The 110,350-nt window shown below is 47.3% G+C and overlaps 1 protein-coding gene across 4 annotated transcripts; it reads right to left on the bottom strand.

Moving 5' to 3' along the window:
- Positions 1-12,516: 12,516 nt before the first annotated feature.
- Positions 12,517-81,411, bottom strand: LOC136588398 (leucine-rich colipase-like protein 1). Of its 4 annotated transcripts, none has more exons than XM_066587580.1 (6): positions 81,257-81,399; positions 77,282-77,401; positions 73,797-73,919; positions 29,416-29,532; positions 16,274-16,405; positions 12,517-12,867 (listed from the first exon to the last, which is right to left on the bottom strand). In XM_066587580.1, the coding sequence occupies exons 1-6, from the start codon at positions 81,335-81,337 to the stop codon at positions 12,682-12,684; spliced, it is 759 nt and encodes a 252-aa protein (XP_066443677.1). In that variant the 5' UTR covers positions 81,338-81,399; the 3' UTR covers positions 12,517-12,681. The 4 variants fall into 4 exon arrangements, with proteins under 4 accessions (XP_066443677.1, XP_066443668.1, XP_066443686.1 ...); XM_066587571.1 differs by having other exon boundaries at positions 77,282-77,404; positions 81,257-81,398; XM_066587589.1 differs by lacking the exon at positions 73,797-73,919 and having other exon boundaries at positions 77,282-77,404; positions 81,257-81,411.
- Between the last annotated feature and the right edge of the window lie 28,939 nt (positions 81,412-110,350).

Below are 110,350 nucleotides of genomic sequence, written 5' to 3'. Positions count from 1 at the left end.
GGTCATGGGAGATGGAATCTGGGTGTACATACTGCTATCAGCAATGCTGTGCTGTTTACATTAGAGGCGCTTAGAACTTCAAGGTACTGGATGCTATGCTGTCAGTGTGCTGTCAGTGGGGCCACTTACAGTGTATATGTCCCACACAAAATACGCAGTACATAGTACAATACACACCTTGTGCCAGTCATTACACTGATGCTCCCATCCTGTGCCAGTCACTACACTGATGCTCCCATCCTGTGCCAGTAACTACACTGATGTTCCCATCCTGTGCCAGTAACTACACTGATGTTCCCATCCTGTGCCAGTAACTACACTGATGCTTCCACTCTGTGTTAGTCACTACACTGATGCTCCATCGTGGTGTCAGTCACTACACTGATGCCTCCACCATGTGCCAGTCACTACACTGATGCCTCCACCCCGTGCCAGTCACTACACTGATGCCTCCACCTTGTGCCAGTCACTGCACTGATGCCTCCACCTTGTGCCAGTCACTACACTGATGCTTCCACTCTGTGTTAGTCACTACACTTATGCTTACACTCTGTGTTAGTCACTACACTGATGCCTACACTCTGTGTTAGTCACTACACTGATGCCTCCACCCCATGCCAGTCACTACACTGATGCTTCCACTCTGTGTTAGTCACTACACTGATGCTCCATCGTGATTCCATTCTTCGTGTACAATAATTATAGTGCATAAAAAGTAAGTAAAAGAGCAAAGAGAGAGAAAAAGAAAAAACTGTAAAAAATAGCTATACAGTAAAGCATTATGCACTGTTATAGGACACAGTGATACAATAAATACTATAAATAATGTAATATAATAATACAATCCTATATCAAAAACAACAATAACTTTTAAAACCGTGATCCGTCTTTGGGATTCTGGTGGCGTTTTTTGTTTGGTGGAGAAATGTATTGCGACATAGAAGAAAGGAAACTAACTTTATTAAACAGTCATTAAAAGATTAAATGTGTGTATGCTAAAATGAAAGAAGAACTGCTATCATAAGCAATATTAAAAGTTATGGGTCCCTGGTAGTTTCCAGGGGAGATAAAAAAAACTACACTAAAAGTCTAGTCGTGGATTCCAAATGAAACAACAATAGGCAAAGTCAAACATAATTTTAAGGTGTAGAAAACTTACCCTAGTGTTCATTGCTGGTATGTGCATGGTGTCCCCTGCAGAGAGGCCGAGTTGTGTTTGTGTATGCCTTCTACCCTGGTTAATAAAGTAATAGGAAGTAATAAAGTAAGGCGGGAAGAAAAAAAGGGGGGAGAAAAGAAAATTCCAATAGAGATGAGCAAACACCAAAATGCTCGGGTGCTTGTTACTCGAGTCAAACTTTTTGTAATGCTCAAGAGCTCGTTTCGAGTAAAGAACCCTATTGAAGTCAATGGGAGACTTGAGCATTTTTTAAGCTGACTTATGCTCCACATGGGGGAGATTGTGTGAAATACCTGAAAACATCAAAAAGTCATGGAAACACCACAGAAATGGATAGGGGACGGCAGGGGCAGCATGCATGGGTGCATCTGAGGCTTCCAGGTCCCACTATTAAGCCAAAGTGGGGGAAAGAGCCTGGCGGTCAGCCTCCTAACAACTTACTTGGGACAGACCATAAGCATCAATGCACATGCGCTGGCACATCCTAGCTAAGCACCACGCTTGCTGCAACCAAGGACAATCACCGCCTGCAGGTGACACCACTGCCTCTTCTCCTGGGTTACATGCTGGCATTGCTGTCCAACCCCCCACACAAGCCTGCGTCCACAGCACACAAAAAATTTTCCCCGCGCAGCGTTCAGCTGCCCTCATGCCACAGGCTCGCTTCATAGCCAAACCACCCTCATGTCTATTTATTAGTGCGTCTTGGAAGAGGAGGAACCAGAGACACACACTGCAGAGGGTTGGCAGGGCCTTCCAAGACCCTCTTTGAAAGTGTGGGCGATAGCTCACAATGCTGATGAGAATTGATGATAAATTAACGTACGATCATAATTCCAATCCTGCACCACCTCCATCACAAAAGTGTCAGGAGCCGCAAACGTGGGCCTAAAGGAGACTCAGATGGCAGTACTTCTCTACATCTCCACAATGCAGCAGCACAGATTAACACCAAAGATTGGTTTCAAGCAATTGGTTTGGAGTTTCACAAAAGTAGCCACCACAAATATACAGTGACCCTGTGAACGTCTCATTCAATGAGTTACGCTTATTGTGAACGCTCCAATCTAGTATTGTGGATAACTGTGGTAACACGAGAGATAATACATGGCGACCAGCGCTGTTTCCCAGACTCCAAGAAGGAAGAGGGGGTGGCATAATAAGCCCGAGAAACCGTGACCAAAGTAGGACCCGCAATACTCTGTGTTGGAAGCACGTGAGCGGGCCCAGGGTCAGGCTTAGTCCCAGCCTCCACCTTGTGTGACCCAAGGTGCCGTGAGTTACATAGCTATGGGAAACCCATGTATACCCACACAATTGTGTATGTGTCAGATAGCTGAACATCACAATGGGAAAGCCGTCTGCACCCCAGATAGCTGAACACCGTGACGGGAAACCTTTGTGCACCCACAGCATAGACAAGACTATGAAAGCCAAAGACAGTATTACACATGAAGAAATGTGAATGCCCAAACATGGCAGACTTTCACCTCGCCCAGGACCTCGGCCTCGGCCCATGCTTCTACCCAAGTCATTCAGTGTACTTGTGACAGACAGCTGAAAACCGCTATAGGAAACCTTTGTGCACCCACAGTATAGGCAAACCCCTGAAACATTTCTGTAGCAAGTGTATAGGCGGACCCCTGAAACATTTCTGTAGCAAGAGTATAGGTGAACCCCTGAATCATTTCTATAGCAAGAGTATAGGTGGACCTCTCAAACCTTTCACTAGCAAGTGTATAGGCGAACCCCTGAAACATTTCTGTGGCAAGAGTATAGGCAGACCCCTGAAAGATTTTTGTAGCAAGACTACAGGTGAACCCCTTAAACATTGGTGTACCAAGAGTATAGGCGAACACCTGAAAAAATTTGTTTACCAAGAGTATAGGTGAAGGCAGGAAAATTAGTTTGCTAAGAGTATAGGCGAGGGCCTGAAAAATTGGTGTACCCCTGAGTACAAGTGTACCCCTGAAAAATTGGTTAACCCTGAGGGCAGGTGAAACCCATAAATATTTTTTTAAACATACAGCTCGTTGTTGCTTAATTTGTAACAGAGCCTGGAGGCAGCCCTGTGAAAAAAAATTGGTTTTAACAGAGCCTTTTGGCCCGCAGAAAAATTGGCAGTTCAGTGTAAGGACATGCTGTTTAAGGAGGAAAAGGAGGAATAATATCCGAGAAGGATAGACCAAGCTACTTCTCCCCTTTTTTTAGGGTGATAGAGGATGTATTTTTCTCCTGTTGCAGTGAAAAGAATCTTTATGATCCACTGCCTTCTACCGGTGGAGAAGAGAAGTCTGTGGAAATCCAGCATTTGTTCATCCTAATGAGTGTAAGCGTGTCGGCGCTGTCAGTTGATGGGCGGGTACGCCTGAAAAGGATTTGAGCAGCATCAAATGGTGTAAAATTTACTGCATCAATTAAGATGCTCCTTTATTGAGCCAACATGGTGGACGAGCCACGTATCGACCCTGTCACAGGGTCTTTATCAAGCTGGTATGCTTGTCCGTGATGATCCTCCCAGCGGCACTAATAACCCTCTCTGACAAGACGCTAGCAGCAGGGCAGGCCTGCACCTCCAGGGCATACAGCACAAGTTCGCACCACGTGTCCAGTAGAGATGAGCGAGCTTACTCGTCCGAGCTTGATGCTCGTTCGAGTATTAGGGTACTCAAGATGCTCGTTACTCGTGGCGAGCACCACGCAGTGTTGGAGTCAACTCCATTTCCTTTCCTGAAAGATTTGCACCATTTTCTGGCCAATAGACATGCAGGGAAGGCATTACAACTTACTCCTGTGACGTTCCAGCCCTATCCCCCCCCCCCCCAGTGAGTGGCTGGCGAGATCAAGTGACCGCCGAGTATATAAAGTGGGCCCGCCTGCGGCTCGCCTCAGACACACGCTGGCAGAGATTAGGGAGAGTGCTGCTGCTGCTATGGGGAGAGTGTTAGCGTCTACAAGAACCCCAGCGGTCCTTCTTAGGGCCACAGCTCATCTAGTGCATTAGTGTTGTGGCTTGTGGGCTTGTGGGCGTGCAGCCCCATTATAGCTATAGCGTTCTCAGGCTGCAGTCTGTACTACGTAGTAGAGGGGACGTATTGGTGAGGCAGGGACAGTGGTAGTGTGGAATCCTGTCTACAACAACCCTAACGGTCCTTCTTAGGGCTACCTGTGACCGTGTGCATTTAACTCCGTGGTTGCTGGGAGTTGTAGTGCCTCAGTATTGCACAGCAAGGCCTGCGTGCAGCCTTCAGTTAAATTTTTTCTGGGTGCAGTTAGCATAACGTAAGCGCTGTCTGCCTCCAAGTGCATGCCAAGAAACTACAAATTTTTTACACCGCTCTGTGTTACCAGTCAGCTGCCTGCACAGTCTATGGTGACAGACACACGTAGAGGGAAAGTCCAATACAAGCTCCATAGCCTGCATTGCATTGAAAAAAACATATTTTAAAAAATAAATCCTTTTTACGGCTACCTGTGACCCAGTGCATTTGACTGCGTGGCCTGTGGGACTTCAGGTGCATCACAATTACATATTGCACAGCTAGTCCTGCTTGCATCCTTCCTTATAATTTATCTCTGGCCTCATTTTGCGTTATATAACCGCTGGCAGCCACCAACTGTGTGGCAATAATTCACAAACATTTTACACCGCTCAGTGTCTGCTCGATTCTTAATCCACCATGCTGAGGGGTAGGGGTATGGGTAGAGGACGTGGACGCGGTCGAGGACGCGGAGTTCATCGTGAGGGTGTGGGCATAGGCCCAGTTCCTGGTGCAGGTGAATCGCAGCCGACTGCTGCGGGATTAGGAGAGAGGAAAGTTTCTGGGGTCCCCAGCTTCATATCACAATTTTTGGGTCCACGTCATAGACCTTTATTAAAAAACGAGCAGTGTGAGCAGGTCCTGTCGTCGATGGCAGAAAGTGCATCCAGCAATCTATCGACCACCCAGTCTTCTACGCCGTCCACTGCTGCAACTCTGAATCCTCTCGCTGCTGCTCCTCCTTCCTCTTAGCCTCCTCACTCCATGAAAATGACACATTCTGAGGAGCAGGCAGACTCCCAGAAACTGTTCTCGGGCCCCTGCCCAGATTGGCCAACAATGGTTCCTCTCCCACCTGAGGAGTTTGTTGTGACCGATCCCCAACCTGTTACGGCACTCTGCCCCCCCGAGCGCCAGGTGGGGTGCCCTGATCTTCCCGCACCCCACTGTCCCTGCCTACTTGCCTCGGCCCTGGCTAACCCCAGGCGGACAACTGGGCGGCGGTCCTTGCACTAGCTAGGGACCTGGCGACTGACAAGATGCGACTAACTGATGGGGGAAACAGAGTGCCAACAGAGAAGGCAGATGGAAATGACCAACAGAACATACAGAGAAAGCTAAGCTGGAAATGGAAGCTGACAGGCAAACTAGAGGCTGAACTGAGACTTAGCTGCAGACAGGACTGACTAGATGCTAGCAGAACCAATAACTGGCAGTGAGCTCAGGTCGACTCTCCCATCACTGCATAAGAAAGGTGGATGAGTGCGGGCGACAACCTACGGGCTGACACGCCCACGCCACCGCACACTGGCTGCCCCACGCCGCCAGGAGAGCCCCGACTCCAGAGCTCCAGGACGCCGCAGCCGACACCGGAGCGGCGCGCGCTGACCGCGGGACCCTGCGCCGCCCTGCATGGTAACACAACCTTTGAAAAGTTCCTGGGGTCCGGGGGATGAGGCTGGCGACTTTCCCCAACTGTCTCAAGAGCTTTCAGTGGGTGAGGAGGACGATGAGACACAGTTGTCTATCAGTGAGGCAGTAGTAAGGGCAGTAAGTCCGAGGGAGGAGCGCACAGAGGATTCGGAGGAAGAGCCACTGGACGATGAGGTGACTGACCCCACCTGGTGTGATAAGCCAACTGAGGACCGGTCTTCAGAGGGAGAGGCAATTTCAGCCACAGGACAGGTTGGAAGAGGCAGTGGGGTGGCCAGCGGTAGAGGTAGGGCCAGATTGAATAATCCACCAGCTGTTTCCCAAAGCACCCCCTTGCGCCAAGCCACCGTGCAGAGGCCAAGGTGCTCAAAGGTGTGGCAGTTTTTCACGGAGACGCCGGACGACCGACGAACAGTGGTGTGCAACCTTTGTCGCGCCAAGATCAGCCGGGGAGCCACCACCACCAGCCTCACCACCACCAGCATGTGCAGGCATATGATGGCCAAGCACCCCACAAGGTGGGACGAAGGCCGTTCACCGCCTCCGGATTGCACCACTGCCTCTCCCCCTGGGCCCCAACCTGCCACTGAGATCCAACCCACCTCTCACGACACAGGCACGAGCGTCTCCTGACCTGGACCCACACCCTCACCTCCGCTGTCCTCGGCCCCATCCAGCAATGTCTCTCAGCGCAGCGTCCAGCTGTCGCTAAGAGAATCGTTGGAGCGAAAGCGCAAATACGCCACCACGCACCCGCACGCTCAAACTTTAAATGTCCACATAGCCAAATTGATCAGCCTGGAGATGCTCCAGTACAGGCTGGTGGAAACGGAGGCTTTCAAAAACATGATGGCGGCGGCCCTGCGCTAATCTGTCCCCAGTCGCCACTATTTTTCACAGTGTGCCATCCCAGCCCTGCACCACCACGTCTCCCGCAACATTGTACGCGCCCTCACCAACGCGGTTACTGCCAAGGTCCACTTAACAACGGACACGTGGACAAGCACAGGCAGGCAGGGCCACTATATCTCCCTGACGGCACATTGGGTGAATTTAGTGGAGGCTGGGACTGAGTCAGAGCCTGGGACCGCTCACGTCCTACACAAACCCAGAATTGCGGGCCCCAGATTGGTGCTGGTATCTGCGGCGGTGTATGCCACCTCCACTAAACCTTCCTCCTCCTACGCAACCTCTGCCTCGCAATCCAGATGTGTCAGCAGCACGTCGCCAGCAGTCGGTGTCGCGCAGCGCGGCAGCACAGCGGTGGGCAAGCGTCAGCAGGCCGTGCTGAAACTGCTCAGCTTAGGAGAGAAGAGGCACACGGCCCACGAACTGTTGCATGGTCTGACAGAGCAGACCGACCTCTGGCTTTCACCGCTGAGCCTCCAACTGGGCATGGTCATGTGTTACAACGGCCGTAACCAGGTGGCGGCTCTGCAGCTCGGCAGCCTTACGCACGTGCCATGCCTGGCCCACATCTTTAATTTGGTGGTTCAGCGATTTCTGAAAGGCTACCCACACTTGTCAGACCTCCTTGGCAAGGTCAGGAGCACATTTCCGCAAGTCCAACACGGACACTGCCACCCTGCGGACCCTGCAACATTGGTTTAATCTGCCAGTGCACCGACTGCTCTGCGACGTGCCCACACAGTGGAACTCTACGCTCCACATGTTGGCCAGGCTGTATGAGCAGCGTAGAGCTATAGTGGAATACCAACTCCAACGTGGGTGGTGTAGTGGGAGTCAGCCTCCTCAATTCTTTACAGAGGAGTAGGCCTGGATGGCAGATATCTGCCAGGTCCTTGGAAACTTTGAGGAGTCTACCCAGATGGTGAGCGGGGATGCTGCAATCATTAGTGTCACCATTCCTCTGCTATGCCTGTTGCACACAGACTTACCATGGGGGAGTTCGTCCTATCTGTGGCAAATCTTAATTATCCAGACTGACTGGGGCATGCAGTGTGGGCCGAAGCCAACCTGCATTTCACCTCACATGACCACAGCTATGAGGGGCACTGCTATGGGATTTATTTATGTACCGTCGGTGGCTTCCTGGGACCCACCCATACTGTGGGTGCACACAGACTTCCCATAGGGGAGTTCTACCTACCTGTGAATATGAAAACAACCCAGCCTGACTAGGGCTTGCAGTGTGGGCCGAAGCCAACCTGCATTTCTTCTCACGTTACCTCATCTTTACGGAAGGCATTGCAGTGGGATATTTTTACGGACCGTCGATGGCTTCCTGGGACCCACCCATGCTGTGGGTGAAGACAGACTTTCCATAGCGGAGTTGTACCGACCTGTGACAATGTAAATTACCCAGACTGACTGGAGCATGAAGTGTGGGCCGAAGCCCACATGTATTTTATCTGACGTTAGCTCTGCTGTCCGGAGCACTGCAATGGGATTTATTTATGTTATGCCGGTGGCTTCCTGGGACCCACCCATGCTGTGGGTGCACACAAAATTAACATAGGGGAGTTGTACCTGCCTGTGACTATTTATAAAAAAAACCAGTCTGACTATGACATGCATTGTGGGCCAAAGCACACCTGTATTTTATCTGACGTTAGCTCAGCTGTGCAGGGCACTGCAATGGGATTTATTTATGTACCGCCGGTGGCTTTCTGGGACCCACCCATGCTGTGGGTGCACACGGACTTCACATAGGGGAGTTGTACCTGCCTGTGACTGTTTATAAAAAAAACAGTCTGACTGGGGCATGCAGTGTGGGCCGAAGCCCACCTGTATTTAGCCTGACGTTAGCTCAGCTGTGCAGGGCACTGAAATGGGATTAATTTATGTACCGCCGGTGGGTTCCAGGGAGCCACACATGCTGTGGGTGCACACGGAATTCCCATAGAGGAGTTGTACCTGCCTGTGACAATTTATAAAAAAGCCCAGTCTGACTGGGGCATGCAGTGTGGGCCAAAGACCACCTGTATTTTATCTGACGTTAGTTCAGCTGGGCAGGGCACTGCAATGGGATTTATTTATGTACCGCCGGTGGGTTCCAGGGAGCCACCCATGCTGTGGGTGCACACGGAATTCCCATTGTGGAGTTGTTCCTGCCTGTGACTATTTATAAAAAAAAACAGTCTGACTGGGGCATGCAGTGTGGGCCAAAGGCCACCTGTATTTAATCTGACGTTTGCTCTGCTGCCCAGGGCACTGCAATGGGATATATTTATGTACCGTCGGTGGCTTCCTGGGACCCACCCATGCTGTGGGTGCACACGGACTTCCCATAGGGGAGTTGTACCTGCCTGTGACTATTTATAAAAAATCCCAGTCTGACTGAGGCATGCAGTGTGGGCCAAAGACCACCTGTATTTTATCTGACGTTAGCTCTGCTGTCCGGGACACCGCAATTTATGTACCGCCGGTGGCTTCCTGGGACCCACCCATGCTGTGGGGGCACACGTAATTCACATAGGGGAGTTGTACCTGCCTGTGACTATTTATAAAAAAAAACAGTCTGACTTGGGCATGCAGTGTGGGCCGAAGCCCACCTGTATTCTATCTGACGTTAGCTCAGCTGTGCGGGGCACTGCAATGGGATTTATTTATGTACTGCCGGTGGCTTCCTGGGACCCACCCATGCTGGGGGTGCACACGCAATTCACATGGGTGAGTTGTACCTGCCTCTGTCTATTTATAAAAAAAACCAGTCTGACTGGGGCATGCAGTGTGGGCCGAAGCCCACCTGTATTTTATCTGACGTTAGCTGAGCTGCGCGGGGCACTGCAATGGGATTTATTTATATACCGCCGGTGGGTTCCAGGGAGCCACCCATGCTGTGGGTGCACACGGAATTCCCATTGTGGAGTTGTTCCTGCCTGTGACTATTTATAAAAAAAACCCAGTCTGACTGGGGCATGCAGTGTGGGCCAAAGGCCACCTGTATTTAATCTGACGTTTGCTCTGCTGTCCAGGGCACTGCAATAGGATTTATTTACGTACCGCCGGTGAGTTCCAGGGAGCCACCCATGCCGTGGGTGCACACAGAATTCCCATTGCGGAGTTGTACCTGCCTGTGACAATTTATAAAAAAAAACCAGTCAGACTGGGGCATGCAGTGTGGGCCAAAGACCACCTGTATTTTATCTGACGTTAGCTCTGCTGTCCGTGTCACTGCAAAGGGATTTATTTATGTTCCGCCGGTGGCTTCCTGGGACCCACCGATGCTGTGGGTGCACACGGACTTCCCATAGGGGAGTTGTACCTGCCTGTGACTATTTATAAAAAACCCCAGTCTGACTGAGGCATGCAGTGTGGGCCAAAGGCCACCTGTATTTAATCTGACGTTAGCTCAGCTGTGCGGGGCACTGCAATGGGATTTATTTCTGTACCGCTGGTGGGTTCCAGGGAGCCACCCATGCTGTGGGTGCACACTGAATTCCCATTGCAGAGTTGTACCTGCCTGTGACTATTTATAAAAAAAACCCAGTCCGACTGGGGCATGCAGTGTGGGCCGAAGCCCACCTCTATTTTATCTGACATTAGCTCTGCTGTCCGGGGCATTGCAATGAGATTTATTTATGTACCGCCGGTGGCTTCCTGGGACCCACCCATGCTGTGGGTGCACACGGAATTCCCATTGCGGAGTTGTACCTGCCTGTGACTATTTATAAAAAACTCCAGTCTGACTGGGGCATGTAGTGTGGGCCAAAGGCCACCTGTATTTAATCTGATGTTTGTTCTGCTGTCCAGGGCACTGTAATAGGATTTATTTATGTACCGCCGGTGGGTTCCAGAGAGCCACCCATGCTGTGGGTGCACACAGACTTCCCATAGCGGAGTTGTACCTGCCTGTGACTATTAATTAAACAAAACCCAATCTAACTTGGGTATGCAGTGTGGGCCAAAGCCCACCTGTACTTTATCTCACGTTAGCTCAACTATCTGGGGCACTGCTATGGGATTTCTTAATGTACCGTCGGTGGCATCCTGGGACCCACCCATGCTGTGGGTCCACACAGACTTCCCAGAGTGGAGTTGTACCTGCCTGTGACTATGAAAAAAGGCCATACTGACTAGGGCATGTAGTGTGGGCCGAAGCCAACCTGTACTTTATCTCACGTTAGCTGAGCTATCCGGGGCACTGCATTGGGACAAACAAGAGGAGCGACACAGCGCTAATGAGACGTTCACAGCTACGCTAGCATTGGATTCCGCTCTAGGCCCGCGATTGCTGAGGGTTTGTGCAGAGGCCTATGTTCTGGGTGCAGTGAAAGTCCGCTTCCTGCCTATGATTGCTGAAGCTGTGGGCCGATGCCTATGTCGTCGGCGCGGTGCAAGTCTGCCATGTTTGGCCGCTCTGATTTATTTTTTGTTCATATCTTGGGTTGCCTAGGACCCACCTATGCTGTTGGTGCAAACTTAGTTCCCATCGCGGTGTTTGACCTGTCTGGCAGAAAGACACTGACTGACTTGGGTAGGAGCCAGAGTGCAGATAGCTTTCCCCTTGCGCTGTCGATTGAGCTAAGCGACATCTAGACAGAATGAATACTGTGGGGGCACATGGATTCCCCATAGCTATGCCCACGTTTGCAGCTCCTGACGGAGGTGGCACAGGATTGGAATGAAGATGGAACGTCAATCTATTAGCAATTCTCAACAGCATTGTGGGCTATCGCCCCCCCCCCACCCTTTCAGAGAGGGTCACTGCCTGGCCCTGCCAACCCTCTGCAGTGTGTGCCTCTGGTTCCTCCTTATGGCAGATGCACTTATAAATAGACATGAGGGTGGTGTGGCATGAGGGCAGCTGAAGGCTGCGCAGGGACACTTTTGTGTGCGCTGTGGACACTGGGTCGTGCGGGGGGATTGGGCAGCATGTAACCCAGGAGAAGAGGCAGGGGTGTGTCCCGTAGGCAGTGCTTGTGCTTAGTTGGAGGTAGTGTGGTTCTTAGCTAAGGTGTGCCTTGCTAATGAGGGTTTGCCCCGAAGTAAAAATTGGTGGGGGGGGGGGGGAGAGGGCACTCTTGCCGCTATTGTGGCTGAATAGTGGGACCTGAAATGCAGCCCAGCATGTTGCCCATCGCCTGCCCTATCCGTTTCTGTGTCGTTTCCAGCACTTTCTTGGTTTTGCAGATTTTCACCAATGAAAACCTTAGCGAGCATCGGCGATATACAAAAATGCTCGGGTCGCCCATTGACTTCAATGGGGTTCATTACTCGAAACGAACCCTCGAGCATCGCGGAAAGTTCAACTCGAGTAACGAGCACCTGAGCATTTTGGTGCCCGCTCATCTCTAATCATTACTTATTTATGGGAGCAAAGAAACGTGAGTTGGACCAATTGCTTTGATGCGCAAGTATGCAGTGAATACACATTTCATGCATATTCACTGCGTATTTGTTCAGTCACATTCACTTTTAAGACTTATTTCTGTGAGTAATATGCATCAAAATAAGACGTGCTGCATATTTTTTTTTACATGACCGTAAATCATGTGAAACATACTCAGATGTGAAAAAAACCTACTAAAATCAATGGGTTATTTCGTATATGTGTGTAATATGGAATATATTTATGCCTGTGTGAATAAGCCCTTACTCCTGTTCTATACTCTTGGCTGCTACATTGTAACAAACTGCTGCTGTGTGAGACAGACAAGAGGACGGCTTCTCAGCATCTGAATGGCAATGTTTTCATTTACTGACAGCAAGCAGAGATCTTGAAAACAGCGAGGAAAGACAAAACATATTAGGAAGTTGTACAAGCTTCTTTTTCATAAGACTGACAACCTCTTGTAGATCCGTGAAGATACTGGCAGATACTTTCTCAGCTCTTAGATTCACTTATTTGCTGTTTGGCTTCTTGCAGACATTTGTTTTTGAGGTCTTGAAGTAATTTTCGATTTTTAGCTTGTAGAATTTTCCAAATAGTTTCTTGAGTTCCGTTGTGACGGTATTATTTGGAGATCTGTCAATTTCACATATGAGTCCCTTCTGACACGGGCAATAATAATGTAACCCAGGAGTAGGCTGAAAAAGAGATGATAGGGTTAGTAAAGACACTTATGGCTTCTATCAGGAAAAGAGAGGGAGAACCCCGAACCATCCAACCTCTGTTACGGGTTTGTCACGGATCGACTACTCTGAGTGCTGTTGCCATTATGACTGCTTGTCATGGCAGAGCCTCAATCGATCACTCTAGCGGGGTTGCAAAAGTAGAGATGAGTGCAGTAGCTGAATATTGTAAAAATATCAAAACTTTATTCCTCCATTGTGCATAAAATAGTGATATTTCGACAAGAACTGGTCTTTATCAAGCTTAAACTGATCAAGACCATCACTAGTCAAAATGCCGCTCTGTTATGATCATTGGAGGAATAAAATTTTGATATTTTTACAATATTCTGCTGCCGCACTCATCTCTACCTTTGACATCCTGCGTTGATTCTATGGTCCACACCCTTTCTGAAGTGCAAGCATTCTTTGTCTAAAGAAACACCCCTCACCAAGTTTGGTTTTCTACACAATAGTGTTGCTGTCTACCTTTTCTCTACTACTCTAGTAGGGTTGCAAGCGCAGAGTCATTAGAACACAGGTGGATTTGTACCAAGCTTTCCCAGGCTCCTGCATGCAAATCACCCACTGGTCAGTCTATTGTCTCCAGCACTCTACAATATACTACCACTGCCACGACTAGCTTGTATGCAACTGGTGAGCTGGAACCCGGGCTATGAACTATGAACAGTTATTGTTCATTTTAAAATGGACAAGGCTTCCCAATAAATTGCTGGATTCTTCTAAAAAAGACTAGCAGTGCTAAATATCTATATCTTTCCAAAAGGTATACAGAAAATGATGCTATAATGGAGATAAGGTTTACAGGCATACACAACAGGCAGTAATTTAAAATAAAACAAGGGGAAAATAAAGAGAGGTACCAGATTTTCACCAAGGTTCTGATTTCTGCAGAGTTATTGAAGCAAACGGGAAAACCTTACGCCGTAGCATATCTCCGAAGTCTGACAATAGGGGTTCATCGAGCGCCAAATTATAAAAGATTCCCCAGAACACACCTTTCCCCTGCCCCCTCTGAGGTCATTTACAGAAGGGTGGGTAAATGTGGATGACCTCTGAAAAACCACAATTCCCCATTTTGGCCATATTCCTCCAATCGGGAACATATGCCTAGCATATTTCAGGTCATGATGTTACTATTCAGTGACATCAAGCCTGACACGTAAATTATAACCAAATAAGCGGATACGCCATTTGGGGGTCTTCTCGGGCCCGTACTGCAACATGTAGATGTAAGCTGTCCCGCCCAATTCCAAAAATTAATAATTTATATCGGGCTCTGAGCTTCACACGATTAATAAACCTCATTCAGATATTTTCCCTTAAAACAAACATTTTAGAGCTAGGATGTCTCTGAAAACCATCCAATGTGTCACACCTCACCGACATGGGGGTTAATTAACATCCTCTGTCACTGCCTTAACTTTATTGTCATCCAAACATAACACTTTATAAAGCCACATGGTCATCAAAAGCCTGGCAGTTGTGAGGGAGGGGGGATGTCAGTTCAGCTTCACTAGTGTCCTGAAGAGCAGCTGATTGATATTGGATCAATCCTTACACCACAACACCTAAGCACATTGCCATTAGGGACGGCTTCACATGACCATATGCTCAAATACGCTTGCATCAGCACAATGTATTAGCGCATGAACGAGGTTTATTTGCACACGTCTGCACATAGTATTGTACTTTTTGAGTACGCAACGCCAGTTTACAAACGCGTGACACACCCCTTTTGTGGATTCATGTATTTTTGTAGAGATGAGCGAACGTACTCGTTTCGAGTAATTACTCGATCGAGCACCGCGATTTTCGAGTACTTCAGTACTCGGGTGAAAAGATTCAGGGGGCGCCAGGGGGAGGGGGGAGGCGTGGCGGCGTGGGAGGTAGCAGCGGGGAACAGGGGGGAGCCCTCTCTCTCTCCCTCTCCCCCCCACTCCCCGCTGCAACCCCCCACACATCCATGGCACCCCCGAATCTTTTCGCCCGAGTACGGAAGTACTCAAAAATCGCGGTACTCGGGCGAAAAAGGGACGTGGCCGAGTAGGCTCGCTCATCTCTAGTATTTAGCCTAATGAGCTCTAGATGTCTCCTTTTCCCCGTAGAATTGCACACATATAAGTGTATATTTACGTACCTCACATAGACTACTATTGGGTCTATGGTGCACAAATACAAAGGATAATAGAGCAGGTCCTGTTTTGTTTGCATGTGCATAAAATACGTTCATGAGAACGAACCCATTGAAATGAATGTGTTCTTTGTGTTTTGTGTATATATTGCGTGCAAATATAGTCATGTGAAGAAGTCCCAATATGGATAGAAAATACGTCCGTTTGAATGGACCCCATATGGTTGAGGTTTTGGGAGTTTCAATTTCAGGCAGAACTTGAAGAATAAAAATCATCCGTGTGAATAAACCATTCCAGCAGCTTTCAATACAGTTTTTGGCTGCACAGCTTGTAGAGATGAACCCAAGGTTTTAGGGTGCATTAAGAAATGTAATTTGCAGAAAAGCTCCTGTCACATCACTGCTGCGCGTACAAGCACCCAATGTGTGTTTATGCATACACTGCCAGGAGGAATAAAGGAGGAACAGCTCCATATCGAGTTCCAAGATACTCCTGTTTTTAATTCTGTGGGCAATACAAGTATTTAGTAGAGCAGACATGAGAGGAGAGGCGACAGCTCCTTGTAGGATTCGCATATGTGTGAGGCCGTATTCACACCGCTGATATTACTGTGCAGGTCTCAGATGGACAGAATTTCCATGGAAAATTAACCCATTTATTTCAATGGGTTCATTCACATGAGGGAATTTTCAATCTGACCAATAGTCCAATTGAAAAATTGCTGCATGTCCTATTAAAGTGTGGATCTCGCACAGTAGTGGGACCTATAACTTGTGGTGTCCCCCACAGTACAAGGATGGAGGGTCCATGTGCTGTGCGATGCATGTTAGTTATCTCGCTTGGACGACGAGGGTATCTAGAATGACCACAACCAAGAGCATCGTTCCATTCGGTGTTGATGTCAGAGGAGGTACTGTTGCACCCACGAGTGCCACGGACGACCAGGGGGCCTCCGCCATTCGGCAGGGGGTCATCTCTCGATTTTCCCAGCAATTGATGCTGTTAGAGCACCGTGGGCCAGAACAGCTTCTGACAAGCGTGCAACATAACCAAAAAGTGTGAGACGTCTCCTTGTTATTGTTTTTGTGATTGACTCAAGCCCCGTGCCTGTATCTCGCTGTTTCTGATGAAGTCAAACCAACAGAATCTCAAGCGCGATTCGCTCTTAGCTGTGTGAATACGGCGTTATGGGTAAAGCAGTACAGCAGCCACTTACAGATACTCACCGCAAGGTTACAGAAGTCATTTTCTTTTGGTTTTCGCCTACATGTACCTTTATACTTATTTTTTGAACCAGCAAAGCTTCGGCAACATCCGCTGTTACATCCTGTATTTACAGAACATAAATCTCCAATGTTCTAAATATAAAAGAGAGACATAAATGTGATGTGATTATAATTCTCTTTGTTTGTCTCGTTGTTCTCATTCCTGAGATCGGCCACAATTAGTACTTCACACACAAGTCGGACGGTTGTTTCCCATCTGTGCTGTCCGTGTATTTCACGGCACACCGACCCATATTTTTCCCAATTAGGCTATTCACATGAGCGCTATTTCACGGGGACCATGTCCGATTCTGGACTGTATCTTGGATGAGTAGGATATGTAATGTCTACTTCCCCACTGCTCAGACAGTACATGGACATCAGAGTCGAGCCCTAGATTCTTATGCACAACTTGCAAATGTCCGTCTGAATGCAGCCATAGGGCTCATTCACATGAGCGTCATTTTGGTTTTCTCTGGGTTCCTCCAGACATGCGATTTTTTGACGCACCTTAAAAAAATTGTGCGTCGAAAGATACAAATATTGGTATTAAAATAACACACGCCTGTTCTATCACATCAAAAGATAGGACATGTTGTTTCTTTTGGCAGACCAATGCAGGAGACTCCATAGACTCCTGTAGGAGTCTATGAGAGCCATACAGCAAAGGATGGGGGGGGGGGGGGGAGTATAGCAATGACTAGTGCTGCTGAGCAATGACAAATGCCTCTTGTTGAGGCATTTAATTATCATTTAAAGTTGTTCTGCTGGCCAAGGGATTTCGGTGCTACGCATTGGTTCTATAGAGTTTCTATTGGAAAACCATAAGGCCTTGTTCACATGAGCATGTGTTTTGCGCATTCATAATGCACGCTTTTATTTAAAGGAACCAATGCGTTTCTACAGAGGTGTTCATATGCATTTGAAGCACAAAACAGCACACACCTAAAAAAGGTAGGACATGGTGCAAGCCGTTGGTTCTCATACTGCAGGAGTTTCCATTGACTCTTATGGGAGCAGGAGTTAATGGAAACTTCTGCACTGCCAATAGGTTCACAGCTGCTTACAGCAGGGCATTTAAAAGGCCCAGCTTTTAAATGTCTTGCTGTTAACTCCTTAGTCACCGTAGGGATGAGGAGACTTCCTGAGGGTACTGTTAATCTCTGAGTACCCTTATCACTGAACACTGTGACAGCACTGACACAGTGTTCAGTGATATTGAGACTCCCCACCGGGATGAAAGCATCTCCTGCCAATGCTATCCCATTGGCTTCAATGGGGCTGGCTCTGCTGCCGCCCCATTGGAAGCGATGGGCTGAGGGCAACACCCAGAGCAATTATATTTTTTGCGGGGGGGGGGGGGGGGGGGGCTTGAATTATAAGCCGTACCCTGAAAATCATCCCTAGTTGCAGAAAGAAACATCATAACTCACCTAGAAGCGTTGTCCGGCTCTTCTCCCCAATCCCCAGCAGTCTTCTTCTGTCTTTCTGGTGGCCGGGAATTGAAAAATTCCTGCCTCCTGAAAGCGCTGCATCTGATTGGTCACAGCTCTCAGCCAATCAGATGCAGCGCTCAGCTGTCATTCAAGACCCCTGCCCCAAAAATCACACTGTGCAGGCGTTGCCTTCATCCCACTGCTTTTAATGGGGTGGCAGCAGCGCAGGCCCCATTGAAAGCAATGGGACAGCATTGCGGTCCTCTTCCACAGCTGGTCCTCTTCCACCTCTTCCAAGAGCGCAGAACACTCCGACTTCCTATCCACGAGACACAATTGCTCGAATCCACTTCTTCCACATTAAAGACCAACTAATGCAGGCCTCAAGACAACTGCCGGCTTTACCAGCACCTTTTCAGAACATCACACTCTTCACCGACCTCTCCCAAGCCACAATAATAGCCAGGAAGAAGCTTGCCCCTGTAACGGCTACCTTACGAAACCACGACATAAGATATGAATGGGGCTTTCCAACAAAAATTATTATTACAAAGAGCGGAAAAACTCACGTAATTGTCACGCCCGAAGAAGGTATAGAGCTTCTACGGAAATGAAATATGCCTTGCCCAACATGTCCGGACCAAAGCAAGACTCAAGAGAATAAATCCTCTCCCAAGATCCCACAAGAGTGGAGGGATGCAAGCTAAAGAGACTCTCACGCTGATTCCCATCTGACAACCACAGGTTTGCCACAATTTTCTCGCAAACTTTCCCCCAAGTTTGCGCAGTATGACTCACTGCACAATTGTATGTTCCTTTGTAAGTTCTCTTCAAATGTTTTATGTTTTTTTCAAAGGTATCTCACAGTGTAAATGTATATTATACTAAACTGCATTTTAGGCGTCTATACTGTCGACTCATAGCACTGCCAATGCATCTCTACCACATGTTAAATGGCTTTGAAGGTATTGTCCCTTAACGTAAAAGGTCTGAATAGCCCTTACAAAAGAAAGGGAGTGCACAATTTGTGATTCAGAACAGAAACAAAGTGCTCAAAGGACGACCCATCACCATCACATAAAATAAGCGTGCCATCTAAGATACATTGATAAAACTCCATGACATCCGTGACATCCGTGACAACTTCCATGACATCCGTGAAAACAATTGTAGACCTCCACCATTTAAAGAAAAGGTTTGTATAAACGGGCACACAAGACGTGCCCGTACAGTACCACATATCTGTACATAAAACATTATGTTACACAAGAAATAAATGTGCATAAATACAAAGCGAAGTAAACGGTGATTTAAACAGTTGTGAGCAGAATATTGTATACCTCATGTGTAGAGATGAGCGAACTTGTTACTCGTTTGAGTATTAGGGTACTCGAGATGCTCATTACTTGAGACGAACACCACCAGGTACTCAAGTCAATTTTATTTCCCTTCCCTGCATGTTTAGCGCCATTTTCTAGCCAACAAACATGCAGGGAAGGCATTACCACTTCATGCTGTGAAGTGCTAGCCCTCTGTCCGCCAACAGCAGTGAGTGGCTGGCGGGATCAGGTGAACGCCGAGTACTTAAAATGGCCCTGCCCGCAGCTCGCCGCAGACGCATGCTGGCAGAGGTTAGGGAAAGTGCTGCTGCTGCTATAGGGAAAGTGTTAGAGTAGGATCCTGTCTTCAAAAACCCCAACAGTCCTTCTTAGGGCTACTCTTCATAGTGTGCATTACAGTTGTGGCTAGCTGGGAGCAGTAGTGCACCAAATTTTTTTTTTTTAAGCATCAAGGGCTGTGCAGGTCATTTCAGCTATACTGTTCTGTGTGTGCCGTGACGTAGGCAGAGTTTAGGGACAGAGTTGCTGAGATAGGGAAAGTTTTACAGTCGTCATCCTCTCTACAAAAACCCCAATGGTCCTTCTTAGGGGTACTCCTCATCGTGTGCATTACAGTTGAGGCTAGCTGGGAGCAGTAGTGCACCAATTTTTTTTTTTTTTTAAAGCATCTATCCCTCTGCAGAGCATTACAGCTATAGCATTCTCAGTCTGCAGTGCATTAAGCAGAGTTTAGGAACAGAGCTGCTGAGATAGGGAAAGTTTTACCGTCAGGATCCTCTCTACAGGAACCCCAACGGTCCTTCTTAGGGTACTCCTCACCGTGTGCAATATAGGTGTGGCTGGCTGGGAGCAGTAGTACCCCCTTCTTTTTTTTAGCACATCTAGCCCTGTGCAGAGCCTTGCAGTTATACCGTTCTCAGTCTGCAGTGCATGAGACCGAGGTCTCACTGCGAAACAGTACTCTAATATTTCCTGGGCCACTGCAAACTATTTCAGTTACATCGTTCTAGGTTTGCAGTGCATTAGACAGAGGTCTCACCGCTGAACAGTACTGTAATATTACCGGGGCCACTGCAAAGTATTTCAGCTCCGCCGCTGTGCAGAGCGTCTCACGATACCCTTTCCTTAGTGGGGTTGAGATAGCCGCAGTTACCAGCACTATCCACTGGGTTTAAAGTCTTTTCCCTCTCCATACAGACTCTCTTATCTACAAGTCTCTGAGCAGTAAATGATACCTAGGTATCAGTGCAAGACAGCGGGTTAATTTTTTCAAGTCACAGCATAGAGCCTCCGCTATCTACAAGTCTCTGTGTGCGGTGAATTAAGCCACAGTTGTCAGCATTGTAAAGTGGGGTTATTTATTTCCTCGATTCTTAATCCGCCATGATGAGGAGTAGGGGTAAGGGTCGATGACATGGATGCGGGCGTCCAAGTGAGGGTGCGGCCACAGGCCGAGTTCCTGGTCCAGGTGAATCACAGCCGGCTGCTGAGGGATTAGGAGAGAGAAATTTCTGGGCTCCCCAGCTTCATATCACAATGTATGGGTCTGCGTGGTAGACCTTCATTACAAACAGAGCAGTGCAAGCAGGTCCTGTCATGGATGGCAGAAAACGCGTCCAGCAATGTATCGATCACCCAGTCTTCTACGCAGTCCACTACTCCCGGCCTAGGGACTGCAACTCTCAATCCTCTGGCTGCTGCTCCTCCTTCCTCCCAGCCTCCTTACTCCATGCAAAATTACATATTCTGAGCAGGCAGACTCCCAGGAGCTGTTCTTGGGTCCCTGCCCCGAGTGGGAAAATATGGTTCCTCTCTCACCTAAGGAGTTTGTCGTGACCAATGCCCAACCTTTGGAAAGTTCCTGGAGTCCAGGTGATGAGGCTGGGGACTTCCGGCAACTGTCTCAAGAGCTTTTTGTGGATTAGGATGATGAGACACAGTTGTCTGTCAGTGAGGTAGTAGTAAGGGCAGTAAGTCTGAGGGAGGAGCGCACAGAGGATTCGGAGGTAGAGCTGCTCGACGATTAGGTGACTGACCCCATTTGGTTTGCTCAACCTACTGAGGACAGGGCTTCAGAGGGGAAGGCAAGTGCAGCAGGAAGACAGGTTGAAAGAGGCAGTGGAGTGACCAGGGGTAGAGGCAGGGCCAGAGCGAAGAATCCCCCAACTGTTTCCCAAAGCACCCCCTCATGGCAAGCCTCCATGCAGAGGGCTAGGTGTTCAAAGGTGTGGATGTTTTTTTAGTGAGTGCGCCGATGACCAAAGAACTGCGGTGTGCAACCTGTGTTGCACCAAGATCAGCCGGGGAGCCACCACTACCAGCCTGACCACCACCAGCATGCGCAGGCATATGATGGCCAAGCACCCCACAAGGTGGGACGAAGGACATTCACAGCCTTCGGGTCACACCACTGCCTCTTCCCCTGTGCCACAACCTGGCACACAGATCCAATCCCACTCCCATTACGCAGTCACGAGTGCCTCCCGGCCTGCACCCACACCCTCACCTCCACCGTTCTCCACCCCATCCAGTAATGTCTCTCAGCGCAGCCTTCAGCTGTCGCTAACACAAGCGTTAGAGCGAAAGCGGAAATACGCTGCCACCCATGCACAAGCTTTATCCCATTTAGGACCAGCCACAGTAAATATACGGCGGCTGGGCCTGGGCTTAGAGCACCGCCGATAGTAAAACTACGGCGGTGCTCTAAGTCTCCTGGCTTTGCAATCAGTCAGAGGCAGGAACGGGTTATCAGCTGTTAGTGACAGCTGATAACCCAGACCAGAAGGCAGGAGGGGTTTTTAACCCTTCCTGCCTTCTGCTTCCCCCAGAGTGGGGAATGAGCACTGTATGGGAAAAGTGAAAGTAAGATGTTCTTTCACTACAGGAGCCTCGGGGGGTCATGTGACCTCCTGGGATTCCCTGCTACTGCCGAGCTGGAGGGTCAGACTTAGGCCCTGGCAGCTCTGCAGGTGACTAATGTCACCACAGGGGTTGCTTTCCCCTGTAACTAGGGCTCCTATGGATGCCCTATCTATAGTGGGAAAGTGTCAAATAAAGTTAAAAAAAAAAAAGTGAATGTCCCCCAGAGGTCTTATATGACGTCATGGAGGACATAGATAGTAAAAAACACAATTACATACATAATTAAAACAAAACAACAGAATAAAACAATACATAGAAAAGCAAGAGAATAACACAAAGCAGACGCCAACAAAAACCGTCGCCGTATGCGGCCTGTAAACCAAAACCATACATACTATATATCAAAACGTCCGAAATAAATAGAGAAACCCATTTCCATACTTTATTTTAGTGTAAATATAAAAATAATGTTTAAAAAAAGCTATAAATGCTAAAAAAAAAATCTTTTTTTTTAGCATTTTACCTCCCAATAAAACTAAAAAACGGAAAAAAAGTCAGTGAAAAAGATATTAAAAAAATAGTCCTATATGTCACTGAAAAAAAAAACGCAGCAAAAATAATTTTGGTAGCTAAAGGAAAAAAATGGAGCAGTAAAACCGCCACATGGGTAAAATCCCTAAAAAGTGTCTGGTCCTTAAGGTGCAAAACAACCTGGTCCTTAAGGGGTTAAACATGCACATTGCCAAATTAATCAGCCTGGAGATGCTGCCATACAGGCTTGTGGAAATGGAGGCTTTCAAAAACATGATGGCGGCGGAGGTCCCGTGCTACTCGGTCCCCAGTCGCCACTTTTTTTCCTGGTGTCCCATCCCTGCCCTACACCATCATGTCTCCCGCAACATAAATCGTGCCCTCACCAATATGTTTACTGGGAAGGTCCACTTATCCACGGACACGTGGACAAGTACTGGTGGGCAGGGACATTATATCTGCCTGACGGCACATTGGGTGAGCTTGGTGGAGGCTGGGATCGAGTCAGAGCCTGGAACTGCTCACGTCTTACCCACACCCAGAATAGCGGGTCCTACCTCGGTGCTGGTATCTGCGGCGTTTTATGCCACTTCCTCCAACCCCACCCCCAATTTTTTCGGACGGCTGCCTCCAGGCTCTGCGGTTGAGCAATTTTTCAGGGGTACACTTGTACTCTTGGTACACCAATTTTTCAGGTCTTTGCCTATACTGTTATCCAACTAATTTTTCCGGCCTTTGCCTACACTCTTGGTAATTTTTTCAGGTGTTCGCCTATATTCTTTGTACACGAATGCTTCAGGGGTTTGCCTACACTCTTGCTACAGAAATTTTACCAGGGTCCACCTATACTCTTGCTACATAAATGTTACCAGGGTTCACCTATACACTTGCTACAGAAATGTTACCGGGGTCCGCCTATACACTTGCTACAGAAATGTTACTGGGGTCCACCTATACACTTGCTACAGAAATGTTACTGGGGTCCGCCTATACACTTGCTACAGAAATGTTACTGGGGTCCGCCTATACACTTGCTACAGAAATGTTACTGGCGTCCGCCTATACACTTGCTACAGAAATGTTACTGGGGTCCGCCTATACACTTGCTACAGAAATGTTACTGGGGTCCGCCTATACACTTGCTACAGAAATGTTACTGGGGTCCGCCTATACACTTGCTACAGAAATGTTACTGGGGTCCGCCTATACACTTGCTACAGAAATGTAACTGGGGTCCGCCTATACACTTGCTACAGAAAGGTTTGAGGGGTTCACCTACACTCCTGCTACAGAAAAGTTTCAGTGGTCCGCATATACTGTGGGTGCACAAGGGTTTCCCATAGCGGTGTTCAGCTGCCTTACACATACACAGAATAAAGTGTGTCGGGACACATGGATTTCCCATAGCTATGTAACTCATGGCACCTTGGGTCACACAAGGGGGAGGTTGGGACCCAGGGCCCGCTCGCATGCTTTCCACACAAAGTATTGCGGGTCCTACCTCGGTCATGGTGTTTCGGCCTTATTATGCCACCTCCTCCTGCTTGGGGTCTGGGGATCAGCGCTTGGCAACATGTATTTGCTCTCGTGTTACCACAGTTATCTGAGACAGTGGTTTGGGCCAAACAAAAGGAGCGTTACTGCATTAATGAGATGTTCACAGCTGTACTAGCATCTGAGTCTGCTTTATGCCCACAATTACTGAGGGTGTGGGTTGAGGCCAAGGTCCTTGGCGGGGTAAAATTCTGGCATGTTTGGGCACTCTGATTTCTTAATGTGTAATACCGTCTTTGAGTTTCATGGGCTTGCCTATGCTGTGACTGCACAAAGACTTCCTATTGCGTTGGTTTACCTGTCTGGCACAAATACACTGACCGACTTGGCTAGGGTGCAGACGGCTTTCCCATTGCAGTGTTTTACTTATCTGGCCCAAATACACTGACTGACTAGGGCAGAAGTGTGGGCCAAGGTGCTGGGCGGGGTGAAACTGCCATGTTTGGGCACTCTCTTTTCTTCATGTTTATTACTGTCTTTGAGTTTCATGGGCTCGCCCATGCTGTGGGTGCACAAAGATTTCCCATTGCGGTGTTTTAGCTATCTGGGACAAATACACTGACTGACTTTGGTAGGGAGCAGAAGGCTTTCCCATTGCGGTGTTCAGCTATCTGACGCCTACACAGAATGAAGTGTGTGGGGACACATGGATTTCCCATTGCTATGTAACTCGCGGCACCTTGGATCACACAAAGTGAAGGCTGTGACCCTGCCTGACCCTGGGCCCACTTACGTGCTTCATACACAGAGTATTGCGGGTCCTACCTCGGTCATGGTATCTCGGGATTATTATGACACCTCCTCCTCCTGCTTGGGGTCTGGGGAGCGTAACCACAGTTATCCGAGATACTGGATTGGAGCATTCACAAGAAGTGTTAGTGATTTCATTAAACATTCACAGTGTCACTGTTACCTGTGGTGGTTACTTTTGCGACACCTCCTGCTTCAAACCAATCTTTGGTGCTAGTATGTGCTGCTGCATTATGGAGATGTGTAGAAGTGCTGGCACCTGAGTCCCCTTTATGCCCACGTTTGCGGCTCCTGACAATTTTGTGACGGAGGTGGCACGGGATTGGAATGATCATCGTATGATAATTTATTATCATTTGTAATCAGCATTGTGGGTTATCGCCCATACTTTCAAAGAGGGTCGCTGCCTGGCCCTGCCAACCCTCTGCAGTTTGTGTCTTCGGCTTTTCCTCATCGCAGACTCACTTAGAAATCGACATGAGGGTGGTGTGGCTATGAAGCGAGTGTGTGGCATGAGGCCAGCTGAATGCTGCACAGGGAAAATTTTGGGTGCTCTGTGGATGCAGGGTCGTGCGGGGGAGTTGGACAGCAATGCCAGCGTGTAACCCAGGAGAAGAGGCAGCGGTGTCACCCGCAGGCGGTGATTGTCCTTGGTTGTAGCTACTGTGGTGCTTAGCTAAGATGTGCCAGCGGATGTGCCTTGCTTATGAGGGTCTGTCCCAAGTAAATAGTTAGGGAGGTGACCGCCAGGCTCTTGCCCCCATTTTGGCTTAATAGTTGGATCTGGGAGCCTCAAATGCAGCCATGCATGCTGCCCCTGCCATTCCCTATGTTGTCAGGTGTTTCACAAATCATCCCCTATGCGGAGCATCGGTCCCACACAAAAATGCTTGAGTCGCCCATGGACTTCAATGGGGTTCGTTACTCGAAACGAGCTCTCGAGCATTACGAAAAGTTTGACTTGAGTACCGAGCACCCGAGCATTTTGGTGCTTGCTCATCTCGACTCATGTGTACAGAAAATAATCAGTAGCCTTCAGGCTCAGATCTTGCCTGTTATTTGAATGCTGTCACTCCACGTCAATGGCTGCAAAATGATGTTTTCCGATATAGATATTTTATGTACTCTGTTATTAGTCTTTCATGTTTTGGAGGTAAGAAGGCAGTTTTGTTACAAATGGTCTTAAGAGTGTGTCAATATTAGGTAGTGGTCTTCACTTTGAAATTATTACCTGAAATTATTGAGCGGCCTAGGTGGGCATTGTTTTTAATGCATTTTTGGCAGCGCATACAGCGTAGCAGTCAAGGGCGTAGCTAAGGGCTCATGGGCCTGGGTGCAAAAGTTTATCCTGGGGTCCCCCAACTTCTCTTAGCTCCATAATGCAGAGGTGTAACTTGAAGCTCCTCGGCCCCAATGCAAAACCTGTAACAGGGCCCCCAACTATAATGCTTTATTCATAGTACTGGGCTCTCTATATGGAGAAGAGAGGCCTCTTGGGCTCCCAAAGGCTCCTGGGCCCGGGTGCAACCGTATCTCCTGCATCCTCTATAGTTACACCAGTGGTAGCAGTAGTAGGATTTTTATTGAAGATAAATTTAAATTCATCTAAAGATAATAAATGTTCCTTCAAAGCCTCTGTAAGGATTGACCTGAAGTTTTTGATGAACTGCCTTGTGGGATTGCCAGACAGGGTTCAATACGGCCGCTTGTCTTTGACAGCTGTTACAATATGATCTAGTTCATAATCACTATAATATCTCCTTTGTCATATATTTTATTTCAGCTCCTCCAGGGCTATCACTTCTTGAGATTTTAAATTTGAATAAATTTTACTTCTATGAGGCTTAAAATTTCAGAACGTCCTTTGTTACCAAACGCATGAATGCATCAAGGCTGTCAAACTGAGCAAAAGTCGGGGTGTTTTTTGTCTCGGGGTAAAGCTTGGTAAAGGAGCCCTGCATCTCTGCAGCACTCATTTCCTTTTCCCTCGAGGTATGCTGTAGCATCTTCAGAGATTCCAAGTCATTGGGAGATGTAAGAGTAGAATTTAAGAATTTGGATGAATAGCATTTATGGAGGACCAGTTTTCGAGGACAAATATGAACAAAGAAAAAAAAAGAAGAGAAAAAGTCCTCAGCGCTCAAATAAGGGTACAAAATGATGGGAGATGTAGGGATGGAATAGCAGATAACTTACTTCACGGAGGCGTCTGTGCTCAGACGCCCCCAATCCCAGCCAGCATGTCAAATTACCGTCGGCAACAGCGGTTAGTTCCACGATTTATTGAATGATAGTAGACGCGTTTCGGCCCTACAATCGTTTGGCCTTCATCAAGTACCTGATGAAGGACTTTTTCTCTTCTTTTTTTTTCTTTGTTTATATTTACTCCACCATTTACATGATTGGAGCCTCCTCAAGCTGCTCTACAGTACTACCATTGTCTGTATAAATTTGGGTACATCTTCCTTCTACGTTATCAAGAGGAACATTTACACTGCCTCATCTCTAACCATAAGGATGCCCGTGGACATCTGATCAGTGAGCGCCACCTATCCAATTACAAGGACAAATATGGATATCTTTGAGCAAATCGAAGTGTGAAACTTTTTGTCGTATGTGAAATTAATAAACCTTTTTTCAATACAGAATGTTTGGCAACACCAAGTATGTGAAATTAAAGGTTAATAACCTGCACCTCATCCTGAGAGTCCTCTATGTCTGACTTCATCACTCTTTGTCCCTTTCTCTTTGTGGCATGATAGTTGGGCCAAAAAAAAAAAAAAATCACGACCATCAAGGTAGTATTTATAGTATATTGAGGGGTTGGTACTTGCAGGGGAGGTAGTGGTTAAATCCACCACCTGTTGTTACACAAATAAAACTGATGATGATGTAGGGACATCACCAGAAGTCAGCGTCACGTTTCCAAACTCATGGTGCTAAGCATGCAAGCACTGATGTCAAGAGAATGAGCAGTGATACTGAAGCCTCTAATTGGCTGCAATGGTCACCTAACTCCAGGTGATGTCAGCTGTTACAAACACTGGGACCACAGCGGGGCTGCAGTGCTGGATCCTGGTCGCAGCAGAGTGGTAAGTAATGCTCAGTTTATTATATTACTACATGCAGCCCTATTGAAGGCAAGTTGTGTGCAAATTGGAAAACCGCTTTAAATTCTATGTATGCAAGATAAAACAATAGATGTCAGACCAGATCGCTGCCATGAGCCTATAGTTATTGCTAGTATTACATTCTCAGTTCTTATTTTTCAGACAAACATATAAAGTGAATAATTGGCCATTCATTTATCCATTAGGCCTCAAAAAGAAACACAATGTGACCATATGGACTGCAGGTCGACCTAACACAAAGCAAGTGCTCAGTCTATTACAGTGCACATGGGAATCAGGCAGCAGGTCAAGGTCTGACTCGACTGGCCTTGGGTGAGGCCGGGTGGCAGGAGAAGGACCAACCATTTTTCATGGGAGTCACATTACTATGATTTAGTCAGATGCAAAGTAAAAATTTTTGTCAACAGCACACAAATAGATTAACCCAAAAGGGTGAGGCATGCAAATCTTCATATGCCAAACCACCAAGGAATCTGAGCCCCAACTCCAATAAAGACCAAATAATAATTTAGAAAGATGGCAGCATATATGGTGCATATCTAATATTGTTATCTTTATTCATCCATATCCAAAAAATGTGAGGTTTGACCTCTTGAGGTCTTTGTCATGGTCGAAAAGTCACATTTTGGAAGAATAAAGCATGTGTTTTTTCATTGCCTTAGGCTGGATTCACACGAACGTATATCGTCTCGGTTTTCATGCCGAGCCGATATACAGTGTGTTTGTCTGCAGGGGGAGGAGGATAGAAGAGCCAGGAGCAGGAACTGAGCTCCCGCCCCTCTCTGCCTCCTCTCCACCCCCTCACTGCGCCTCTGCACTATTTACAATGAAAGGAGGTGGGGCAGGGGTGGGGCTAAGTTTTGAGAATTAGCCCTGCCCCATCCCGCCTCTCCCCATTGCAAATAGTGCAGAGGGGTGGAGAGGAGGCAGAGAGGGGGCAGGAGCTCAGTTCCTGCTCCTGGCTCTTCCATCCTCCCCCCCCCCCCCCCCGCAGATGAGGACGCCGTATATCGGCTCAGCGTGAAAACCGAGCCGATATACGTTCGTGTGAATCCAGCCTTAGGACGTAACAGATTTTTCTAGTTCACTGATTGTAGGAACAAGGTGCATCTAGTTTCCCCCTTGGTAGAATTGTTGAGAATGGCATGCGGAAATTCTGCGACAATGTACAGTGTAAGTGAATGGGGCTAATCAAACTCCACTAACTCACAACAGAAGAAATAAGCAGCAGAAGATAGCCAGGCTGCGGACTTTAAAATCACAGCATGCTCATGTGGATGTATTCAATACAATAGTGGAATCTGCAGTCAAAATGAGCATTAAAATCTACATGCAAATTGCTGTTCAGAAAATGTCTGCCATGAGTGGCTCCTGATTATTAAGCATTGTATTAGGTCTGAACTGCATTATATTTGTGCTTTATATGACTATGGGTGGCATTGTAGCGCTGCTATTAGTGTACATTGAAAGGTATTGTGTGTTATGTAACAGGTACTCACCTGACCCAAACATTTCTTCGTGTTTTCTGTACACATACCAGAAAACTTAGAATATTGAAAAATGTGGCAACACCCGCTATGACACTGGTCACTAGAATAACAGAGATCTCCAAGGTTCTAAATGTGAATCAAAGGAAAGAAAAGTTATAGGAATTCATTTATAACTTAAGGCTTCACATTTATGTCACATAAAGAAGGGCGCTTACCAAAAATTACTGACACATCATAGAGACATGTGAAAAGTTTTGATCGCTAGGGGTGCAGATGCTGAGACCCCACTGATTGTTAGAATGAAGCAGCTGAAGCACTCATTTAAGTGCTATTACTTCTTGTTAGCTGGAGATGGACGCAGAGTCTTTATATTGAGCCTGTCTTCTGCTAGATAGCAGGGACAGCACTCTGATGAGCCCTTTAGGGCTTAGTCCCACAGGTGTTTTGTGCTCAAAACGCATGCATTCAAAAATGTGTGACCAAAGCGGGTGGCAGGCAGAAAAAAATGCATTTGGCCGCGCTTTTCCGCATAAAAAGTGCGCTGCCCGCTATCCCCTGGTGCAGCTGTGACACCTACAGCAGGGGGATTCCTTGGATGTGAAACCCATGGATGCTGTCACATCCAGGGGTTTCACCTTTGGCAGCAGTAGCAGCTGTGATGGGTAGGACTCTCAGCACTCAAACCAAAGTGATAAAAGCCATTGAAAAGTCCCCATATAATGTAAAAAGTTTCTAAAAGGTCATTTAGACCCCATTCACACCTGCATTCAGTGCTGTTGGTTATAATTCTGTTTCCCTGTTCTGCTTTTAGAACAGAAAAGCTAAATTAACCCCTTAAGGTCGCAGCCCTTTTCTTTTTTTTTTTACATTTTCATCTTTTCCTTCCCCCTTTTAAATATTTATACCCCTTCTATTTATCCTTGCACTTCGCTGTATGAGGGTTTGTTTTTTGTGGGAGGAGTTGTATTTTTCAATGGTGCTATTTAGGGATGAGCGAGTATACTCGCTAAAGCACTACTCGCTCGAGTAATGTGCTTTAGCCGAGTATCTCCCTGCTCGTCCCTGAAGATTCGGGAGCCGCCGCAGCTGACAGGTGAGTTGTGGCGGGGAGAGCGGGCGGGAGAGAGGGAGAGAGAGATCTCCCCTCCGTTCCTCCCCGCTCTCCTCCGCAGCTCCCCGCGTCGGCCCCCGAATCTTCAGGGACGAGCAGGGAGATACTGGTCTAAAGCACATTACTCGAGCGAGTAGTGCTTTAGCGAGTATACTCGCTCATCCCTAGTGCTATTTAATCTACCGTATAATGTACTGAAAAACTTTGAATAAATTTTAAGTGCAGTGAAATGGAAAAAATGAAATTCTGTTATCATTTAGGGCTGTTTCAGATGGCAGAGAGGGAGCGGGAGTTCAAAGAACTGCTCCTGGCTCTTCCCTGCCTCCTCCCCCTGCAGACAGACACCGTATATCGGCCAGCGTGAATACCCGGCTGATATACGATCATCTGAAACAGCCCTCAGTGTGTCTTGTTTCTATTGCGTACACACTGCAACAAAAACAACATGATACCCTAATTCTATGGATTAGTACAATTACTAGGATCCCAAACATATCGTTTTTTGTTTTTTTTGTATTACATTTATATTTTTCAAAGATATTTAATTTTTTTAAATTCCTTTCTGCTGCCATCTTCTGACAGCTATCATTTTTTATTTTTCTTTCAACATAGATGTGCTCATTTTTGGTGAAGCGTCCTGTAGTTTTCGTTGGTACCATCCAGGAGCACATACAACTTTTTGCTTAGCTTTTTATAACATTTTTTCTTGGGGTGAACAAAAAAAAAAGCACAATTCTGGTGTTCTTTATTTTTATTTTTTACTCTTTTTTGGACAACGTTCCCTCTGTGGGGTAAATAACACATTATTTTAATAGATCAGACTGCTATAGATGCAGCAATACCCTATATGCGTTTCTGTTTAGATTTATAAACATGGCAAACGGGGGGTTAAACTTTTATTACCTTTTATTTTTTTAATAATTAGTGAAACTTTTTTAAAACTTAATTTTACTTTTTTATTAGTTCCCAGAGAAGGCAATAATTTGCGATGCTTTGATCGCTCCTGCAGTATGATGTAATGCCACAGCACGGCTTGATAGGCATTTTGCTAGGACAGCCCTGGGGCCCTTCAGAAGGCTCCCGGCTGCCATGATACCCACATGGCAACCCACGATCTCATTGCGGGGCAGCAGTAGGGGATACCCGAACATCGGTCGGGGAATTTAAATGCCAGTGTCAGAATTGATGGTGGTATTTAAAGGCTTAACAGCTCCGATGAGCTGTGCAACTTATTGGAGTTGTTGCGGGTGGTGTCGGCTTTAACAGCTGGCAGCTGCGTTGTATGAAGCAAGATTGCCCCACAATATCCCTTCATACATACCCCGAATGTGCAGAACATAACTGTATGCCCTGCAGCATTAAGGGTTTAAAACGGAAAAAAAAAACATTTCCCTTTTTTGCCCCCTTTGATTTCAACGGGTTTAAAAAAAAAAAGAAAGCAAATGGAAAGCTTTCAGTTTTTCTTCCCTTCCATTAGGTTTCCATTTTTTAAAATTAACACATAGCGATGCAGACTGCACTACTTGTTCCTGTAAAAAATATACTCAAGGATTGTTGATGTAGAATTTTGCTTCTTACCACTGGCAAAGGTACAGGAGTTGCAGTCGCATCTCTTCCCCTAAACCAGGGGGCCCCAAGGGTACCCCTCACCTCAACAACTGCCTTCACTGAACCCTGTGCAGGACCTACAGTTGCAACTCAGCCTCATACCAATATTTAACCTTACAAAAACCTCTTCAGGGGCATCTGATGTCTGAGCGAACTGACTCCTCCCGAGTCTCCTAGTCTCAGTGCAGGATGAGGCTGTGGAGGCGTCTGCCGCTCAGATGTAAGAAGTAGGTGAAGAAGTTTCTGTGAGTTTACATACTGGCAGGAGACTAAGCTGTGGTGGTCGCAGGGTCTGGCCTGCACTGATAATCTGCCCAGCCCGGCAGATTCCTGGGTGAGTCATGTCACTGCTCCATAGTAAAATGGGCTGATCTCAGCCCCTGTAAATTACATAAATGATATCCCTGACGCTGCTCTGGTGCTGCAGGCATGCATGATCAGATCATCTTACTGATGCAAGATTCGCATCAGATTCGCATATTACTGAAGAAAAAATGTGATGGGTGTAGGCGCAGCTAACCGAAATATAACGTTCCGTACAATACAGGAAGTAAGCATTTCGGGGGAACGCCCCCCCCCCCCCACAGTTATAGATGGGGATACACTATTACAAATAACAGATTAGAAAAGGTGTGTATATAATAATTATAGTGCATAAAAAGTAAGTAAGTAAGAAAAAGAAAAAACAGGAAACGCGTGTCAGTCATACAATAAAGCATTATGTACTGTTATAGGGCACAAGAATAAAATAATTATAAATTGATGTAACATAATAATAAATTCCTATTAAAAACAACAATAGCTTTTTAAAGCTTGATCCCCTTTGGTGATTTTTTTCACACAACCTCAGTACACAACACAAGAAGAATGTCTACAAAGAAACCCAACTCCGATCACGGAAGAACTTCAACAGTATAACCTCAGTTTAGTTACCAATCACAATCATTCACATTCCCTAATCAGAGAAATCCTCAACAAACATTGGCCTATCCTATCACAAGACGCCTACTTGACAGGTAACATTCAGAAAAAAAACACTAATTATCTAATGAAGGACAAAATCCCTTAAAAATAGATGCAATGTAAGAATATGTAAATACTGCTTCAATATTACCAGCAGAACTACCGAATGTTCAAGCTTTAATACAGGGGAACATTTTAAACAATTTCTCAACTTTAAAGGGGTTGTCCCGCGATAGCAAGTGGGGGGTATACACTTCTGTATGGCCATATTAATGCACTTTGTAATGTACATCGTGCATTAATTATGAGCCATACAGAAGTTATTCACTTACCTGTTCCGTTGCTAGCGTCCTCGTCTCCATGGTGCCGTCTAATTTCAGCGTCTAATCGCCCGATTAGACGCGCTTGCGCAGTCCGGTCTTCTCCCTGGTGAATGGGGCCGCTCGTGCCGGAGAGCTGGTCCTCGTAGCTCCGCCCCATCACGTGTGCCGATTCCAGCCAATCAGGAGGCTGGAATCGGCAATGGACCGCACAGAGCCCACGGTGCATCGTGGGTGAAGATCCCAGCAGCCATCTTGGTAAGGTAAGTAAGAAGTCGCCGCAGCGCTGGAAAATTTTTGATATGATCTTTTTCTAGGACTGCTGGACTGATATTGGACCAGGGGCCTACATGCACTCTTCTATAAATATTGTGCCAATCACATGTAGCCTCATTTTGTGAAAACCTATATGCAGTCTTCTGAATAATGCTTTGTATCTTTTCTCACCCCTTCTTTTTTTTCTCCCTTTTTCGCAACTTTATCAAGTTGTATTGTGGACATTTTTTTTTTTTCTCTCTAACTTGATCAAGTTGGAAAAATGTATTATTATTTTTTCCCTTCTTTGTTTTTCCTACATTTATGACTTTATAAACCAGGGGAGAAGGCATACACACACTGCTCCGCCTCTCCACCGGGTACACCATGCACATACCAACAGCCAACATAAGGGTAAGTCCTCTACACCTAAACATTATGCTCGAGTTTGCCTATTGTTTCATTTGAAATCCACAACTAGTCTTTTACTGTAGTATTACTATCTTCCCTGGATACTACCCATTTGACCAATCATTCCACAATAAATTTTAATATTGCTTATTGCATCACAGGAGTTTTAAAAGTCTTTCCTCTGTTTTTTCTTTTTCTCTCTTTGTTCGTTTACCTACTTTTTTTGTACTATAGTTATTGTTAGAGATGAGCGAACACCAAAATGTTCGGGTGTTCGTTATTCGGAACGAACTTCCCGCGATGTTCGAGGGTTCGTTTCGAACAACGAACCCCATTGAAGTCAATGGGCGACCCGAGCATTTTTGTATTTCGCCGATGCTCGCTAAGGTTTTCATGTGTGAAAATCTGGGCAATTCAAGAAAGTGATGGGAATGACACAGAAACGGATAGGGCAGGCGAGGGGCTACATGTTGGGCTGCATCTCAAGTTCCCAGGTCCCACTATTAAGCCACAATACCGGCAAGAGTGAGCCCCCCCTCCCCCTCCCAACAACTTTTACTTCTGAAAAGCCCTCATTAGCATGGCATACCTTTGCTAAGCACCACACTAGCTGCAACAAAGCACAATCACTGCCTGGATGACACTCCGCTGCCACTTCTCCTGGGTTACATGCTGCCCAACCGCCCCCCCTCCCCCCCCACAGCGCACACCAAAGTGTCCCTGGGCAGCCTTCAGCTGCCCTCATGCCACACCACGCTCATGTCTATTTAGAATTGCGTCTGCCATGACGAGGGACCGCAGGCACACACTGCAGAGGTTGGCACGGCTAGGCAGCGGCCCTCTTTAAAAGGGGCAGGGCGATAGCCCACAATGCTGTACAGAAGCAATGAGAAATAGAATCCTGTGCCACCGCCATCAGGAGCTGCACACGTGGGCATAGCAATGGGGAACCTATGTGCCACACACTATTCATTCTGTCAAGGTGTCTGCATGCCCCAGTCAGACTGGTAATATGTACCTTAACAGTAACCGCGTTGGTGGTAATGTGGTGGTGACTGCGGACCTAGTAGCACGGTTGTATTTTGTTGGTTTTTGGAATGCGGCCAGGATTAAGTGGGCCGTGGCGGGGGGATGGTGTGGGGGCTCTCGTTGTGTCGGTAAAGGTGAAATTCTTGGACTGCCACCAGACGAACCAATGCAAAGACATTTGCCAAGAATGTTTTCCCTGTTGGAGGAGGAGGGGGATGTTTTTGAGGCACTACGTGTCCTCTCCACGTGTCCATGGTTATATGCACCTTTACAGTAACCGCGTTGGTGGTAATGTGGTGGTGACTGCGGACCTAGTAGCACGGTTGTATTTTGTTGGTTTTCGGAATGCGGCCAGGATTAAGTGGGCCGTGGCGGGGGGATGGTGTGGGGGCTCTCGTTGTGTCGGTAAAGGTGAAATTCTTGGACTGCCACCAGACGAACCAATGCAAAGACATTTGCCAAGAATGTTTTCCCTGTTGGAGGAGGAGGGGGATGTTTTTGAGGCACTATGTGTCCTCTCCACGTGTCCGTGGTTATATGCACCTTTACAGTAACCGCGTTGGTGGTAATGTGGTGGTGACTGCGGACCTAGTAGCACGGTTGTATTTTGTTGGTTTTCGGAATGCGGCCAGGATTAATTGGGCCGTGGCGGGGGGATGGTGTGGGGGCTCTCGTTGTGTCGGTAAAGGTGAAATTCTTGGACTGCCACCAGACGAACCAATGCAAAGACATTTGCCAAGAATGTTTTCCCTGTTGGAGGAGGAGGGGGATGTTTTTGAGGCACTACGTGTCCTCTCCACGTGTCCATGGTTATATGCACCTTTACAGTAACCGCGTTGGTGGGAAATGGCCTCGCCGCCATCATGTCTTTGGGAAGCCTCTGTTTCCACACCCCAGAGACATACCATTATCAGCGGTATAGGCAGAGGCCAGAATTCGTAACATTTCAGCCGTAGCATTAGGACAGGCCCCACTAACATATCACTAGCAGCATTATAGGAGGAGCGCAGTCTTCGTTCCATGTCAGCAATAGTAGCACTCAAGACAGGCCCCAGTAACAATTCCGAAGCAGCAGTATAGCGGGAGCGCAGTCTTCGTTCCATGTCAGCAATAGTAGCACTCAAGACAGGCCCCAGTAACAATTCCGAAGCAGCAGTATAGCGGGAGCGCAGTCTTAGTTCCATTTCAGTAGCCTTAGTATAGCCAAGGCCCAAGTTACATTTATGTAGCTAAAGTGTAGGCCAACCCCACACACCTTTCTGTACCATGAGTGCAGGCGAAGAACATACAAATTGCTATGATTACACTGTAGGTGAGGGTCCCAAAAATTTGGTGTACCAACAGTACTAATGTACCTCAGTAAAAATTGGCCATGCCCAACCAAGATGGCAGGTGAATCGCTTTGGTTAATGTGGCTTAAGTGGTAACTAGGCCTGGAGGCAGCCCAGTGTAACGAAAAATTGGTTCAAGTTAAAGTTCCAACGCTTTTAAGCGCATTGAAACTTATAAAAATTGTTCAGAAAAATTATTTGAGTGAGCCTTGTGGCCCTAAGAAAAATTGCCCGTTCAGCGTGATTACGTGAGGTTTCAGGAGTAGGAGCAGGAGGAGGAATATTAGACACAGATTGATGAAGCAGAAATGTCCCCGTTTTGGATGGTGAGAGAGAACGTAGCTTCCATCCGCGGGTGCAGCCTACGTATTGCTTACGTATCGCTGCTGTCCGCTGGTGGAGAACAGAAGTCTGGGGAAATCCAGCCTTTGTTCATCTTGATGAGTGTTAGCCTGTCGGCACTGTCGGTTGACAAGCGGCTACGCTTATCTGTGATGATTCCCCCAGCCGCACTAAACACCCTCTCCGACAAGACGCTAGCCGCAGGACAAGCAAGCACCTCCAGGGCATACAGCGCTAGTTCAGGCCACGTGTCCAGCTTCGACACCCAGTAGTTGTAGGGGGCAGAGGCGTCACCGAGGATGGTCGTGCGATCCGCTACGTACTCCCTCACCATCCTTTTACAGTGCTCCCGCCGACTCAGCCGTGACTGGGGAGCGGTGACACAGTCTTGGTGGGGAGCCATAAAGCTGGCCAGGCCCTTAAAGACTGTTGCACTGCCTGGGATGTACATGCTGCTCGATCTACGCACATCCCCTGCTACCTTGCCCTCGGTACTGCGCCTTCTGCCACTAGCGCTGTCGGCTGGGAATTTTACCATCAGCTTGTCCGCAAGGGTCCTGTGGTATAGCAACACTCTCGAACCCCTTTCCTCTTCGGGAATCAGAGTGGGCAGGTTCTCCTTATACCGTGGATCGAGCAGTGTGTACACCCAGTAATCCGTCGTGGCCAGAATGCGTGCAACGCGAGGGTCACGAGAAAGGCATCCTAACATGAAGTCAGCCATGTTTGCCAGGGTACCTGTACGCAACACATGGCTGTCTTCACTAGGAAGATCACTTTCAGGATCCTCCTCCTCCTCCTCCTCCTCCTCAGGCCATACACGCTGAAAGGATGACAGGCAATCAGCCGGTGTACCATCAGCAGCGGGCCAAGCTGTCTCTTCCCCCTCCTCCTCATCCTCCTCATGCTCCTCCTCCTCCTCCTGTACGCGCTGAGAAATAGACGGGAGGGTGCCCTGACTATCCAGCGGCATACTGTCTTCCCCCGCCCCCGTTTCCGAGCGCAAAGCAGCTGCCTTTATGGTTTGCAGGGAACTTCTGAAGATGCATAGCAGAGGAATGGTGACGCTAATGATTGTAGCATCGCCGCTCACCACCTGGGTAGACTCCTCAAAATTACCAAGGACATGGCAGATGTCTGCCAACCAGGCCCACTCTTCTGAAAGGAATTGAGGAGGCTGACTCCCACTGCTCCGCCCATGTTGGAGGTGGTATTCGACTATAGCTCTACGCTGTTCATAGAGCCTGGCCAACATGTGGAGCGTAGAGTTCCACCGTGTGGGCACGTCGCACAGCAGTCGGTGCACTGGCAGCTTAAAGTGATGTTGCAGGGTGCGCAGGGTGGCAGCGTCCGTGTGGGACTTGCGGAAATGTGCGCAGAGCCGGCGCGCCTTTACGAGCAGGTCTGACAAGCGTGGGTAGCTTTTCAGAAAGCGCTGAACCACCAAATTAAAGACGTGGGCCAGGCATGGCACGTGCGTGAGGCTGCCGAGCTGCAGAGCCGCCACCAGGTTACGCCCGTTGTCACACACGACCATGCCCGGTTGGAGGCTCAGCGGCGCAAGCCAGCGGTCGGTCTGCTGTGTCAGACCCTGCAGCAGTTCGTGGGCCGTGTGCCTCTTATCGCCTAAGCTGAGTAGTTTCAGCACGGCCTGCTGACGCTTGCCCACCGCTGTGCTGCCACACCGCGCGACACCGACTGCTGGCGACATGCTGCTGCTAACACATCTTGATTGCGAGACAGAGGAGGAGGAGGGTGCTTTAGTGGAGGAAGCATACACCTCCGCAGATACCACCACCGAGCTGGGGCCCGCAATTCTGGGGGTGGGTAGGACGTGAGCGGTCCCGGGCTCTGACTCTGTCCCAGCCTCCACTAAATTCACCCAATGTGCCGTCAGGGAGATGTAGTGGCCCTGCCCGCCTGTGCTTGTCCACGTGTCCGTAGTTAAGTGGACCGTGGCAGTAACCGCGTTGGTGAGGGCGCGTACAATGTTGCGGGAGACGTGGTCGTGCAGGGCTGGGACGGCACATCGGGAAAAGTAGTGGCGACTGGGAACTGAGTAGCGCGGGGCCGCCGCCTCCATGATACTTTTGAAGGACTCCGTTTCCACAACCCTATACGGCAGCATCTCAAGGCTGATGAATTTTGCTATGCGGACGGTTAACGTTTGAGTGTGCGGGTGCGTGGCAGCGTACTTGCGCTTGCGCTCCAACATTTGCGCAAGCGACGGCTGGACGGTGCGCTGAACTACACTGCTGGATGGGGCCGAGGACAGCGGAGGTGAGGGTGTGGGTGCAGGCCAGGAGACGGTAGTACCTGTGTCCTGAGAGGGGGGTTGCATCTCAGTGGCAGGTTGGGGCACAGGGGTAGAGGCAGGGGTGCAAACCGGAGGCGCTGAACGGCCTTCGTCCCACCTTGTGGGGTGCTTGGCCATCATATGTCTGCGCATGGTGGTGGTGGTGAGGCTGTTGGTGTTGGCTCCCCGGCTGAGCTTTGCGCGACAAAGGCTGCACACCACTGTTCGTCGGTCGTCAGGCGTCTCTGTGAAAAACTGCCAGACCTTAGAGCACCTCGGCCTCTGCAGGGTGGCATGGCGCGAGGGGGCGCTTTGGGAAACACTTGGTGGATTATTCGGTCTGGCCCTGCCTCTACCCCTGGCCACCGCACTGCCTCTTGCAACCTGCCCTGCTGATGCCCTTGACTCCCCCTCTGAAGACCTGTCCTCCTGAGTAAGCGTTGCACACCAGGTGGGGTCAGTCACCTCATCGTCCTGCTGCTCTTCCTCCGAATCCTCTGTGCGCTGCTCCCTCGGACTTACTGCCCTTACTACTACCTCACTGCAAGACAACTGTGTCTGATCGTCATCGTCCTCCTCACCCACAGAAAGTTGTTGAGACAGTTGGCGGAAGTCCCCAGCCTCTTCCCCCGGACCCCGGGAACTTTCGAATGGTTGGGCATCAGTGACGATAAACTCCTCTGGTGGGAGAGGAACCGCTGCTGCCCAATCTAAGCAGGGGCCCGAGAACAGTTCCTGGGAGTGTTCCCGCTCCTGACCAGGTGTCATTGTAGTGGAGTGAGGAGGCTGGGAGGAAGGAGGAGCAGCAGACAGAGGATTCGGATTTGCAGCAGTGGACGGCGCAGAACTGCGGGTTGACGATAGGTTGCTCGAAGCACTTTCTGCCATCCAGGACAGGACCTGCTCACACTGCTCATTTTCTAATAACCGTCTCCCGCGTGGACCCATTAATTGGGCGATGAATGTTGGGACGCCAGAAACGTGCCTCTCTCCTAATCGTGCAGCAGTCGGCTGCGACACACCTGGATCAGGAGCTCGGCCTGTGCCCACACCCTGACTTGGCCCTCCGCGTCTTCGGCCGCGTCCACGTCCTCTAGGCCTACCCCTACCCCTCAGCATGCTGTATTACCAGTGATTTGATTTCACAGGCAGCTAATAAATTGGCGCAAGACTGCAGGCCAAATATAATTTTTTCCCTTTTTTGAAAACGAAAGGCCCCACTGCCTCTAGTGAATGTATAATCTAAGTTTAATAACTGTGCTGTTTTCCTGCTAATGTGTCACAGAACGTGATGGTAGCAGAGTTATTAACTGTGGCAGAGCAGGTATTTTTTTTCCCAATTAAGGAAAGCAAATGGCGAAGCCAGCAGTAAACCGTAGCTGGGTGTGTCTGATTTTTAAAGGTTGCACACGCAGCCGACACGTGTCCACCGCCCTTAGGACGGACAGAGGCAGGACAAATAGAATTATTTTCCGTTTTTTTGCACCAAAAGGCAGCACTGCGTATATTCAATGAATAATAACTGTGTTGTGGCCCTGCCTACGCAATTCTTTCCCTGCAGTATCAATGGAGGGTGCAATGCTCTGCAGAGGCGATTTTGAGAAGTAAAAAAAAATGCAGCACAGCTAACAGCAGCCAGCACAGTACTGCACACGGTTAAATATGGCCCTAGAAAGGACCGTTGAGGTTCTTGAAGGCTACACTCACTCCTAACACTCTCCCTGCCTATGCAGCACTTCTGTCCCTAATGCCGGGTGCAACGCTCTGCAGAGGCGATTTTGAGAAAAAAATAATTGCCACTGCTAACAGCAGCCAACACACAGCTATCAGTGGCCCTAATAAGGACCTTTGGGGGGTCTTGAAGCCTTCACTAACTACCAATTCTTTCCCTACAGCAGCTCCGGTACAAACAGCACTGTCCCTCATCTAACTCACACGGCATCTGAGGCGAGCCGCGGGAGGGGCCGACTTTTATATTCGGCGGACACCTGATCTTCCCAGCCACTCACTGCAGGGGGGTGGTATAGGGCTTGAACGTCACAGGGGGAAGTTGTAATGCCTTCCCTGTCTTTCAATTGGCCAGAAAAGCGCGCTAACGTCTCAGGGAAGGAAGTGAAAGTAACCCGAACACCGCATGGTGTTCGTTACGAATAACGAACATCCCGAACACCCTAATATTCGCACGAATATCAAGCTCGGAAGAACACGTTCGCTCATCTCTAGTTATTGTACATGCGTCTTTCCTTTTCTAATCTGTTATTTGTAATAGTGTATTCCCATCTATAACTGAGGGGGTAGGGGGGGGGGGGGGCGTTGCTCCGAAACGTGTATTTTTATGCTGGTTTAAAATAAAGCGGAGAAGCTGAGCTTACTTCCTGTATTGTACTGAACTTTATATATCGATTGGCTGCACCTACACCCATCACATTTTTTCTTCACTAATCAATCAGAATAGTCTCACCTGCCAGTGTGACTATCATTGGGTTGGCTGCACCTGAACAATTAGGTCTTTTCTATGACACATCATCTTAATGAGAGAGAAGAATCAAATCTTCTGCACATTCCTCTACCTATATTTTTTCCAAATCATTTGCCTATTAAGGTAGCTCCTTCCCTATTTTTGTTTTCTTCACCTTTGGAAGTGTAGCATTGGCTGTCTGTGATGCTAGCTCTGCCACCCATCTGCCCTCACCCAGCATTCAACTGGACTGTACTGCTGCAATGATGTGTTCCCTATCACTGGAGACAGAGACTCCCCTCCACCTCCCTAAGCTGGGAATAGAGCTGGAACAGTGACAGTTTACTCCCTGACTGAGTTGAGTTACATGTCACCAGGGAGGCTCGGACTGATTACTGCCTGGGCTGCTGTTGGACTAATTTGAGTTTCCGTAGAGGCACAAGGGCTCCGCAGGAAAGTTTGCTGTGGTTCAAGGTAAAACAGGGCAGGGCTATATTTGGACTATATCAGTAATTTCTGTTCCTCAGGCAGGGCTGATATTACCAGGAATGGTATGACCTGTGTAAGAGGGTAATTGTTAACCCCTACAGAAGTCACAGCAGCCCCCCTCATTTCACTACTACAGAAGTCATAGTGTGGTGGAAACCCAATATAGCTATATTGGGTTTTGGGCCTTTTGTAGTGGACATTGGTCCTGTATTCATGAGTTAACACTCGGTATAACCAAATGTCATGTTTGCCTTCTGTTCTTACATTTACACAATATGCACACTTCCTTTAATGAAACTTCTGTTCTCAAAACGCTGACAAGATAATATATAGTGTAAACACGTTACATTTTCCATCTGTTTTGTAAATTTAGAAGTAGGATCAGACATAGATAACCGCACATGAGACAAGTACCGCTTTTAGATACCACAATAATTACCCAAGCAAGTTTACTGGAAACTTATGCAAATAACATGGGAGGTTTGTGCAATTACTAATTCATGATGTAACATCCAATCATATCGAAGGTACCACACGTGGGTCCAAGACAACCCAGTCATTTCATCCACCACCTGATGGCCAATCACAGATGACCGGAGGATGGAAGAATTGCAAGATGCTTATCCAATAATTAAACAATACGTTGTATCTATGTAATCTTTCACCTGCCCAGATGGGCAGATATGTTAAACTCTTTTCAAAGAGGCTGCGCGCCCAACATTAAAGTAGAATTGAGGAAGCTTATACATGCTGAACCTGTGTCAGTGTGAAATCTTCTTATGCGCATAATCAATTCAGAATTAATATGGAAAGGGTGTAAACATTCCTAATTGAGTAAGTCGTTGGATGCAAAAGGAAATCCACGATCAGTAATTTCTGTTCCTCAGGCAGGGCTGATATTACCAGGAATGGTATGACCTGTGTAAAAGGGTAATTGTTAACCCCTACAGAAGTCATAGCAGCCCCCCTCATATCAATACTACGCCATATCAGCTGCTCAATGCTCATATCAGCTGCCTGGAGCAGACTGTGCTGGGGAGCATAGGCCTGGAGACAGTCCACCAGAGACATTTAGTGGACTGGGCATTCCTTCTTCCTCAGATATAACTGTAGCTGTATCCTTAGATGGCGCTCACACAAGGGATTTAGTGTGGATTTTGCAGAGCAAAAAAATCTTTAGCACTTTCTGTGGCAAAATCTCCACCACTGGTGCAGAGTTGGACGTGGATTTTGATGCAGACCTGTAGAAGATTTTCTCCCTTCGGGTTTTAAGGGTAAAAACTTCTGTAGATCCATGTCAAAATCCAAATGGTATGAATTTGGTCTGAATCCACACTAAAATCAGCAGAGTGTAAGTGCACCCTAGAAGGGGCTGTCTGGGTGCAATAGGATTTTTTTTAAACAGATGCCAGTCTGTTGAAAGAATAAACCAGTGACACTTCCCACCTCTTCCATGGTGATCCTCTACTGCAGCCTGATGGTCCTCTCAGTCTTTGTTAAGGAAGGGTAGCCACCAATCACAGACCACCGTGGTCAAGTTCCATTCTCCTGACATCGCCGCTCAGATGCTGGGAGCCATGATGCCAGGAGAATGATACCTGACTGATGTGGGCTCTGACTGGCTGCCATGGTTCGTTGGTAGCTGTTCCTAAGCAAAGATTGGGAGGACCATGAAGCTGCAGCACTGGGTCGCTGGAGGGAAGAACAGGTGAGTACAGAAGCTTTTCTTGTTTTAACAGATTTGGATCTATTTAAAAAAAAAAAAAATCATATTGCCCCCGGACGATTAGAGATGAGCGAACATACTCGTTTCGAGTAATTACTCGATCGAGCACCGCGATTTTCGAGTACTTCCGTTCTCAGGTGAAAAGATTCAGGGGGCGCCGGGGGCGGGGAGAGGCGTGGCGGAGCGGGGGGTAGCAGCGGGGAACAGGGGGGAGCCCTCTCTCTCTCTCCCTCTCCCCCCCACTTCCCGCTGCAACTCCCCACGGCGCCCCCCCCCCCCGAATCTTTTCGCCCGAGTACGGAAGTACTCGAAAATCACGGTACTCGGGCGAAAAAGGGGCGTGGCCGAGTACGCTCGCTCATCTTTACGGACGACCCCTTTAAGATGACCCTAATGCTGTGTTTATGTTATGAGCTTGGTTGTGGTTCTGTATTTATGTTAACACTTATTCACGTGGCCATGTGTGTGTCCTTTTCTAAAAACTCAGGTGCAACACACATTTGGCAGCACACAGACTAATGTGCTGTCTAATCAGTAATAAGTATTCACATTGTATCTTCTAGTCTCATAGTGCAATAATTTCTCATAAAGAGATCATTGGTCTGTGTGAAAAAGCCGCAATCTAAATAGACTCACAGGCTATAATGGGGCTGTGTGCTGTTTGTGGAATACATGGACAGCAAATGGCTGGAAAATATACCAGTGTGAATGGGCCCTTATGAGCTTGGTTCTGTTGGTGTATTCGTGTACTGAGCTCAGTTCTGTTGCTGTACAGAAAATGAGCTTGTTTATGTTATAACCTTGGTTCTGGTGCTGCATTAATGTACTGAGGTTGGTTCTGGGATATTATTTACGTTATGAGCTTGATTCCATTATTGCATTAGCAGAGGCTCTTGTTCTGTATTTATTTACCAAGCTTGGTTCTAGTAATATACCCTGTTTCCCTGAAAATAAGACATACCTGGAAAATAAGACATAGTATGATTTTCCAGAATTTTTGAGGATGCAAAATGATTTTTCAGGCTTTTTGAGGATGCTTGAAATATAAGCCCTACTTCAAAATTAAGCCCTGCTAACAGTTAATTTAAAAAGTCAATTTAAATAGTGTCCAGGCAGCTCTACATGTAAAAAAGTTAAACCTTTTTGAACAAAAATTAATATAAGACACTGTCTTATTTTTCGGGAAACACGGTAGCAACATAGTAATGAGGCCAAAAAGCTACATATGTCTACCCAGTTCAGCCTATTACCAATTTCTAGTTTTGATCCAGAGGAAGGCAAAACCACAAAGAAGTAAAAGCGAATTTTCCCCATTTAAGGGTAAATGTTCCTTGCCAGATTGAAGTCAGTAATCCAAATAATGTCTGAAGTAAAAGCCCTTCTGAAGTTATTAGTGATTATAACAGGCAGAGAGTTCCATAGGCAGGGGTTCTTTACTGTGTGTGCTCTTACAGTAAAGAACCTCCTTCTGTGTTGGTGTAGAAACCTTCATACCTCTAGTCGCAGAGGTTTCCCCCTTGTTACAGTCACAGTCCTGGGTATAAATAAATGATAGGAGAGATCTCTGTATTGTTCCCTGATATATTTATTCATAGTTCTTAAGACGCACCTCAACCGTCGTTTTTCTAAACTAAATAACCCCAATTTTGATAACCTCTCTGGATATTGTAGTCCGCCCATTTCATTTATTACTTTAGTTGCCTGCCTTTGTACCTGCTTAAGTTTTGATATGTCCTTCTTGAGTACCAATACCCAAAACTGTCCACAATATTCCATGTGTGGTCTGACCAGTGACTTGTAAAGAGGAAGAACAATGTTCTCATCATGTGCCTTTAGTCTACTTTTGATGCACCTCATGATCCTATTTGCCTTGGCAGCAGCTGCCTGACACTGGTTGCTCTAGTTAAGCTTACAGTTAACTACAACCCCCAAGTCCTTTTTGATGTCAGTGTTACCCACTGGTTTCCCATTTAGTGTGTAATGGTGACATATATTTCTTCTGCCTCTGTGTATAACCCTACATTTATCAATGGTAAACCTCTTTTGCCAGTTTTCTGCCCAAGTCTCCAACTTATCCAGATCCACTTGCAACCACATTGTGTCATCTCTTGCATTAATACATAGTTTTGTATCATCTGCAAATACTAATGGCCAGGTGTGGTCAGCAGTTACGGAGACAACCAAGTAGTCCTATAGTATGGCTTTCCTTCAGCCACACATAGTGATGTATACATCAGATTCACTGTACTACAGGTGGGCTTCTCTACATTACTCTAACATATCATATATGGGTATCTCCCAACTATGTACAGCATTTGTGGCACCATCTAGCAAGATGAAACATAAATGACATTGAACCTGTGCCCCATACATATAATGTAAAAAGGACAAGTGACAGAGTGCTGGACTGGAAGAGGAATCAGGATACAAATAGTATTACATGGTGAGCTATGTAAGAAATTCGCTTATTTAGGGAGACTACCCACTACGCGAAATTTGCAGCGTTTTTTTTTCTGCAGGGGTCTATGGGACTGTTAAAATCGCGATGGCGCAAAACCGCAATTTATCGCGAAATCGCAATCTTGCGCGATCGCGATTTTAACATTACAAGTACCATAGACCCCTGCAAAAAAAATAAATGCTGCGAATTTCGCTGTAAAAAAAAAAACTGTAGTGGGTAGTCACCCTAAGGCAGTCATAACAGGCAGCACAATGGAGACACTACCGTGTTTCCCCCCAAAATAGGTCCTATCCCGAAAGTAAGACCTATCAGGTTTTCGGGAGAGGCTTGAAATATAAGGCCTCCACTGAAAATAAAACCTAGCTAAAGTCCTCCACCCCCCCCCCCCCCCCCCACAGCGGCAGCACTGTGGTAAACTTCGTCCTTCTCATCTCACAGCTGAGCTTCTGCTGGTGACAGGGCTTTTAATACCCTGCCCCCAGCAGAGCGAGTGCTGTGATTGGCTTATCGAGCACCAGCAGCCAATCACAGCCAGCGCTCGATGAGCCAATCACAGCCATTCGGTCCCCCACTGGTCTCTGGCACTCACTCGGCAAGCTTCCACGTAGTCCCCAACACAGACAGAGCCTCTCTTCCTGGTAACAGGGCTTGAATACCCAACCTCCAGAGCAATTCAATGAATGGATGTGATTGGTTCATAGAGCGTCGAATCTGATTGGCTGAGGCAGCTCTCCTGAACTACCCAGATCAATCGCTTGCTGGAGGCAGGGTACTCAAGTGCCATTACCAGCAAGAGATGCTCCATCGGCATTGAGGACTGCACAGAAGCCTGCAGGAGCGCCAGAGACCAGCAGGAGGGACCCAGACAGCACGTGCTAGGTGTGTATTGCTTTTTTTCCTTCTGCATGTAGTGTAGTCAGGGCTTATTTTCAGGGTAGAGCTTATATTTCAACCTCCCCCCTGAAATCAGGGTAGGGCTTATTATGGGGTAGGTCTTATTTTAGGGAAACGCGGTATTGCCATCTTGGGTGGCACAGAGAGGGTACTATTATTGAGTGACGGGGCACTGTTACAGTGTGAGAGGGCACAAAAGGGGCACTATTAGGATGTGTGTCAACACAGAGAGTTTTATTAGTGTATGAGATGCAGTGCAGCAGTACACAGACTGACCTGCAGAGGGAGTGAAATTAGACATTCTGTGTGCTAAATTAGCTGGGACAGCTGTGTGCTTGGAGGAGGTAAAACTTTCAGGCACACTCCTATAAAATAGGAAGTTGTCTAAAAGCCAGAGAGAGAGAGGCTGCAAAAGCAGCATCAGGAACTGGGAGACTGAGGTTCGGCAGAGACCAGACTGGGCCCATCCTGCTTTTCACAGGAAAATACAACCCTTAGACACCCCAGGTAGGTGATAATGACTGGGACTCTGTAACAGTATAATTTCAGAGTTTCCAGTTGGCAGTTGTGTGAAATAAAACTGCTAGAAGCCCAAATTTCAAGTCTTTCAGTGGTTCTGAGTCTTTCTTTATAAATTGGTGCCAATCATTTTGAGGGGAGAAGATGGTGGTCCCAGTGAGCGAGAAAACCCCAGGTTACCACAATTAGCGGAAGACGCCGTGACAGGGAATGGCGCACAGAGTGCCAGATTGCTGTTAAAGGGCCAGGAGAAAATGCAGTTGAGGAGGGAAGCAAAACGTTTCCTATGGCCAGGAGGCCAGCAAAGATTTCAAACTGTATAGTGTGCACTGGCATCTAGGAGAGACGTGTCTGCAGAGTACACTAAACAAAGTAATGGAAATATTGCATGATATATTTTCCTTTCAGGGTGGTGCAGTGAAACCTGCACAATGTGCATTAACATCTAATGAAAACATAAGAAATGTGTTGCAGAAAAAGTTTTCTTTTGACACAGAAGCCTCATGTGAGAAGGATAATGAAATGTTTTGTTCGGTGTATGAAATGTCTAGAATTTGTAAAACATATTCTCCAATCCACACAGGTAAAGGCAGAATGTGAATAGACTGTTACAGGGAGTTTAGGCAACGCCCTTGTGGGAGTTAGCTCAAATGTGCTTCTAGAAATTATGAATAAAGTGCATGTAGTACTAAGACTGAAGGCAAACTAGAGAGGTGTTGCCAGTTTAGTTTCCTGTGAAAGTCAGGTAGTTGCTAGTAGCAACCCACTATCTCTTGGGACTACAGGTAGTAAAATTGCAAAGAACAAGAAAAATACTGCTTCTCTGATAACAGTAGATGTAGTCAATACAGACCCTGAAGTTCAAGATGAGAAAGAAAGTGAAAAGTTGCTTAGATTTCAAGATGAACTCATTTGGGCAAAAAAATGTGCTCCATGCATTTTAAAGATACATGTGACTGTAGCTCTGTGCCCATTGTTTTCAGTCGGGCCGGCACTGCAGCTGCCCTATTAAAAGCAATGGGATGCAGGCAATCCCTGCAGTGATTTTTGGGGAAGGCCTTCAAATATAAATATACATACATACCTTTCCATTTCTGCTGGGCTCTGGTGCATCTTCTCGCTTGGTCCCTGACACTGCTCTGAAACACTTTCTGCTGGCTGGGATTTAAAAATTTCTGCCTCCGGAAAGTGCTGGGTCTGATTGACTGAGCGTTCAGGCAATCAGAAGGAGCACACAGCTGTCCTTCAATGAATGACTGAGAGCTGCCTGTCATTAGCTGAGCGCTCAGCCAATTAGACCCAGCACTTTCTGGAGGTGGGGATTTTTAAATCCCTGGCCAGCAGAAAGGGCTCTAGAGCAGTGCCGGCGACCAAGCAAGAAGACGCGCTGTAACCCTGACAGAGGTGGAAGGGGATGTGTGTGTGTATGTATATATAATTTATTTTTTTTGTACACCAGCTAAGCATGATTTTCCTGGGAGGGTTTATATTTCAATACCCAAAAATCATTGCAGGGGTTGCCTACATCCCATTGCTTTCAATGAGGCAGCTGCAGCATCGGTCCCAGTGAAAGCAATGGGAGAACATTGTGATCCTCTGCCACAGCTGTTACAGCTGTGGCAGGGGATTATTATATCCCCACAGGGAGTCCCATCATCACTCAACACCGTGACAGTGCTGTCACAGTGTTCAGTTATGAGGGGAATCCCCTGTGACAATATTTTACGCGTAGCACAGACCTTCCCGGCGCACGGATGTCCTATCATTTGCAAGTTCAAGTATTTTGCGCCTGTAAAAGACAGACATGTGAACACTACATAGCGACCTAATGGTTCTATCAGACGTGCTTTTTTTGCACACATGGGCATGCACAAAAAACACTCATTTGACTTCACCCTAATGCTGCAAACAGAAGATATGAGACGCAGTTAGCAACTTCCTTTTTCAACTTGTGTCTACTTGCAAAAAATGCCAAGAGACAAAGACAACTGGTAGAAGAGGAAACAGGGTGACTCCAGAGTGACAGGTAAAATGCTCTCAAAGAAGCCGATCAGTCGGGGGGCGTGGCCTGGAGTGTGTCCGAGACGGCGGCGTTTGTGTAGGCTCCGCTCGGCAGCGACTCTCAGCAACGAAATGGCACTCAGTGGACACTGAAAAGTTACCATCTGCAAGATAAACCTCTCAGGACCATGGCGGCGGCGAGAAGAGCTTCTAAAGTGATCCCGGCGCGCCTGGAGGAGTTCTTTGCGCCGCGCGGCTCTCTCCCTGAAATGGCGGCAGAGGAAGCGTCGGAAGCAGCAGCGGGAACCCCGGTAAGAGATCTCCGCAAATCCCAGATCCCGATACCCACTAGCAGAGAGGATGAGGACAGAGAACAGGAGGGGATAAAGGGATCAGGACAAGAAGAGAAAGGGGCACCAGCAGGGAATAAGCAAAAGCCCGGGGCCCCTATAAGCCGCAGCTCCAAAAACAAAATGGCGCCGGCGACAGCACAGGGAGGCCAATCTGCCTCAAACAGCCCAGCTAAGCAAAGGCAAAAAATGACAGACACTAGAGAGGGAGAGAGCCCTGATATAATCACAGCTCAACCTGTAACTGAGGGTGAAATCGACAATCTGTCTGCATCTGATAAACCGGCTTCAGAATCATACATTAAAGAGGCGATACTAGCCTTGAGAAATACAATACAAGCTGACTTAAGGAGCTTGTCCCAACACGTTGACACGTCAATCTCAGAAGTCCCTAAAAGATTGAACAATACTGAGAACAAAATGGAGGAGCTTGTAAAATCACACAATGAGCTCATTGATGCCCACTATGACTTAGAAGGGACGGTCACTACGCTACAAAATAAGTTAATTGATTTGGAAGATAGAAACAGACGTAACAACGTCAAGATCCGGGGAGTTTCGGAAAAAATATCCAACACCGAAATCTCTGAATAAGTCACACGCCTGATCCAGAAGATGCTTCCGAATCTCCCCGAACACGAGCTTAAGATAAACAGAGCGCATAAGCTCCCTCTCCCGAAGTTTTTAAAAGATAACAGTCCCAGAGACATCATTGTGAGGATCCCCCACTTCAGCACTAAAGATGCCCTCATGCACGCAGCGAGGAAAATGAAAACCCTGCCAAGCCCCTACGCTGACATCCGCCTATATATCGATCTCTCCCAGGCAACTACTATGCTAGCTAGGAGAAACTTCGCAAGTGTAACGTTAGCTCTGAGAGAGGCGAACATTCCGTACAGGTGGGGCTTTCCCACGAAGATTATTGTCACCAGAGAAAACACGTCCCATGTATTCCATGACCTCACCTCAGCCAAAGCCACTTTAAATTCGTGGGGTCTAAAGATAAAGGAACTTTCCTCCGCCCGCTCCGGAGACTCCCCTGGAAGGTCTCGGGAGAGAAGACCATACCCACGTTTCTCCTAGAGAATCAAGCGAGGAGTTCTTCCTTCCTTTTCTGCCCAACAGTTTCCACTGCCATAAGAAATGGCAGACTAGAGAGTCATGCAAGACACTCTCGCGAACTTTAATCCCCCCCAAATGCTCCAGCAAGCAACCGCTTGCCACTCTCCTATTACTTTTCTTTGCTGTCACTTTCTTGCTCACAACACGGTTTCACTACAAGACCTAACAACCTACAACTGTATAGCTTTCTTCGTAACAAACTGTTGTTTTTTACTTAGTTCTGTTTTACTAGGCATCGCTACGCACCTAAGATCCCCGTCTCTTAGCTCCAGAATGCTCGCTCCAGCAGTATGGCTATGAAAATTCTGTCGCTGAATGCCAACGGGATTAACCTCCCACAGAAGAGAAGCTTCGCGTGGAAAGAGGCCCTCCGCAACAACATCGACGTCGTATGTATACAAGAGACGCACTTACTAGACACTGACACATACCGCATGGTCCATAAAAAATTTCCACATACCATATTTGCATGCGCCCCAAAGAAACAGGCTGAGGTTATGGTGGCGTTCCGGGAATCCACTCCATTCAATCTTACAAAACAAATATGTGATCCTGGTGGCCGCTACATAGCCCTGGTGGGGGAACTGAGGGGTTCCCCGATCACCCTAATTAACATCTACGCCCCAAACAGAAAACAAGTAAGCTTCTTAAACAAGCTTATAAAAAAAAGTATGCAAAATAGCGAAAGGCCCACTGCTCCTCTGCGGAGATTTTAACCTGACCCCAGAGAGAACCATCGACTCTACCCAGCATTCAAAAAAAATAGGCGCCTGTCTAAACCACTGGTTACGAAAACATGCACTTTTTGACACTTTCCGTTGCCTCAATGCCGCGTCTAGGGAATATACGTTTTACTCCCCCTGTCATAGATCGTTCTCACGCATCGATTTATGTCTGGTTGACAAGCAACTTATAACATCAGTAGTGAAAGCAGAAATTGGCACGGCCACGTGGTCAGACCACGACCCAATAGTGACAACAATAGCTTTGGGCAAGCCCAAACAACCAGCTAGAATGTGAAAAAACAATGTATACTTAATGAAAATCCCTGAATATAAAACGGAAATTAGAAAAAGTATGGAGGAATTCTTCGCTGTAAACGACTCTCCAGATATAGATCCCTGCATCCTGTGGAACGCCCATAAACCGTTTATGAGAGGGGTGCTTATCAAATTAGGTGCCAGATACAAAAAAAAGAAATTGGACAAAACCGAGACCTTGGTGCTGGAGATACAACGCTTGGAGGCTGAACTGTGTAGCAACCCTTCCTCACTTACTCACAATAAGCTTTTCAAAACAAGACTTGAGCTCCGCAAAACATTACAAAGCGATTTCGATAAAGAAGTCACAGCCCATAGAGCCAACATATATTCCTCATTAAATAAACCGTCTAAATGGATGGCCAATCTAGTTAAAAGAAAGTCGGTTAAAGCCACCATCCCCTTCGTGTGGAACTCAAAACATAAGGAATTTAAAATTACCCACCCGAAGCAGATAGCAGACAAATTTTGCTCTTATTATAGCGAACTGTATAATCTGAACGATGACCCGTCCTCTACCCAACCAAACAAAACGGTGATAGACAACTTCTTAAACAATCTAAACCTCCCAAGCATTACCAATTTACAAGCGCCAGAACTGGATAGGGAAATGTCTGTCCCTGAAGTCACAGAAACAATCTTAAACCTGAAAAGCCATAAAGCTCCTGGCCCCGACGGGTATTCATCCGAATACTATAAGTTATTCTCAGGCCTATTGTCCCCATACCTAGTTAAATACTTCAACACTGCCATACGGTGCGGATCTTTCCCAGAGGAGGCCCTTCAGGCCACCATTGTAGTCCTGCCAAAAGTAGGTAAAACCCCAGATGACCCATCAAATTTCCGTCCGATCTCATTGCTAAATGCGGACATAAAAATTTATTCCAAGACCCTTGCGAATAGGATGCTTGAGATCCTCCCCGAGATCATACATTCCGACCAGGTCGGATTTGTAAAGGGGAGGCAGGCCCCGGATGGCACCCGCAAAGCTCTAAATCTCCTGCACTCCCTAAAATCATCCCACGCCCCAGCGGTCATGCTGGCCCTTGTCGCGAAAAAGGCTTTTGACCGCGTTCACTGGGACTATGCATTTCAAACAATGGCCAGGTTTGGCTTCGGGGAGGGGCTGCGGCGTGCCATCCGGGCCCTATATTCTGTTCCGTCGGCAAGGACACTGGTAGACGGCACGCTCTCAGGTCCTTTCAAAATATCTAATGGAACGAGGCAAGGCTGTCCCCTATCCCCGATTTTGTATGTCCTCACAATAGAGCCACTAGCCGAAGCTATAAGATCGTCCCCTGAGATAAGGGGCATCCCATTGAACCTCTGCCAATATAAGATTGGCCTATTCGCGGACGATGTCATTCTTACTTTGACACACCCACTCAGCTCCTTAAGGGCTGCTCAACAAATCTTGCAATCCTTCAGTAACGCTTCGCAATATAAACTCAACACGGATAAGTCAATAATTCTGGGGATCAATGCCTCTAAAGAACTAAAAAACGCAATAAAAAAAGAGTTCCCATAAGAATGGAGAGACACAGGCCTACCGTATCTGGGAATCCACTTAACCCCCAACATAAATGACCTTGAGAAAACAAACTTCTCCCCGCTGATAGAATGTGTGCAGAAAGAGATAGATCGCATGGCAGGACTTAACCTTACATGGTACGGAAGAATTATGACCTACAAAATGAAACTCCTGCCTAAGATCCTCTAATTTTTTTAGAGTTTTGCCGATTGCTCTATCCATAACCACTTTAGCTAAACTTCAAGGATAAATTTCAAACTTCGTCTGGGGCGGCAAGAAACCTCGCCTGGCATTGTCCATCTTGGCCATGCGACAATCTAAAGGAGGAGCTGATATACCCAACATAGAAAAATACTATAAGGCCTCCCTCTTAAACCAAACGAGATACCTAAGCCCTGGGGAAGACGGGATGGCCTGGGTGGGAATGGAGAGAGGTTTTGCTAAACTCACCTCAAGCGGCCAACTGCTACTTGCAGCGTCCTTAGAAGCTATGTCAAACATATCAAACACGAAAATGAATATAAATATAATCTCTAAGCCACTAGCTCCTACCACAATAGCATCTCTTGGGGTTTGGAGCGACCTAACAAAAAAGGTCGCTTTACACGGCGCTTTGGAAGCCCCTAACATCCCTCTCGAAACTCTATGTGTATTCATACCAGAATTGGACCTGAGAGGGTGGGCAGAGAAAGGACTGCGGACGGTGTCTGACCTACTGTCAAGAGGCGCTATAAAATCCTTTAACAAACTCAGTTCCCTGTACGACCTAAATAACCAAGACTTATATAAATATTCCAGAATTAGCCACTTCCTTGCCAGGTCCAGGTTACATACAATAAAGATCCCACAAGTCATTACAAACAGACTCAACTTTGCACTCAACCTAAAGAAATCTGAAACCAGACATTTCTATGACATACTGACAGGCAACGACAACCTTTCAAAGAAAGCCCATATGCTAAACTGGGAAAAAGAACTAGAGTCGGTCATCTCATTAGAATCCTGGAACAGCGCCTTTAGACTGGCCGGAAGGTCAACCAAAGGGTTGGGTATACTAGAAGTTCAAACGAAGATTGTTATGCGATGGTATTACTCTCCTGCACTTTTACACAATAGACTTGGAAGGGGGGACGGCTTATGTTGGAGGGGCTGTGGGCGTAAGGGTACACTCTCACATATTTTTTGCTCATGCCCCAAGTTGGCCACCTATTGGCAGGACGTACTAAACACTCTGGATAAAACCTTAAAAATCCGGGTACCAAGAGCGTCAATACACATTCTGTTGCTTGTGGGCCTGGAAGACATTCCCTCCCCAGCTAGATATCTGGTGGGTCACACCCTGATGCCTGCCAAAACTCTCATTGCAGAGCACTGGAGAGGCCCAGATCCCCCACAATTTAGCGAATTTAAAAATCGGATGGCGGAGCAGAGAGTGTTCGAAAGGTGGTTGGCATTCAGAGAAAATACGCTGGCGAAGCATGAGATGTGGAGCAGATGGAGGGAGTCTTTATAACTCCGACGCATACAAATGCCTAATGATGCCAATTTTATGTTTTCTTCTTTGTTCTCTATGTTATTACCTGTCAACTCCAAGGACTGCAAACTTGAGTTATACTGCTGTATTGGGGAATAGCAGAAATCTGCACCATGACGACGGTTAGCTATTTCTCTATAATGTTTATAATGTTACTTCGCGTACGCGAAATTTTTGGGGAGAGGAAGAACATCAGTCTATGGACTACATCTACTAATCCGCCCCCCCCCCCCCGTTTGTGTATGACGCAAAATATGCTTTCCCTTTGTTACTTGTACCTATGTTTACAAAATAAAAAAGTTAATGTTTAAAAAAAAAAAGAAGCTGATCAGTCGAAAACAGAAATTGAGAACTTCAAATGTAGCCAAAGATGAAGTTGATCGCAGACTATGTCTGGAAGCGCAAGCTGCGCCGTGTGAACAGGTCTTTGAAAAAATCCAAATGAGAGCCCAAGAGTTAGAGATGACACCCTGCTAGTTGAAAGGAGATTTTGCAGATTTGCATCATCAAATTGCAGACTTAAAAACACCAGTAGCGGAGATAAAAATGTAGTTATGCTAAGAAAAATGGTGAATTGGAGTCTCAGATAAGTGAGAAAAAAAAACTGGAATTGGAAAAAAACACCTGCAGCCAGGTGGAAAAACAAACAGAGGTCTTGGAAGTTATACTGGAATTCAATGAAGCCCAGGAAGCACTCTGTGAGCAAGTGGTGACCCAGATACATATAAACTTGGAAGAAGATGGTTTCTCTCACTGAGAACAATCACTCATAGCTCTACTGGCGACCCCACACTAAACCTTTTTTTCATATAAACATTTTTGACATGTGAAAAGTTTTTATTGCTGGGACTGAAGATGATGAGATCTCTATTGATTGCTATAAATGAAGCAGCTGCAACACTTATTGAAGCACTGTCACTTCTTGTTAGCTGAAGGTGAGCCCATAGTCCTTGTATTGAGCCTATCTTCAGCTAGATAGCACTCTGATGAGCCCTTTAGCTGATCTGTTCTAGCAATCTTTGGCAGTCTCATGGCATATCTAATGGCTCAGGGTGCTGGGTGCAAAAGTTCAGCTCAAGCCCGTTCCACCTATACCTGTACCCCTACCTAAACCACTCTGCATACAACTGTAAATAAATTTGCATACATGATGTAGCCCCTTGCCATAAACTTTCCAAACATGACTCATTTCCTGGACTACATGAAAATGTGTTTGTAGCCTCTGAAGCGGTGTTCAAGTTTTTTGTCACATTTTAGAATCACAGTTAAAAAAGCATTAAACAAACTGCATATAGATTTAAACAGGAAATATCCAGTATATACCAGCATGGTCCACATCACTATACACAGAAGATGCATCACTTATATCAGCTGTAGATATATATTAGAGATGAGCGAGCACCAAAATGCTCGGGTGCTCGTTACTCGGGACGACATTTTCACGATGCTCGAGGGTTCGTTTCGAGTAACGAACCCCAATGAAGTCAATGGGCGACCCGAGTATTTTTGTATATCGCCGACGTTTGCTAAGGTTTTCATTTGTGAAAATCGGGGCAATTCAAGAAAGGGATGGGAACGACACAGAAACGGATAGGGCAGGCGAGGGGCTACATGTTGGGCTGCATCTCAAGTTCCCAGGTCCCACTATTAAGCCACAATAGCGGCAAGAGTGCCCCCCCCCTCCCTACAACTGTTACTTCTGAAAAGCCCTCATTAGCAATGCATACCTTAGCTAAGCACCACACTACCTCCAACAAAGCACAATCACTGCCTGCATGACACTCCGCTGACACTTCTCCTGGGTTACATGCTGCCCAACCCCCCCCCCCCCCCGCCGCACGACCCAGTGTCCGCAGCGCGCACCAAAGTGTCCCTGCGCAGCCTTCAGCTGCACTCATGACACACCACCCTCATGTCTATTTATAAGTGTGTCTGCCATGAGGAGGAACCGCAGGCACACACTGCAGAGGGTTGGCACGGCTAGGCAGCGACCCTCTTTAAAAGGAGCGGGGCGATAGCCCACAATACTGTACAGAGGCAATGAGAAATATAATCCTGTGCCACCGCCATCAGGAGCTGCACACGTGGGCATAGCAATGGGGAACCTATTTGCCACACACTATTCATTCTGTCAAGGTGTCTGCATGCCCCAGTCAGACCGCGGTTTTTTATAAATAGTCACAGGCAGGTACAACTCTGCAATGGGAATTCCGTGTGCACCCACAGCATGGGTGGCTCCCTGGAACCCACCGGCTGTACATAAATGTATCCCATTGCAGTGCCCATCATAGCTGAGGTAACGTCCGATTAAATGCAGGTGGTCTTCGGCCCACACTGCATGCCCCAGTCAGACTGGGATTCTTTAGACGTGTACACATGGAGTTACAACTCCGTGTGGACCGACAGCATCGGTGGGTGCCAGGAACCCACCGGCGGTACATAAATATATCCCATTGCATTGCCCATCACAGCTGAGGTAATGTCATGCTTAATGCAGGTGGGCTTCGGCCCACACTGCATGCCCCAGTCAGACTGGGGTTCTTTAGAAGTAGACACGTGCAGTTACAACTCCCTGTGGACCCACAGCATGGGTGGGTGCCAGGAAGCCACCGGCGGTACATAAATATATCCCATTGCATTGCCCATCACAGCTGATGTAACGTCAGCTTTAATGCAGGTGGGCAAAAAATTAATTGGATTACACTGTAGGAGAGGGCCCCAAAAAATTGGTGTACCAACAGTACTAATGTACCTCATAAAAATTGCCCATGCCCAACCAAGAGGGCAGGTGAAACCCATTAATCGCTTTGGTTAATGTGGCTTAATTGGTAACTAGGCCTGGAGGCAGCCCAGTTAAAATAAAAATTGGTTCAGGTGAAAGTTTCAACGCTTTAATGAGCATTGAAACGTATAAAAATTGTTTAGAAAAATTATATGACTGAGCCTTGTGGGCCTAAGAAAAATTGCCCGTTCGGCCTGATTACTTGAGGTTTCAGGAGGAGGAGCAGGAGGAGGAGAATGAATAGAATATACAGATTGATGAAGCAAAAATGTCCCCGTTTTTGATGGTGATAGAGAACAATGCTTCCATCCGCGGGTGCAGCCTACGTATTGCTTAGGTATCGCTGCTGTCCGCTGGTGGAGAAGAGAAGTCTGGGGAAATCCAGGCTTTGTTCATCTTGATGAGTGTAAGCCTGTCGGCACTGTCGGTTGACAGGCGGGTACGCTTATCCGCGATGATTCCCCCAGCCGCACTAAACACCCTCTCTGACAAGACGCTAGCCGCAGGACAAGCAAGCACCTCCAGGGCATACAGCGCGAGTTCAGGCCACGTGTCCAGCTTCGACACCCAGTAGTTGTAGGGGGCAGAGACGTCACCGAGGACGGTCGTGCGATCGGCTACGTACTCCCTCACCATCCTTTTACAGTGCTCCCGCCAACTCAGCCTTGACTGGGAAGCGGTGACACAGTGTTGCTGGGGAGCCATAAAGCTGGCAAAGGCCTTGGAGAATGTTCCCCTGCCTGCGCTGTACATGCTGCCGGATCTCTGCGCCTCCCCTGCTACCTGGCCCTCGGAACTGCACCTTCTGCCACTAGCGCTGTCGGATGGGAATGTTACCATCAGTTTGTCCGCCAGGGTCCTGTGGTATAGCATCACTCTCGAACCCCTTTCCTCTTCGGGTATGAGAGTGGAAAGGTTCTCCTTATACCGTGGGTCGAGCAGTGTGTACACCCAGTAATCCGTAGTGGCCAGAATGCGTGTAACGCGAGGGTCTCGAGAAAAGGCATCCTAACATGAAGTCAGCCATGTGTGCCAGGGTACCTGTATGCAACACATGGCTGTCCTCACTAGGAAGATCACTTTCAGGATCCTCCTCCTCCTCTTCTGGCCATACACGCTGAAAGGATGACAGGCAAGCAGCATGTGTACCCTCAGCAGTGGGCCAAGCTGTCTCTTCCCCCTCCTCCTCATGCTCCTCCCCCTCCTCCTCAACGCGCTGAGATATAGACATGAGGGTGCTCTGACTATCCAGCGACATACTGTCTTCCCCTGGCTCGGTTTCCAAGCGCAAAGCGTCTGCCTTTATGCTTTGCAGGGAACTTCTTAAGAGGCATAGCAGAGGAATGATGACGCTAATGATTGCAGCATCCCCGCTCACCATCTGGGTAGACTCCTCAAAGTTTCCAAGGACCTGGCAGATGTCTGCCAACCAGGCCCACTCTTCTGTAAAGAATTGAGGAGGCTGACTCCCACTACGCTGCCCATATTGGAGTTGGCATTCCACTATAGCTCTACGCTGCTCATAGAGTCTGGCCAACATGTGGAGCGTAGAGTTCCACTGTGTGGGCACGTCGCACAGCAGTCGGTGCACTGGCAGATTAAACCGATGTTGCAGGGTCCGCAGGGTGGCAGCGTCCGTCTTGGACTTGCGGAAATGTGCGCTGACCCGGCGCACCTTTCCGAGCAGGTATGACAAGTGTGGGTAGCTTTTCAGAAAGCGCTGAACCACCAAATTAAAGACATGGGCCAGGCATGGCACGTGCGTGAGGCTGCCAAGCTGCAGAACCGGCTCCAGGTTACGGCCGTTGTCACACACGACCATGCCCGGTTGGAGGCTCAGCGGCGAAAGCCAGCGGTCGGTCTGCTCTGTCAGACCCTGCAGCAGTTCGTGGGCGTGTGCCTCTTCTAAGCTGAGTAGTTTCAGCACGGCCTGCTGACACTTGCCCACCGCTATGCTGCCACGCCGCGCAACACCAACTGCTGGCGACGTGCTGCTGCTGCTGACACATCTTGATTGCGAGACAGAGGTTGCGTTGGAGGAGGAGGAGGGTGGTTTGGTGGAGGAAGCATACACCGCCGCAGATACCAGCACCGAGCTGGGGCCCGCAATTCTGGGGGTGGGTAGGACGTGAGCGGTCCCAGGCTCTGACTCTGTCCCAGCCTCCACCAAATTCACCCAATGTGCCGTCAGGGAGATATAGTGGCCCTGCCCGCCTGTGCTTGTCCACACGTCCGTTGTTAAGTGGACCTTGGCAGTAACCGCATTGGTGAGGGCGCGTACAATGTTGCGGGAGACGTGGTTGTGCAGGGCTGGGACGGCACATCGGGAAAAGTAGTGGCGGCTGGGAACCGAGTAGCGCGGGGCCGCCGCCGCCATCATGCTTTTGAAAGCCTCCGTTTCCACAAGCCTATACGGCAGCATCTCCAGGCTGATCAATTTGGCTATGTGCACGTTTAACGCTTGAGCGTGCAGGTGCGTGGCGGCGTACTTGCGCTCAAACAGTTGCACTAGTGACGTTTGGACGCTGCACTGAGAGACATTGCTGGATGGGGCCGAGGACAGCGGAGGTGAGGGTGTGGGTGCAGGCCGGTAGGCACTCGTGCCTGTGTCCTCAGAGGGGGGTTGGATCTCAGTGGCAGGTTGGGGCACAGGGGGAGAGGCAGTGGTGCAAACCGGTGGCGGTGAACGGCCTTCGTCCCACCTTGTGGGGTGCTTGGCCATCATATGCCTGCGCATGCTGGTGGTGCTGGCTCCCCAGCTGATCTTGGCGCGACAAAGGTTGCACACCACTGTTCGTCGGTCGTCAGGCGTCTCTGTGAAAAACTGCCACACCTTAGAGCACCTTGGCCTCTGCAGGGTGGCATGGCGCGAGGGGGCGCTTTGGGAAACAGTTGGTAGATTATTCCGTCTGGCCCTGCCTCTACCCATGGCCACCGCACTGGCTCGGCCTGTGCCCACACCCTGACTTGGGCCTCCGCGTCCTCGCCCACGTCCACATCCTTTAGGCCTACCCCTACCCCTCAGCATGCTGTATTACCAGTAGTGCAGAAACAGAACGCTGTAATTAAATGTGCTGCTTATTGGCCTGTGGTTGGAGGCTGTAACACTTAGCTGGCTGCGTATGAATTAGGACAACTACCCCCAGAAGAGACCCAGTACACTGAGGATGGTCACAGGCAGCCCAAATAGATTTTTTTTCCCAAATGTTTTTGGAAAGGCCCACTGTCCATTTACACTAAGTATGTCTTCTGTCCCTGCCTCATCACTACTGGCCCTGGACAATGTAAAATTACTGCAGGACGCAATGCTCTGCACGGCTGATATACAAAAAAAAAATGTGCAACACTGCAAAAAGAAGCCTCCACACTACTGCACAGGGTTAGATGTGGCCCTAAGAAGGACCGTTGGGGTTCTTGAAGCCTAAAATAACTCCTAACGCTCTCCCTATAGCAGCTGCGGCACCAGCAGCACTGTCCCTGATCTCTATCAGAATGCATCTGAGGCGAGCCGCGGGAGGGGCCGACTTTTATACTCGGGTGACACCTGATCTCGCCAGCCACTCACTGCAGGGGGGTGGTATAGGGCTTGAACGTCGCAGGGGGAAGTTGTAATGCCTTCCCTGTCTTTCTATTGGCCAGAAAAGCGCGCTAACGTCTTAGAGATGAAAGTGAAAGTAACTCGAACATCGCGTGGTACTCGTCTCGAGTAACGAGCATCTCGAACACGCTAATACTCGAACGAGTATAAAGCTCGGACGAGTACGTTCGCTCATCTCTAATAATTATATACTTGATACCCAGGTTACACCAGTATACTCCATATCACTGCATATAGGTAGACGCATAACTTATAAGAGCTGAACATATATAATTATACTAGCTTTTACCAGGGACTTCATCTGCATGAAATTCATATTATGCTTTCTAGATTGTACAAATCATAACTATCTTCAGATTTATTATGCTGCTAATCCTTTATTAATTAACCCTTTCCAATCCATTTATTTTTTTCTCATCCATTCTCCCCAGCTCCAATTTACTTGGAGCTGGGGAGAATGGATGAGAAATAATAAATTCTCCCTTCACTCTCCGAATCCCTGACAGAGTTCAGGAGGGTGCCGGCGGTCACATCACCGTCGGGGGAATACGGAAGTAATACTTCCACATTCTCTCTTCAGCCTCCAGACCTTGGCTGTGAGTGACAGCTGAGGTCAGGTGGCATGTGGCAGTCACATGATCACCAGGCGGAATTAGGAAGTCTTACTTCAGCATTCTCTCTGCATTACATAGCGCTAATTGAGCGCTATATAATGTGTAAAAGAGAAGGCAGAAAGGGTTAAAAACTCTTTCTGCCTTCTCCTCAGGGGTCCTTGATGAGGACCAGTGCAGGAGTGCATCTGCACCTGACGTGTCTGACGTTCGGGCCTGTCCCAAGATCGGAGCTGTGGAGGAAAATGATGATGTTGTTTCATATATCTTTGGTGTTTCTTAATTATATACACCATTTTCATAATATCTTCATTGTGAGAGCTCCTACAGTAATCTTTATTACTGAAGGACCTCTTTGTAAACTACATTCGCATTATTACCTTCAGGTGCAAGGATCAAATACTGTTAGCTGAACTCATTCTGGAACAGGCTACATAGCACTGACCATGTTAAAGCCAGTCCTACCTCAAGTCTATTGCGGCTGCCTTCAACAATTCCCCCTGTGATTTATTGATCGTCGCTGCAAAGCAGACCTGAGGGGGAGCTGCAGTCTTTTGAACTCAAATAGGTACTCAGTGGGTAGTAACGGTATTCCTAGTAAGAATACAGTGTACCCTTTAACACATTCAGTGATTACTGGGGCCTCGATAACATTTCGGTGGAGAACTTTTATTTGCTGTCTGGTGCCGTTATATAATTTCAGAAGGTTTAGGTTTCTTAGTAATCTAACTGGTGCGCTAATCTTAAGAAAGACGTTATGTGGGAGGAGAAGGGTTGGGTGACGGGAGTTTAGGAATTCCACGGGATTGTTAACTGCATCATTAGTTTGTAGTAGTGAATCTTTAGATCATATTGCAATTCTTCTCCTTCAAATGAATTCAACAAATGATCATTAATAGCAGCTGCTTTGACATTTTTGGGAGTTACAATCCCACGCTCACATAACCAATTTATGGGCTTCGCTTACGATGTCAGAGATCTCAGGGTACACCTTAGCAGTCAATTCTGTAAGAGATGTCACCACTATGGCTAAGCTTGGTGTTATGATGATCTTACCTTCAAGTGTAAAGTTTTCTCAATCTCCTATTTTAAGTAACATCTCAGAAAAATGCCCATTGGAAGCATGAGCTCCTAGAAGAACTCTCATATTTGGTATTATGGTGAGCTTCTGAATATGAAGCAAAAATATGAAGAATTTAAACAGAATCTTACTTCTTCAACTCGTGTTCCCCTGGGCATGACTGGGAAAAGTTTTCCGAAAGTCTCCAGCTAAGAGAACCATAACACCCCCCTTTAAGCCATCATTTCCCCTTTTATCTTTCAGTGTTCTTATGAGCATTTTAACTCCATCTTTATTAGCTTAGTTTCTTTCAGCATCTGTGCCATATTACTCTGCTTTGATCTGTTGCACAGAGGTATCGTTACATGCATCAGATTTAAGGGCAGTTTAAAAGCAGAATGAGCTACATTATCTCCATTTAGGTATGTGGCAGCAATGCCAGAACAAGCGACAGCCAAGGCTAACCCCTGATCTTTCCGTATTCCATATTCTTGCTATTAGTAGATTTAGAAGCATTCTGGAAAAATACTTGTCTAGTGCCCTTCTCAACACTTTCTAAAACTTGAAACTGTTCTGCAGTTCAAAAACTTTCATTATTAGACAATACTTGAACCAAGAATATTGTGTTGTAACTGATCTCTCTAAGGTAATCTCTATTTTGTAAGACTGTATCACATTGTGTACAGTAGGTTGAGGTAAGCCATAGTGTTCTAAAAATCAGCCTCCCAAAGACAACACTATGTCGTCAATAGAAATCAGGCATATATTATAAATGTAATGCATAACATGGTTAACTGCTTAGTGACCAGACCTGTTTGCACCTTAATGACCAGGCCAAATTTTGGAAATCTGACATGTGTCACATTAACATAGAATAACTCTGTAAAAGGCATTACATATCCAAGTTATTGCTTTTTTGCCACATATTGTATTTCATTTAGGTGGTAAAAACAGACCCATAGAATTTGTGAATATTTAATAAGAGCACCAAAATTGGGAAAATATTGAAAAGTTGTAATTTTTTCACTTTTTCAACTGCAATATGTCAAATATGTGCAAACATACTGTACATATTTTTGATAAGCTATATATTTCCATCTGGTTACTTTATTCTGGAAGCACATTTGAAAAAACGTTATTTTTTTAAACTATTTAGGAGAAGTACAAATTTAACATTAATTATTAAAATTTTGAGGAACATTTTGTTTTCCTACACTATGTCAAGATTGCAAAGGTTCATAGGTGTCATGAGTATTTTGTCCCCACAGTTTTTTTCAGGAGAATAAATAAAATGTCATATATTTTTTTATATCTGTCATTTTATTGTTCAATATTTTTTTTATTGAAGTTAAGCATAACAGACTGATGCATGTAAAATATTCGCAATTGCAGTACAGATATTAATATCTTTCTCATTCAGAGATATGCACAGGATTACAAAACTTTGTCTGTTGAAACAAGTTAAATTTGTAATTTATGAAAGGGGAAGGGGGGGCGGTTGGGGGAGAGGAGGGAATGAAAAGTAGGATTAGCATTATAATTCGCCAGTTTAATCTACAACAGCTTCATGTCCTGCTGCGTGCCGCAATATATGTAAAACATGGTTAGAAATAATCTTTTTAGGGGTCTAATCTAATGTTCGTATGGTCTAATTGAACATAATCCAACCAGGGAGCCCACTCTTCTTTAATCTAGTAACTCTATCTTGCCTGAGGACGAAAATCCTTTTCATGGCCATATGTTGCAACAGCAGCTGGGTTATATCTGTCAGGGAAGGGGAATATTGGGATTTCCAGTTCCTTGCTATCAATAGTTTTATGGCCAGGAGTCCGTGAGCTATTAACTTTCTAAAACTCCGAGGAATGTTCTCTATACCTAATAGTAGGATTGCTAATTCCGGAGAGGAAGAGATCTTCCCTCCAGTTATGTTTTTTTATGAGACTGAAAAATTCCTGGCAAGTAGAGCAAATGTTTGGACAGCTCCAGAATATATGTAGCAGGGAGCCTCTTTTCCCACATCCTCTCCAACATCTATCGGAGACTCCAGGGAAAAAAATCTGCTAATCTCACCAAAGATCTATACCAATGAGTAAGTGTATTGTAGTGAACCTCCAGCAGAGAAGCGCATAGCGATGCTTCACTTGCCCATTTATGCGCTTTGATCCACTGAGTTTGTGAGAATGATCTCTTTCTCCCAATTGAGGAGATGTGCCTTCTTTTTTGGGCTTTGTGTGGAGTTTCCCCCACCACAGAAAAGCTCATAGATATCCTTCAAGGGAAGTTTACAAGGGGAGGAGTTGAAAAGGTATTTGACCAGAAGAGTAGGCAAGGAGGTCACTCCTGATGCAACAAGCAGCCAGCTACTTCTAATTTGGGAATATAAAAGAAAGTCTGAACTTAGGAGCCCATATTCCTCCTGAAGACAGTAAAAAGATTTAATTTAAATTCTGTCAGCCAGGTCCGAAACCATCTTAATACCTCTACTTCTCCAGTTCTTTGTGTTGGGATCATTTATACAAAATTCAATTATCTCCAATGCGAGGGGTATCTCCGTTCAGGGGAAGTGTTTTTTTGTGATATGTAATAGATGCTTCCATGTCTTTATGGCGTTTTGGACTACTGGATTTCTCATAGGTCCTATTTCTATGTTGATGCTCGTGGCTAATAAAAGATTTCTAAAGGATTTGTTACCCAAGGAGCTTTTCTCAATAGTGGGCCAGCTTATTCCTTTTTGAGAAACTCCCTATGGTCTCAGTTGGGAGATGATGTTTGCTTCATAATAGGCGACCAGGTTAGGGACACTCAATCCACCCAACTTTCTAGGTCTGTACGGGATGGCTGCAGACAATCTTGGTCTCTTGTTCGAAATGAAGGACATGAGCTTGTTTTGCAAACTTCTCAGCAGTTTTTGGTTGCATTTTAAGGCTAATGTTCTAAAAAGGTTCAGGAAATAGCTTCCCAATCCCAGACTAGCCCTGACCCTAGACTTGTCACCACTGCATCTAGCTCCTGCTCACTGTCTGTACTCAGACCAGCGACAGAGGAAGAAGTCTCCAAATTGCTCTTCTCTGCTCGCCCCACCACCTGCGCTAGCGACCCCCTCCCCTCTCACCTCCTCCGTTTCTTCTCCCCAGTGGTCATCTCCCATCTCACCACTATATTCAACCTCTTTCTGACCTCTGGCATCTTTCCCTCTTCCTTCAAACACGCCATCATATCCCCACTGCTAAAGAAGCCAACTCTGGACGCGACTGATGCTGCTAACTACCAACCCATCTCAAACCTCCCCTTCATCTCCAAACTACTAGAACGACTGGTTTACTCCCGCCTTGTAAGCTACCTATCAGAGCACTCTCTCCTAGACCCCCTACAGTCTGGCTTTCGACCTCACTCGACAGAAACTGCCCTTACAAGGGTATTCAATGACCTACTGACAGCCAAATCAAGGGGTGATTACTCCCTACTGATCCTCCTCGACCTCTCCGCAGCATTTGACACTGTTGACCACAAACTCCTCCTCAGTATGTTACGCTCCATTGGCCTAAAGGACACTGCCCTCTCCTGGTTCTCCTCCTACCTATCTGACTGCTCTTTCAGTGTCTCCTTTGCTGGCTCTACCTCCCCTCCTCTTCCCCTTGCTGTTGGGGTCCCCCAGGGCTCGGTCCTCGGCCCCCTCCTTTTCTCTATCTGCACAGCCCCTATTGGACAAACCATCAGGAGATTTAGCCTCCAATACCACCTGTATGCTGACGACAACCAGCTATACACCTCTTCCAGTGACATCTCTGCACGTTTACTCCAAAACATCACCAACTGTCTGTCTGCTGTCTCTAACACCATGTCCTCTCTCTACCTAAAACTAAACCTCTCTAAAACTGACTTACTGGTATTTCCACCCTCCACTAACTGACCTCATCCTGACATCTCCATCTCAGTGTGTGGCGCCACCATAACTCCTAGACAACATGCCCGCTGCCTTGGGGTCATAGGGTCATATTCGATTCTGATGTCTATTTTACCCCCTACATCCAATCTCTGGCCCGGACATGTCAGCTGCACCTCAAGAATCTGCTCTTTTCTCACCGTGGACACGTTAAAAACGCTTACTGTTGCCCTCATCCACTCTCGGCTTGATTATTGCAATTCTTTGCTGATCGGCCTCCCCTGCACCAGACTCTACCCTCTCCAATCCGTCCTAAATGCGGCAGCCAGGCTCCTCTTCCTGTCCAGCCGCTACTCGGACGCCTCTGCCCTGTGCCAGTCACTGCACTGGCTGCCTGTTAAATACAGAATTCAATTTAAACTCGCTACCTTCATCCACAAAGCCCTCCACAGTGCAGCGCCCACCTATATCGCCTCCCTCATCTCAATCCATCAACCAGCCCGGGCTCTCCGCTCTGCTAACGAAACCAAACTGAGCGCCCCGTTAATTCGAACTTCTCATTCCCGCCTCCAAGACTTCTCCAGAGCAGCACTGATCCTCTGGAACACACTACCAAAGGCTACCCGAGCAATCCAGGACTCGCAGAACTTCAGGCGTGCTCTAAAAATGCACCTCTTCAGGGGGGCATACCGCATTCCCTAAACAAACCCCTCTGTACTTCGCCTGATAACATGTTCCCTGACCTACCGATTACACTCCCTGCTAGCCATCATAAACCGCTCCTGCAGTCATACTGTTTCTGCCGTCACACGGCTAAATGTCTGACCATTGTCTGTGTATAACATCGCTCACTCTCCACCTCGCCATACCGTGCACATCTCCAGCCCCTTTACCTTCTGTATCCCCCAATTACTTGTAGTATGTAAGCTCGTTGGAGCAGGACCCGCACCCCTATTGTTTCCATCAATTGATTACTATGTAACCGCGGTTCTGAAATGTTTGTTCTTTTGTCTTTCTGTATCCCTCCTGTCTATGTAAGCGCTGCGGAATATGTTGGCACTATACAAATAAAATTTATTATTATTATTTAATTATTATTAGATGTATAAAATTTTAGGTAGGACCATCATTTTATAAATGACAATCCTTCCAAGCCAGGAATGCTCTACTTTATTAAAATTAGTCAAGTCTTGTTGAATGCTTTCCGCTAACAAAGCTATGTTATGGTCCATTATGCGGTTTAGTGGTAAGTTGATTGTGGTGCCCAAATATTGGATGCCCGAGGGGTGCCATTTGGATGGAAATTCTACCTTTATTAATTTCTGGAGTCCAGGATGTAAGTTAATTGGTAATAATTTTGACTTACCGTATATACCGGCGTATAAGACGACTTTTGAACCCCGAAAAATCTGCTCTGAAGTCGGGGGTCGTCTTATACGCCGGTAATACAAAAAAAAAAGTCATTACTCACCTCCCCCGGTGTTCTGTCGTGCTCCGGCAGGATGTCGCTCGCTCCTCGTCCCCGGCGCAGCATTGCTTTCTGAATGCGGGGCTTGAAATCCCCGCCTCCAGAAAGCTAATACACTAGCCGCCAGCCAGTTACAGCCATTCAATGACAGCATTGAATGGCTGTGATTGGCTGAAGGTGCACGTGTGTTAGCAATCACACCCATTCAATGATGTCATTGAATAGTGTGATTGGCTGAAGCCACGTGTGTTTTAGCCAATCACAGCCATTCAATGATGTCATTGAATGGCTGTAACTGGCTGACGGCGTGTGTATTAGCTTTCTGGAGGCGGGGATTTCAAGCCCCGCATTCAGAAAGCAATGCTGCGTCGGGGACGAGGAGCGAGCGACATCCTGCCGGAGCACGACAGAACGCCGGGGGAGGTGAGTAATGATTTTTTTTTTCTCCACTGTATTACCGGCGTATAAGGTGAAAGTTGGGGGGTCGTCTTATACGCCCCGTCGCCTTATACGCCGGTATATACGGTAGTTGGATTAACCTTATAAAAGGAAATTGTCCCGAATTGATTTAGGAAATCTGAGGCTGCTCTAAGTGATTCTAAAGGGGAAGACGTCATTAATACGATGTCATCTGCGAATGATCCAATTTTATGTTGTCTATTCACTAAGGGCACTCCTTTGATTTTGCTACACATTCGTATTGCTTCCGCTAATGGTTCCATTGTAAGTATAAATAACGTGGGCGAAAGGGGACAGCCCTGTCTTGTTCCGTTAGTAATGTCGAATGATTTGGAAATTACTCCATTAATGAGAACCCGAGCCGAAGGTGCCCTATATAGAGCCAATGGCAAGCATAATATTGCCCTTAAATTCTAGTTTTTCAAGCACGGAGAAAGCGTAGCCCCAATGTATTTTGTCGAATGCCTTCTCCGCATCCAAAGTGAGGAGCAGAGAAGGCATTCGAGAGCTCTCTAACTCGCTCATAACATCCAGCAGTCATCTTGTTGCATCCGACGCCTACCTACCCTTAACAAAGCCAATTTGGTCGCTATGGATTAGGTCTGGAACGACTTGCCAAAGCCTCAGGGAGAGAATTTTTGTGTAAATTTTTGTATCATTATTTAAAAGTGATATAGGTCTAAAGTTCGAGGGGGATGAGGGTTCTTCACCTGGTTTGGGTATTGTAACAATATTTGCTTGGAGCATTTCAGGAGGTAATGAGCCCCTCGACATTGCTTTATTAAATAGATTTCACATGTGAGATACTAGATGGTCTTTGTATAACTTGTAATATTCATACGAAAAACCATCAGGGCCAGGGGCATTGTCCCTCTTGGCTTTGTTGATAATTTGGAGTATCTCTTGGGTAGAGATTGGTGAGTTTAATTTTCCCAATTTTGTATCTGTCAACTTAGGGAGTTGTAAAGAGGATAGGAAGTTATTTATGGCTACTTCTGTAGGTTGGACTACGGTTGGGTCCTTGTTGAGGTGATATAGTGCTTCGTAAAATTTTCTAAATTCCTCAGCTATAGCTATGGGGTTAGATATTTTGTTTTTGGTAATTTGATCGATTATGAAGGTGATTTTAGTCTTAGTTCTTTTTTGTTTAACTTTATTGGCCATCCATTTAGTGTTTTTATTGTTGGTGGTATATTAAGTTGTTTTAATAGATTTTAAATTTTTCTCATGCTCATCTATCAAAATATTACGGACCTTAAGTCTGATTGCTCTAAGTTCGGTAAGGTAGGTTAAGGATTGGATCAGATGGACTGTTCGAGAGATTTCCTTTCCTCTATAGTCTTTTTGAGATGGCCAATTTTCTCTCTTTTGTAGATGGAGCCCTGCTGTATCATTACACCTTTCACCACTGGTTTGTGGGCATTCCAGCGTGTGAATCGACATGTTTCTGGGGAGTTGTTGAGTTGAAACTACTCTATAATCGTTTCTTTAATTTTCTTTTGGTATTTTGGGATCTTCATCAGAAAAGTGTTATTTCTCCAATGACTAAAGCGTGGAGCCTATTCAGTTTTAGTGTGATCGGAGCATGGTCGGACCATGAGGTCACACCTATCTTTGCTTCTTGTATTCTATTAAGAATTTAAAAATCAACCAGAAGCATGTCGATTCTTGAGAATGACATGTCTAAATGAGTAGAAGGTAAATTCTCTGGAATTTACATACAGGGCTCTAAAGGCATCAAGAAGCTCAGTATTATGTATACAAGATGACAAATTAAACCCTCTGCTTCTTCCTGTATTACTTGAGTCCAAGGCTTCATTTGCTGTAGCGTTAAAGTCCCCACATATTATTAATGAGCCTTGTTGAACTTTTCTTATTTTCCTTGTCACTCCACCCAAGAATCTCAGTTGTCTGGATTTGGGAACATAAATATTGACCAGAGTGACAAGGAAACCTTCAAATTTGCATATCAGTACTAGAAATCTGCCATCCACATCACCAATCTCTTCTATCAGTTGAAAGTTTACCAAATCCTTAACCGCGATCAAGGCGCTGGATTTTTTCATTAATGTGATAAAGTGCACCCTTGCTATTACGTCTCTAGGTGCACTCTCAGGGACGCTTTTTGGTTTGGGAAGTCTATGGATTCTGTCCAATATCCTTTTCTATATCTTAGAGTCTGGCAGGAGAGCTTTAATAAGATCTTGGGCATATCTATTTAGATCTAATGTTTTAACAGATTCGGCTATTCCTCTGAACTTTATATTATTTCGGCGGTTGCGGTCTTCAAGGTCTGCCATTTTGTTTTTTAGGGATTCAAATTCCTCTTCCAGCTTATAATGAGCATCAATAAGCTCAATGTGTGAGCTGGTAATCTTTCCCGTCTTGTTCTCAAGGTGATCTACTCTGTCCCCTAATTCTTCAATGGTGTTGTTGACCCTTGTATTCATTTCAGCTAGATCTCTTCTGATTGAGCCTTTTAGAGCTATTACCATATCTCTAATGAAACATTCGGAGGCTGTTTGGTTAGAACACTGAATGTTAAGTACAGGGTCTGAAGCATCCTCTTCCCCAAACCATTCTGATGTCGCTGGGTCTGGGAAAAAAGAGGATTTCTCCCTTCTGGGGCGCCTTTTCTCTGGGCTCTCCTTAAGTGAGCATATGCTTCTCTTTTCTGAGCCTGGTATTAATTGCGGGGGAGAAGATGGTGACATCTCCCCAGTGCTTCCCTCCTCCTCTGCTGCGCTCCGGTGATCAGCCATTTCCCACACCTCCAACTGCTTCTCTGTAGGACTCCGAGACCATGAAGGGGGAGGTATGAAGATGTCGCGGTGACCAGGTAGCGGCGATGAGGGGCTCGGTGTGTTTAGCTTACCCGCTGCTTCTTTCTGCAGTGTCCTCCGGTCCAGCCACCTCCATCTCCCACTCTCTCTCCGCACTGCATAAAGACGCCTCCATCTTGTTTCCCTCTTCTTCAGGGCCACGCGCTGGGTAAAAGTCTGTAAGGCGCTTCGGACCAGGCTTCCCCGTTCTTTTTCTGGACATCATCGAGTGGAGGTAAGCTTCTCTCACCTTTCTGTGTAGATTTTTAATGGCCTCAGCTGGCTGTAAGTTTCTTTTGGCTGATGTTGGTAGCGGAGCTGCTCAGAGCACGTCCACCATCGGCTCCATCCAGACCACGCCCCCAAAATGAAAGAAAAACTCCAAGTTCTAATTCTCAAAACTTAGCCCCGCCCCATCCCACCTCCTCTCATTGCAAATAGTGCAGAGGGGCGGAGAGGGGGTGGAGAGGAGGCAGAGAGGGGGCGGGAGCTCAGAGCACTGTTCCAGGCTCTTCCAGCCTCCTCCCCCTGCAGAGAGAGACGCCGTATATCGGCCGGGGTGAATACCCGGCCGATATACGGTCTTCTGAATAAGCCCTTAAAGCAAGGGAAGTGCCTTCATGTATGACAGAGGCTCCCATCTGTTATGAAATAAAAACCCTTGTGCATCATGCATGGGTGTAACAGGGAATTGCTGTATATAAAGCAAAATACTATAGTAATATATGCCCTTGTATTAAACTAGGGTCAGTAGAAATGTCATAATATATTGTTGGCTTCTATCAAATATAAAAAGAAGAAAGAAAAAAAAATTGAAAGAAAAAGTTGTTTTTTTTTGCATGTGTGCAATGAGCAATTGTTATGTATCATCCCTATATAGTGGGAGCCCCATATACATCTCAAAGCATACAGAAGACTCCAGTCAGGTGTAGATTTTAACCTCATATGTATCACATATGAATGCTGCAAGTGATCAGTATATATAGAGTAGATCATTCCTATAATTTACACCCTTGGGAACTCTTGTGTTCAACTTTTAGGGATCCCACGCACTATTTTAACCCCTTCCAATCCAATGTCGCGCTTGTCCCGACATCATCATTTTCCTCCATACCTGTGATGTCGGGAGAAGCCTGACACTGCAGTGCAGGGGTGCATCTGCACCCAATCGTTAGACACATTAGGTGCAGATACACTCCTGCACTGGTCCTCATCGAGGACCCCCGAGGAGAAGGCAGAAAGGGGTTTTAACCCCTTCTGCCTTCTCCTTTACACATTACATAGCGCTCATTTAGCGCTATGTAATGCACAGAGATTCCGCCCAGCGATCGTGTGACCGCCGGGTGTCACCTGACGTCAGCTGTCACATGATCGCCGAGCCGGGAGGCTGAAGGAAGAATGCGGGAATATTACTTCCGCATTCCCCCGATGATGATGTGAGCATCGGCACCCTCCTGAACTCTGTCAGATCAGGAGGGTGAAGGGAGAATGTATTTTTTCTCATTCATGAATGAGAAAAAATAAATGGATTGGAAAGGGTTAACGCTGCGTTTTTTTTAAAGCAAATTTTAATGCGAATTTATAATGTTAAAAACGCATCGCAAGTTTGTGCTTTGTGATTTTTGTGCGATGAGTTTTTAACATTAGAAAGTCCCATTGACATTCGTGTTAAAAAAACACAGCGTTAAAAAAATACAAGTGTGTTGGAGCTTTTAGGGATCCGAAAAGCCTCTCCTGCAAAAAGAACCCTTTTGAGATCCCTTAACCCACCATCAGGGTTAGGGAATATGCTCTTTATTTATTATTTTATGCGCTAATTCCAGGGGTCTGAGAGGCAGGCGATTGTGCCAGTGTAAGCAGCACTTTATTCTGTGTGTGGATGAGAACCAAAACAGCAGCTGCATGCAGGTACTCACCGGACCAATACATCCCTGGGTTTTGTCATGTTTTAGTTCACATACTGCATTGTACATGGAGCCGCTAGGCATGCAACACCCGCTGTTACATTGGTGACTGCGAAAACATGGCTCTCCAGTGTTCTAAATGTAAAACAGACAAAATAGAAGGTAGTGAAGATTATTACATGCTTGTTAACTCTCCCATAATGTCCGTGTGCCTCCCAGACAAAGGGGAGAACGCCCAGATTTATGACAGGGTTGTCAAATTTGCCCAATGTCACTGAAACCTCTTGAAAGGAGCCCAGACAAATATTGTAAGGCCCTGGTGGCTGGATATATGGCAGGCAGTCAGGGACATGCAGACTTCCTGCTTATCTCACTTCAGGGTTGCCAAGCTGAATTTTATTTATTTTTTCTGAACAAGTTATCTGTAAAAGTCACAGACGGCCAACATATTTTATGGACAAATTGGAAAACCACAAAGAATGATAAAGATTATAAGTCCTACATGTCTGTAGGACAGATACTGATATGGTCTCATTATCAGTATTTACTTTGAGCTATAAAATGATAATTACAGTCTGTAGCACAGCGGGGGTTAAAGAGCCCACCAAACGGTCACTTTTCTTCTTGTTTGGGTTTATTCATATAATCTTTAACAGAAAACATAGATGACTGGGTCTCCAGAGAAATAATAAATGATGGCATCAACAAAGTCTCTTTTCAAGTTTAACCGTCCACAGTCCGTAGGTGAAGCGAGTAAATCCTCAGCTGAGGAGACCATACAAGTCCATAGGTTTGCACAGATCTGTGGATGTCCAGAACGCAGCTGGTCCTTTTGCCTTCAGTATCTTCAGACTCTAGTCCAAGGGCAGGCTTACCCCAGGGGTCCTGCTAGAACCACGCAGCGCCTCGTCCACAGCGCCTTTCTGCTCACAAAGGAACTCACTATTTAACTGCAGCCTGAATCTCCCAGGCACACACACCTCTCTCTAACTTCCACCTGTCTCCTTAAATGGCATGCTGGACTGGTTGTAAGATCTGGCCTGGAGTAAAAGAGGACCAAACTACATCACAGAGGCTAATAACCTCTGTGACACATACCTTCCACTCCAGACCACACCTCTCACCCTGTTACAAGTCATAGTAACCTGTCAAAGTATCATCAACCAACTAATGATCACTGACTAGAGATGAGCGAGCACCAAAATGCTCGGGTGCTCGTTGCTCAAGTCGAGCTTTCCGCGATGCTTGAGAGTTTGTTTCGAGTAACAAACCCCATTTAAGTCAATGGCGACTCAAGCATTTTTGTATATGACCGATGCTCACTAAGGTTTTCATTTGTGAAAATCTGCAAAACCTACAAAAGTGATGGAAACGACACAGAAACTGATAGGGCAGGCGAGGAGTAACATGCTGGGCTGCATCTCAGGCTCCCAGGTCTCACTATTAAGCCACAATAGCGGCAAGAGTGCCCCCCCCCCTAACAATTATTACTTCGGACAAACCCTCATTAGCAAGGCATACCTTAGCTAAGCACCACACTACCTCCAACCAAGCAAAATCACTACCTGTGGGACACACCGCTGCCTCTTCTCCTGGGTTACATGACTGCACGACCCTGTGTCCAATGGGGACTCCATGTGTCCACACACTACTCATTCTGTTTGGGTGTTGGATACATCATCGACAACGCAAGGGGTAAACCATCTGCACTCTGCACCCTACCCAAGTATGTCAGTGTTTTGGGGACAGACAGGTAAAACACCTCAATGGGAAGTCTGTGTGCACCCGCAGCATGGGTGGCCCCCAGGAACACACAGACGGTACATAAAGAAATCCCATTGCAGAGCCCTGGATAGCTGAGGTTACGTGAGAGGAAATACATGTTGGCTGCGGCCCACATGCCATGCCCTAGACCTTCTGGTTTTTTTTTAAATGCCAGGCAGGTACAACTCCGCTATGGCAAGGCTGTGTGCACCCGCTGCATGGGTGGCTAGCAGGAACACACAGACGGTACGGAAAGAAATCCCATTGCAGTGCCCCGGATAGCTGAAGTTACGTGAGAGGAAATACATGTTGGCTGCGCCACACACGCCATGCTGTAGTTAGTCTGGGTTGCTTTTCGGGCCAGATAGGTAGAACACCGTGATGGGAAGACCACGGGTGCGTGGCGGCGTATTTGCGCTTGCGCTCCAAGGCTTGCGCTAGCGACAGATGAATGCTGCACTGACTGAGAGTCATTGCTGGATGGGGCCGAGAATAGCAGAGGTGAGGGTGTTGGTGCAGGCTGGGAGGCGCTCGTTCCTGTGTCCTGAGAGGGGGGTTGGATCTGAGTGGCAGGTTGGGGCGCAGGGGGAGAGGCAGTGGTGTGACCCGGAGGCGGTGAACGGCCTGCGTCCCACCTTGTGGGGTGCTTGGCCATCATATGCCTGCGCATACTGGTAGGGGTGAGGCTGGTACTGGTGGCTCCCCGACTGATCTTGGCATGCCAATATACGGCACCTCTCTTTTCAGGAGGAGGAGGCTGGAAGAGCCAGGAACAGTGCTCTGAGCTCTCACCCCCTCTGCCTCCTATCCGTCCCTCTGTACTATTTGCAATGAGAGGAGGTGGGACAGGGGCGGGGCTAAGTTCCAGGAATTAACTCCACCCCAATCCTGTCTCCCCTTATTGCAAATAATACAGAGGGGCGGAGAGGGGGCGGGAGCTCAGTGCACTGCTCCTGGCTCTTCCAGCCTCCTCACCCTGCAGAGAGGGATGCCGTACATCGGCCGGCGTGAATACGCGGCCGATATACGGTTGTCTGAATAAGCCCTCAAACAGACAGAAGGCCCTCCGGCTGCGTTCACATGGTTAGATATAGTTGCACAATTGGGCACAGATTCAGCACCCAAATCTGCGGCTTAATCAGCATTACTTTGAATTTGTATTAAATGCTCTGCGATCCGAGCTGCAGGTCATCCAGTGGGAATTCTCACTCATGCAGTTTCACATTGGAAGGATTTCACGGATCTGTTAGTTTAAAGCCCATCTTAACAAGAAATTAGGGCTCATTCACACGACCATATTGGAATTGCGTATTACGCAGCATAATACCCGGGGCATCGTAGCAATTCAAATACATTGATTTTCGCATGTCCCACTCACACTGGTGTTATTCATGGTGCATAAAACACATGTAAAAAAATATGCAGCATGGTTTATTTTAGAGCGGATTCAGATGATCGTGTTTTTTTCCGCTTTTACTGCCTTTTAACGGGACAAAACAAAACCACGGATCTCTATGGGATTTCAGTGGTTTCATTTTCACCACCTCTTTTCCCGGCTGTTATTTGTACTTTTGCGAAAAGATGGGCCTGCCCTATCTTACCCGCACGTAGTGCATACCATATACACAGCGATACCCCGACTCACACATTTTATGCATACGTCCGTGAAAATGAGCCCTTATACTGAGTGCATGGGAGAGAAACCAGTACAACAGCGGCTTACAGGTACTCACCGGGCCGTAGCATCTCACACCTGGCGAGGATTTTAGGACACATTTCCCAGAGCCCTTAGGGGAATCCCTGTGACAACACCGGCTCTCACAATCAGCACTATATATACATGGGTCTCCATCCTTCTAGATGTAAAACACAAGAAATAAATGTTTAGTGAATTTGTTTATAAGGTTTCACATTTATGTCACAGCAGGATGTAAAGGCGATTCATACTTGTCACCCGGAATGTCCTTAAGGTTCCCAGAAGGAGGAGCGACCTCCCGGATTCCATGAAGAATCTACTGCATGTCACTGAAGTCTCTGCGAAAGGAGCTTTTATAAAAGATTTCCCTGGATGTATGCAGCACCCTGGACTTCCTGCTGATCTTGTTGCCACATGCCTGCCCTCCCCACGAGATAAGCAGTGCCCCTGATTGGGAATATATGCCTGGCATATTTACAGCCATGATTTTACCTATTCAGCGATACAAAATGTGACACGTAAATTATAACCAGGTACGCAGCCATGCCATTTGGGGTGTTCTGGGCCCTGCACTCCAATGAGTTTTGATGTGTTTTGAGCTGGCCCACCCGATTCTGAAATTCTACTTCATGTTGACTTGGGTCTTCAAACGACTAATAATCCTCATTAAAAAATGTTCCTCTAATTTGAATGTTGGAGCCAGAATATCTGTGAGAACCCAGCTCCTAGGTGAATGATTTTCCTTAGACTTCATTAACAAGTAAATGGTCACACAATTTGGTATCCTCATGCTAATTGTAAACCAAACAGACAGGTGGAGCCAGAAGAACGGAAGGGCTTATTCCCTATTACCTAGGGAAATGTCGGAGAATTGCCTTTCTAAATGTGAATATTCAAAAGGCCACAGGCCCACATGGGATTATAGAGAGCTGAGATAGGTCTAAGGTCTGACACACACAACAATATGGCTGGCAGCCTGCCAGTTTCTATATCACAACCGTCATCTTGTGACAATGAATTGAAGTGTTCAGTGCGCATTTTGTTATATGGGGTGCGTTTATTGTCGCGGTCCAAAAGGTTTCCAGGCGGCCAGTCTGAGCCTTTGCTGGGGACATTTGCTATGAGGGAATTCTTTGAAGTCAGTTTTGCTGGAAGCAACATTGTCATTATATGAGACAGATTTGATCAAAATACGATATAATGTAGATACACTTGATGATTTCTTAAATGCCTAGAGATGTTTATCTGGTTTTTTGACCATCTGTCTATTGGACTGAGATTTGCTACTTAAAAAAAAAAAAAAAATTCAGTCATAAATGGCCAAGCAGTAAGCCACACCCACTCTATAGTCCAGTTTTCAAAATGTTGTAAAAGGCACAAATGGCTCTTATTTGTGGTTAACAAATGTGCCCCACAGATTATTAGACAATATTTTGGAGTAATATGCCATATACGTAAGGCGCAAATATAGAGAAAAATGTAGCCTCCGCATTTACACACTGTGGGGCAGAACGATTGATGCTGGGACACATTTATTACTGGCCATGCACCAGAACTCTGCATGAGTATCACTTTTTGGTGCAACTCAGTTTAAACAAATTTACTATTGATTTGTGTTATAAAGAACAGAAGTTACACCTCTCACGCCACTTCTCAAAAATATCTGGAAAAGGAGGCCGGGTTTGAGTGAAATAAAGTTTTTAAACAGATTTAAGAATTGCAATCTTTTAAAAAAGGTGGAAATTTGGAGCAATCTCACTCCAGTATTTCCTTGTCAGGGGGGCAAAATCTGAGCCTCCGAAGCTTAGCCAATCAGAGCCAGTGCTCAATAAACTAATTACAGCATTGAATGGCTGTGATTGGTTCTTGAATGTCGTGGTTCAGCCAATCAGAGCCACAGCTCAAAGAACCAATCAGAGCTAGCGCTTCCTGGTGGTGGGGATTTTGAACTCCTGACCAGGAAGCGTGGGAGAACACTATAAGCAAGTCAGCTGGATCTTCAGAGGAGAAGAGTGGCAATGCCGGACAGGGCAGCGCCTCTTAGGTGATATAGCGTGTTTTTTTTTTTACTGCAGCTAGGGCTTATGTTAGGGGACATAGTAGGATTTCCTGCTTTAAAAGTTGCATCGCACTGCATGATGCAACACATAGGAAGGCTCCATAGGGAAACATGGGCTAAAAAACATCGCAAATCATGGGAATATTCAGCAACCCACAAATATTTCTCCCACAATGTAGCAGCCTACAAAATATCACTATTGTGAAGGAATCCATAGGAAAGCATGGGCTTCACATACATCGCATCGTAAGAAAATTGCTCGATTGTGTCGCCCTTGTGAAACTGCCCTTATAGCCATTTAATCAATTAATACCAAAAATTTCTACACACTTTTCAAAACTATTTTGTGAGGTGTAAAAAGTTTCTAGCTGTCATAATAAATGTGGCGCATGACAAATACATCCATTGGGGGCACTTTGCAATGTATGCATCTAGTTTTTTTTTCCCTAATTGTCCCATTGCCTCCACTAGTTCCTGACGGAGATCTGTCCCTCACCTTCAGGACCGCTGCTGCGCTTACACTCCCCTCATTGTGCCTTTTGCCTCTACAGTAAGGGCTTTTACCCACTAGTGTTTTTTTAACGCTGCAATTTCGCTGCATTTTTTTCAATGGGATTTTCTAATGTTAAAATTGCATCGCACAAAAATCGTGTTGCACAAATTTGTGTTTTTTGTGTGATGCGATTTTAACATTAGAAAGTCTCATTGGGGGAAAAAATAAAAATAATCGCTGCGAAATTGCAGAGTTAAAAAAAACGCTAGTGGATAAAAGCCCAAAGGCTATATCTACATGGGGTGTATTGGCTGGGGAATATCTGCAGCGAACATTCCACAGCAGAAAATCCATACCAAAAACGGCACCATTTGGTAAGAAATTTGATGCAGATTTTAATGCAGATTTTGGTGTGGAATGCATTATTAGAGGTGGATTCCGCAGCGTATCCAGTGCCTTAATTGTCATTCCGTGGATTTAAATTCTGCACTGCATGACAATCTCCACACGGGTTTTGATACCCCCAGCATTATTAGCTACATGGACACGGAGTCCAAGACATTCTACAAAGATATATAAATGCAATATACTGAGCCTCCAGCATTATTTGCCCTCTGTGCTTCCATCTACTACTTCTCCATCAAAACAAATTCCTAGTGGATTTGTGCATTACAATCTTGCATAAATATGAAACCCATTCTTTTGAATGTGTTTATTAACGTCTGTAATGTTTACCTGCATTACGGTGCTATGCAGAAAACAAATTGCAGCATGGACTTTCTCTTAGCAATATCGCCCATTGTTTTCAATGGGGCCGGCAGCAGCACCAGCCCCATTGAAATCAATGGGAGAAGATCGCAAAACAGCCTTGCATTCCTGCGGGGCTGAATGAATCCTCCATAGAGAGGAGAGGGAGGGGGTGGAGCTACAGGGGATCTCCTAGAGATCTCCCTATATTTGGAGAGATAGGGAGCTGGGCTAGATGGGGTTTTTATAGTGATTTCTCTCTAGTCAAGAGAGGAGCAGGGCCAAAGGGATGTAGCCTTACCCCGCTATCCGGCAAGCCCTCTAGCCCTGCCCCCTATATCTCCAAATATAAGGAGATTTTTAGGAGATCCCTGTAGCTCCACCTCCTTTTCTCTCCTTGCTATGGGGGATTTCTTCAGGCCCACGGGGATGCAAGGCTGCTTTCATGTGAAAATGCCTTGCATTCAGGAGTTTTGGAAGGTTTGTGAGAGCAATATTGTGCCATGCATTACTCACGCCAGTGTGCAGGGGCCCTTAGAAATGCTTCTCCAGCCTCTGTCGGGGTGTATATATAATTTCTTTTCTCAGCTTTTTGTAATAAATGTTCCCTATTGTTAACACAGAGAGAATCTAAATATAGAAGCCTGAACTATCTATATAATTGCAAATATACAAGGTGTAAAATACAAAATCTGATAAAGAATTTACTTTACCTTCAATTTAGACTGTGCGACCTCAAAGCAGAGCGATAGGCACACAAACAGCAGGATGGTCATAATCCGATGTTGGGCCATATCTGCAGTGATGAAAGGTATGACCACGACTTGAACGTTTACAGCAAGCCTGTAAGTGGAGACAAGGAGACTGGAGGATGCTGGGTGCAGATGGCAGGTAAATACTTCTCTCAGCCACATGTCAGAAAGTCTTATGATTAGGAAGAATGTAAACCGCCCGGAGCTTACTGTCCCACGCTGCATCCAACCTGCTCTTCCAGTTAGTAAAGTTTAAATATTCTTGACTATCTCTATGATGGGAAAACAAATATGTGATGCTTTATGGCCACGTGAACTCATATCACATGTAATGACAGTATACCAGAAATGTATTTCTATTAAAAGCTAGGTGCGCAGCTGATTTCAAGTCAAAATCCTCATTGAAGCCGATTTTGACTGTTTTGGATGCAGAAAGCTGCAGAATTTGTTGCCAATACTCAGCAGCATTTTGCGCCCCATGTGAATGTTGTTTTTGATGCCCATTTCAAGATAGGTCTGTATTTGTGAATGTAGCCTAATAATAGTGTCCCTGGCCTGATCTCCTCTCCAAAAAATAATGCCCCCTGGCTTATTTTTAATGTTTTTTTTTTTTTAATTATTCTTTATTTATTCAAGAAAGGCATGTACAAGTTCAACCGACAGGGTTGTAATAAACATTTGTTACAGAGAAAAATAGTTGAACAATGTTAATTGTTACAGAAGCAAAACGTTTCTTGATTATTTTTTCTTTAACGGAGGTTGGGATGGTGAAAAAGGTGAAGGTAGGAAGGGTGTGTGGAAGGGAGGGGGGGGGGGGGAGAACATCTATTATTATATTATAACCTCTAACTCCAAAAGAAAATCATGAGACGAGTGAGATATGCAAGTTCTGTTTGAATTAAATTAATTAAATTGTAGCTAAAGAGACTGTATGCCATTTAGTGGGATGTAGAGGAGGGGGTGCCTGGCCATTGGCCCCATATTTTTTTGAATTGCTCGTGTGTTCTACATGACCAGCTTGTCATTTCTTCGAAGTGGCAAATTTCGTTTACCTTCGCTATCCATTCCGTGTAAGTGGGAGCTGTTGGTTGAAGCCATGCTAGAGGGATTATAGCTTCCGCTGCTGATATGAGGTGAGTAATCAGAATGGTTTTTGAGGGCTTATAGGTTGCTGACGGTTTTGCTAAGAACACATGTTCCGGGTGGAGAGTAAATGATCTGCGGGTTATTTCGCGTATTTTATTTTCGACTTGGCTCCAAAAGGGCCTAATTCGGGGACATGACCACCATATGTGCATAAAGGAGCCTACATGCTCATTACATCTCCAGCACAGATTTGTGTTAGAGAGTTTATATGCGTAAAGCCACTCAGGGGTTTTATACCATCTAGGGATAAGCTTATAGTGGTTCTCTTGTAATTTGGTGCATCTAGAATATCCGTGTGAGTTGTTCAATATGAATTTCACCTCTTTGTCTGATAAGTTAATTCCGAGCTCCATCTCCCAGGATCTGATGTATGCTGGTCTAGATGTTTCTTGATGGGTTATGAATTTCTTTTTTAGGAGAGCTAATTTTCTACTTTGAATAGTTCGAGTTTCGACATTTTTCTCAAAATCTGTAAGAGGACGTGTCGATGGGAACCTTTTATTGAATTTGTCGAAGATTTTGGTTATGTGTAGGGTTTGAAGTTGGTTGAGTCGAAGGCCCGGTATTGAAGCTAGCAGTTTTTCAGTTAGATGTGTGTTTTTAAGGTCTCGTTGGGACCAAAGGTCTGCTATTGAAAGTTTGTCTAGGTTACTCCAGACCTGTTTAGTGTGTTTGTCTAAATCCATATCTAGGTACTCTGGTACAAGGGACAGAGGTGCTATGGGGGATGGATGGGGAGCTATTTCTTTTTGAAGAGAAGCCCATGTTTCGCATATTCCTTTCAAGAGAAGGTCGTGGGGGGGGGGTTTAATGTGGGTTTTATGAGGGGGGCGCCATAGATCTTCTTTGAGGGATTTTCCATATGACGCTTGTGCTAGTGCACTTACAATTAGGTTTTTTGAGGGTTTGATTAATTCCAGCCATCTGTTGAGCTGTATTGCTTTATAATATTGTTCCATATCTGGGAGGTTTATGCCTCCATGCTCTTTTCTCTGGGCTAGGAGTTTATGTGAAAGTCTGGGTCTTCTACTGTTCCATAGGAATCTGGAGAGTGATGATTTAATGCGTTTGAAAAAGGAGCTTGGCAAGTGGATCGGTATCATTTGTAGTTTGTACAGTATTTTAGGTACGATATATGTTTGGATCAGATTTTTCCTGCCAAACCAAGTAAGGAATGGCAGGTCATATGTTCGAAGAAGTGCTACTATTTCTTCTGTTAGGGGAGCGAAGTTTTTGTTATATAGGTTTTCTAGGGTTTTTGTTATGAGGATCCCTAAATATTCTATATGGGTTTCAGCCCAGCTAAAAGGAGAGATTAATTTGAGTTTTTTTGCGGCTGATGGCGGGATGGTAATGTTTAATATAGTAGATTTTGAAACATTTACTTTAAAGTTCGAAATTGAGCTGTATGTTTGTAATATTTTGTTAATTTTAGCGAGGCTTTCTTCTGGGTTTGTTAGGATGAAAAGTATGTCATCAGCAAATGCTACTGTTTTTATTGAGTAGTGGTCCAGTTCTATTCCTTTGATTTCATTACTCTGTCCTACCATCTGTAGCAAAATTTCCAGTGTAAGTATGAATAGGGTAGGGGACAGGGGGCAGCCCTGCCTAGTGCCGTTGGTGATTGAAAAAGTTGGCGAGAATATATCATTCACTTTTATTTTTGCACTAGGATTCGAGTATAGTGTGAATATTGCTTGAATTAATGTAGGTGGGAAGTTGAATTTTTCTAGCACGGCGTGCATGAAAGACCAATCTACGCGGTCAAAGGCTTTTTCCGCGTCAATGCCTAGGAATATTAGTGGGATTTTTTTTTGTTGTGCGTATTTTATAATGTGTAGGAGACGAATTGAATTGTCTTTACCTTCGCGTCCCGCCACGAATCCTGATTGTTCTTCATGTATTAATTTTGGGGTGATTTTATTAATTCTGCTGGAAAGTAGTTTAGCCCATATTTTAATATCTTGGTTTAATAAAGATATAGGCCTATAACTGCCACATAGTTGGGAGTCTTTCCCCTCTTTATGTATCAATGTAATAAAAGCTTCTTGAGTTTGTTTGGGCAGCTGTGCTCCACTCAATAGAGCGTTAAACGTGGAGACTAGTTGTGGTAATAATATTTCTGAGAATTTTTTATAGTATACCAGAGGGAGGCCATCTGGGCCTGGGCTTTTGTGTAAAGGGAAGCTATTTAGTATTAGTGTCAGTTCTTCGATGGTGACTGGTTTTGCTAATTCAGAGGCTTCGTTGCTGCTCAGTTCGGGGAGAGTTAAAGAGGATAGGAGTTTCTCTATTTTTTCTTTTTTGTCTTCATTTTTGTGGTTATCTGAATTGTTTAAGTTATATAATTCTTTATAGAATTCTTGAAAGATCTGGGCTATTTTGGTGGAATTGTTGTGCGTGTTTCCCATGTGATCTGTAATGCTGGATATATGTGTTTTACTTTTGGCTTTTTTAATTAATGAGGTCATGAGTCTGCCTCCCTTGTTGCCATGTGAGTAAAGCTGGTGTTTAAAGTAGAGCATAGATTTTGCGAATTTGTTGTTAAGTATGTCTTTCAGTTGCTCTCTTAATTCTGTTAATTTTGTTTGGGCTTCTTGTGCCTTTTTTGTTTTGATTTTTGCTCTAGAGAGGATATTTGTGTGAGTAGGTCGTCGATGACTTTTTGATTGCGTTTTTTATGTGCTGCGCCTAATGATATAAAAAGGCCTCTAATGTACGCCTTGTGGGTCTCCCACACTAAAGGGTGTTTGTCAAAAGACTGGATATTGTCTTTGAAGAAAAATTCTAAGTTTTTCGATATGGTTTCGGTTACTTCTTGGTTTTCTATAAGTGCCTCGTTTAATCTCCAACTCCAGCTTTTGCGTGTTGATCCCCTTAGGGTGAGAGATGCTGTTACTGGGGCATGATCGGAGACTGTTATGTTTCCTATACAGGGATTCTTTATTTGGTGCATTAGAGATGAGGACATAAAAAGGTAGTCTATTCTTTGGTGTGTTTTGTGTACCTGTGAGTAAAAGGAGTAATCTTTGGTTGATGGGTTAAATGTCCTCCAGGTATCTATGACTTGGATCTCTTGTAATGCATGTAGAAGTTTTTTCCTTGCTTTTTGGGGTATTTGGGATCTCCCAGAGGAAGAGTCTAAGATAGGGTTTAAAGTAAGGTTGAGATCAGTTCCGAGAATTATTTTTCCTTCTGCAAATATTTTAAGTTTATTTAGAGCTTCTAATAGCCAGGGGATCTGATTTTTATTTGGTGCGTAAAGATTCGCTAAAGTGATTGTTTCAGTGTATAATTTGCCTTTTAAGAAAAGCATTCTGCCCTCTGAATCTACAAGTTTATTTTCTAGAATAAATGGAATAGAAGAGTGGAGTGCTATGGCTACTCCTTTAGATGCGCTCGTGGGGTGATTGTTGAAGTGCCATTTGTCAAATGGTCTTTTTGGGAACTTGGGTATTCTTTCGCCTTTGAGGTGTGTCTCTTGTAAGAATACTAGTTGTGCTTTTAGCTTTTTTAAAAGCCACATGACTTGGCTCCTTTTTTGGGGTAAATTTAATCCTTTAGTATTAAAAGTGGCGATGTTGATTTCTTCAGCCATTTGGTGTTGTATTGTGGAGTTTTGTGTTGGTGCTAGATTCTTTCGGTATTTAGATGTTCTTTGAGGATGAGTGTGTTTTGGTCTGGGATTTAGATGGGGGGGGGGTTGTAAAGAGGGAAAACCTTAACTTGCAGTATATGCCCGGGATATAATCCAGGTTTGATGTGATGCTACACAGTCTGACAGGGAAAAGGTCAGTGGTATTGGTGTGTAGTTTGTTCTGAATAAATTGTGCCCCACATAAAGCAGTAAGCAAATACATTAAACTTTGAACTTGTCTAAACTGCTAAGTTTCTTATATTCCATCTGTGTTCTAAGCTTTCTAAGACAACATAACTAAACAGCTTAGGTAATACATTTTAAGTGAAAAAAGAAAATAACGTGTGACCCCCCCGTCACCCCCCATACAAGGAGAGACAGAGGCTCACAGGCATGTCTTGGCGATTATTTCAGCGCCTCGACCTTACTCAGTAGCGTCCGCCCGCCACCGGGTCGTCTAGGAGGGTCAGGCGCACCGCAGGGGGAATATGCCCCCACGAGTGCGCCCAAGCCAACTACCCAAGCCGGGGGAAGAGAGAAAAAATGTCCTCAGACGGGGGAGGCTATTTCAACAATTGCATCAGATATAAATATGCATTGATACTCATCAACTGTTGCTCGGCGTCATTTTCCGGTCGAGTCTCTTCTCCAGGAGGAAGAGGCCTATTCATAGTGCGGACGTCTTTCTGAAGTCTCTGGCTATGAAAGGAGTCCAATAAAAATGCGAGAAGAAATGGGCATTGTCTGAAGACAATGTAAACAATCAACAGGGTATATGTGAAGAGAACGTTCTGTTACTGACATATGTCAGGACAAGTCGGTCCTTTTACTGTGCCATATTCTCATTTCATGCGAGAACTTCATTGATCTTTCGGGGTATGAGTTTCTGCAGGTCGCAGTTGCTGAAATTCGAGTCTGGCTCTGGAGCGTCTGTTCTTTGGCGATTTAGAGCGTGACACTTCCTTCCAGGGTGTCTGTTTTTCTGTTTTCTTGTATTCTTCTTTTTCTCCTAGAGGCATCCATGAAGGGACCTGAATTGGTTCTATGTTCAGTGCCTTCCAGACTTTCTCTAGATCTGTTGGTGTATGTATGGTAATGCGTTTGCCATCTTTAAGTATCGCCAGTCCAAATGGAAACAACCATGTGTATTGCAGATTTTTTGCTCTAAGCACCTCAAGAAGGGGTTTCAGTTGTCTTCTTTTTGCGAGGGTGGAAGGTGCTAGGTCTTGGTATAACTGGATGTCATCATCTTGATATTTTATTTGGTCTCTGTTTCTGGAGGCCGTCAGGATTGCCTGTGTGTCATTGAAGGAGAGGAGACCACAAATTACATCCCTTGGGGGATCTCCCGCTCTTGGTTTGGGCCTGAGTGCTCTGTGTATCCTTTCGATAGTGATCAATTTGGCATGTTCCTCACCTAGTAGATCGGAGAACATGGATGTGGCCATATTTCTGAGGGATTCAGATGTGACAGATTCAGCGAGGCCTTTAATTCTGATGTTGCGTCTGCGGCTCCTGTTCTCCTGGTCTTCAATCAGGGTTAATGCTCTGTCAATCTGATCTCTCTGCGTTTCCATGCGGTCCGATAGATCATTTGATTGTGTGATAAGGTCTGTGCAGGTGTTCTCTAAGTCTTCCACTCTGTTGCCTATTTGCAAAATTTCTGCTTTTATTTCTGTTAATTCCTTTAGGACTGGATGTATAGCTTGTGCTAATGCCTTTTTGAGGAAGTTCTTAGATATATTGGATCTTTGTGCGTCATATATTTCTGTTTCGTTGTCACTTTCTATTTCTGATGCTGTGAGATTTTCATCTTCTGTTGTTAGTGGAGGGTTCTTTTTGGATGAACCGGCCGGTGACTGGGCGCTTCTCTTTTTTAGATAGCGTTGCAGGTCCGCTTGGTTTTTAGTAGTAGACATCTGTCCAGTTGCTGCTGACGTTTTTTCTTTAGTTGTCTTGACCATTGTGCTGTTTATTATGAGCTGTTGCTTTAACGTAGGGCACCGTTATGGGTGCCGATTCAGAACATAGTTGATGCACAACTTTTTGCTTGTAGTAAATTGAAAGAGTCTTATAAGTGCTTATGGTAGTGCACTTTGTGGGGGGATTGCCGTTTGCTGTGGATCAAGTATGTACAGCTTGTATGCACGGCGTGTGTATGCAGCGAGTGGGGGACGTGGGTCTTCACCACTGGAAAAGAGAGCCTGCGCTAAGTTGTTCACGTAGCTTGGTCCACAGATGTGTTCCTAGGTGAGCTTTCACTAGTAATTTGCAGGGTGAATGCTTGTGCAGACTTATTGGGGCCAGCTATTGTTAATGGCTCTTTGCTCAGTCTCTTCCAGGGATGGGACACTCGGCCTCTGTATGGGGGAGAGGTTGGCTCTTTTCTGAGCTTGCAGAGTGAGAGGGGGGGGGGGGGGGGGGTCAGTCGCTTTCCAAGAAGAGGGACTGCACCAGGTATGTTCAGTGATGTGAGATAAGTCCCAGCTCTCTTTTATTAAAGCCTTTTGTAAGGCTAGGTTATAGTGTCCCTGTGTTATCTGTAATCTGAGACCTGTTGTAAATCTCAGCTCGCTGAGAGAGCTGGTTTCTTATGTCCCTGGTGAGGGCTGTGAGCTCCGATGTAGGGAGAATCACAGACACAGAGTACGCTGCTGTCAGATCTGAGAGATAAAGCTCTGTTCTCTCTGTTATCAGCACTCTGTAAGTTCAGGCCGGTGTGTTATCTTTTGCTGAACTCTCCTGACAGGGAGAGTCAGCTTCTATGGAGTTATGAGCACTGAGAAGTCCTGTGGGGAGGTTTGCAGTATGTTTCTATAGCCTGGCTGTCTCCCTGCACCGTGCTCTCGGCCACAGCTGCTTGAACTAAGATGGCGTTCCCGCCTCAGTGACCTACTCGGTCTCAGGTTACAATGTCCCTCTCAGTGTCACAAACGGCTCTGCGATGTTCCTCTTTTCCTCTCAGGCGAGTGCAGGAGGCACTCTGAAGTCTGGTAAGCTCTTCACTTTGAATATAGCTGTCTTTACAACGCTGGTTTGTGTCGGCAGCAGGAGAGTTGTTTCTCATGCCTCTTCACTCTTCTGCGTCTAGACCACGCCCCCCATTTTTAATGTTTTTTGACAAATACACCAGCGGAGTGGAGGGAAGGAGAGCACGACTGCACTGCCAGCACACAATCCCATACTTTAAAATTGTAAATGCAGCGTCCGAGGAGCGGGCCATCAGCCTAGGAGACGGTGTGGTAGAGTTTGGGCCTTGTCACGGGGCTCAACCGTCTCCCACCCTGAGGGTAGCAAGGGGACCCGACCAAAGAACCGAGGGCCGGCTATTAAATGGGTGGTACCCCCACTGAGGTTTACCTTAAGTCCAATGTCATATGTGATGCCACTGTTCCATCCACTGCAAGTAGAGATGAGCGAGCACCAAAATGCTCGGGTGCTCGTTACTCGAGACGGATTTTTCGCGATGATCGAGGGATCGTTTCGAGTAACGAACCCCATTGAAGTCAATGGGCGACTCGAGCACTTTTGTATATCGCCGATGCTCGCTAAGGTTTTCATTTGTGAAAATCGGGGCAATTCAAGAAAGTGATGGGAACGACACAGAAACGGATAGGGCAGGCGAGGGGCTACATGTTGGGCTGCATCTCAAGTTCACAGGTCCCACTATTAAGCCATAATAGCAGCAAGAGTGCCCCCCCCCCCCTCCCAACAACTTTTACATCTGAAAAGCCCTCATTAGCAATGCATACCTTAGCTAAGCACCACACTACCTCCAACAAAGCACAATCACTGCCTGCATGACACTCCGCTGCCACTTCTCCTGGGTTACATGCTGCCCAACCCCCCCCCCCACCCACGACCCAATGTCCACAGCGCACATCAAACTGTCCCTGCCCAGCCTTCAGCTGCCCTCATGCCACGCCACCCTCATGTCTATTTATAAGTGCGTCTGCCACAGGAAAAGCAGGCATACACTGCAGAGGGTTGGCACGGCTAGGCAGCGACCCTCTTTAAAAGGGGCGGGGCGATAGCCCACAATGCTGTACAGAAGCAATGAGAAATCCAATCCTGTGCCACCTCCATCTGGAGCTGCACACGTGGGCATAGCAATGGGGAACCTATGTGCCACACACTATTCATTCTGTCAAGGTGTCTGCATGCCCCAGTCAGACCGCGTTTTTTTATATATAGTTACAGGCAGGTACAACTCCGCAATGGGAATTCCGTGTGCACCCACAGCATGGGTGGCTCCCTGGAACCCACCGGCGGTACATAAATATATCCCATTGCAGTGCCCATCACAGCTGATGTAATGTTGTGCTTAATGCAGGTGTGCTTCGGCCCACACTGCATGCCCCAGTCAGACTGGGGTTCTTTTGAAGTGGAAGCAGATGCATTTGCAACTCCTTGTGGACCCACAGCATGGGTGGGTGCCAGGAAGCCACCGGCGGTACATAACAATATCCCATTGCATTGCCCATCACAGCTGAGGTAGTAATGTCATGTTTAATGCAGGTGGGCTTCGGCCCACACAGCATGCCCCAGTCAGACTGGGGTTCTTTTGAAGTGGAAACAGTCTGACAGGGAAAAGGTCAGTGGTATTGGTGTGTAGTTTGTTCTGAATAAATTGTGCCCCACATAAAGCAGTAAGCAAATACATTAAACTTTGAACTTGTCTAAACTGCTAAGTTTCTTATATTCCATCTGTGTTCTAAGCTTTCTAAGACAACATAACTAAACAGCTTAGGTAATACATTTTAAGTGAAAAAAGAAAATAACGTGTGACCCCCCCGTCACCCCCCATACAAGGAGAGACAGAGGCTCACAGGCATGTCTTGGCGATTATTTCAGCGCCTCGACCTTACTCAGTAGCGTCCGCCCGCCACCGGGTCGTCTAGGAGGGTCAGGCGCACCGCAGGGGGAATATGCCCCCACGAGTGCGCCCAAGCCAACTACCCAAGCCGGGGGAAGAGAGAAAAAATGTCCTCAGACGGGGGAGGCTATTTCAACAATTGCATCAGATATAAATATGCATTGATACTCATCAACTGTTGCTCGGCGTCATTTTCCGGTCGAGTCTCTTCTCCAGGAGGAAGAGGCCTATTCATAGTGCGGACGTCTTTCTGAAGTCTCTGGCTATGAAAGGAGTCCAATAAAAATGCGAGAAGAAATGGGCATTGTCTGAAGACAATGTAAACAATCAACAGGGTATATGTGAAGAGAACGTTCTGTTACTGACATATGTCAGGACAAGTCGGTCCTTTTACTGTGCCATATTCTCATTTCATGCGAGAACTTCATTGATCTTTCGGGGTATGAGTTTCTGCAGGTCGCAGTTGCTGAAATTCGAGTCTGGCTCTGGAGCGTCTGTTCTTTGGCGATTTAGAGCGTGACACTTCCTTCCAGGGTGTCTGTTTTTCTGTTTTCTTGTATTCTTCTTTTTCTCCTAGAGGCATCCATGAAGGGACCTGAATTGGTTCTATGTTCAGTGCCTTCCAGACTTTCTCTAGATCTGTTGGTGTATGTATGGTAATGCGTTTGCCATCTTTAAGTATCGCCAGTCCAAATGGAAACAACCATGTGTATTGCAGATTTTTTGCTCTAAGCACCTCAAGAAGGGGTTTCAGTTGTCTTCTTTTTGCGAGGGTGGAAGGTGCTAGGTCTTGGTATAACTGGATGTCATCATCTTGATATTTTATTTGGTCTCTGTTTCTGGAGGCCGTCAGGATTGCCTGTGTGTCATTGAAGGAGAGGAGACCACAAATTACATCCCTTGGGGGATCTCCCGCTCTTGGTTTGGGCCTGAGTGCTCTGTGTATCCTTTCGATAGTGATCAATTTGGCACGTTCCTCACCTAGTAGATCGGAGAACATGGATGTGGCCATATTTCTGAGGGATTCAGATGTGACAGATTCAGCGAGGCCTTTAATTCTGATGTTGCGTCTGCGGCCCCAGTCAGACTGGGGTTCTTTTGAAGTGGAAACAGATGCATTTACAACTCCCTGTGGACCCACAGCATGGGTGGCTCCCTGGAACCCACCGGCGGTACATAAATATATCCCATTGCAGTGCCCATCACAGCTGATGTAATGTCGTGCTTAAAGGGGTTGTCCCGCGAAAGCAAGTGGGGGTATACACTTCTGTATGGCCATATTAATGCACTTTGTAATATACATCGTGCATTAATTATGAGCCATACAGAAGTTATTCACTTACCTGCTCCGTTGCTAGCGTCCTCGTTTCCATGGAGCCGTCTAATCTTCAGCGTCTAATCGCCGGATTAGATGCGCTTGCGCAGTCCGGTCTTCTTCTTTTCTGAATGGGGCCGCTCGTGCCGGAAAGCGGCTCCTTGTAGCTCCGCCCCGTCACGTGCCGATTCCAGCCAATCAGGAGGCTGGAATCGGCAATGGACCGCACAGAAGCCCTGCGGTCCACCGAGGGTGAAGATCCCGGCGGCCATCTTCACCAGGTAAGTAAGAAGTCACCGGAGTGCGGGGATTCAGGTAAGCACTATCCGGTTTTCTTTTTTAACCCCTGCATCGGGTTTGTCTCGCGCCGAACGGGGGGGCTATTGAAAAAAAAAAAAAAACGTTTCGGCGCGGGACAACCCCTTTAATGCAGGTGTGCTTCGGCCCACACTGCATGACCCAGTCAGACTGGGGTTCTTTTGAAGTGGAAACAGATGCATTTACAACTCCCTGTGGACCCACAGCATGGGTGGGTGCCAGGAAGCCACCGGCGGTACATAAATACATCCCATTGCAGTGCCCAACACAGCTGATGTAACGTCAGCTGTAATGCAGGTGGGCTAAAAATTAATTTGATTACACTGTAGGCGAGGGCCCCAAAAAAGTGGTGTATCAACAGTACTAATGTACTTCAGAAAAATTGCCCATGCCCAACCAAGAGGGCAGGTGAAACCCATTAATCGCTTTGGTTAATGTGGCTTAATTGGTAACTAGGCCAGGAGGCAGCCCAGTTAAAATAAAAATTGGTTCAGGTGCAAGTTTCAACGCTTTAATGAGCATTGAAACGTATAAAAATTGTGTAGAAAAATTATATGACTGAGCCTTGTGGGCCTAAGAAAAATTGCCCGTTCGGCGTGATTACGTGAGGTTTCAGGAGGAGGAGCAGGAGGAGGAGGAGGAGGAATATTATACACAGATTGATGAAGCGAAAAGGTCCCCGTTTTTGAAGGGGATACAGAACGATGCTTCCATCCGCGGGTGCAGCCTACGTATTGCTTAGGTATCGCTGCTGTCCGCTGGTGGAGAAGAGAAGTCTGGGGAAATCCAGGCTTTGTTCATCTCGATGAGTGTTAGCCTGTCGGCACTGTCGGTTGACAGGCGGGTACGCTTATCTGTGATGATTCCCCCAGCCGCACTAAACACCCTCTCTGACAAGACGCTAGCTGCAGGACAAGCAAGCACCTCCAGGGCATACAGCGCGAGTTCAGGCCACGTGTCCAGCTTCGACACCCAGTAGTTGTAGGGGGCAGAGGCGTCACAGAGGACGGTCGTGCGATCGGCTATGTACTCCCTCCCCATCCTTTTACAGGGCTCCCGCCGATTCAGCTGTGACTGGGGAGCGGTGACACAGTCTTGCTGGGGAGCCAGAAAGCAGTCAAGGGCCTTAAAGAGTATTGCCCTGCCTGTGCTGTACATGCTGCCTGATCTCCGCGCCTTCCCTGCTACCTGGCCCTCGGAACTGCGCCTTCGGCCACTAGCGCTGTCGGATGGGAATTTTACCATCAGTTTGTCCGCCAGGGTCCTGTGGTATAGCAACACTCTCGAACCCCTTTCCTCTTCGGGTATGAGAGTGGAAAGGTTCTCCTTATACCGTGGGTCGAGCAGTGTGTACACCCAGTAATCCGTAGTGGCCAGAATGCGTGTAACGCGAGGGTCACGAGAAAGGCATCCTAACATGAAGTCAGCCATGTGTGCCGGGGTACCTGTACGTAACACATGACTGTCCTCACTAGGAAGATCACTTTCAGGATCCTCCTCCTCCTCCTCCTCCTCCTCAGGCCATACACGCTGAAAGGATGACAGGCCAGCAGCATGTGTACCCTCACCAGTGGGCCAAGCTGTCTCTTCCCCCTCCTCCTCATCTTCCTCCTGCTCCTCCTCCTCCTCACCGCGCTGAGATATAGACAGGAGGGTGCTCTGACTATCCAGCGACATACTGTCTTCCCCCGGCTCTGTTTCCGAGCGCTAAGCGTCTGCCTTTATGCTTTGCAGGGAACTTCTCAAGAGGCATAGCAGAGGAATGGTGACGCTAATGATTGCAGCATCACCGCTCACCACCTGGGTAGACTCCTCAAACTTTCCAAGGACCTGGCAGATGTCTGCCAACCAGGCCCACTCTTCTGAAAATAATTGAGGAGGCTGACTCCCACTGCACCGCCCATGTTGGAGTTGGTATTCCACTATAGCTCTACGCTGCTCATAGAGCCTGGCCAACATGTGGAGCGTAGAGTTCCACCGTGTGGGCACGTCGCACAGCAGTCGGTGCACTGGCAGATTAAACCGATGTTGCAGGGTGCGCAGGGTGGCAGCGTCCGTGTGGGACTTGCGGAAATGTGCGCAGAGCCGGCGCACCTTTCCGAGCATTTCTGACAAGCGTGGGTAGCTTTTCAGAAAGCGCTGAACCACCAAATTTAAGACGTCGGCCAGGCATGGCACGTGCGTGAGGCTGCCGAGCTGCAGAGCCGCCACCAGGTTACGGCCGTTGTCACACACGACCATGCCCGGTTGGAGGCTCAGCGGCGAAAGCCAGCGGTCGATCTGCTCTGTCAGACCCTGCAGCAGTTCGTGGGCCGTGTGCCTCTTATCTCCTAAGCTGAGTAGTTTCAGCACAGCCTGCTGACGCTTGCCCACCGCTGTGCTGCCACGACGCGCGACACCGACTGCTGGCGTCGTGCTGCTGCTGCTGACACATCTTGACTGCGAGACAAAGGTTGCGTTGGAGGAGGAGGAGGGTGCTTTAGTGGAGGAAGCATACACCGCCGCAGATACCACCACCGAGCTGGGGCCCGCAATTCTAGGGGTGGGAAGGACGTGAGCGGTCCCAGGCTCTGACTCTGTCCCAGCCTCCACTAAATTCACCCAATGTGCCGTCAGGGAGATATAGTGGCCCTGCCCGCCTGTGCTTGTCCACGTGTCCGTTGTTAAGTGGACCTTGGCAGTAACCGCGTTGGTGAGGGCATGTACAATGTTGCGGGAGACGTGGTCGTGCAGGGCTGGGACGGCACATCGGGAAAAATAGTGGCGACTGGGAACTGAGTATCGCGGGGCCGCCGCCGCGATCATACTTTTGAAGGACTCCGTTTCCACAACCCTATACGGCAGCATCTCCAGGCTGATAAATTTGGCTACGTGCACGTTTAATGCTTGAGCGTGCGGGTGCGTGGCGGCGTACTTGCGCTTGCGCTCAAACACTTGCGCTAGCGACAGCTGGACGTTGCGCTGAGAGACATTGGTGGATGGGGCCGAGGACAGCGGAGGTGAGGGTGTGGGTGCAGGCCAGGAGACGGTAGTGCCTGTGTCCTCAGAGCGGGGTTGGATCTCAGTGGCAGGTTGGGGCACAGGGGGAGAGGCAGCGGTGCAAACCGGAGGCGGTGAACGGCCTTCGTCCCACCTTGTGGGGTGCTTGGCCATCATATGTCTGCGCATGCTGGTGGTGGTGAGGCTGGTGGTGGTGGCTCCCCGGCTGATCTTGGCGCGACAAAGGTTGCACACCACTGTTCGTCGGTCGTCTGCACTCTCAGTGAAAAACTGCCAGACCTTTGAGCACCTCGGCCTCTGCAGGGTGGCATGGCGCGAGGGGGCGCTTTGGGAAACAGTTGGTGGATTATTCGGTCTGGCCCTGCCTCTACCCCTGGACACCGCACTGCCTCTTGCAACCTGCCCTGCTGCTGCCCTTGCCTCCCCCTCTGAAGACCTGTCCTCAGTAGGCGTAGCAAACCAAGTGGGGTCAGTCACCTCATCGTCCTGCTGCTCTTCCTCAGAATCCTCTGTGCGCTCCTCCCTCGGACTTACTGCCCTTACTACTACCTCACTGATAGACAACTGTGTCTCATCGTCATCGGCCTCCTCACCCACTGAAAGGTCTTGAGACAGTTGCCGGAAGACCCCAGCCTCATCACCCGGACCCCGGGAACTTTCCAATGGTTGGGCATCAGTGACGATAAACTCCTCTGGTGGGAGAGGAACCACTGCTGCCCAATCTGAGCAGGGGCCCGAGAACAGTTCCTGGGAGTCTGCCCGCTCCTCAGAATGTCTCATTTTCATGGAGTGAGGAGGCTGGGAGGAAGGAGGAGCAGCAGCCAGAGGATTCTGAGTTGCAGCAGTGGACGGCGCAGAACTGTGGGTGGACGATAGGTTGCTGGAAGCACTTTCTGCCATCCACGACAGGACCTGCTCACACTGCTCATTTTCTAATAAAGGTCTACCGCGTGGACCCATTAAATGTGCTATGAATGTGGGGACGCCAGAAACGTGCCTCTCTCCTAATCCCGCAGCAGTCGGCTGCGATATACCTGGATCAGGAGCTCGGCCTGTGCCCACACCTGGACTAGGGCCTCCGCGTCCTCGGCCGCGCCCACGTCCTCTAGGCCTACCCCTACCCCTCAGCATGCTGTATTACCAGGAATGCAGAAACACAACGCTGTAATTAAATGTGCCGCTTATTGGCCTGTGGTTGGAGGCTGACTTACCTTATGGAACGCACAGCAGAGCCAGGAACGGACGGACCGCTCGTTTACTGAACAAACTGTCCAAGACACTTTACATCCAGCAACAATTGAATAAGCAATTATGTATGTGGTGGAACAGGGAGGATTCACAGGTAGGCAGGAGAAACCACAGTCCCATTATCTGTGTTTCCTGGTCCCGACAACACTCTTTCTTCTCTTCAGCTCTCTGTAATTCACACTCACAAGTCCCATTGCACTCTATGCTGGCTGGCAACTCTTAGCACTTCTCTCTCTCTTTCTCTCTCTGCCTCCAGGCTGCGAACTCCTGAGGGTAGTAATCCCCAAGCAGCCATCAGGCCATCCTCTTGGCCTCCTCCATTCTGGGCCTCAGTAAGGCAAAGCATGGTTTCCCCTAAAACATAGCAGACTTGCTCATGCCCTCCAGACCGACTCTTGCATAGACCAACTCTCTTACCGACTCACTTTGACTAGACTCATTGACTGACTAACTCCCTCACATTCTGCAAACATTAATATAAAGCATAGTCAGGTGACCACAAACTCACAACACAAAACGATACATTTGCAGACAGAGACAGTTCATTTGCAGACATTAACCCTTTAGTTCCTGCAAATACCAATACACATTTTGCTGAATCATATCACACTCAAAGACAGTATACAAGATAATACAAACCTCATATAGCATGCATTTCTATGAATGGAGCCCTGTTGTTCTGGGCCACTACATAAACACCACTCCTTTGATGAGCATGGAGCAGTCATGGGATTCATGGCCGATAGCGTGCGCAACAAAACTCTTCCCTTCTCCTCTACTCCCACGGAACCAAGGAGGAGGGGTCATGGGAGGTGGAATCTGGGTGTACATACTGCTGTCAGCAATGCCGTGCGGATTACATTAGAGGCGCTTAGAACTTCAAGGTACTGGATGCTATGCTGTCAGTGTGCTGTCAGTGGGGCTGTGAAGCCTCACTTACAGTGTATGTGTCCCACACAAAATACGCAGTACATAGTACAATACACACCCTGGGCCACTCATTACACCGATGCTCCCATCCTGTGCCAGTAACTACACTGATGCTCCATCGTGGTGCCAGTCACTACACTGATGCCTCCACCCCGTGCCAGTCACTACACTGATGCTTCCACTCTGTGTTAGTCACTACACTGATGCCTCCACCCTGTGTTAGTCAATACACTGATGCCTCCACCCTGTGTCAGTCACTACACTGATGCTTCCACTCTGTGTTAGTCACTGCACTGATGCTTCCACTCTGTTAGTCACTACACTGATGCCTCCACCCTGTGTCAGTCACTACACTGATGCCTCCACCCTGTGTCAGTCACTACACTGATGCCTCCACCCTGTGTCAGTCACTACACTGATGCCTCCACCCCGTGCCAGTCACTACACTGATGCTTCCACTCTGTGTTAGTCACTACACTGATGCCTCCACCCTGTGTTAGTCACTACACTGATGCTTCCACTCTGTGTTAGTCACTACACTGATGCTCCCATCCTGTGTCAGTCACTACACTGATGCTTCCACTCTGTGTTAGTCACTACACTGATGCCTCCACCCTGTGTTAGTCACTACACTGATGCCTCCACCCTGTGTCAGTCACTACACTGATGCTCCATCGCAATGCCAGTCACTACACTGATGCTCCCATCCTGTGCCAGTCACTACACTGATGCCTCCACTCTGTGTCAGTCACTACACTGATGCTCCATCGCGGTGCCAGTCACTACACTGATGCTCCCATCCTGTGCCAGTCACTACACTGATGCCTCCACTCTGTGTCAGTCACTACACTGATGCTCCATCGCGGTGCCAGTCACTACACTGATGCTCCCATCCTGTGCCAGTCACTACACTGATGCTCCCATCCTGTGCCAGTCACTACACTGATGCTTCCACTCTGTGTTAGTCACTGCACTGATGCTTCCACTCTGTGTTAGTCACTACACTGATGCCTCCACTCTGTGTCACTACACTGATGCCTCCACCCTTTGTTAGTCACTACACTGATGCTTCCACCCCGTGCCAGTCACTACACTGATGCTTCCACTCTGTGTTAGTCACTACACTGATGCCTCCACCCTTTGTTAGTCACTACACTGATGCTTCCACCCCGTGCCAGTCACTACACTGATGCTTCCACTCTGTGTTAGTCACTACACTGATGCCTACACTCTGTGTTAGTCACTACACTGATGCTCCATTGTGGTTCCAGTCTTTGTGTACAATAATTATAGTGCATAAAAAGTAAGTAAAAGAGCAAAGAGAGAGAAAAAGGAAAAACTGTAAAAAATAGCCATACAGTAAAGCATTATGCACTGTTATAGGACGCAGTGATACAATAAATACTATAAAATAATGTAATATAATAATACAATCCTATATAAAAAACAACAATAACTTTTAAAACCGTGATCCGTCTTCGGGATTCTGTTGGCGTTTTTTGTTTGGTGGAGAAATATATTACGACATATTAGAAAGGAAGCTAACTTTATTAAATAGTCTTTAAAAGACAAAATGCATGTATGCTAAAATGACCTTTTAAACTGCTATCATAAGCAATATTAAAAGTTATGGGTCCTTGGTAGTTGCCAGGGGAGATAAAAAAAAAAAAAACTACACTAAAAGACTAGTCGTGGATTCCAAATGAAACAACAATAGGCAAACTCAAACATAATTTTAAGGTGTAGAGAACTTACCCTAGTGTTCATTGCTGGTATGTGCATGGTGTCCCCTGCAGAGAGGCAGAGTTGTGTTTGTGTATGCCTTCTACCCTGGTTAATAAAGTAATAGGAAGTAATAAAGTAAGGCGGGGAGAAAAGAAAATTCCAATAGGGATGAGCAAGCACCAAAATGCTCGGGTGCTTGTTACTCGAGTCAAACTTTTTGTAATGCTCAAGAGCTCGTTTCGAGTAAAGAACCCTATTGAAGTCAATGGGAGACTTGAGCATTTTTCAAGGTGACTTATGCTCCACATGGGGGAGGTTGTGTGAAACACCACAGAAACGGATAGGGGACAGCAGGGGCAGCATGCATGGGTGCATCTGAGGCTTCCAGGTCCCACTATTAAGCCAAATTGGGGGAAAGAGCCTGGCGGTCAGCCTCCTAACAATTTACTTGGGACAGACCATAAGCATCAATGCACATGCGCTGGCACATCCTAGCTAAGCACTACGCTTGCTGCAACCAAGGGCAATCCCCGCCTGCAGGTGACACCACTGCCTCTTCTCCTGGGTTACATGCTGGCATTGCTGTCCAACCCCCCACGCAAGCCTGCGTCCACTGCGCACAAAAAAATTTCCCCGCGCAGCGTTCAGCTGCCCTCATGCCACAGGCTCGCTTGATAGCCACACCACCCTCATGTCTATTTATAAGTGCGTCTTGGAAGAGGAGGAACCAGAGACACACACTGCAGAGGGTTGGCAGGGCCTTCCAAGACCCTCTTTGAAAGTGTGGGCGATAGCTCACAATGCTGATGAGAATTGATGATAAATTAACGTACGATCATAATTCCAATCCTGCACCACCTCCATCACAAAATTGTCAGGAGCCGCAAACATGGGCCTAAAGGAGACTCAGATGGCAGTACTTCTCTACATCTCCACAATGCAGCAGCACAGATTAACAGTAACACCAAAGATTGGTTTCAAGCAGGAGTTTCGCAAAAGTAGCCACCACAGATATACAGTGACCCTGTGAACGTCTCATTCAATGAGTTACGCTTATTGTGAACGCTCCAATCTAGTATTGTGGATAACTGTGGTAACACGAGAAATAATACATGGTGACCAGCGCTCTTTCCCAGACCCCAAGAAGGAAGAGGAGGTGGCATAATAAGCCTGAGAAACGTGACCAAAGTAGGACCCACAATACTCTGTGTGGGAAGCACGTGAGCGGGCCCAGGGTCCGGCTCAGTCCCAGCCTCCACCTTGTGTGACCCAAGGTGCCGTGAGTTACATAGCTATGGGAAACCCATGTGTACCCACACAATTGTGTATGTGTCAGATAGCTGAACATCACAATGAGAAAGCCGTCTGCACCCTACCCAAGTCATTCAGTGTATTTGTGCCAGATACCTGAACACCGTGACAGGAAACCTTTGTGCACCTACAGCATAGACAAGACTATGAAAGCCAAAGACAGTATTACACATGAAGAAATGAGAATGCCCAAACATGGCAGCCTTTCACCTCGCCCAGGACCTCGGCCTCGGCCCATGCTTCTGCCCAAGTCATTCAGTGTACTTGTGACAGACAGCTGAAAACCGCTATAGAAAACCTTTGTGCACCCACAGTATAGGCAAACCCCTGAAACATTTCTGTAGCAAGTGTATAGGCGGACCCCTGAAACATTTCTGTAGCAAGAGTATAGGTGAACCCCTGAATCATTACTATAGCAAGAGTATAGGTGGACCTCTCAAACCTTTCAGTAGCAAGTGTATAGGCAGACCCCTGAAACATTTCTGTAGCAAGAGTATAGGCAGACCCCTGAAACATTTTTGTAGCAAGACTATAGGTGAACCCCTTAAACATTGGTGTACCAAGAGTATAGGCGAACACCTGAAAAAATGTGTTTACCAAGAGTATAGGTGAAGGCAGGAAAATTAGTTTGCTAACAGTATAGGCGAGGGCCTGAAAAATTGGTTAACCCTGAGGGCAGGTGAAACCCATAAATATTTTTTTAAAGATACAGCTCATTGTGGCTTAATTTGTAACAGAGCCTGGAGGCAGCCCTGTGAAAAAAAATTGGTTTTAACAGAGCCTTTTGGCCCGCAGAAAAATTGTCAGTTCAGCGTAAGGACATGCTGTTTGAGGAGGAGGAGGAGGAGTAATATCCGAGAAGGATAGACCAAGCTACTTCTCCCCTTTTTTTGGGGTGATAGAGGATGTATTTTTCTCCTGTTGCAGTGAAAAGAATCATTATGATCCACTGCCTTCTATCGGTGGAGAAGAGAAGTCTGTGGAAATCCAGCATTTGTTCATCCTAATGAGTGTAAGCATGTCGGCGCTGTCAGTTGATCGGCGGGTACGCCTGAAAAGGATTTGAGCAGCATCAAAAGGTGCAAAATTTACTGCATCAATTAAGATGCTCCTTTATTGAGCCAACATGGTGGACGAGCCACGTATCGACCCTGTCACAGGGTCTTTGTCAAGCTGGTATGCTTGTCCGTGATGATCCTCCCAGCGGCACTAATCACCCTCTCTGACAAGACGCTGGCAGCAGGGCAGGCCTGCACCTCCAGGGCATACAGTGCAAGTTCGCACCACGTGTCCAGTAGAGATGAGCGAGCTTACTCGACCGAGCTTGATGCTCGTTCGAGTATTAGGGTACTCGAGATGCTCGTTACTCGTGGCGAGCACCACGCGGTGTTCGAGTCAATTCCATTTCCTTTCCTGAAAGATTTGCGCCATTTTCTGGCCAATAGACATGCAGGGAAGGCATTACAACTTCCTCCTGTGACGTTCCAGCCCTATCCCACCCTCCTGCAGTGAGTGGCTGGCGAGATCAAGTGACCGCCGAGTATATAAAGTGGCTTGCCTCAGACACATGCTGGCAGAGATTAGGGAGAGTGCTGCTGCAGCTATAGGGAGAGTGTTAGCATCTACAAGAACCCAAACGGTCCTTCTTAGGGCCACAGCTCATCTAGTGCATTAGTGTTGTGGCTTGTGGGAGCAGTTTTGCACATCTTTTTTTTTGTATATTGGGCATGCAGCCCCATTACAGTTATAGCGTTCTCAGGCTGCAGTCTGTACTACGTAGTCGAGAGGAAGTATTGGTGAGGCAGGGACAGTGGTAGTGTGGAATCCTGTGTACAACAACCCCAACGGTCCTTCTTAGGGCTACCTGTGACCGTGTGCATTTAACTCCGTGGTTGCTGGGAGTTGTAGTACCTCAGTATTGCACAGCAAGGCCTGCGTGCAGCCTTCAGTTAAATTTTTTTCTGGGTGCAGTTAGCATAACGTAAGCGCTGTCTGCCTCCAAGTGCATGCCAAGAAACCACAAATTTTTTACACCGCTCTGTGCTACCCGTCAGCTGCCTGCACAGTCTATGGTGACAGACACACATAGAGGGAAAGTCCAATACACGCTCCATAGCCTGCATTGCATTGAAAAAAACATATTTTAAAAAAGAAATCCTTTTTACGGCTACCTGTGACCCAGTGCATTTGACTGCGTGGCCTGTGGGACTTGAGGTGCATCAAAACTGCACAGTGCACAGCAAGGCCTGCGTGCAGCCTTCCGTTAATTTTTTTTCTGGGTGCAGTTAGCGTAATGTAAGCGCTGTCTGCCTCCAAGTGCACGCCAAGAAACCACTAATTTTTTACACCGCTCTGTGTTATCCGTCAGCTGCCTGCACAGTGTATGGTGACAGACACCCATTGAGTGAAAGTCCAATACACGCTGTATAGCCTGCATTGCATTGAAAAAATCAGATATTAAAAAAGAAAGCCTTTTTACGGCTGCCTGTCACCCAGTGCATATTACTGCGTGGCCTGTGGGACTTGAGGTGCATCAAAACTGCATAGTGCACAGCAAGCCCTGCGTGCAGCCTTCCGTTAAATTGTTTTCTGGGTGCAGTTTGTGTAACATAAGCGCTGTCTGCCTCCAAGTGCACGCCAAGAAACCACAAATTTTTTACACCGCTCTGTGTTACCCGTCAGCTGCCTGCACACTCTATGGTGACAGACACCCATAGAGGGAAAGTCCAATACAGGCTCCATAGCCTGCATTGCATTGAAAAAAACATATTTTAAAAAAGAATTCCTTTCTACGGCTACCTGTGACCCAGTGCATTTGACTGCATGGCCTGTGGGACTTCAGGTGCATCACAATTACATATTGCACAGCTAGTCCTGCTTGCATCCTTCCTTATAATTTATCTCTGGCCTCATTTTGCGTTATATAACCGCTGGCAGCAACCAACTGTGTTGCAATAATTCACAAACATTTTTACACCGCTCAGTGTCTGCTCGATTCTTAATCCACCATGCTGAGGGGTAGGGGTATGGGTAGAGGACGTGGACGCGGTCGAGGACGCGGAGTTCAACGTGAGGGTGTGGGCATAGGTCCAGTTCCTGGTCCAGGTGAATCGCAGACGGCAGCTGCGGGATTAGGAGAGAGGAAAGTTTCTGGGGTCCCAGGCTTCATATCACAATTTTTGGGTCCACGTCATAGACCTTTATTAAAAAACGAGCAGTGTGAGCAGGTCTTGTCGTGGATGGCAGAAAGTGCATCCAGCAATCTATCGACCACCCACTCTTCTACGCCGTCCACTGCTGCAACTCTGAATCCTCTGGCTGCTGCTCCTCCTTCCTCCCAGCCTCCTCACTCCATGAAAATGACACATTCTGAGGAGCAGGCAGACTCCCAGGAACTGTTCTCAGGCCCCTGCCCAGATTGGCCAACAATGGTTCCTCTCCCACCTGAGGAGTTTGTTGTGACCGATGCCCAACCTGTAACGGCACTCTGCCCCCCCGAGCGCCAGGTGGGGTGCCCTGATCTTCCCGCACCCCACTGTCCCTGCCTACTTGCCTCGGCCCTGGCTAACCCCAGGCGGACAACTGGGCGGCGGTCCCTGCACTGGCTAGGGACCTGGTGACTGACAAGATGTGACTAACTGATGGGGAAAACAGAGTGCCAACAGAGAATGCAGATGGAAATGACCAACAGAACATACAGAGAAAGCTAAGCTGGAAATGGAAGCTGATAGGCAAACTAGAGGCTGAACTGAGATTAGCTGCAGACAGGACCGACTAGATGCTAGCATAGCCAATAACTGGCAGTGAGCTCAGGTCACTGCCAGCCTTATAGCTGCAAGCCTCCGTCCAGGGGCAGAGAGTGGGAGAAGCTGACTCTCCCACCGCTGCATAAGAAAGGTGGATGAGTGCGGGCGCCACCCTACAGGCGGACACGCCCACGCCGCCGCACACTGGCTGCCCCACTCTGCTGGGAGAGCCCCGACTCCAGAGCTCCAGGACGCCGGAGCCAACACCGGAGCAGCGCGCGCTGACCGCGGGACCCTGCGCCGCCCTGCATGGTAACACAACCTTTGGAAAGTTCCCGGGGTCCGGGTGATGAGGCTGGGCACTTCCGGCAACTGTCTCATGAGCTTTCAGTGGGTGAGGAGGACGATGACGATGACGATGAGACACAGTTGTCTATCAGTGAGGCAGTAGTAAGGGCAGTAAGTCCGAGGGAGGAGCGCACAGAGGATTCGGAGGAAGAGCCACTGGACGATGAGGTGACTGACCCCACCTGGTGTGATAAGCCAACTGAGGACCGGTCTTCAGAGGGGGAGGCAATTTCAGCCGCAGGACAGGTTGGAAGAGGCAGTGGGGTGGCCAGGGGTAGAGGTAGGGCCAGAGCGAATAATCCACCAGCTGTTTCCCAAAGCACCCCCTTGCGCCAAGCCACCGTGCAGAGGCCAAGGTGCTCAAAGGTGTGGCAGTTTTTCACTGAGACCGCGGACGACCGACGAACAGTGGTGTGCAACCTTTGTCACGCCAAGATCAGCCGGGGAGCCACCACCACCAGCCTCACCACCACCAGCATGTGCAGGCATATGATGGCCAAGCACCGTTTACCGCCTCCGGGTTGCACCACTGCCTCTCCCCCTGGGCCCCAACCTGCCACTGAGATCCAACCCACCTCTCACGACACAGGCACGAGCGTCTCCTGACCTGGATCCACACCCTCACATCCGCTGTCCTCGGCCCCATCCAGCAATGTCTCTCAGCGCAGCGTCCAGCTGTCGCTAAGAGAATCTTTGGAGCAAAAGCGCAAATACGCGGCCACGCACCTGCACGCTCAAGCTTTAAATGTCCACATAGCCAAATTGATCAGCCTTGAGATGCTCCCATACAGGCTGGTGGAAACGGAGGCCTTCAAAAACATGATGGCGGCAGCCCCGCGCTATTCTGTCTCCAGTCTCCACTATTTTTCACGGTGTGCCGTCCCAGCCTTGCACGACCACGTCTCCCGCAACATTGTACGCGCCCTCACCAACGCGGTTACTGGCAAGGTCCACTTAACAACGGACACGTGGACAAGCACAGACGGGCAGGGCCACTATATCTCCCTGATGGCACATTGGGTGAATTTAGTGAAGGCTGGGACCGAGTCAGAGCCTGGGACCACTCACGTCCTACACAAACCCAGAATTGCAGGCCCCAGATTGGTGCTGGTATCTGCGGCTGTGTATGCCACCTCCTCTAAACCTTCCTCCTCGCAATCCAGATGTGTCAGCTGCAGCACGTCGCCAGCAGTCGGTGTCGCGCAGCGTGGCAGCACAGCGGTGGGCAAGCGTCAGCAAGCCGTGCTGAAACTGCTCAGCATAGGAGAGAAGAGGCACAGGGCCCACGAACTGTTGCATGGTCTGACAGAGCAGACCGACCTCTGGCTTTCGCCGCTGAGCCGCCAACCGGGCATGGTCGTGTGTTACAACGGCCGTAACCTGGTGGCGGCTCTGCAGCTCGGCAGCCTTACGCACGTGCCATGCCTGGCCCACATCTTTAATTTGGTGGTTCAGCGGTTTTTGAAAGGCTACCCACACTTATCAGACCTCCTCGGCAAGTTCAGGAGCACATTTCCGCAAGTCCAAGACAGACGCTGCCACCCTGCGGACCCTGAAACATCAGTTTATTCTGCCAGTGCACCGACTGCTTTGCGAAGTGCCCACACGGTGGAACTCTACGCTCCACATGTTGGCCAGGCTGTATGAGCAGCGTAGAGCTATAGTGGAATACCAACTCCAACATGGGCAGTGTAGTGGGAGTCAGCCTCCTCAATTCTTTACAGAGGAGTGGGCCTGGAGGGCAGATATCTGCCAGGTCCTTGGAAACTTTGAGGAGTCTACCCAGATGGTGAGCGGCGATTCTGCAATCATTAGCGTCACCATTCCTCTGCTATGCCTGTTGCACACAGACTTACCGTCGTGGAGTTCGTCCTATCTGTGACAAATCTTAATTATCCAGACAGACTGGGGCATGCAGTGTGGGCCGAAGCTAACCTGCATTTTATCTCACGCAACCACAGCTATGAGGGGCACTGCAATGGGATTTATTTATGTACCGTCGGTGGCTTCCTGGGAGCCACCCATGCTGTGGGTGCTCACAGACTTACCATAGGGGAGTTCTACCTACCTGTGACTATGGAAATAACCCAGCCTGACTAGGGCTTGCAGTGTGGGCCGCAGCCAACCTGCATTTCTTCTCACGTTACCTCATCTTTACGGAAGGCATTGCAATGGGATATTTTTACGGACCGTCGGTGGCTTGCTGGGACCCACCCCTGCTGTGGGTGAACACAGACTTTCCATAGCGGAGTTATACCGACCTGTGACAATGTAAATTACCCAGACTGCCTGGAGCATGCAGTGTGGGCCAAGCCCACCATTATTTTATCTGACGTTAGCTCTGCTGTCCGGAGCACTGCAATGGGATTTATTTATGTACCGCCGGTGGGTTCCTGGGACCCACCCATGCTGTGGGTGCACACAGAATTAACATAGGGGAGTTGTACCTGCCTGTGACTATTTATAAAAAAAAACCAGTCTGACTGGGGCATGCAGTGTGGGCCGAAGCCCACCTGTATTTTATCTGACGTTAGCTCAGCTGTGCAGGGCACTGCAATGGGATTTATTTATGTACCGCAGGTAGGTTCCAGGGAGCCACCCATGCTTTAGGTGCACATGGAATTTCCATAGGGGAGTTGTACCTTTATGTGACTATTTATAAAAAAAAACAGTCTGACTGGGGCATGCAGTGTGGGCCAAAGCCCACCTGTATTTTATCTATCATTAGCTCAGCTGTGCAGGGCACTGCAATGGGATTAATTTATGTACCGCCGGTGGCTTCCTGGGACCCACCCATGCTGTGAGTGCACACGGACTTCACATAGGGGAGTTGTAGCTGCCTGTGACTATTTATAAAAAAACCCAGTCTGACTGGGGCATGCAGCGTGGGCCGAAGCCCACCTGTATTTAGCCTGACGTTAGCTGTGCTGTGCAGGGCACTGCGTTGGGATTTATTTATGAACCGCCGGTGGGTTCCAGGGAGCCACCCATGCTGTGGGTGCACACGTAATTCCCAAAGAGAAGTTGTACCTGCCTGTGACTATTTATAAAAAACCCCAGTCTGACTGGGGCATGCAGTGTGGGCCAAAGACCACCTGTATTTTATCTGACGTTAGCTCTGCTGTCCGGGTCACTGCAAAGGGATTTATTTATGTTCCGCCGGTGGCTTCCTGGGACCCACCCATGCTGTGGGTGCACACGGAATTCCCATTGCGGAGTTGTAGCTGCCTGTGACTATTTATAAAAAACCCCAGTCTGACGGGCATACAGTGTGGGCCAAAGGCCACCTGTATTTAATCTGACGTTAGTTCAGCTGTGCAGGGCACTGCAATAGGATTTATTTATGTACCGCCGGTGGGTTCCAGGGAGCCACCCATGCTGTGGGTGCACACGAAATTCCCATTGCGGAGTTGTTCCTGCCTGTGACTATTTATAAAAAAAACCCAGTCTGACTTGGGCATGCAGTGTGGGCCGAAGCCCACCTGTATTTAGCCTAACGTTAGCTCAGCTGTGCAGGGCACTGCAATGGGATTTATTTATGTACTGACGGTGGGTTCCAAGGAGCCACCCATGCTGTGGGTGCACACGGAATTCCCATAGGGGAATTGTACCTGCCTGTGACTATTTATAAAAAAAAAACAGTCTGAGTGGGACATGCAGTGTGGGCCAAAGCCCACCTGTATTTAATGTGACGTTAGCTCAGCTGTGCAGGGCACTGCAATGGGATTTATTTATGTACCGCCGGTGAGTTCCAGGGAGCCACTCATGCTGTGGGTGTACACAGAATTCCCATTGCGGTGTTGTACCTGCCTGTGACAATTTATAAAAAAAATCCCAGTCTGACTGGGGCATGCAGTGTGGGCCGAAGCCCACCTGTATTTTATCTGACGTTAGCTCTGCTGTCCGGGTGACTGCAAAGGGATTTGTTTATGTTCCGCCGGTGGCTTCCTGGGACCCACCTATGCTGGGGGTGCACACGGAATTCCCATTGCGGAGTTGTACCTGCCTGTGACTATAAAAAAAAAACAGTCTGACTGGGGCATGCAGTGTGGGCCAAAGGCCACCTGTATTTAACCTGATGTTAGTTCAGCTGTGCAGGGCACTGCAATGGGATTTATTTATGTACCGCCGGTGGGTTCCAGGGAGCCACCCATCCTGTGGGTGCACACGGAATTCCCATTGTGGAGTTGTTCCTGCCTGTGACTATTTATAAAAAAACCCAGTCTGACTTGGGCATGCAGTGTGAGCCAAAGGCCACCTGTATTTAATCTGACGTTTGCTCTGCTGTCCAGGGCACTGCAATGGGATTTATTTATGTACCGTTGGTGGCTTCCTGGGACCCACCCATGCTGTGGGTCCACACGGACTTCCCATAGGGGAGTTGTACCTGCCTGTGACTATTTATAAAAAACCCCAGTCTGACTGGGGCATGCAGTGTGGGCCAAAGGCCACCTGTATTTAATCTGACGTTAGCTCAGCTGTCCGGGGCACTGCAATGAGATTTATTTATGGTCCGCCGGTGGCTTCCTGGGACCCCCCATGCTGTGGGTGCACACGGAATTCCCATTGCGGAGTTGTACCTGCCTGTGACTATTTATAAAAAAAACCAGTCTGACTGGGGCATGCAGCGTGGGCCAAAGCCCACTTGTATTTAATCTGACGTTTGCTCTGCTGTCCAGGGCACTGCAATGGGATTTCTTAATGTACCGTCGGTGGCATCCTGGGACCCACCCATGCTGTGGGTCCAAACAGACTTCCCAGAGCGGAGTTGTACCTGCCTGTGACTATGAAAAAAGGCCATACTGACTAGGGCATGGAGTGTGGGCCGAAGCCGACCTGTACTTTATCTCACGTAAGCTGAGCTATCCGGGGCACTGCATTGGGACAAACAAGAGGAGCAATACAGCGCTAATGAGATGTTCACAGCTACGCTAGCATTGGAGTCCGCTCTAGGCCCGCAATTGCTGAGGGTTTGTGCAGAGGCCTATGTCCTGGGTGCAGTGAAAGTCCGTTCTGCCTACGATTGCTGAAGCTGTGGCCGAGGCCTATGTCGTCGGCGCGGTGCAAGTCTGCCATGTTTGGCCGCTCTGATTTATTTTTTGTTCATATCTTGTTGCCTAGGACTCACCTATGCTGTTGGTGCAAACTTAGTTCCCATTGTTGTGTTTGACCTATCTGGCAGAAAGACACTGACTGACTTGGGTAGGGGCCAGAGTACAGATAGCTTTCCCCTTGCAGTGTTGATTGTGGGCACATGGATTCCCCATAGCTATGCCCACGTTTGCAGCTCCTGACGGAGGTGGCACAGGATTGGAATGAAGATGGAACGTCAATCTATTAGCAATTCTCAACAGCATTGTGGGCTATGCCCCCCCCCCCCTTTCAGAGAGGGTCACTGCCTGGCCCTGCCAACCCTCTGCAGTGTGTGCCTCCGGTTCCTCCTCATGGCAGACGC

Source organism: Eleutherodactylus coqui, chromosome 1 (assembly GCF_035609145.1).
Source record: "Eleutherodactylus coqui strain aEleCoq1 chromosome 1, aEleCoq1.hap1, whole genome shotgun sequence".
Lineage (NCBI taxonomy): Eukaryota > Metazoa > Chordata > Amphibia > Anura > Eleutherodactylidae > Eleutherodactylus > Eleutherodactylus coqui.
This window is presented reverse-complemented; position numbering and strand designations above follow the sequence as displayed.

Excerpts from the sequence above, each read along its gene's own strand:
- LOC136588398 (XM_066587571.1), bottom strand. The coding sequence starts at position 81,337 with ATGGCCCAACATCGGATTATGACCATCCTGCTGTTTGTGTGCCTATCG. Across the intron at positions 77,405-81,256 it reads TCGCACAGTCTAAATTGAAG|AAGGATGGAGACCCATGTAT; the intron begins GTAAAGTAAATT and ends TTTTACATCTAG. Across the intron at positions 16,406-29,415 it reads CGAAGAAATGTTTGGGTCAG|AACATTGGAGATTTATGTTC; the intron begins GTGAGTACCTGT and ends TTTTATATTTAG.